Below are 144,179 nucleotides of genomic sequence, written 5' to 3'. Positions count from 1 at the left end.
CGGATTCCGTTGTTCCACTGCTTCTCCCTGATTTCAAGATAATACATCAGTGTCTAGATGTGCTGAGCCAATAGAGACATACGCCACAACGTTTGCATCTGTAATTACAGGAAATGGGGGCATCTCAAAATATTGAGTCTCGAGGTGAATAGTTTTATACATTAAAGTTTTCTGTTTTATTTTGATATTTTTATTTTTCTCACAGTAAAAATAGTTTTCTTACTTTAAAGTAGAAGATATGTTGTATCAAATTTAGAAAATTCAATTTATTTAAAAGTTCCAGTTTTTCATACAAGACAAGAAGGACACCATTTTGTATTTCAAGGCCTTCTATAGATCTCTGACATACTCTCTATATCTTACTTTTTATTGCTTGTGCATTTTACTGTCTGATTTTCCAACTGTTACCAGACATCTGCTTTATTAGCCAATTAACAGCAATAAAATGTCTGTACATGAGGACTTATGAACAATGAACTTAACCTTGAACTCATAAATATATATCAGCAAAATGCACTAGGTAATATTATATTGCTCTTATTACTATAGCCCCATATTACTAGAAGAGATGAGGTTAAATAGGATATGTGACCTCAAAAAACATAAGCCCTCATCATCAATGTGAAGCAAAAAGCTCCATAAATTGAGAGCAATGTTGACCACCCCATTGACAGTCTATGGCTATGCTTTCAGTGTAGGAAATTTCAAGGGGTAGTCAATGGGGTATGAACTCAAAGGGCTCTCCATTCAGAACTGACCAGGAAGAGGAGAGTAAAAAAAGGGGGTACTGGACGAGCGCTACTGCTGAAATAAAATGGATGCGGAACGCCAATAAAGCACAGGACAGTTTATTATGGTTTAGAACAAATGGACAACGCGTTTCGGCACCAGCATGTGCCTTCCTCAGGTCCATAAAATGAATAATTACGGCGTCCTGGAGCCTCTGGTGTGCTGTGGTGGCACGCGTTCCGCATCCATTTTATTTCAGCAGTAGCGCTCGTCCAGTACCCCCTTTTTTTACTCTCCTCTTCCTGGTCATAATATATCCGTACACCCTCGCGGTCACGGACAGGGGATCTCGAGCAGCACAACTGCCACCATCAGTCTCCACTTTACACCCGCCTGGTGAGGTGTTGTCCCCTTTAATAACCTCGGCGGGACATCACACCACCCAGGGTGTAGTGGTTTTCGACCAACTCATCACGCCGCTATCATCCACGAGAGAGCGCTCCAACCTTTTTGCCTCTTCTTCACATTCAGAACTGAGCAGTTGTGACTGCCCAATTGACAGTCTAGGCCCTCTTTAGCTTATTAACAATTCAGGAAAAGGAGACCGATGGTTGGAGCGTAATTATATGCACAAACAATAAACCACCAAAGGTGGTCCAAAAACCCATTATTTCCCAGTACATATCCCTTCACTACTTAAGGATATTGCACACAGCTCATTAAAATCAGAACATTTCCCCCCTCAACGTTTAAGTGGCTTTGTCAAGAGGCATGTGGGCAATGATGTCCGAGAACACTGACCTGAGGTTTTATAACCTCCTATAGTGATGTAACAACAATTCCGATCACAAGCTCATAAGCCATTCTGAGAAATACACCAATCGCTATTCTGAGGTGAATAAGTGGCAACTTCAAGATCCAGTTAAAATCTTCCATCAGACTTACCTATCCCAGGAAGCCATGTGTATTTACCTGATAGGTACTGGTGCTGGATGTTCATGATGATGTCAGATCTAAACACTGCACAGAAGGAGCTGCGCAATGTATTAGTTACCAATCGGCAGCCAGCTGACCTATCTACATGTGTGGAGTTGAGATACGCAAACGCCGCTGCGCGAACACTTAGCGTGTTTACATCACAGGGGCGGCTGTTCATGCGCTTGCGTGTGACATCTGCACATCAAAAAGGTGCGCACGGACTTAGATTTATTCTTCTACTCAGAAATAGTAGATGGTAGAAGGGACTTTATATGCACTCAATGATGTTAAATACTGATAAAAAAACACAGTAGATAATTATGATATAGAGATATTGTGATGTGTTTAATTAAACACAATTGTGCATTTCTGTATACCACTTTTATATGCCATAAAAAAAACATAAAAAAGTCCCATCAAAACAAAAATGGTACCAATAAAAACTACAGATCACAGCACAAAAAATGAGCCCTCACACATCCCCATATACGGAAAATAAAAAAGTTATAGGGGTCAGAAGAGGACCATTTTAAGCATACTAATTTTGGTGCATGTAGTTATAATTTTTTTAAAGTAGTAAAATAAAATACAACCTACATAAATTGTGTACACACTGCTATACATGGGGAGTATGTGCAGAGCAATTGCACCCTAGTGTCTGTACATTCCTATGTTAGCAGGAGCGGGCGGGATTGGACAAACATTTCAACAGGAGAGGGCAGGATTGGACAAACATTTTAGCGGGAGCGGACAGGATTGGTCAAAAAAATTATCGGGAGCGGGATTGAAAACCCAGTGCATCATTACACTAAAAGTCTTGCTTTTTTTGTTTTCTAGCTTTTATGCCTCCATGGTTACAGACCACAAACAAACCCTGAGGGTTATGTTATTACTCACTCTATCTGCCACCTATCCTACTATAGAAAGTTTAGCAAGAAGTAAAAGAATCTGACTACAGACAGGGTTTGTTTGTTGTCTAGAATTATAGAGACATGTACAGTATCTGTATTGACGTTTAAGACTTAGATTTTTTTAACTAATACTATTTGCAAAGTTGATTTGTTTTTCCATTTTGATGCATTTAATATATGTAAATAATGACAAACTTGTATATACCATTTAAAAAGTATTCACCTCTCAAGATGTTATCCCTTACAGTATGCATAGTATAGGGGATAACATGCTGATCATGAGAACAGGGTGGAAATTGTTTCCAGCAAAAATCGAGCACACCGTGCATCTGAGGCCATTGCGCCATTCATTCAAGGGGCTGAACTGAAATGTACAGAAGCCCCATAAAGAATGTATGGAGCATACACAGTGCACTCTGTTAATTAAGGGGACATTTCACCTCCATTTATGTAATTGGTAGAAGTCCCAGCAGTAGGACCACCATTGATCAGATTGTAATTTTCTTTCCTATTGTATAGGATTACTCCAGAAAGTACATGTTTCCCATATCCACAGGATGGGGGATAAGTATCCGATCACAGTTTCTCTTTAAAATAGGAAAGTGGGTACATCTGTATTTACATACCAGAAGTTCACTTAAAGAGTATTCCGTCTAAATACATCTTATCCCCTATACAAAGGATAGGGGATAAGATGTCTGATCGCAGGGGGCCCGCCGCTGGGACCTCCCGCAATCTCCGTGCAGCACCCACATTCCATGCGGGGCTGGTTCTCCAGTGTTGGAAACTTCTGTGTTTCCAGGACTGGAGACATGATATCACGCTCTCTCATGACATCACGCCATGCCCCCCTTCGTTCATGTCTATGGGAGGGGGCGTGGCAGCCGTTATGCCCCCTCCCATAGACATGAATGGAGGGGGCGTCACGTCACGTCTCCAGTCCCGGAAACGCAAAAGTTTCCGAGACTAAAGAAGCAGCCCCGCATAGAATGCAGGTGCTGCACAGAGATCGCGGGGGTCCCAGCGGTTGGTCCCCACGATCAGACATCTTATCCCCTATCCTTTGGGGGATGTATTTGGCCAGAATACCCCTTTAAGAATTTTATAAACTCATGGCAATGTCCCAATAAATGAATTTTCTTGCCACAGTTTATTCACTTGTTTCCTTAGCAACGGTTTCTCTAAAATTATTATGTTGTCTCTACTTATCTTGCATTGCCATCTAAACATCTAGTTATGGTGCCTTCTGCATTCTTCCAGACATGTTTACACAGAGGAGTGTTATGCAAGGACAGTAGCATTTTCCCTTATGAAAAGTAGTTTTATAAAAGGCATGGGAGTGAACTGGACATTACCATTTTGACAGAAAGCAGTTAACCCCTTCATAACCCAGGGTTTTTCCATTTTTGCACTTTCGTTTTTTCTCCTTACCTTTAAAAAACCATAACTCTTTCAATTATGCACCTAAAAATCCATATGATGGCTTATTTTTTGCGCCACCAATTTTACTTTGTAATGACATCAGTCATTTTACCCAAAAATCTACAGAGAAACAGAAAAAAAATTCATTGTGCGACAAAATTGAAGAAAAAACACAATTTTGTAACTTTTGGGGGCTTCCGTTTCTACGCAGTACATTTTTCGGTAAAAATGACACTTTTTCTTTATTCTGTAGGTCCATACAGTTAAAATGATACCCTACTTACATAGGTTTGTTTTTATTGTACTTCAGGAAAAAATCATAACTACATGCAGGAAAATGTATACGTTTAAAATTGTCATCTTCTGACCCCTGTAACTTTTTTATTTTTCTGCGTATGGGACGGTATGAGTCCTAATTTTTTGCATCGTGATCTGAAGTTTTTAGCGGTACCATTTTTGTAATGATCTGACTTTTTGATCGCTTTTTATTCATTTTTTCATGATATAAAAAGTGACCAAAAATAAGCTTTTTTGGACTTTGGAATTTTTTTGCGCGTACGCCATTGACCGTATGGTTTAATTAATGATATATTTTTATAATTCAGACATTTCCACACGCGAAGATACCACATATGTTTATTTTTATTTACACAGTTTTTTTTTTTTAAATAGGGAAGGGGTTAAATGATCTTTATTCACTTTTTTTTCCACTTTTTTTTTGCAGTGTTATAGCTCCCATAGGGACCTATAACACTGCACACACTGATCTTTTACATTGATCACTGTTTTCTCATAGGAAACCAGTGATCAATGATTCTGGCGCTTGACTGCTCATGCCTGGATCTCAGGCACTGAGCAGTCATTCGGCGATCGGACAGCATGGAGGCAGGTAGGGATCCTCCGGCTGTCATGTAAGCTGTTCGGGATGCCGCGATTTTGCCGCGGCGATCTTGAGCAGCTGCCTGAGCTGACCGGCATTAGTTTACTTTCACTTTAGACACGGCATTCAACTTTGAACGCCGCGTCTAAAGAGTTAATAGTGCGCGGCACCGCGATCACTGCGGCGCGCTATTAGCCACGGGTCCCGGCCGTTGCTAGGTGCCGGGCCCGACCCGCTATGACGAGGGGCCACGCCGTGGCCCCACGTTATAGAATGGGAACCGACCCATGACATACATGTATGTCATGGGTTGGGAAGGGGTTAAATGTATTGATATTTGTGGTTTATTACATTCTAGTTTTTATCCATGTTAATAAAATGTTCATTTGAACATGCATATTAGACATGAAGAAAAAAAATTCCTAAAAATGTTTATTGGTCCCAATAATGTAGATATTTGACAAGTTAATCTGCATATTTGTACTCTACTAGATGTGGCATGGTGGGCTACTAATGGGGTTTTGTTACAATATTGAGTATTGCAAATGTGACCATGCTGCATATCACTTGCAAATGCAGCAGTGTGTGTGTAGGGGTGTGGGGGGGGGGGGGGGGAGTATAGCCATATATGACTTCAGATCAGTTACTGCCAGGTAGATCACTTGATTATAGTGAAGTGGTTTTAGACATGTATTAGATCCATGAAAGTCTCAGATCATTTCAGGTTGCTTAACAGAAGGAAATCTGAGGTCACATTATGCGTCCTGCCTTTGACAGCCACCACCGCCACCTTCATTTGCAGTGGTTGATGTGAATAAGAAAACTGGAACCATTTTGTCTTTAGAGACTAATACAGGTACTGTTATGGGTTTCGATAATGGTCGGGCTTGAGTATCGAGGCCTTGTGGTAAGTAAATCAGTCCTACTTCTTCTGTGGAGCAGCACAATCTGGGAATTCATCGCATAATACAGTGAGTCACCCCAATAGTGATACGAGGGACACTAAAAGCTCAGTCATATGTGCAGGACATCTACCTGCCTCATGTGTTGCCTCTCATGGCAGAGCATTTGCAGATATTCCAATTTTATTCATTTTTCCCATAACACAGCAGCTATTCAACAAAAATGCAACTCAATGTTTATTGTCCTAATTCAGCAGTTTGTACAAATTTCACCTAGTGTGCTACTCGAGTCAACCATAGATTTCAGACATGAAGGAGCACCTAGTGGATTTTGAGGCCTCCTTTCAAATTGAGTACATTTCTCCAGTACCATTTCATGTTCTCACACACTATGATCATTTCATGTTCTCACACACTATGACGTGTTGTAACATAAGAAACACATCATAAAAGTTTTAAAAACTAAAACCCCTGAAGGAATGTGATAGGAGAGTAAGTATTTGGTAAATACAGTTGTCAGGATTCGGCAGGCTGGTGGTGGATCCTCTGTGTCAGTGAGGGATTGGCGTGGACCGTACCAGAGGACCGGTTCTAAGTTGCTACTGGTTTTCACCAGAGCCCGCCGCAAAGCGGGATGGTCTTGCTGCGGCGGTAGCAACCAGGTCATGTCCACCGGTAGCGGCTCAACCTCACTGACTGCTGAGACAGGCGCGGTACAGAAGGACAAGGCAAGAACAAGGTCGGACATAGCAGAAGGTCAGGGCAGGCAGCAAGGGTCTTAGTCAGGGGCAACAGCAGAAGGTCTGGAACACAGGCTTGGAACATACACAAAACGCTTTCACTGGCACTAGGCAACAAGATCCGGCGATACCAGGAAGGGGAAGTGGGTTTTTATAAGGAGGACACAGGTGCAGGTACTGATTGGGCCAAGCCCCAATCAATGGCGCACTTTAAATCTCAAAGAGCCGGCGCATGCGCACCCTAGGGAGCGGGGCCGCGCGCGCCGGGACTGAGCAGACAGAGGATGGGGCAGGTGAGGAGATTGGGATGCGAGCCACGGGCGGGCGTGTCCCGCTACGCGGGTCGCATCTCCGCCGGTGACACTAGTGCAGTGCTCACGGTCAGCGGGTCTGACCGGGGCGCTGCACGGAGACGAATGCCGCGAGCGCTTCGGGGAGGAGCAGAGACCCGGAGCGCTGGGCGCAACAGTACCCCCCCCCCCTCTTAGGTCTCCCCCTCTTTTTATCTGCCTGTCTCTTCATACGAGACGAGGCCAGTGGTAGCGACTCCTGAGTCTCCCTCCAGATAACGGAGAAGTCCCGGCTTACTTCATCCACGGCAGAAACTCCAGAAGAAGTGGGAATGGGGAGGGGGGGCAGAGGGTGAATCCTGCCACGGGGTAGGATGGTACCTGGAAGGAGGCTATGAGGAGGTAAGATCTGCTTGCTTGCTTTTTGCAGAAAACATCAGAAAAGTCCTGGTAAGCCATGGGAGGGCCCGGTAAAGGTGGAACCTCAGGGGTTAGGCAAGTGGGAGCAGATGTGAGGCATCGTTTGTGACAAGAAGGACCCCAATTTTTGATCTCCCCGGTGGTCCAGTCGAGGGTGGGAGCATGACGTTGGAGCCACGGCAGGCTGAGAAGAACTTCAGAGGTGCAGTTTCGCAGAACGAAAAATTCAATTTTTTCATGGTGAAGTCCAATGCTCATGGGCAGGGGTTCAGCGCACAGTGCAGTCCAATTTTTCTCCGTTAACAGAAGAGATAGAGAGCGGTTTGACGAGACGGGTTACTGGGATACTGAACCTATTAACAAAAGAGGCCAAAATAAAATTTCCTGCAGAACCAGAGTCCAAGAAGGCCACAGCTGAGAAGGAGGAGTTGGCGGAAGGAGAAATCCGCACAGGCACAGTGTGACGTGGAGAAGCAGAATTCACACCAAGAGACGCCACTCCCACGTGAACAGGGTGCGTGCGTTTCCCAGACGGGGGGGGGGGGGGGGGGGGCGAATAGGGCAGTCCACTAGGAAATGTTCGGTACTAGCGCAGTACAGGCATACATTTTCATTTCTGCGACGAGACCTCTCTTCATGGGTCAGGCGAAACCGATCCACTTGCATAGCCTCCTCGGCGGGAGGCACAGGGGTAGATTGCAGAGGATTCTGGGACAGAGGTACCCAGAGATCAAGATCCTTTTCCTGGCGGAGCTCCTGGTGTCTTTCAGAAAAACGCATGTCGTTGCGGGCTGCCAAATGGATAAGTTCAGACAGGTTAGCAGGAATTTCTCGTGCGGCCAGTACATCTTTGATGTTGCTGGATAAGCCTTTCTTGAAGGTCGCGCAGAGGGCCTCATTGTTCCAGGATAGCTCTGAGGCGAGGGTACGAAACTGGATGGCGTATTAGCCTACAGAAGAACTCCCTTGAACAAGGTTCAGCAAAGCAGTCTGGGCTGAGGAGGCCCGGGCTGGCTCCTCAAAGACACTACGAACTTCAGCGAAGAAGGACTGGATAGTAGCAGTATCGTTGCGGTCCCAGAGCGGTGTGGCCCATGACAAGGCCTTTCCAGACAGGAGACTGACCACGAAAGCCACCTTAGACCATTCAGTGGGGAATAGGTCCGACATCATCTCCAAGTGCAAGGAACACTGGGACAAAAAGCCACGGCACAATTTAGAGTTCCCATCGAACTTGTCAGGTAGGGACAAGCGGAGTCTGGAAGTGGCAACTTGCTGCGGAGGAGAAGCAGGAGCTGGCGGAGGAAATGGTTGCTGCTGTAGAGGCAGAAGCTGCTGTAGCATGGCGGTCAACTGCGACAGCTGCTGTCCTTGTTGGGCGATCTGTTGGGATTGCTGGGCGACCACCGTGGTAGGTCAGCGAAACTTGGCAGCGGTACCTCAGCGGGATCCATGGCCGGATCTACTGTCAGGATTCGGCAGGCTGGTGGTGGATCCTCTGTGTCAGTGAGGGATTGGCGTGGACCGTACCGGAGGACCGGTTCTAGGTAGCAACTGGTTTTCACCAGAGCCCGCCGCAAAGCGGGATGGTCTTGCTGCGGCGGTAGCAACCAGGCCGTGTCCACCGTAGCGGCTCAACCTCACTGACTGCTGAGACAGGCGCGGTAGAGAAGGACAAAGCAAGAGCAAGGTCGGACGTAGCAGAAGGTCAGGGCAGGCAGCAAGGGTCATAGTCAGGGGCAACAGCAGAAGGTCTGGAACACAGGCTTGGAACATACACAAAAGCTTTCACTGGCACTAGGCAACAAGATCCGGCGATACCAGGAAGGGGAAGTGGGTTTTTATAAGGAGGACACAGGTGCAGGTACTGATTGGGCCAGGCGCCAATCAATGGCGCACTGGCCCTTTAAATCTCAGAGAGACGGCGCACGCGCGCCCTTGGGAGCGGGGCCACGCACGCCGGGACTGAGCAGACGGAGGACGGTGCAGGTGAGGAGATTGGGATGCGAGCCGCGGGCGGGCGTGTCCCGCTACGCGGGTCGCATCCCCGTCGGTGACACTAGTGCAGCGCTCCCGATCAGCGGGTCTGACCAGGCCGCTGCATGGAGACGAATGCCACGAGCGCTCCGGGGAGGAGCAGGGACCCGGAGCGCTCGGCGTAACAACAGTTTTTACACAGACATGCTGGTGTAGCCCAAAAATTTTCCTTTTATACAAGAGGTAGAAGGAGAAAATCCCCCCCCCCCCCAATTTGTAAAGCAATTTCTCCCAAGTACAGGAATACCCTATATATAGACATAAAGTGCTGTACAGGTGCACCACAGGGCTCAGAAGGAAAGGAGTGCCATGAAGAGTGAGTTTGGCTGGAATGGAAATTCTGGGCCACATCGCATTTGCAAAAAATGGTGCCCTGCCTAACCTCCTCTGCCCCTCTTACCTATTCACAAACTGATTGCTGGTCAATGTCCTTCACAGCACTGACACAGTAATGTCCAACTCACTGATTCGCAAAGGGGGTGATGATCCAGTGGGAAAGATCATGCTGACAAAAAAATGTGAATTTCCCACCCGGCCTACGCACCTGTGACTCATGGTGCCACAGGGGGGAAGGGAATTCTTTGTGTGCATTGTGTGTCCCCCTGTAGTGCCAGTCACAAGCGTGCAGACTGAGAAGGGGATGCACACTTGCCCCCTCAATGCATCTCTATGCAAGTCTATGGGAGAGGTGGAAAAACACGGCACTCTCATAGAGATGCATGGAGGAGTTGTATCAGCCCTCCCGTGTGGTGGTTGACACAGCTCCATGCAAGGAGATACAGGGACATGCATGAGTTTACCAATCAAAACTGAAAACTCAACAAAAATACACAGTAAAAAATTTGTTATGCAAGCTAGGTGGCCCACAGTGTTACTCAGTCTAGGCCTGAAAGGTAATATGCACTCTTGATGTCCCAGTAAATGGTTAATGCAGCAATGTCACAGCACACGAATAATGCAAATAGTAATGCCATATACAGTAGAAGCAATAATGCACACAGCAGGGGGATTCATAGTAAAACTTAGAATGGGACAACATTAATATGTCCACACCTTATTCCATTGTCCATAGTAGTAACTATCTGTATTGTGTGTCTTAATAGAAATGATCCTTTTAGTTGTTGGGCCCAATAGCAGCTGCAATGCCTTCTACCCTGTTAGTTCATAAAGCCTGATGTACAGTTTAGTCCTGGTCCAAAATATAAGCAGTTGAGATTCAAACCATAATACTAGTTAATATTAAATGTAATCATAACAGATTGTTTACTTTATTACAGAGCTACTGCTGATGTACTGAGGACATTGAAGGGTTAAGTTATGACTGTTTGTCCAGATTGTATGTTATAAACACATTGCGGGTCATCAGAGCTCACCGTGACCTTACAATCGCTCCATACAAATAAGATCAATGCCAAATTTACAGATATTAGACACTGAGATAACCCTGGCAGACCATCACGTTAATCTAATGGCCATCACAGCCTGGCCCTGAGCCCTTAAATGGGCAGTGTCCTTTGCAAAACCTTTTAATAAAATGTAGGTAAAAACTTTATATGTATATTTGTAACATACGTTGGTTAAAAATGTGTATATGATCTAGCACAGTATCTATTTGCACATGTTGAGAGGAAGTCATGCCAAGTCTCATGAAACTGCTGCAGCAAACATGGATTCTCTAATAACAAAACTATTCCCGTAAGGCATTTTCATGCGATTGCCAACAGTGTAGTTTGGGAATACTGAGCTTTGTATTGATCGCCTGACTAATAACCTGACTCTCGATACCAGATACCACACAAACCTAAGCTATTACATAACTCAGGCTGACACATTAAGATATTTGTATACATGGTCAATTTTCTGATAAGGTTCCAAACCTAATACACAGGATTGGAAAATTGTACTAACAACACACTGGGAGTGCAGTGTGCCATTAGTGTTACTGTGGACTAAAAAGATCATCCCCAAAGCACATGGCCCAAATACACACACACACACACACACAAATATGTACTGTACATATTGATCAAACAATACCACCATACAGTGATTTACTATTACTCTACATACCATACTGTTACAAACTGTAACAAAATAAACAATACAAAGACCAGTATACCTAATGGCACCATTATACAGGGCCTAAATAATACAGCTACAACACGATCACCGTCAATACCACTACATAGTGACTGAATGACATGGTTAATCATGAATCAAATACACAGTACAAAGGCCAATATCCCCCATAAAATGATCCCATTGTGGTAGATACCAGCTTTACACAGACTCTTTAGGCTCTGTAGACTGTATAAGGGATTACAGTGGAGTTACATCCAGTGACTCACAGTACCTTGGGTCTGCAAAGTTTTTTCTCCAAACATTTTTGGTTCCTCATTTTTCCAGCCCCTTCCCTTCTGTTTTCCAAACACATAAAGTGCTCATTCTGCTGGTACCCCCAATTCTCTGCTTGTTGCTGTCTCATATGCCCATATTGCTGTATCTGTTGTGTTGCACAGTGTCCCAAATACTGAACTTAATAATAGTGTCATAACTGTAAACAAACAAACTAAAATATCCCTGGAAAGAAAAGTGCCTCCTAGATAGTGTCCCCAGAGTATCTGCCATGGACAGAAGCGCTGTTTTGTTGACAGATGAAACTTCTCTGGTGGATTTTGCCAGAAAACTTAATGGGGTACTCCGCCCATAGACATCTTATCACCTATCCAAAGGATAGGGAATAAGATGTCTGATCATGGGGGTCCCGCCGCTGGGATCCCCCGCGATCTCAGCTGCGACACCCCAGACATCCGGTGCACGGTGTGAACTTCGCTCTGTGCCAGATGACTGGCTATGCTGGGCGGAGGCTTGTGACGTCACGTCCATGCCCCTCTAAGTCTATGGGAGGGGATGTGATGGCCGTCACACCCCCTACTATAGACTTGCATTGAGGGGCGTGGCCGTGACATCATGAGCCTCCAGAACTATACCTTACGCTCTAAACGAATGCCGGGTGCTGCAGAGAGATCGCAGGGTTCCCCAGCGGTGGATCCCCACGATCAAACATCTTATCCCCTATCCTTTGTATAGGGGATAAGGTGTCTAGGGGCGGAGTACCCCTTTAACATGTTTAATCTGATTGTTTTTGTAAAAAGTTGTCAGAGGATATTATATACATTGCCGCCCATTATTGTGGTTAGACTAATATTATCACACTGTGAACAGAACTTCTGACATGTAAACAGGGCAGTGGAACTCCCACTAAAATCAATGGGAGGCTGCTGCAAGTTATCTTGTGAAAATTCCTCGCAGAATCTCTGTAGTGTGAACAGGGCCAAAGGAGAAGATTTATAAAACCTTGTGCAAAGGTGGAACAGTTGCCTATAGCAACCCATTTTTACAATGACTTTTGATAGAAGAAAGCTGGAATCGTATAGGTTGCTATGGGCCACTGCTCCACCTTTGCACACGGTTTGATAAATCTCACCCAAAGTTTTTGTGGCAGTTTTGAGAGCCACAACAGGGGGAGCATTCCAAACTGGCAATAATTAGTTTTACCTTTTTCTTTTTTAATTCTTTATCTATAGTTCTATTCCTGGATTTAGCTCACAAAGCTGCCCCAAGAACAGAATGTGTGATTCCAGTCTTATACATGTAACAAAGGAAACAACTTCAGGAAATGTCAAGCGCAAGTTAAAGTCAATGGTATGTCCAATTTATGCTTGGAACTCTAAATACCCATATGCCCACAGTGTGATAATATTAGTCTAGCCACAATAACCAAATAAAACAATACCATATAGACTCAGAATTTTACTTCTTTGTTTGTATAATGGGCTGCAATGTATATAATATCCTCCGACAGCTTTTTACAAAAACAATCAGATGAAATTGCACGTAAGTTTTCCAAGCCCTTTACTAGTACTGTACAAATACACAACTCATAAGAAGGTCACTTTAAAAGGAGTCTATCAGCAGCTTTTACCCCTTAAAAATGCTGACTGTGCTAGATAGGTGAAGGGTAAGGCTATGTTCATACGGTGGAGTTTCTGCTTTACCGCTTAACCCCTTAAGGACGCAGGGTTTTTCAGTTTTTGCACTTTCGTTTTTTCCTCCTTACCTTTTAAAAATCATAACCCTTTCAATTTTCCACCTAAAAATCCATATTATGGTTTATTTTTTGCATCACCAATTCTACTTTGCAGTGACATTAGTCATTTTACCCAAAAATTCACAGCAAAACGGAAAAAAAATCAAAATCGAAGAAAAAATCTAAATCGAAGAAAAAACGCCATTTTGTAACTTTTGGGGACTTCCGTTTCTACGAAGTACATATTTCGGTAAAAATTACACCTTATCATTATTCTGTAGGTCCATACGGTTAAAATGATACCCTACTTATATAGGTTTAATTTTGTCGTACTTCTGGAAAAAATCATAACTACATGCAGGAAAATTTATACGTTTAAAAATGTCATCTTCTGACCCCTATTACTTTTTTATTTTTCCACATACAGGGCGGTATGAGGACTCATTTTTTGCACCATGATCTGAAGTTTTTATCGGTATGATTTTTGTTTAGATCGGACTTTTTGATCACTTTTTATACATTTTTTAGTGGTATAAAAAGTGACCAAAAATACGCTTTTTTGGACTTTGGAATTTTTTTGCGCATACGCCATTGACCGTGCGGTTTAATTAATGATATATTTTTATGGTTCAGACATTTACACACACGGCAAAACCACATATGTTTATTTTTATTTTTATTTACACTGTTTTATTTTTTTTATGGGAAAAGGGGGTTGATTCAAACTTTTATTACGGAAGGGGTTAAATGACCTTTATTAACACTTTTTTTTTACTTTTTTTCGCAGTATTATAGGTCCCATAGGGACCTATAACACTGCACACACTGATCTTTTACACAGATCACAGGTGTAAAAGCTGGAGGGGACATAGCCGCCGGGACCGACCCGATATGACGCGGGGACACCGCGATACCCCGCGGCATATCGCGGGAGATGGCGGAGGACGTAAATATACGTCCTTCGTCGTTAAGGGGTTAAATGGGCACTGTCATCAACTTTTTTTTGATATGTTGTAGTACATATGTACTACAACATATCTCTAATATATTTTCATTATTTTTTTATTTTTTATTAAAATGTTTAAATTAATGTTTGAAAACCGGCTGCAGGCAGGGAGCGAGCGCATTGGCTCCCTGGCCTCAGAAGCCAGCCACTCCTCCCGCACCACACCGCTGATACTGCCCCTACACACCGCTGATGCTGCTGGACTCTGCAGTTTGTATGTATGGGGATCGGGGTTTCAACACGGGGGTGCGGGGAGAGCAGGGGTTGGGGTTTCAGCATGGGGGTTGCGCAGATCGGGGTTTCGACACGGGGGTTGCGGGGATCGGGGTGTCAACACGGGGTGGGGGTTTAGCGCTGGAGGGGACAGGGTAGTGCCACATCCATGGCCCTAACTTATTGTTTTCAACACAGGGTGCCTCCAGCTGTTTCACCACTACAACTCCCAGCATGCCCTGACAGCCAATAGATGTCAGGGCAAGCTGGGAGTTGTAGTGGTGAAACAGCTGGAGGCACCCTGTATAGATGAACTAAGGGCGGAAATGTCGGCCCCAGGAGGCATCAGTGACGTGGTGCCTGCTGGGGAAGTCTGACTGGTAGTGAGCACACTACCAGGCAGACAAAAAGACCTTTTTAATATAGTAAAAAAAAAAATAAGCAGGGAGGGGGTTAGGGGGAGATGGGAAATAGGCAGGGACAGAAAAAAAAATATATATATATATGCTCAGAAAAGCATACTGCAGATTTCTCACAGTTTTGCAAAATTCTAGCAGAATGTCTGGGATTTCAAAACACACATTCCACTTAAATTCAGAGTCCCATTAACCTTCATGGCGCTCTGAATGTAATATCTTAAAATGTAAAGACATGTCATTTAATTTTGCAGAATCCAGAATGTGAAATGTCTGCTGTGGAACTTCTGCTGTGTGAATGGGACAGTGAAATCCACATTGAAGCTAATGTGCAATAAAATTTGGAGAATGTCCAAATAAATTGTCATGCAACTTGAGTACCAGAAGAAAACAGGTTTTAATCCTCCTTAGGGTATCTTCACACTCCGGACTACCCGTGGAATTCCGCATGTGGAATTCCGCAAGTAAAATTCTGTGCAGTGAACGATAGCATCTGTGTGAATGGGTCTTCCGTGAGACCCTTTCACACTGCGGAATTTCAGCGGCGGATATTTCCGCCACTGAAATTGTTCCGCGCAAAGAAAGAACATGTTCATTCTTTGCGCGGATGTCCGCGAGCACTGCATAGCCATCATTGGTGACGGCGCAGTGCCGCGTGGTCCTACCACCGCCGACGGCTGCCAGGCTGGATCTCCGCTCACTGAATTCCGCAAGCGAAGATTCAGCTACACTTCCGCAGTGTGAACATACCCTTATTCTGCGATTGCAAGTGCCATCTGGGCCATCTTCCTGTGCAGTGTCCTTGGCTCTCAGGAACATGGAATTCTAACATTAGAAACAATCCTATGCGTTGTTCTGTTGAACCGATGTAAATCCTGTGAATAGAATCACCTACTCATACCCATTCTGCAAGCAGTTCCATGTTCCATGATTAATGCAAAGATGAGTAGTGATAATGGGCATCCTTGCCTTGTACCATGGATATATATAAAGGGGTATTCCAGGAAAAAAAATTTTTTTTTTTTTTATATCAACTGGCTCCAGAAAGTTAAACAGATTTGTAAATTACTTCTATCAAAAAATCTTAATCCTTCCAATAATTTTCAACTGCTGAAGTTGAGTTGTTCTTTTCTGTCTGGCAACAGTGCTCTCTGCTGACACCTCTGCTTGTCTCAGGGACTGCACAGAGTAGAAGAGGTGCTATGGGGATTTGCTTCTACTCTGGACATTTCCCTAGACAGGTGTCATCAGAGAACACTTAGACAGAAAAGAACAACTCAACACAGTGCTCTCTGCTGACCTCTGCTGTCCATTTTAGGAACTGTCCAGAGAAGCATATGTTTGCTATGGGTATTTTCTCCAGTTCCTAAAATGGACAGCAGAGGTCAGCAGAGAGCACTGTGGTCAGGACATCGCAGGAAATGCATTTCTTTTTTGGATTTCTCTTTAGTATACAGCCGCTAAAAAGTACTGGAAGGATTAAGATTTTTTTTAATAGAAGTGATTTACAAATCTGTTTAACTTTCTGGCACCAGTTGATTAAAAAAAAAAAAAGTTTTCCACGGTAGTACCCCTTTAACCCCTTGCCGCATATGGACGTTTATAAACGTCCATATGCAGCTCCCGAGGTATGACATGCGCTCAGGAGGTGAGCTATGAGCAACCAGGACCCATGGCTAATTCCAGACATCGCCGATCGGGCTGATGTCTGGCATTAACTCTTTAGACATGGCCTCTAAACTCAGCCTCATTAACTCTTGAGATCGCCGCCCCTAGAGTGAAAGAAAAAGCTTCCCGGCAGCTCGGTCGGGCTGATCGGGACCATCGCGGTAAAATCGCGATGTCCCGATCAGCTAGAATGCAACAGGAGGCTCCCTTACCTGCCTCCTGCGCGTCCGATCAGCGATTGATTGCTCCAAGCCTGGTTTGAGCAATCAACTGCCGATAACACTGATCCCTGCCATTGCAATGCAATGGCAGGGATCAGTGTATTGAATCAATGTACTGCATGTTATAGTCCCCTATGGGGGCTATAACATTGCAAAAAAAAGTAAAAAAAAAAAAAAGTTTATAAAGATCATTTAACCCCTTCCCTAATAAAAGTTTGAATCACCCCCCTTTTCCCAATAAAAAAAACTGAGTAAATAAAAATTAAAATAAACATATGTGGTATCGCCGCATGCGTAAATGTCTGAACTATAACAATATATTGTTAATTAATCCGCAGGGTCAATGGCTTATGCACAAAAAAATTACAAAGTCCAAAAGTCAGATCAAAACAAAAATTGTACCAATAAAAACTACAGATCACGGTGCAAAAAATTTGCCCTCATACCGCCCCATATATGGAAAAATAAAAAAGTTAGAGGGGTCAGAATAGGAAAATTTTAAACGTATACATTTTCCTGCATGTAGTTCTGATTTTCTGATTTCTTTTCAGAAGTAATACAAAATCAAACCTATACAGTATAAGTAGGGTATCATTTTAACCATATGGACCTACAGAATAAAGATAGTGGCCCTCGTTTACTAAAAGTGGAGTGTAGGTTTATTTGTGGGTTTTAATTCCCTACAATTTATTTTCCATGGTATTTACTAAGGTTTCCCTACATTTTGCACTTTCCCTACACTTTGCTTTTTTTACACATGCTCTGTCGGGTTTTCCTCATCTCAAATCCACCACATTTTCTGTGGAAACCTTAGTAAATGTGTAGTTTTTTTGTCTGAAAATGTCGGGAACACTCCCCTTTTCGGAGACCATGCCCCTTTCCCAAATGGTGACGCCCCTTTTCTGGTTTTCTTATCAAAATGGAGAGTTAGTCGGGTTTTTTTCAATTCTGGCGCAAAATCTGGTGCAAATTCTGGCACAGACTGAATTTCTGGCGCAATGCGACAGAATCTGGCACACAACCCGACAAAACATGTCGGTTTTGCAATAGTAAATGAGGGCCAAGGTGTCATTTTTACCGAAAAATGTACTGCGTAGAAACGGAAGCCCACAGAAGTTACAAAATGACGTTTTTTCTTCCATTTTGTCACACAATTATTATTTTTTCCGTTTCGCTGTAGATTTTGGGGTAAAATGACTGATTTCATTACAAAGTAGAATTGGTGGCGCAAAAAATAAGCCATCATGTGGATTTTTAGGTGCAAAATTGAAAGTGTTATTATTTTTAGAAGGTGATGAGGAAAAAACGAAAATGCCAAAACTGAAAAACCCTGTGTCCTTAAAGGGTTAAAGTATGAGATAGAAAACCAGAGTATGGGGGCGTGGCTTGGCGCTGACTAAGATGGCCGTGTGTTGAAAGCGTTCCTGCTCCACTGGCTGTTTATTAGCTCTACATTAGCCCTGGTGACTCTGCTCTCTGATGGGGAACTCCATGAACCCCTCCGCACCTGCCAGGCTGATTCTCCCTGCCTCCGGAGGCTTACAGCCTCCCACTCCTACTCCATCCTCGGAGTCCGCCATTACTGGGCCTGCTTTAGGACTGCGCTCCCGCTCTGGTGGCCATGTGTCCTTGTGTGTCCCGGTACCGTATTGCATACAGTACCTTGTATGGTGGTCCTCAAAGTCAGAGTTACTACGTTCAGGTAGTCGTTTCAGAGGTCACATGGTGTGGTCACATGTCAGACCATGATCCTTTGTACAGATAATTGACAGAAGTTTTGGGCCAATCAGCTTAAGGCCAGCCCCTGCCCATATAAGGGAGCTGCAGCCAATGATCGCTCTCTTGAGTTCCGGATCATCGGAGAGTCGAGATCTGCGTAACTTGCAAAGACAACCCTAGGCCAGAAGCCTGCCGGTCTCAGCCTGAATCAAACCGTGAGTCCTAAACTAAATCCCCGCTAAAGCTAGCGTGACTACTGGACCGAAACTAAATCCCCTAAATCCAGTGAAACAGCGCATATTAGTCTCCGGACTTTAAAACACTCAAGGTCCCAACCACTGTCAATATCTAAGAGACTTTGCTTGTAAAGAGACTGTTCCTGTTATAAAGCCTGCATAAAATCTTCAGTAAAAGTTTCAACAGTTTTCAGCAAACTCTCCGGTTGTGGACATTCACTTATTTAATATCTCCCTACTGCTCTTGGGAGGGGTGGCGGTAGGACAAACATTACAGAGGACCCCTCACCCTGGCATCATGAACAGAAAGGGTTAAGCAAGCACCCTTTAGTTACCGCATAGCTACACCCCATATACCCTACAACCTCAGGCTACCACATCCTCACAGACGGAGAACTCCACTGCCTGCCGCATGCTGCAGCTGGAGACCTCGGACTGCCCTCACTCCCGCTGACTCTTACGCGGCTGTGCTTGGATCCCATACCGGCTGCTGTTGCCTCTGCTGCAAGTTCTCCCCTGGCCTCAGCGCTGCTGGACCTGTTGGTGAGTGAGATGGAGGGCTCCCTTTCAGGGTCTGCTTATCTCCGCTGTGCTGGCATGCTGTCTCCTCTGGTGACACCATCTATCTCCTCTCCCTGTGCCCTCCTGCAGTCAAGTCCTGGGCCTCTCTAGTGGGGAACCGACCATCACCTCAGAGGGGCTCCCTGCTGTCTGCAGCATCCCCCTCCCCAGTGTATCCAGTTGGGGGTTCTAAGCTGTACTCTGTGGGACAATCCTCTCCAGCTGGGCCTGCAGCCGCTTCTCTGGTGGTCCCCTCCGCTGCTCCTCTGGACCCCCTTGCTACGTGTTATACACCTGCCTGCTCTCCTAAGCCACAGCGACGCCCACAATCCGCCATGTTGCCTTCTGAAGCTCTCCATCAGTCCCCTACTGGGATGCCAGGCTCCCTACCTGGGCCTTTGGCGAATACTGAATTGGTGCCCACCTCGACATCTTGGGATGCTATGCCTGATTCTGATCTGCCCTGCTCAGGCTTCTCCGTGCCTCCTTCAGCATTCCCTGATTTGAGACAGCTTCTTTCCGCTCCCTTATTGCTGAAGTTAAGGTTGGGCTATGCGCCAAGATCTCCAGCATGTTTTGGACCCAGTCGATGGCTTAGAGGATGCCCATGATCATACTAGGGCATATATTGCACATCTGCATTCTACTATTCCTTCTCAGAAGCACTTTCTTGGAGATCTACAGTACATGCTCATGTCGAAGATCTTGATAATAGAGGGAGGCACAATAATATCAGGGTGAGGGGTTTGCTGGAGGCCACCCGTGAGGAGGACATTTTTGTTACCCTGAAAGCCATCTTTAACCTTATCCTTGGTGAATCCCCCTCCCATACGATTAAACTGGACAGAGCTCATAGGGCGCTTTGCCCCAAATCTACTATGGGCACCCCACGTGATGTCATCTGTTGCATGCATGATTTCCAAGTTAAGGAGGCCATTATGGCTAAAGCTAGATCCCTGAGAAATTTCGACTTTGATGGGGCTCCAATCCAACTCTATCAGGATTTGTCCTGGCTGACTCTCAGGAAACATCGCCTGCTTCAACCCCTCTTGGAAGTCCTCCGTTCTCACCAAGTGCCGTATAGATGGACCTTTCCGTTTGGGTAGCATGCTTATAAAGATGGATGCTCCGCTGTTCTACACTCCTTTCGTGACCTTCAGGCTTTCTGCACTTCACTGGAACTGCCAGTCCCTAAGTTGGTGGACTGGGATCTGATGTCTCCCCCACCTCCCCTGCCTCCGGTTTGGCAGCCTGTCCGGACCCGTCGGTCTGGATCCCAGAGGAAATCCCCCCCTCCAGCCACGGGGGCTCCCCATCGGGCTCCCCCTTAAGATGCTGACTGAGCCTCCATATCTTCACCGTGCCGTTTATGGCTCAAGTCTCCCTAGGCCTCTGGTCCTTGCCTAATTGCTGGGAGACTTCTCCTCTGTGTGGCCGAATGTTGTTCCTGGACATTTTTGTTACTACTGTGTTATTGCATTTATTGGTCACCCATGGGTTTTTGTGTTGCATATTCCTTTGCTATGACCTTGGAGTAGGATGCCTGCCTTTTTGGCGGTTGTTTTTTGTTTGTATCCTTCCATATCCCCTCTTGAAGCCGTAGCAATGGTCTGCCCATGCTTTGGACCATGGCCCACTCCAGTGGTCTTGGCCTCCGCATTGGCTCCTCGGTAAATGGTTCTCTCATTTGTTTGGTGTTGTTTTTTGTTTGTCTTCTGTTGTCTTGTCCGCCTGTTGTCCGTGTGTCTGCCCTTCTTGTTCCCTCTTTCTTTCTGTTTTCTAATTCTAGGTTGCCTCTCCTCTCCGAGACCTGGGCTCCGTGGCTGCTGAATTACCGCTTTACTGGGACCTTTCGGGACTATTTTGTAAGTATGTTTCTTTATAGGCTGTTTTCTTTACCATCCACCATGGTTAAGTGTGTCTCATTGAATGTTAAAGGATTGAACTCCCCTCTAAGAGGCATTTGCTTCAAAGGGAGCTGGTTGTGCTACATGCAGATATAGTTTTCCTTCAGGAGACACACTTTGACCATTCTGGATCCTTTCAATTTCTTAACCATCTCTTCCCACAAGCGTACTCTGATGTTTCTGACAGGAAAACGTCCGGGGTGGCTATTTTAGTCTTCAGGTCCTGCCCCTTGCAAGTCTCTTGCTCCTTCCTAGATCCTCAGGGGCGTTATGTAGTGGTAGAAGGGGAACTCGGAGGTTCTCAAATCCCTGCCTGCTGGCCGTTCCACTGGCCCGGACGGCTTCACGTACTTATACTATAAGACTTTTTCCTCTGTTCTTGTGCCTAAGCTTGTCCCCATTTTCAACTCTTTCATGGGGGGGGGGGGGGGGCGATCCCGCAGTCCTTTTTACACTCTTTAATTATCTTGATACCTGAACCTGGCAAGGATCCACATGATTGCTCTGGTTACCGACCCATTCCCCTTCTTAACTCAGACTTAAAACTGTTCTCTAAGGTGTTGGCGGTTAGACTTTGTGCCTTTCTCCCCTCCCTTATCCATAAGGATCAGTTTGGGTTTATCCCCTACCGTCAGAACGGAGACAACACCAGGAGCGTAGTAGATCTTGTGGACTTGGTCAATCGGAGATCCGAGCAGGCGCTACTCCTTAGCCTAGATGCCGAAAAGGCGTTTGATAGACTGGGGTGGCCATTTCTTTTTGCCATTCTCCAGAAATTTGGTATTACGGGCACTGCGGGGACTCTACTCCTCTCCCACTGCTTCCCTCAAGCTTCCGCACGCTCCTTCTCCCGCTCCTCTTCCCCTTGTCTAATGGAACCCGTCAGGGCTGTCCGCTGTCCCCTCTGGTCTTTGCCCTCTGCATAGAACCTTTGGCTGCCATGATTAGGGGGAACCCGGACATTGCTGGCATTTTTTTGCATGACAGGGAGTTTAAGATTTGCTTGTTCACTGACGATGTTCTTCTCACGCTCTCCTGACCCTTGCTTTCTCTCCCTAACCTGTACAGAGCCTTGCATGAATATGGTATGGTTTCCAGTTATAAGGTAAACCTCTCTAAGTCAGAGGCCCTACCCCTAAAACTTCCCATTTCTATCTCCACTCTCTCGCGCTCTGACTACTCTTTTAAATGGTCCCCCTCTGCTATCAAATACTTGGGGGTTCATATTACTTCCTGCTACTCTTCTCTATACTCAGCTAACTACCTTCCGCTTTTTCGGGACCTTCGTGCCTTTCCAGAGAAGTGGCGTACATAGTACATCTCCTTTTTTGGGCGTATTGCGGCGGTTAAAATGACAATTCTTCCGAAACTTGTCTATTTTTTGCAAAACAATGACGATTCGTGTGCCATTATCTGCCCTCCGTTCCTTTCAATCGTCCATTTTTCGTTTCATCTGGGACGGGAAGAGGCATCGCCTACCTATGACTGTTATGATGGCTAGTAAGGCATGGGGAGGTCTAGCGTCCCAGATGTTACTAAATATTATTGGGCCGCCCATTTGCGCCATCTTGCAGCGTGGTGTTCTTACCATGCATACAGCCACTGGATGGAACTGGAAAAACTTTGGTTAGCCCCTGTACACCCTAACACTCTCCTCTGGACTCTTCTGGCATCTACTTACTGTCTCTCCCCTCTGCTGGGTCCCATGACTTTTTCTAAATATGTTTGGGGTTACTGTTCTGTGAAATTTAAGCTGTCTTCCCCCTCTTCCCCCCTGCGTTCTTTCCTGTATGACACTGATTTTCCTACTGGTCTGTCTTCTGCTATGGTGAGGGAATGGAGATCTAGGGGCCTTTTCTGTTGGGCATATGTAGTAGACACTCTCTCCCGCTCTCTTCTGCCCTTTGATCAGATGGTGACTCGTTGGGACCTCCCCTCCTCTGAGCGCTTCCACTACCTGCAGTTGCGGCATTATATGTCATCCTCGACTGGGTCCACGGTAGTTTCTCTACCTACTGGATTTGAAAGACTATGCCGGGGTGGGCCTCAGGCAAGGGGACTTCTTTCTGATATCTATTCCTTACTTCTCCACCCTCCTGAGGGGACCTCTCCCTCTCACCGTTACATGGATAGGTTGGAAGGCTGCCCTCAACACTACCATCACCCTGCCTCAGTGGCGGGCTATCTGGGAGAGGGCCTCTAAGGTTTCCATCTGTACGGCTTATAAGGAGACCCAGTATAAATTGATTATGGGCTGGTATCACACTCCTGAACTGTTGAATAGGCTGAACCCAGATATCCCCCCTCAGTGCTGGCGTTGTGGGGTGGGACTGGGCACACTATTACATGTATTCTGGTCATGCCCCCTTTTATCGGAGTATTGGGCTAAGGTCCAGAGGTTTCTGTGTGAGGTTTTGGGTGTCCTGGTCCCCTTAGACCCTCTTACTTATCTCCTCCATCTCTCTCACCCTTCCTTATCTAAGAAACCCTTTAAACTCTTTCAGCACATTGTCTTGGCTGCCAAGACCCTTGTAGCCAAATACTGGAAGAAAACTCTCTCCCCCCTGATTCTGTCCTCTTGGCCCATACTAGAGAGATCCGTTCTCTGGAATTCATTACAGCCTCCCTCATTAATTCTATTCCCTTATTCCTCTTGGTCTGGGAGCCCTGGGATCTGCCTTAAAGGGGTATTCCAGGAAAAAACTTTTATATATATATATATATATATATATATATATATATATATATATCCACTGGCTCCAGAAAGTTAAACAGATTTGTAAATTATTTCTATTAAAAAATCCTAATCCTTTCAATAATTATCAGCTGCTGAAGTTGAGTTGCTGTTTTCTGTCTGGCAACAGTGGTGATCTCTGCTGACATCTCTGCTTGTCTCGGGAACTGCACAGAGTAGAAGAGGTTTGCTATGGGGATTTGCTTCTAAACTGGGAGGTTCCCGAGACACATGTAATCAGAGAGCACTTAGACAGAAAATAACAACTCAACTTCAGCAGCTCATAAGTACTGAAAGGATTAAGATTTTTTAATAGAAGTAATTTACAAATCTGTTTAACTTTCTGGAGCCAGTTAAAAAAAAATGTTTTTTCCTGGATAACCCTTTTAATTTTCTCTTTCTCCTTTCTCCCTCTTTCCCCCTTCTCTTCCTTTTTCTTTTCTACCTTTCTTTGTGTGTCTACTGTTTGTTACCCCTTCCCCTTTCCCCTCCCTCATCTGTGGTTCTTACAACCTTTGTGTTTGAGAATGATGTTGCGTTGCGTGGTACCATGCTTGATTAGGCTATTTAAAGACTACTGCGGTAGTCCTAGGTATGCAACATTTTGGTAACGGAGGCCTTCCACGATTCTCAGTGCCTTTATTGTCCTGCCCTTTATGATAAATGTTCTTAGGCTTTGGTCCCTGGGATCCCATTGTATTTCACAGATTGTATAGGGCTACGGACCCTATATTGTCATATTCTTGTTTAAACCTTTAATAAACATTACAGTAAAAAAAAAAAAAAAAAAGAAAGAAAGAAAGAAAACCACAGTATACTGGTGTCGAGGAGGACAACTAGAGAGCCATATAAACACCTATACCACTCTCCAGTCTCCCCATCTCCTTTTCTGATCATTTTATGACCTCTGATTCTGCTCCTCAAGAAATGCTCTGTGCACTTACTGTAACATTATCAATGTCTGGCCTATTTCCTTTTTAAATAACGATTTAAAAAAATTCACCAAAATATTAGCAGTTCACCTCAACAACATGTTACCCTATTTGATTCCTAATAATGAAATGGGTTTGTCAAAAATAGGCAGACCATGGACAATACTAGACGATTGGTCAGTCTAATTGATGCTTTTGAGCGCTGTTGGTACCTACTCTGTTTATCTCATTTCATTCAGAGAATACATTGGAGATAATTAAAGTGCTTCTGTCACCTTCATACAAGGCGCAGAGCTGCACACCTGAGTAGTTAGGGCATAACAGTACCTTTGTTTAGTGTGGCTGCAGTTTGTTAACTTATATCTCCCTTATTTTTTAATTCAGCCATTTTCTAGTCCAGCCTAACAGTCACAGCGGTACCAAAACCCCCCACCCCCACCCACCCTGACCTGCACAATTCAGGACTTCATGGCGATAAGGAGGCATACCGCTGCAATTCAGCCAGGCTTTCTGACTGTTTGACTGGATAAGAAAAAGTAGGCTATATAAGTTTACCATACTCGGCTATTGTCTTTCTTATCTCCTTATGGTGGGGTGTGCCAGTCTGTACCCAGTACGGAGGTGGCAGATGCACTTTGAGATCTGTCCTAGCTAAATTGGCCTCTCTGGGCATATCCTCTGAGCTGTAATGGCTCTGTATTCATTTTCAAATACTTTAAGTTAATATGGTAGAGCACAAAGGGGGCAATTCACTTTTTATGGGGGAAGCACAAAAGTGAAATTATTGCTGCATGGAACACAAAGCGGGTAATGTTATTGTGCAGAGACTAAAATGGGAACTTTTACTGTGCGTAGCATTCAAGGGACCTTTATTAGGGAAATACAAAATTCCCCACAATGCACTTAGTGTGCTGCTATTTTTTCTCTAGGTATATAGAAGGTATTTTATGTGAGCTGGTAAGGTTGATAGTGTTGATAGTGATAGATGTTACTTTTTTCATGTTCAAAATGTCTTATTAAGGAATAATGAATAATTCAGGGTGCATAAAAAATCAAGCTGAGGGACAACAAAAACAGTAAAAACAATCAAATACAAAATAAAGAAAAAAATATGCCCATCAAGAACAAAGCAAATAAGGTTACTAAATACTTCTAGAGAGCATACAATGAAAATTCCATGGCAAAAATAAGAGGTATGGGATAAGATGTCTGATCGTTGAGGTCCCGCTGCTGGCCCCCGCATCTCCTGCAGCACCCAGCGTTCTAAACAAACGCCAGGTTCCTGCAGCAGTGGTCTTGATGTCATGGCCACGCTCCTCGTGATGTCACACCATGCACCCTCCATTCATGTTTATGGGAGGGGGTGTGTCAGTTGACATGCCCCCTCCCATAGACATGAATGGAGGGACGTGCTCTTGACATCATGAGGGGCGTGGCCGTGACGGCACCATCATGGCCTCTGGCTCCGAGCATTTTGGACAAAATGTTGTGAAAGCTGAGGCACCGGAGTACCTCTCTAATGGTATAATGCCACAAAATGGGAGGGATGATGTATAATGTAGGCAGCCGGTGCGTGATAGCAGGTGACACATTTTGCAGTGGGTGGCAACAAGAACAATCTGGGTATTAAGAAAAACCAAGAACAATAACAATAGAAAAAACAAGTAAGAGAGGAGAAAAGGAAGAGATGGTAGAAGAAAAGGAAAGAGTTAGTGCACGGACAGAAGGGGAGACAGGCAATATGGTTGACAGTCAAGTCAAGAGGGACTTGTTTGCGCAGATAAAAGGCCAAAGCGCAGGAATTGGGGATAGATGTTACTTTTTATTTAGACAGAATAAAATATTCATTTTAAAATAATAAAATAAAATAATAAAAAATGAAGATGTAGAGAAATATACAGAAAGTTGTAAGACGGCATGGGAAGCTTCATGTATAGACGTCAGAGATTTTGTTTATCACTGCAAAACAAGGAAATTCTCAGTGGAAAACTTTGTTTATGATCAAAGAATAGGAAGTGTGATATATCTCCAACTGTTGCCAGCGAGTGATACGTGTTTCCCTATATAGGCTATATTTCAGACATAGATAAAGAACCATTGGGTTGTCTGTATACCCCATGTGGAGACTGTCTGGACACCATCCACTTAAGGTATTGTGAGGTCAAAAAGAACTTTGCTATGACTGATCAAGCGTTTTCTTGTCAACCTTATATCTACATTTGTCTTGAAATGTATGTGAAGAGTTTATATGTTTTTAGGCTAAAATAATTATGGAGTACAGGAATCACCTCTGAATATAATGTTGTAATTGTACTAAAACAGTTACACCCAGAGATTCACTGGAAAAGTAAAAGTCTTCTTAAATTCACTTTCCCATGAAAAAAGAATTTCTAGCATACTGATGCCATAAATGTGTTATTGGTGAGGGTCTAATCACATGGGCCCCCATACCTATCCAAAGACCTAAGATGGAACCAATATACTGACATATATTGACACCTGAATGCCATTTTAATTGGGGATACTTCTAGTAGAATACTAGAATATCTAGTTTAACCCCTTAATGACAAAGGACGTATATTTACTTCATCTGCCGGCTCCCGTGATATGCCGCAGGGTCACTCAGTCGGTCCCGGCGGCCATCAACGGCCGGGACCCGCGGCTAATACAGGACATCACCGATCGCGGTGATGACCTGTATTAACCCTTCAGACGCGGCGATCAAAGCTGACCACTGCGTCTGAAGTGAAAGTGAAAGTATCCCGGCTGCTCAGTCGGGCTGTTCGGGACCATCGCAGTGAAATCGCGGCGTCCCGAACAGCTTACAGGACACCGGGAGGGCCCTTACCTGCCTCCTCGGTGTCCGACGAATGACTGCTCCGTGCCTGAGATCCAGACAGGAGCAGTCAAGCGCAGATAACACTGATCACAGGCGTGTGAATACACGCCAGTGATCTGTGTAAAAGATCAGTGCGTGCAGTGTTATAGGTCCCTATGGGACCTATAACACTGCCAAAAAAAAGTGTTAATAAAGGTCATTTAACCCCTTCCCTAATAAAAGTTTGAATCACCCCCCTTTTCCCATAAAGAAAATAAAACAGTGTAAATAAAAATAAACATATGTGGTATCGCCGCGTGCGTAAATGTCCGAACTATAAAAACATATCATTAATTAAACCGCACGATCAATGGCGTACACATAAAAAAATTCAAAAGTGCAAAAAAGCTTATTTTTGGTCACTTTTTATACCATTAAAAAATGAATAAAAAGTGATCAAAAAGTCTGATGAAAACAAAAATGGTACAGATAAAAACTTCAGATCACGGCGCAATAAATTAGCCCTATACCGCCCTGTACGTGGAAAAATAAAAAAGTTATAGGGGTCAGAAGATGACATTTTTAAACGTATACATTTTCCTACATGTAGTTATGATTTTTTCCAAAAGTACAACAAAATTAAACCTATAAAAGTAGGGTATCATTTTAACCGTATGGACCTATAGAATAATGATAAGGTGTCATTTTTACCGAAATATGCAATGCGTAGAAACGGAAGCCCCCAAAAGTGACAAAATGGCGTTTTTTCTTTTATTTTGTCGCACAATGATTTTTTTTTCCGTTTTGCCGTGGATGTTTGGGTAAAATGACTAATGTCACTGCAAAGTAGAATTGGTGACGCAAAAAATAAGCCATAATATGGATTTTTAGGTGGAAAATTGAAAGGGTTATGATTTTTAAAAGGTAAGGAGGAGAAAATGAAAAACTGAAAAACCCTGCGTCCTTAAGGGGTTAAAGAGTACCTCTACTTTCCTGGTTACAGTTAGCAGGCTATACAGTATTTCACAATAAACTATAATGTTCACATTTGCCGACTATAGACCAGTGAAGACCAAAGACCAAATTTGCCAGCAAATCTCAGAAAGGAGCTCAGAAGATCTCAGTGTTAAGAAAGCAGGCTGTCTGTATGCTGGCTTCTCATGTATTCTCATAGATTTGCTGTTATGGGGGCATTGGTTATCTGTAAAAGAGTCTGTCCCAGATTCTGTAATAGATTACCTTACCTGGCTCCTAAAAAATGTAATAGATACTATACTGCAGAAGTTTGGTCGGCCCTGCTTTAGACTGGTCTGTAAAATGTTAAAGAGAATTCCATAAGTAAGTCAGACATGTAAGTTTAAGTCAGATTTGCTGTGGATAATTCTGCAATTCATGAAGATTCACAAAACTATTCATTACCATATTATTCAGATTTTGGTGCAAATTAAGCTACATACTTCTCTATTTCAGAGCACATGTTGACATATCATTGTTTTTGCCCCATTAACGGACACTGTAGAGTAGCTTGAGAAGCATTGGCACTCAAGTGGCAGATGACTGGTAAGGTGAGTATATAGTTTTTGTTTTATTTTAGACTAAGTTCATACTACAAGTTCATGGTCCATTCAGATCTTTTTCTCTGCTCTGAATGGACCCAGAATGGATCGGAACACAACTGACACCTCCACAGGCCTCGGCGGATCCCACTGACTTGAATGGTAATCCAGTATTTTACAGGAGTTTAGCAGAGAAACAGGCCAAAATATGGTGCTTTGTCATTTAGGCAGTCCTAGGCAGCCACTTCTCACCCTCTGGGCTTGAATAACAGGTCTTTTCCTCTTTGTGTATAGGAAGAGCAGTACGGGGAAGAGTCGACTGGGACCACTTTAGATGACTAATTACTGTATTTATGTCTGTTTTATAAAGGATATCTGTCAGCAGCATTTACCTGTTTATACTCTGTAATAGTATGGATGATACTGAATCTAATGCAGGTTTCCTTTTTTTAATTCAGTTGTGTCTTCCTTAAGAAAAATTGATTATTCCAAGTTTGCAAATGTTGGTGCGTGGAGGGCATTTTCAGTCCCTTGGTGCACTGTACTACTAACCCAACTTGTCCTCTGGCCCCATCATAACTATTCATCTTCTGCTCTCCAGCACAAGGAAGGTAGTGGTTCATGCCCGCTCTTGGCCCAGGGCTGTATATGATGACGTGCACACAGCCCATAATGGTGCTGTGCTGGAGAACAGAAAGGTTTTTTGTTTTTTTCTATTTAGCATGTTGCGAGCCTGCAAGAGACATTAAACGAAAACAGCACTTATGCAGCCAGTCTAGAAGGAAGGAGGGTACAGTGAGTGTTACTGGATACAGCTAAATCTACTCCCCCTTGATTGGATACCAATAGTTAGCATATAGCACAAGCGTCATTCAAAGTAATTTTTTGGCTGTTTAAAGGGGTACCCTGGTGGAAAACTTTTTTTTATTAAATCAACTGGTGGCAGAAAGTTAAACAGATTTGTAAATTACTTCTATTAAAAAAAAAATCTTAATCCTTCCAGTACTTATTAGCTGCTGAATACGACAGAGGAAGTTCTTTTCTTTTTGGAACACAGAGCTCTCTGCTGAATCACGAGCACAGTGCTCTCTGCTGACATCTCTGTCCATTTTAGAAACTGTCCAGAGTAGGAGAAAATCCCCATAGCAAACATATGCTGCTCTGGACAGTTCCTAAAATGGACAGAGATGTCAGCAGAGAGCACTGTGCTCGTGATGTCAGCAGAGAGCACTGTGTTCCAAAAAGAAAAGAATTTCCACTGTAGTATTCAGCAGCTTATAAGTATTGTAAGGATTTAGATTTATTTAATAGAAGTATATTACAAATCTGTTTAACTTTCTGGCACCAGTTGATTTAAAAAAAATAGTTTTCCACCAGAGTACCCCTTTAAACCATTACATAGAATACAGGTGAACACCGTCGGAACACTATTCTTCCAATCTGTTAGGCACTGGGGCCTTGTATGAAGCAACTAAGAATGACAGGTTCTCTGTGATGTTGTATTTATCCATGGGTGCTCATTGCATACATTTCTAAACACATTTTGCTTCATCTCTTGACTGTGATGATAGCAGACTTTCATATACTGAATAACTTTGTGTTCTCCTTCAATGCTTTTGCTCATGCATGTATACATATTCCGTCCATTTACAAATAGAATAGACACCAGTCAGCATTGAAACTAGAAGTTTTGCTTTGAAATGTAAAGCAATGTTTAATTATTTGCAAAAACACCTGATGAAGAACCTGCTCCTGCACCACCTTAAGCCATCGATTCTGGGACCACACCTAGAAAGCAAACCACCATGATCTGAAGGAATCAGCTGACTTATTTCAGCCCCAGTTCAGAAAATTGTTTACATTTGTCTGTAAAATAACAGTTCCTGTAACTTGATGCGCAATGTACTTGACTCCTATAGCCATTCCTCCAAGCAGAACAACCTGAACTGATATGACTTTACCTATTGTTATTCACTTGTCAACACCCTTGTGTATTCAGTAGTTGAACCTGAATTTGTACATTGTTATGTTTGTTTATTATGTACTTATGTTGGGTTTATACTGGGACAAATGAACATTAAAACTTACATGCTGTCAAAGGAAATGACGCATTGGAAAATGAAATATAATCTAAATTATCATGTTAATATAAACATATATGTCCTTTTTAGGTGATTATCCACACTAAAAAGATTTGATGTACAGACTAGAATGGAGTCTGCAGAGGGTCGGTATTTAGTACCACTGCATTGATGGAGCTTATATAAATCAGTATATTAACCCCCCCCCTTGTAGACAGCAGGACCCCCCCCCTCTCTTGTAGTTTCTCACTTGCATTTCTACATTGTCGCCACTCCGCAGCCCCATACTCATCACAGCCGATGCCCCGTTCTGCCGTCCACATCATGGCGTCTTATGGAGGAGCATGTGACATACACGTCACTCTGCTTCATCCGTAGCGTTACGCTGGACACAGTGGAGTGACGTGTGGGTCACATGCTCCTCCATAAGATGCCATAATGCGGATGGCAGAACAGGGCAGCGGCAGTAATGCTGGCCAGAGAACGGGACAGCGGAGCGGAGCACTTCACCAGGTATCAGATTTGGTATCGGGGACATTAGAGGAGTCCCCGATACCATGCAAATACCTTGTATCGGCCCCAATACTGATACTAGTATCGGTAAAGGGACATCCCTAGTTTTTATGCATACATTTTCTATCTCTTCTTAGTAAAGCTGGATGCTAATCAACATGACTGTCACTATAAGTGTCATTCAGTTTCACAGACTCCTGAATGTCTGATCAGCTTCTTTGTCATTCAGGAGTCACGGAAAGTTTTGGCTGTTAAAGCATGCTGGGAGATGTAGTTTTGCTGCAGTGTTTGTAAAGCACTGTGTTAGGGTGGGTTCACACCACGTTTTGTACTTACGGTTCCCGTATACGGCTGGGAGGAGGGCGGGCGGGGCTTAATCGTGGCACCCGCACTCGTACCCGAACCGTATTTAATGCATGTCTATGAGCCGACCGGAGTGAACCGCAGCCTCCGGTCGGCTGCGTTTTTGCCTGCGGTCGGGAAACCGCATACGGCCGAAAACGCAGCCAACCGGAGGTTGCAGTTCACTCCGGTCGGCTCATAGACATGCATTAAATACGGGAACCATAAGTACAAAATGTGGTGTGAACCCACCCTTATAGTGTGAATTTTTCCAGCAGACGGGCTCCAAATTTAGCCAATTTGTCATCTCCCAGTGCACTCCCATTCTCACACAAGCCCAACACCTGTTCTTCTTGGTTAAATCTGAAAGGATTTTTTAAATACAGACAGATTAGATGTGTTGTGTGTGAACATGGGGTTAAAATCTCTACAATAGCCATGACCGATCTAAGATCTGTCACCATTCAACAATTTATTAATTATCAGTCTACATATGTTATATATAGGATCTAAGTTGTCCAACCACCAGAAAGGGGTGGTGAACGGGAAATTGCGCTAGCGATTTGCGGCGATACTGGGCTGATCGGGTCTCTGGGACCCGACCGCCCGGTAATTTTGCATGATCCCAGTTGGCACAGACTTTCAGGACCATGCTGGAGGCTAGGAGCGAGGTGGCAAGCCTGCCACCTCCTCCTATCCCCTGCGATCCGTCGGTTAGCTAACTGAGCAATCGCGGGGGGGGGCGGTTACTTCCTCCCGCCCTGCCCGGCCCCTGGAAGTCCGGAGAGGATGGGAAGAAGACTGGAGGACGCGGCGGGGGACGGGGGAGTGCTGGGGACCGGCCCCGGTACTTACCTCGTCCCTGAAGACCCGGATCCCGGCAATGAAGACGGCGGCGGCGGCGAACAGGTGAGTTCCTCTTCAGCTGCGGTCGGGCCCTTTACAGCAATGGACTTCACCGTAAAGTGACATGCATTGCTGTATTGGGACCCTGTATACTACAACTCCCAGCATGCCCAGACAGCCCTTGGGGTCTGAGCATGCTGGGAGTTGCAGTTTTGCAACATCTGGAGGTCCACAGTTTTGGGACCACTGTGCCCTTCCAGATGTTGCAAAACTACAACTCCCAGCTTGCCAAGACTGTCCAGGCATGCTGGGAGTTGTAGTTATGTAACATCTGGCCCTTCAGATGTTGCAGAACTACAACTCCCAGCTTGTCTGGACAGTCTTGGCTTGCTGGGAGTTGTAGTTTTGCAACAGCTGGAGGCACACTGGTTGCAAAACACTGAGTTAAGTAACAAACTCTCAGTGTTTTGCAACCAGTGGGGCTCCAGCTTTTGCATCACTACAACCCCCAGCATGCACGGACAGCCAAAGGGCATGCTGGAAGTTGTAGTTTTGCAACAGCTGGAGGTCCCCCCCCCCCCCCCCTGAATGTACAGGGTACATTCACATGGACAGGGGTTACAGTTACAGTATCCTGCTGCAAGTTTGAGTTGCAGCACATTTTGCGTGGCAGCTCAAACTCCAGCGCTGTGATCCCCCGCCCGTGTGACTGTACCCTAAAAACACTACACTTCACACAAAATAAAATAAAAAGTAAAAAACACTACATATACACATACCCCTACACAGCCCCCCTCCCCAATAAAAATGAAAAACATCTGGTACGCCACTGTTTCCAAAACGGAGCCTCCAGCTGTTGCAAAACAACAACTCCCAGTATTGTCGGACAGCCATTGACTGTCTAGGCATGCTGGGAGTTTTGCAACAGCTGGAGGCACCCTGTTTGGGAATCACTGGTGTAGAATACCCCTATGTCCACCCCTATGCAAATCCCTAATTTAGGCCTCAAATGCACATGGCGCTCTCACTTTGGAGCCCTGTCGTATTTCAAGGCAACAGTTTAGGGCCACATATGGGGTATCGCCGTACTCAGAAGAGATGGGGTTACAAATTTTGGGGGGTCTTTTCTTCTATTAACCCTTGCAAAAATTTGAAATTTGGGGGGAAACACACATTTTAGTGGAAACATTTTTTTATTCTTTTACATATGCAAAAGTCGTGAAACACCTGTATTAAAGGAGTAGTCCAGTGGTGACTCAGTGGTGAGTAACTTATCCCCTATCCTAAGGATAGGGGATAAGTTGCAGATCGCGGGGGGTCCGACCGCTGGGGCCCCCTGCGATCTCCTGTACGGAGCCCCGACAGCCCGCGGGAAGGGGGCGTGTCGACCTCCGCACGAAGCGGCGGCCGACACGCCCCCTCAATACAACTCTATGGCAGAGCCGAAGCGCTGCCTTCGGCAATCTTCGGCTCTGCCATAGAGATGTAATGAGGGGGCGTGTCGGCCGCCGCTTCGTGCGGGGGTCGACACCTGCTATCTGGGCCGAGAGCCGGGGCCCCGTACAGAGAGATCGCAGGGGGCCCCAGCATTTGGACCCCCCGCGATCTCAAACTTATCCCCTATCCTTAGGATAGGGGATAAGTTTTTCACCACTGGACTACCCCTTTAAGGCTCACTTAATTCCTTGTTACGTTCCTCAAGGGGTCTAGTTTGCAAAATAGTATGCCATTTGTTTTTTTTGTTTTTTTTGCTGTTCTGGCACCATAGGGGCTTCCTAAATGCAAAATGCCCCCCAAAAACCATTTCAGAAAAACGTACTCTCCAAAATCCCTTTGTCGCTCCTTCCCTTCTGAGCCCTCTACTGCGCCCGCCGAACAATTTACATAGACATATGAGGTATGTGCTTACTCGAGAGAAATTGGGCTACAAAAATAAGTATAAATTTTCTCCTTTTACCCCTTGTAAAAATTCAAAAATTGGGTCTACAATAACATGCGAGTGTAAAAAATGAAGATTGTGAATTTTCTCCTTCACTTTGCTGCTATTCCTGTGAAACACCTAAAGGGTTAAAATGCTGACTGAATGTCATTTTGAATACTTTGGGGGGTGTAGTTTTTATAACGGGGTAATTTATGGGGTATATCTAATATGAAGACCCTTCAAATCCACTTCAAACCTGAACTGGTCCCTGAAAATAAGCGAGTTTCAAAATTTTGTGAAAAATTGGAAAATTGCTGCTGAACTTTGAAGCTCTCTGATGTCTTCCAAAAGTAAAAACTCGTCAATTTTATGATGCAATCATAAAGTAGACATATTGTATATGTTAATAAATAAAAAAAATTATTTGGTGTATCCATTTTCCTTACAAGCAGAGAGCTTCAAAGTTAGAAAAATTTTCAAATTTTTCATCAAATTTGGGGATTTTTCACCAAGAAAGGATGCAAGTTACCACAAAATTTTACCACTATGTTAAAGTAGAATATGTCACGAAAAAACTATCTCGGAATCAGAATGAAAGGTAAAAGCATTCCAGAGTTATTAATGTTAAAAGTGACAGTGGTCAGAATTGCAAAAAACGCTCCGGTCCTAAGGTGTAAAATGGCCTGGTCCTTAAGGGGTTAAGGTCTGATGTTATTTTGCATTATTAGATTTTTTTTCTTTTCATGTACAATACGTTATTATGTTTGCTTCTTTTATTTTGTAATCTGTGTTGTTTGGTTCCGTTAAGGAACCTTCTACCATGATTGTTATCATGATTTGCAGTGGAGAGATGTTTAGGAATTGGAATTCATAGGGTTAAACCCTGAGTTGCTGACAGCACACCTGTTCCATTTGGCACTATATATTGTTCTACCTTTCCACTGCCCATCATGCATCTGATGAAAGGTCACATGACCTGAAACGCGTCATGTTGAACGTTTCCTGAGTTTTATTCCATTGTTACTGTTCCTGAGACTTATCCATGTCGATGTTTTAACTTGGACGAAATAAAGGGGAAGTTACTTTTACTGCTGGCTTCTGCATTTGTTGCTAATTTACAAATCTGTTTAACTTTATGGCACCAGTGGATTTAAAAAGAAAATGTTTTCCACTGAAGTACACCATTAATTCACACCTTACTTTCTGATATCCAGCTCTTTTGCACTCAAGCCCTGCCTTCATGGGCCTTTATCTCTTCATGGTGTATTGACACATACAGTATTCTGCACAGATTTGATGCACAAGATTTCATGTGCAGGATTTCCTGCTGCAGATTTCAGTGTGTGATGAGGGTGTGATGAGGGCAGATGGAATTACCTTAGGGGCAGATGGCATTAACCCCTTGTGTTCATGACGCCAGAGCATGGTTTTACCTCTACACCACCCAAAGGTATATCGTTGGATCCTGGACTAGGCATGGGGCAAATAATGACTCTGATGCCAAGTTACGGAATAACTGCAGCTTTACTGAGTCAGAAAGGTGTAACAGTGGCTAGGCCCATGGAGGTGACCAGTGACTTCAAAAACCACAGGGCTTGCTGGGACTTATAGTGGACTTGGACAATAAGATGCAGGGCCACGCTGACTTGAAACAGATTGCCTTGACTTACTTGACTGAGACTGACTATGACAGACTTCACGCCTTTTGTTGCTTACCAGGTTTTGACTTTCACCTGTGGGGTAGTAGACTTGTGGATGCGTGGTAGACTTTGGCCTCCTTAGGACACCAGACACACTCTCAAGCTTGACTTCACTGCAGCTCAGCAAAGACTAGTAAAGTGAGAGGAAGCTCCACCCAGGGCTTATATGGGGGAGGTTCTAGAGGGGTCCCATAGGTCACCCTGTAGGTCACATGATCACTGGTACCTTCCCTGGTTACAATCACATGACAATAATACTTAAAGGTGTATGGCAAATTATGTACATTACAATAGATAACATGGTTGTTTAACCCTTTAACCACGCAGGACGTATATTTACGTCCTGCGCCGGCTCCCGCAATATGAATCGCTCATCAACGGCCGGGACCCGCGGCTAATACCACACATTGCTGATCGTGGCGATGTCCGGTATTAACCCTTTAGAAGCGAACCCTTCTAAAGCGAAAGTGAAAGTATCCCGGCTAGTCAGTCAAGCTGTTCGGGACCGCCGCGGTGAAATCGCGGCGTCCCGAACAGCTTGCAGGACACCGAGAGGGCCCTTACCTGCCTCCTCAGTGTCCGATCGACGAATGACTGCTCCGTGCCTGAGATCCAGGCAGGAGCAGTCAAGCGCCGATAACGCTGATCACAGGCGTGTTAATACACGCCTGTGATCAGGATGAGAGATCAGTGTGTGCAGTGTTATAGGTCCCTATGGGAGCTATAACACTGCAAAAAAAAAGTTAAAAAAAAGTGTTATTAAAGGTCATTTAACCCCTTCCCTAATAAAAGTTTGAATTACCCCCCTTTTCCCATAAAAAAAATAAAACAGTGTAAATAAAAATAAAAATAAACATATGTGGTATCGCCGCGTGCGTAAATGTCCGAACTATAAAAATATATAATTAATTAAGCCATACGGTCAATGGCGTACGTGCAAAAAAATTCCAAAGTCCAAAAAAGCGTATTTTGGTCACTTTTTATACCATTAAAAAAATGAATAAAAAGTGATCAAAAAGTCCGATCAAAACAAAAATCGTACCAATAAAAACTTCAGATCACCTCACACCTCCCTGTACGTGGAAAAATAAAAAAGTTATAGGGGTCAGAAGATGACATTTTTAAACATATAAATTTTCTTACATGTAGTTATGATTTTTTCCAGAAGTACGACAAAATCAAACCTATATAAGTAGGGTATCATTTTAACCGTATGGACCTACAGAATAATGATAAGGTGTCATTTTTACCGAAATATGCACTGCGTAGAAACGGAAGCCCCCAAAAGTTACAAAATGGCGTTTTTTCTTCTATTTTGTCGCACAATGATTTTTTTTCCGTTTCGTCATGAATTTTTGGGTAAAATGACTCATGTCACTGCAAAGTAGAATTGGTTACGCAAAAAATAAACCATAATATGGATTTTTAGGTGGAAAATTGAAAAGGTTATGATTTTTAAAAGGTAAAGAGGAAAAAACGAAAGTGCAAAAACGGAAAAACCCTGAGTCCTTAAGGGGTTAAAGAGAAGCTATCACTTACATAAATTTTCTTGATCCCCCTCCCCATCTGTCCCTGACACTAACTACATCTATCCATGTATTTATTTTTGTCAGAATCCCCATAAAAATACCTTTTGTAGATCAGCTTCGGTAGCTCTGAGTTGAGCTCTCTGCGGAGAGCAGGGAGTGGGCGGCCCCAGCAGGCGTGACGTCATTTGAAACCTGGCCGGGACTCGCTTCCGCCCATCTCCTCTCGCTCCTGCACCTCGCGCTCTGCAATGAATGAGGAGAGGGAGATGCAGGGGGGCGGGGATGTTTAAATTTCGCACACCGCCTGCGTGCAACCGCTGTGCTCGCTCTCTGTCTGTATAGGAAACAGGCAGAGAGCGAGCACAGCGCTCGTGCGTGCTCGGCGTGGGAAATTTAAATATCCCCACACCCCTGCATCTCCCTCTCCTCATTCATGTGAACGCACATTCGTGACCACGCTGCCCGGCCAGCATTTGTCCGAACGTGATCAACGTAAGGGGGGAAAAGTAATCCTGAGCCATATAGGGTGACACCTAGTGGCCAGGTTTACAAATGTCAAAAAAACATGTAAAACATGATTTTTTTTAAATAAAATATATTACAAACATTTTTCTTTTAATATATAAGTATTTAATTAAAAAAAATGTTTTTATGAGAGTACCCATTTAATACTAAACATGGAGTATAAGTACAGGGGGGTCACAGAATGGAGTCTGCCTGACATGGCAGCTAGGGTACAGGGGTGCAACTCCTGTACTGGGCCACCACAAGTGTAAACTAATTTACTGAACACAGCTTCAAAACCTGCCCATCAAATCTGTGCAGAATACTGTGCATGTGTATAAACCCCGACACTTCAACCCTGCCCTCAGTGGGGGAGATTTAACAAAACCTGTGTAGGGGAAGAGTGGTGCAGTTGCCCATAGCAACCAATCAGATTACTTCTTTCATAGAAGGGCAAAAGGAAAGAAGCGAGCAGATTGGTTACCAATAGGCAACTGCCAAATTCTTCCTCTACACAGGTTTTGATAAATTTCCCCAATGGCTTATTCACACTACTCCTACCTTGAAGATGAAACTAATCAGTTTCAAAGACTACATGACCGAACCCACTAGGCTGTAACTCAGGCCCCAAGGTAACCAGGCTTCTCCATAGCTCCCCTCAAATCCCCCAGCACTGGTTTACATCCTTGAACAGACTACCCCACTAACTGGTTGCCTTCAGACTGACATTATCTCAATAACTACAGTGGACCTCCTGAGAGCTATCCCACTAGACTAACAGTACACTTGTCTTTTACCATTTCAATAGCTGCCTGTATGAAACACTAAAACCACCCTCCATCACTGCCAGCCTCCTTAGCCCAAATGTTAATTAGAAAGATCCCCATCTGCTCCTATGTCCTCTTGCTCAGCAACGCTGAGACTCCCTCCACACATCAAGCGCCATTGTTAAAGGAGATCTGCAGCCCCAGAAACGTATCCCCTATCCACAGGAACGCGGGGGGTCCAAGCACTGGGACCCACCACGATGTCCTGTATGGGGGCCGGGCTCTCCTGTGCAGGAGGCGTGCAAGCCGCAGCATGACACTGCAGCTAACACGCCCCTCTCCATGTATCTCTATGGGAGAGGCGGAGATAAAGCGTTCATGCATCCCCGCCTCTCCCATAGAGCTGTATGGGGGGGGGGGTGAGGTCGACGACACACACATTAGCCGCGGGTCTCTGTATGGGATGATCGGGGCCGGGGGAGGGGGGGTAACGGATGTATACAGTATTTCTGTGCACTGTTTTATCTCTATAATAAAGAACTATTTAAAAAAAAAAAATAGCATGAGAGTTTTGTGGACCTAAACCATGCCTTTTATCAATCAACTATACAAATAAAAAAAAAATAACCTTTAAGTGTAAGAATATTATAATAATAAAGAATATTGATGCAAAATAATGCCTGGTAAGGCTTAGAATTCATGTATGACAAACATTACAAGTGTCTATATAGTGAAGTCTAGATTGCTGCGATCAGATCATGTAAAATAACACTAACAAAAGTATATTAATAACTTTAACTGAATTTGCAGAAAAATATATGTCCCTTATCTAAATAGCTGGGCCCACCTTGTATGAATCATGCCATTATACATCAAAATTCTGTGACACCCAGTGATGTCAGTACTCCAAAATTGTTATTGAAAAACAGATCTTTGCCAGTGCAGCATGTTGGTAGGTGTGGTGTTTAAGGTGTTGGCTGTGTATGTTTAAGCAAGCCATGTTAATTTCTGTTTCGTGGTTGCACTTTCAGGGTATTTGTCTAAAAGATGACGGATATTTTATATATATATATCCAACAATACATTTTTATATTAGAACTGCTGGGCTTCCCATGTTGTTAGGAGGCGATTTTGTACTAATAGCTGTCATGATCTGTCATTTCTCACACTTAACATTTAGATTTATTCTGTTTGAATCCATTTTTAAGGATTTCCTATGACCAGGAGAAACAAAACATTAAAGTTATGTTCACATATAGTTTTTCGGGCTGTAAAAAAAATCCCCAAAATTGCATTTTTTTATTGAAAACATAGAAAAAGAGACTCTTAGTTCCCCAACATTTAAATTTTATACCCTAAATTGTTAAAACTGTGAGGGATATTTACAAAAACTGTGCAGAAGGAAAGTTTACCAGTTGCCCATAGCAACCAATCAAAAGGCCTCTGAAAAGTAAAAAAAAAAAAAAGATATCTGATTGGTTGCTATGGGCAACTGCTCCACTTTTCCTCTGCACAGATTTAAATAAATCTCCCCCATGTAAAGTTAAGTGGCAGAGCCTTTTTTTGGGCCATTTATGTGTCAAAATATGGCCTTATCTTGGCACCTAATTCGTGACATATTTTCAGGCATAAAAAGTGGTCATTTTATGAAGCTAAAAAAGAACCTTTGAGACTTTTTTCAGTTTTTTCAATTTTTTGGAATGCTTTTTCACCTTTTTTGCCTTTTTTTTTCATTTAGGATATTTGTTGGGGACTTTTGAAACTTTTTTTTACAATTTTGTAGGCCTACCTCAAAGGAAATGAGGCTATATGCAGAGTAAAAAAAGGACATTTTCTGACATGTTAAAGCATAACTCTGATTACACCCTGTATGAGACCTGACAGAGACTACACCGATCCGTGTGAATACACCCTTAAGGGTGCGTTCCCACTGGGCGTATACGCAGCGTATTTGACGCTGCGCAAATTTTACGGCAGCAGCGGGAAATACGCTGCGTATCCCTTGCTCACTATACACACAGGGCTTTCCGGCGGCAGCCCTATGCGTGTAGTGAGTTTTTGAGGCGGGGCCATGTGCCGGCGTGTCTGTGACGCGCGGCCCCGCCTCCAAAACTCACTGCACACATAGGGCTGCCGGCGGAAAGCCCTGTGTGTATAGAGAGCGAGGAATACGCAGCGTATTTCCCGCTGCTGCCGTAAAATTTGCGCTGCGTATACGCCCTGTGGGAACGCACCCTAAAAAGAGTGTGTGTGTGTGTTTTTCACTTTTTGTCTTTATTTTTTACATTTTTAGGTAGTACTACTACTCCCAGCATGGAAAACACTGTTCCATGATGGGAGTAGTAGTACCTGTACTAATTGACCGATCGCCCAGGTCCATTGCGATCATTCTGTGCAATTTATAGGTGCGGCCGGATGCTCTTCTATGGTCCCCTGCACTGCCATATATATACACCTATTCATATTTCCAGCAGAGAGCTGTGATTGGCCAGATGGTTCCAGCCAATCACAACTCTCTGTGGGAAATATGAATAGGTGTATATATACTTTAGTGCAGGGGACCATAGTAGAGCGGCCGGCGGCATCTATACATTATACAGGAGGATCACCGCTGTGATCTTCCCTTAATACTCTGCTCAATGCTGGGAGCTGTAGTACCTGCATAAACTGTCTATTAATGCAGGTACTACAGCTCCCAGCATGGAGCAGAGTGTGCTCCGTGTTTGTAGTAGTAATACCTGCAGTTAAGGACAGATCACAGCGGGTGTCACTCCTGACACCCGATGCGATCATTCTATCTATTGCAGAGATGCGGAGGGGCTCTCTACAGCGCTCGCATCTCTGCACTATACTCCGGCCAGCCAGTGATATGAATAGAACATCACTTATTCATATTTCCTTCTGAGAGTGGAGATTGGCTGCAACCATCTAGCCAATCCCCACTCTGGGCGGAAAATATGAATGAGTGATGTGAATTTCTATTCACATCAGTGGCCAGCCCAGAGTAGAGAGCAGAGATGCGAGCGCTGTATAGAGCAGCTCCACATCTCTGCAATAGATAGGACAATCGCATCGGGTGTCAGGAGTGACAACCGGTGCGATATGTCTATTGGACAGTTACTACTGCTCCCATCAGTTCCATGCTGGGAGTAGTAGTACTACCTAAAAAAAATTGAGAGAAAAAAAGTGACACACACACATACACATTTTATTAAAAAATAATACAAGTTTTGTTATAAAACATAAAAAAGTTCATTAAATAAATGTTTTCCCATCCCTAATGCATCCTTTTTTTTTAAAAAAAATTTTTTTTTTTTTGGTACCCAACAAATTTGGAAAAAAAATGCCAAAGGGGCCAAAAATGCAATTTACACTGAAATACAAAAATGCCAGACAAAAACGTCAGATGCAGGAAATGACACTAGTGGTTTTTTTTTTCACACACAAAACGCAGGAAACAAAACCAAGTGGAAACTTGTACTTGCACTAGCCTCAAGACTAATACAATCAGGAGACAGATTTATATCTAAATTAAGATAAATATCAGACATTACAATATTATACATTAACTATTCAAACAGGAGGAGTAAAGGCCCTGTTCACAAGAGCTTACAGTCTATGGGGAACGGAAGGCAATAGGTGTTTTAATGATTCAATTGTCCAACCATCTTACATAAATAGGGGAGGTTACAAAGAGATGGTTGAACCAGTCACCAAGCATATTGCGGCTATAAATGACATTTTGCAATTGTAAATTTTAATTCTATTTCTTGAACACAAACCATTCATAAAGCTGGCTAAATGGAAAGAAGACAACCACTCCTAAGATACAGCTGACAGAATTTCCAAATCAGTGATTTTTCTTTGACCTCCCATTGTAATTCTGAATAGAAAGCTTAGATGTCTAGACGCCTGAGCACCACTCCTCTGTGCTGCACGTTTCTGTGATCCTGATGTTATTATTGTTAGAGAAATGCATTCATAATATGAAGCTCAGATTGCGACTATTCAATTGTCCAGGGGTGGTTGAAAAAAAAATCCAGTTTCCTATTTGGAATCCTTTAAACGCACCCTTTAGAAGCATTTCTAAACACCTGTTAGAGATAAAATAAAATAAAAATTCATATTGATTTCATTTTGTTATATTTATAACCTCTTTGAGGAAAGTGCTAGTAAAATATATACTGTACCTATCACATGTTGAATCCTATAACAATGTTGGCCCAGTTTTATCAATTCACCTGAAAACAAAACTGTCTGGTTTTGCCCATAACAACCAATCACAGCTCAGCTTTCATTTTAACAGAAATTTTTAGGATATGAAAGCTCAGCTGTGATTGGCTTTTATGGGTAAAAACAGACAGTTTTGGTTTTAGGCACATTAATAATTCTGGGCCTTATTATGCATTGTATTTTTATTATGACATTTTACAACTGCATTTTGGCAAAAATATATATAAAATGCACACAAAAATTTGGAAAAAACATTATTCAGAAAAACCTATTTGAAAACATACCTTTTATTATATAAGTAACAGCAATTTTTCAGACAGATAAAATGCTAGCCAACACAGCAGAAAAAAAAAGTGATGTCACTTTTTCTTGGCGCAGTTCCACTTTAAAGCTTTTATTGAAATAAATGGGAGCTTGTTTAAAAAAAAAAAAACATACAACTGAAGGCCAGTTTTTTTTTTTAATTATTTTTTTTTTTACGGTGGTTTTTGCCTGTGTTAACATACACTTATATTATACATTTGGGTTCCCTTTTTCTGCTTTTTTTTAGGCTAGATTTCCACACAGGTTTTTTTTTCTGACTTTTTTCAAAAACTGCCACTGCAGTTTTTGAGCAAAAGCCAGAAGTGGATCTAACACGGAGAAAAGTATACCGTTTATACTCGAGTATTAGCCGACCCGAATATAAGCCGAGGCCCCTAATTTTACCCCAAAAACCCAGGAAAAGTTATTGACTCGACCAAAAGCCTAGGGTGGGAAATACATCATCCCCCCCATGTAATCCTCCAGACCCCTGTCATCATCCCCCCCTTCATCATCACCGCCTGTCTATCCCTTCATCAGTGGTCTTCAAACTGCGGACCTCCAGATGTTGCAAAACTACAACTCCCAGCATGCCCGGACAGCCATCGGTTGTCCAGGCATGCTGGGAGTTGTAGTTTTGAAACCTCTGGAGGACCGCAGGTTGAAGACCACTGATGAAGGGATTGACAGGCGTAGAGTTCACTCGAGTATAAGCCGAGGGGGGCGTTTTCAGCATGAAAAATAGTGCTAAAAAAACTCGGCTTATACTAGAGTATATACGGTAAGTCCTTCCTTTATATGTCCTATTCCTTTTGAATATACTTCTGGCTTTGGCTCAAAAACTGCAGTGGCTGTTTAAAAAAAACACGCCAGAAAAAAACCTGTGTGGAGACCTAGCCTTAGGCTAGGTTTCCACTTGGTTTCTTTTCTGGCAGTTTTTGGAGATCTGCCACTGCAGTTTTTGAGCCAAAGCCAGACGTGTATTCAAAAGGAATAGGACATATAAAGGAAGGACTTACACTTCTCCTCCCTTACGGATCCACTTCTGACTTTGGCTCAAAAACTGCAGTGGCAGTATTCCGAAAACTGCCAGAAAAAAACTAGTGGAAACCTAGCCTAAGAGGGCTTTCCAAATAGCATTTTTTGTAAAAAGCCCCTGCAGCTTTTGATGCTGTTTTTTTTTCCGCCAAACCAGCAGTGGATCCAGCAGGATAAAGACATAGGCCCGCATTTATCATTGTAGTGTAAGTGAAGCATTTTTTTACTTTTTTTTTTTTTGTGTGTGCTAGTAATGTGTACAAGCACCAAATTTATTAAATGGTCAAAGAGCATTTGCTAAATTTTGTGCAGGTCACATTTTCTGAAATTTCTCATTTCACATACACCAAAAAGCTACACCATGTCTGGGCTCGTGAAGTTTTAGAGACTTTTCAGTGGCTTTGCGCCTTTTTTGCTCCTTTTCACAAAATCATATCATGTGTATTGCCAAAATCAGTGGATTGCAACTCAAAATCAGCAGAAATGTGTAAACCAAAAGGCGCAAAAAACCCTGCTTGCTCCTTTTTTTGGCCCCTTTTTAGACACAAAAAAACTGTCTAAACACAATGATAAATGTGGGCCATAGGCCATGTTCACACATCCGAAAATTTATGGAATGTCTGCTGGAAAATAAGGGCGAACATTCTGCACATTTACTTGATTCAGCGGCCCTAGGACCATCTGAAATGCGCTGTCTCTGTAAATACATTTCCAAGCAAAATCCGCAGAAACAAGTTCAATGTTTATGCAGACCCTGGAATCTCAATTTCCGCGGCAGATAAAATTCTGCCTTGTGCTCAGTGCAGCAGAATCCTATTTAAATCAATGGGAATTTCCAAGCAGAATATACTGCAGCTTTCTTCCATAAAATGCTGTGTGTGACAACAGCCATAGAGAAGCCCAGCTGACATGAGCATTCCACACTGTAAAAATAGCATTGACCCCAGGCACTAAATGAAGAAAACATAAGATACAGCCTTGTACATTATTTTAGATTTCACTGTTGGCTTTCCACAAATTTCTGTCTACAATATTTTGGGAAGAAAAAAAAACAAAATGTAAAGATAGAGCAGTTCAAAAGAATAACCAGCTCACCCCCATAGCCGCCACTTGCCTTGTCCCGGATCCAGCCCGGACAGTGCTGGTAAATACTTGTAAGAAAGTGAAGAAATATCCACCGCAGCAATAGCTCAAATAAAAAAGAATTTTTATTCCAATACAGCAACAAACAGGAATGAACAGCAGTGACGCGTTTCAATCTTCTAAGCGATCTTACTGGCACATTGATCACAGTGTTGGAAAGCCTATATAGGGGAGGTGCTAAGGATCACAAGTGGAACATAATTACACCTGATAAGTGATCCCCTCCCACACATAGGGAAGTCCATTACAAAAAAGATATTAAGAAATAACACTTAAGAATTAAGAGCCTGGACATTCACAGAGACAAACAAAGTGAACTCCATATATATGTGTACAAATTAAACCTCAGTGCTATTAAAAACTTGTAAAGAAAAAGACTATATTGTTGTATGGTATGAAGGCAACTAAAAAAAACTGATTGAAAACGATGTTTTGGAAATCTGTTGAACATTTTGTTAATATTAAAAAATATATAATATTGTGCCTTGTCATATAGAACAGGGGGTACAGCAATAATGGTTACACTCTAAGAGAGAAATATTAGAAAAAATTAAACAAAATGATGTTAACATTAATATCCATGATGGCAGCTACATGTCACATAAAAAATGTATATATGTCTATATAAGCGGAGAACATAAGAATTCAAGCTGATGTCTGTATGAACCTATGATTCTGGAATATTGGAGTATAATAGAACTGGGACTTTCAGAGTTAACCCTGGTCTCGGCGGATCCACTCCCGTCTGCAAAAGCACCAACTCCTGCGGCTGCGTCTCCACCGGTGCCTGCGTCTTCCAAATCAGGACGCACCAAGCCTACGTCATCAAAAAACGCCAAGCCGGGTGCAAGCATCGCCCAACAACGCCACAGGACGAGACACAGCCGCAGGAGGTAAGGACAGTTCCCGTATTTAATTTATCAGCTAAGATTCTATCTTCACCACAGATAAGTGCTCTCTCTAAAGGACTTTCCTTTTCCCCTACTTGTCGGTTTGATTTTTTTCGTACTTTCTTATATATTAAAAAATTTGTTCGCAATATTATTGTACATAAACATTTCTCAAATATGATTAGAGAACTTGAGCCTGATAATATTTCCGAATTTATTTTTGTTCCATATCCGGTTATTCCTATTTTTCATTCACTCCCAAAAGTCCACAAGGATGTTTTTCCTCCACCTATGCGTCTGATCGTGGCTGGCATCTCCTCTCTCAACGAACATCTCTGTGCATGGGTTGACTCCATGCTACAGCCGTTGATAGGAGAGATGCCGGGTTACATTAAGGATACAGGACATCTCCTTTCCATTTTTGACTCCATTAAGTGGCAGCCAGGGTGGTCGTGGATCACCGCTGATGTTACGTCATTCTATTCTGTGATACCCCATGATCAGGCTGTGATCGCATTGTCATGGTTTTTGCATACATATTCAGGATACTCCGGTGGTCTGCGGGAATTCATTGTCGATGTGGTGGAATTTTTATTGACTCACAATTTTTTTATGTTTGACGGCGATTTTTTCCTGCAGACCACCGAAGCGCCTATGGGAGCTAAGTTCTCCCCCTCTCTCGCCAACATTTATATGTGTTGGTGGGAGAAGGGGACACTCTTTTCACCCCAGAACCCCTTTGCACCCCAGATCTAATGGTATCGCCGCTACATCGATGACCTCCTCACTATACCTTAATGATAATGGGGCCAATTTACGTTTTACTGTTACTTCAGCGGTGGGAGAGGTCACTTTCCTGGATCTGATTTTGAGGGGGTGCACTTTAACAAACAAAATTACTACTTGTTCTTACCGTAAACCTAGTGCTGCTAATACTATCTTACATGCCGCGTTGTGCCATCCTCCCCATGTGGCAAAAAATTTGCCCGTGGGGGAGATGGTACGTGCACGACGAAACTGTTCACAGAATAGTGAGGAGGAGGCCAAGAAAGTGGGAGCTCGCCTACGACATAGAGGGTATCAAAAATGGCAGGTTGATCACGCCATCAATGTAGCAAGATCTAAGAATAGGTCGGACTTATTATCTGGGAAGAAGTCCCAACTAAAACAACCTAAGGTCCCCAAGCAACCGGTCCCATTTGTTACCCAGTATAGTCTGGACTATAGGTCGATCACAAAAATTATAGAAAAATACATGCCAATTGTCACGAGTGATCCGAACTATAGGACCATACTGGATGTGGGTTGCAGATGCGTACCAAGCAGGGCACCCACAATAGGACAGATGGTCTCTTCAAGTCTGTTTAAAACCAATATTGCTGGACCACCTACCTGGTTAACCAATACTGGTTCTTACAAATGTTGCCAATGGAGGTGTATTTGTTGCAGTGTTATGTACACATCAAAGGATTTTCGTTCCACTACAAGAAACGAACTATATGTTATTAAACAGTACATAAACTGTAACACACCCTTCGTGGTCTACCTGGTGACATGTCGAGAATGCAATGTTCAGTACGTCGGGTGCACAACATGTCCATTGAAAACTAGAATTAGAAAGCACCTCTCCGACGTGAAACATTTCAATTCTCGGCATGTCTCCATGGTTAGCCAACATTGCGCTGAGAAACACAGTGGAAGCTATAATAGCCTGATCCTTCAGGGCATAGAGAGGGTAGCAGCTCCAACAAGAGGGGCAACCATAGACAAAAGCTTCTTGACAGAGAAGTTTTTTGGATTATGCTCCTAGATAGCAGGGACCCGAAGGGGTTAAATAAATGGCAGGATGTAATTTTACATTATTAGTTACTTTTACCTCCCCTTCTTTAGTCATTACTGTACCCGATTAAAATAAATTAATTCTGCATTCTGTCATCCGATATTATACTCCAATAATCCAGAAACATAGGATCATACAGACATCAGCTTGAATTCTTATGTTCTCCGCATATATAGACATATATACATTTTTTATGTGACATGTAGCTGCCATCATGGATATTAATGTTAACATTATTTTGTTACATTTTTTTCTAACATTTCTCTCTTAGCGTGTAACCATTATTGCTGTTCTATATTACAAGGCACGATATTATATATTTTTTAATATTAACAAAATGTTCAACAGATTTCCAAAACATCGTTTTCAATCATTTTTTTTTTAGCTGCCTTCATACCATACAGGAGTTACAACAATATAGTCTTTTTCTTTACAAGTTTTTAATAGCACTGAGGTTTAATTTGTACACATATATATGGAGTTCACTTTGTTTGTCTCTGTGAATGTCCAGGCTCTTAATTCTTAAGTGTTATTTCTTAATAACTTTTTTGTAATGGACTTCCCTATGTGTGGGAGGGGATCAGTTTTCAGGTGTAATTATGTTCCACTTGTGATCCTGAGCACCTCCCCTATATAGGCTTTCCAACACTGTGATCAATGTGCTGGTAAGATCGCTTAGAAGACTGAAACGCGTCACTGCTGTTCATTCCTGTTTGTTGCTGTATTGGAATAAAAATTTGTTTGTATTCGAGCTATTGCTGTGCTGGATATCTCTTCCCTTTATTAAAAAAATGTAAAGATGGCAGAATAAAAATAGGCAGAAAACAATACATAAACAGCAGTACATGAACACCCTCTAAGCCTATGACATTTCATGTGAAAATATTTTTGTGCGTATATTACAGCACAACTGCAGTTTGAGTCTACCAAATTATTAGTATTATATGCATAACTCGGTTATAATGAAGGTGTGGACATACAAAGACGTGAGAAGAAAGAGTCTACCAGACAGAAGCAATGTCAGTCAGAGGCGGTGTGAATAAGGGTGTGTCTACAATTCTAGATTGTCTGGTTTTACATATATATTGTTTACAGAAACAATAATAAAATGCAATTAACCAACAGCATGTCCTCACTTGTATGAATACATACAGGGCACAGATAGCATTACGTGTGCATATATTATATTTACTCGAGCCACCCATGTGCGTAAATGAGTGAATTATTTTAGATCCGTATATTTTTACTACATAGAGTAGTTGCATAAGTTTTTTTTTGGGGGGGGGGGGGGACAGAACTACTCTTGTCCATGTGCTATGTCTAAAATTGCAGCTCAGCCCTATTTATGTGAATAGGAAATGCTGCAAAATATCTTCATTTACTCTGAACCCTCTATTCTTCAACCTGCTGCATGAGTGAGTTATGGGAGTTGTAGTTTACTGGAGAGGCACAGATTGGGATATAGTTTCACCCATCATTACCTAGTCAGACAGAATGCACAATGATAGAATGACTCACGGGTGACTTCTCTGTAGTCTTTCCTTTTCTCCCTCATTTCCTTCCAGATGCCGTGACTTCTTCCAGCTACATTGTCCCTTTACAGAGTGTCATGCCAAGACATCATTGGTTTCTCACTTTGTCAGCAGATCCTCATTCTGTATATGAAATCAATAATCATAATACCCTGTCAGATACCGTTCCCCATGAATATAACCCTGTCAAACACTATGCCCCTGAATATACCGCCACACACTGTTTCTTCTCAGTTTGGCTGATTCCTACCCCTGTACTGTCCTCCTCCAGACCCCTCTGACCCCTCCTCCCTTGGAACCCTAAGTCCTCCTCTAGATCTCTCTGTCCCCCAGACCCCAAAGTCCACATACAGACCATTCTATCCCCAAACCTCTTAGTTCTCCTTCAGTCCTCATCATCCCACTGTCCCCCTCGCCCTCCAGACCTCTTTGTCCTCCTTCTTTAGACTCCTTTTTTCCCCCCACCGAACACTCACTTTTTGGAGGCACAAAGCTGGATGATTTCCTCAAATGTATTAAAAATAAAAAATCTGTCTCGAGTTGTGCCTAGCCCCCCCCCCCGGGGCAAATCATCAACATACCCGATGGCCATAAGGTTGTGACCTTCCATTATGCCAAAAAGCTGCTTCTACATACCTAAATATGCCTTGTAACACTTTTGCTTCTTCTTTTGACCAAAAGCAACAATTATCTCCTCATCCATTATCCATGGAGATTCTGTTGTGTGAAATCAATGGGACTTTGCTGCAGCAGAACTTCTGAGCTGAATATTGCAGCAGAATTCTGCTCAGAAATTTCTCTGTGTGAACATAGCCTTTGGTCGCTTTCACACAGGCAATTGATGGACATGTGTGGTGTCCCGGAGCAGAACACCCTTGTCTACCTGCCCTGTTGGATGGATTTTATGTTAAGGTGCCTGCTTCAGCCACTCAAATCTGTGCCTTAATGTGTTTTGTGATTAAAAAAAAAATGTTTTGTGTTTTCTAACTTTTTAGTGCTGCCATACCTTTAATTACATGTGAAGGGTTTACTGCAATTCTCAAGGGTGTAAGAGGAAACCACACTAAAAATTGCAGCCAATCAGGGCGAGCCAGCCCTTCTTTCACCCTGGTCTGATCAGACAGGGAGGAGCTCAAGTCAGCGAGTGAAATTTTAGTCAGGCTTTTGAGAAGAGGAGTGCTGCTCTCGCGTACCTCATTGGAGCAGGCATCAAGCAAGTTCATTACCATCAATTCTAGAGTGACTGAGGAGTGCTGCTCTCGCATACCTCATTGGAGCAGGCATCAAGCAAGTTCATTACCATCAATTCTAGAGTGACTGCACACCTTGCATGGATCCCACTGCAGTTAAGTCATCTCACTAGTCTCAGTCCATGCTTTGGGGACAATAGCTGTTTGTCTGACTGGTCCCATAGCAAAGAAAATGATTAAGGTATGATGATCCTCCGGCCACATGTATCCATTATATTCCCTCCTGACTGAATGCTCTAAATTGATGTTCCTGGTGTGAAGTAGCTCAAGTCAGTGTCAGTCAGCTCCTCTAAAGTCAAGCCCAAGTCCTAGTCGTCATAATCTAGCCAGTGTCTACTACTACAAGTCTCAGCAAGGCCATTACAGCAGCTGTGGTTTTTTACCTCTGCATCTTTTAAGTACTCATTAAAGTGATTCTGTCAAATTAAATATGCATATAAAACTAAAGGCACTGTAACAGTCTTCAGAGGATACAAATGATACCTGTGAATCCTTGTGTTTATTCCACAAAAATGCATTTTTATGGCCCTTTGATCAGTCAGGGAGGTGTGGCCTCAGCTTTACTGCACAGAAGACCAAAAGTCCACACCTCTGACTGTTCAAAGGGCCATAAAAATGCATTTTTCTGTAGAATAAACACTTACCCACATGATTCCCAGGCATTATTTGTATCCTCATACATCTTATGTCAGAGTCAGAAAGCCCAGTGTTAGAAAGCTGGGTTTGGTTCCGAGATCTTGGGTCCTCCAGCAGGACAATGACCCCAGATATACGTCAAAAAGCACCCAGAAATGGATGGCAACAAAGCGCTGTAGAGTTCTGAAGTGGCCAGCAATGCGTCCAGATCTAAATCCCATTGATCACCTGTGGAGAGATCTTAAAATTGCTGTTGGGAAAAGATGCCCTTCCAATAAGAGAGACCTGGAGCAGTTTGCAAAGGAAGAGTGGTCCAACATTCCGTCTGAGAGGTGTAAGAAGCTTATTGATGGTTATAGGAAGCCACTGATTTCAATTGTTTTTTTCCAAAGGGTGTGCAACCAAATATTACGTTAAGGGTGGCAATAATTTTGTCCAGCCCATTTTTGGAGTTTGGTGTGACATGATGTCCAATTTGCTTTTTCGTACAGCTAACCATGTGTTACTGCAATCCTTTTCTGTGAGAAATACATTTGCTTGAAAAATTTCAGGGGTGGCAACATTTATGGCCATGACTGTATGCATCTGATGAATAGTAAAGTCATCATGAGAACAGCCCCTAAATAAGAAAAAAAAATACACCCATATATACATATAGACACACACAATATTATAATATATGTGTGTGTATATATATATATATATATATATATATATATATATAGTGCATACAACAAAGTGGTTTTGAGCACTTTGGTGTTAAAGTAAATAAAGTACACAACGACCCACGCAGCTCCTTGTAGTTCTTTATTAACAATAAATAGTTACATTATTTATCTGGAATCCAACAAACTTTGAAACCGTATTTACAACAAAAGTAGTGCTAATAATGTGGCTTAAAAAGTGCTTCATAGTAAACAAGGAAATCAAGAGCCTGCAGGAAAGGGGACCCACACATACCAACCTTGCCATACACATGACTTCTCACAATATGAAATCTATTGAAAAGACTAAAAGAGGACTGGAGTCACACACTGTCACAGCAGTTTTTGAGCCAAAGCCAGAAGGGGATCCAGCAGGAAGAAGTCCTTCCTTTATATTTCCCATTCCATTTAAATCCACCCTTGGCTTTGGCTCAAAAGCTGCCGTGTGTGACCCAAGCCTTACTGGCACCTCCATTACTTCAAACATTCTGGGTATGTAAAGTGGTTATATACCATAGAGATGTAGACAAAAGTTTCCACCTGCTGCAGTTAAGAGTTCCAAACCCAAATATGAGTACTTTACATCTGCATTGCTTCCACCAATGTGATCTTTAAGTCACTACTCTTGATGCCTCTTTTTTGGCAAAAACTTAATGAAATAACAATTGTGGAACATTTTATCGAAAAACTCTGTGTCAAGCCATTACTTTGTAATTTCTACTAGAAATGTATGAATACATTGACAACTGGGAGTTTCTAGTTAAGGGTCTGTCCTTGAACATCTGATTCGGAACCAGTCAGTATTGCAACTAGAGATGAGCGAACTTACAGTAAATTCGATTCGTCACGAACTTCTCGGCTCGGCAGTTGATGACTTATCCTGCATAAATTAGTGCAGGAAAAGTCAGCAACCGCCGAGCCGAGAAGTTTGTGACGAATCAAATTTACTGTAAGTTCGCTCATCTCTAATTGCAGCGTGTGGGAACATCGCCCCTAGACAATGGGAATAATAATACCAAGTTGTAAATGTATTGATACATTTCCAAAATGAATAACAAGAAACCTCACAATGCAGAGTTAGGAAAATTACTCCGAAATTGCTCCTAAATTGTTACTACATTATGAAAACACATGTCAAGAGTAGAGACAGGTCTTTGTTTTTATTAGAAAGTGTATATCATTCACAATTCTAGCTACGTGGCCTACAATACATGTACAATTCAGCATTAGAACTGTAGATGATTTTTCTATGGGGGTGCATTTAAGAAATAGACCAGCAGGAAAAAAGTCATGTAGAAACCGTAGGTATATACGGGCAACAAAACCAGTACACCATTATATTGCTCTGTAGTGTATTATCATTTACGTCTACTAGAATAAAGTGCTAATGCGGAACATAGGATCTTGCCTTTGGGAAAATGTAGGAAGAAATAGGTATGAATGATTATTGTCATAAGAAGCAGGGGAGACGAATGGCTGCCAGATACCTATACTAAGAGGAAACAGGAGAACCAGCCAGGTAAAATCAAATAGAATATATGGCAGAAATTGAGGGTATGCCACTGCTTTCTGATGCACATTTTGCAAACTTCTCCACTTGGGCACGCATGGCACCCTAGTTTACCATTATTTGTCAATTAATTTCTGATGTCTATGGGCTGATCAATATGTGCTCCACTTCCGATTATTAAAGGGCTATAGAAAGTAAACTGTGACTATATAGGTATGTGCTCCACTTCCAATTATTAAAGGGCTTTAGAAAGTAGACTGTGACTATATAGGTATGTGCTCCACTTCCAATTATTAAAAGGGCTTTAGAAAGTAGACTGTGACTATATAGGTATGTGCTCCACTTCCAATTATTAAAAGGGCTTTAGAAAGTAGACTGTGACTATATAGGTATATATACAAAGAAAAGTCTATTTCACTCTATATACTAAAAGAAGACCAAATCCACAAAAAATGTAGAGGATTCTGGAATATAAAATAACCTTATACAAAGACATTTGATCTTCAGTTATAATGCTGAATTCTGATAAAAGCCTTGTTATTGTCAACATGTGCAACTGAGCAGAGCTATCAAACATAATAAAGGCTTATTGTGTGCAATATCCTTATCCCTAAGGCTAAGTTTCCACTTGGTGTTTTTCTTGCATTTTTTGGATATCTGCCACTGCAGTTTTTGAGCCAAAGTCAGAAGTGGATCCATAAGGGAGGAGAAGTATAAGTCCTTCCTTTATATGTCCTATTCCTTTTGAATCCACTTCTGGCTTTGGCTCAAAAATTGCAGTGGCAGTATTCCAAAAACTGCCAGAAAAAAAAAACAAGTGGAAACTTAGCCTAACAGGGATCCTTCCCATCTTTGGCAATAAAAACATATTGTGGAAGGTAACAGACATAAAATAGGCAAGCAATGTAGAGCTCAGTGCCTCAAATTTGAGCTTTATGAACATTTTACATTTTTTTCAATAGTGCTGCCACAATAACATAAAGAAATTTTCTTAAATTAATATATGCTTTGACAAAATATACCCCCCTTACCTTATATTAGCATAAACTCCAAAATATTATTCTACATAACAATCTCCAGTTTATAAATTAAACCATTCTCTTGACAAGAAAGAATATACAGGTCAGACAGTAGTTTTACATCAATTTACAAAAAAACACAACATCAAGACTTGGTGAGAAGCGGTCATCTTCCGAGGAGGCCGCAGCAAGCCATACATTACACCTGCAGCCACCCTGCAGGTGTAATGTAGTACTGCATGCCAGTCACCAAAATCCATAACTGAGCAGGTAGTACAGGGACAGGACGGATTCAGCAGAGCAAAAACTATTACCTTAGTCCTGAGCACCCCCTTCTATGACGTCCATAATATGGGCAGGGGTTGTCAATAGGAAAAAACATCTGTACATGTTTTTATTCTGAAAAATTTTGGGGGGGACGACAAAAAAACCAAAACACCCTACTGACAGTGCTACAGTAGTTTGTCTTCAGATAAAACTAAATTCTACAACCAATTGCTAACTGAACTTTGTATGTATAAACTTCTAAGTAGACTTAATAGGGTACATTTTTGACATGTTATGTGCAGTTTAATAATTTTTCTTTTTTTCAGGTCCCAAAAATTTACAAGTGTCTTTACAACATCCTGATCTAGGAGATAAGCTCCAGATGATTTGAGTCTTTACCTTTTTTCAATTTGTGCACCCCTTTTTACGCAGCCTATAATATTTTCTTATATATTACTTAGGTGCCACCATATTATACAATCTAACAATTAACATTATTATGGCTATCAAACACACTAAATAAAGCAGCACTAAATCCCTAGTCAAAGAGTGCAAAGCCATCAGAAGGTTAAAGCCCACCCTGCAAAATACAAAAAGAAGTATGAAAAAGAATCCAGTTAAGAACTGTAAAGTAATAAAGTTCTTTTGGATTTTCGGATGTGCTGCTTGTTTCTTTGGAGTGGTTTTTATGGGTGCCATTGTCTTATGGTTCATACTGTGCAGTGTGATGAGATCGGGGCTTCAGTGGCTCTGAGGGTCTGCGGGTGTATGGAAGTTACCTCTGCTATGGAATAAAGAGGACTGTCCCTCTAGTGCCACCTATACCCCTAGTTATGTTATAAGGCTAAGGGTGCGTTCACACGGCTGTCTGTCCCCGCTTTTTTTTTAGCCCTGTTTCGGTTCTGTTCTTGCAAGCTGTAAACGGATTAAAAACGTTTAAAAAAAAAATCCCATTCATGTCAATGGGATTTTTTTACAATCTGTTTACATCCGTTTGTACCAGTCTGTACTCATTTCCTTTTTTTGACGGCAGAAAAAAACGGCACATGCAGTATTTTTTCTTCCGTCAAAAAGAATGGAAAAAAAAACAGATACAGTAAATTTAACATTGAAGTCTATGGAAAACGGATGAGCCTTTAATGTCATCCGTTTGCAACCGTTTTTTCAATCAGTTTTTTGATCCATTTTTACTTCTGAGCATGCTCAGCACAAAATTTTTTTTTGGGGGGTTGATTAACTGAACAATAACGGATCCAAACAGATAACATCCATTTGCATCCGTTATTGTCCGTTTATTTTTTAAAGTCTTAAAGTCCGTTTTTATTTTTGACGGGAGAAGAACGGGAAGGGTCTAAACGGCCGTGTGAACGCAGCCTAATAATTTAGATATTGACTTTCAATGTAGCTACCTATAGGTGGCACTAGAGACAGTTTTCTTCCTTTTGAAGGAGATCTATTTTGCATACTTTTTCCTATGTAGCATTGCTTACAAGACTCTTTACTATAGCTATCTCTTTGTAAGAAGTATCCACCCCCTTCAAGAGCCACTGAAGGATGCGTAAACAGATCCATCACACCAGTATGAACGTTCCTTTAGTGTGGTACTGACGTTGTTAATTTGCACACACGTCCTTCACTGTCCAAATTGCAAACAGGAAAGAGAGAACTGAATTCTCAAATTCTATGTCATACAGAGACACAATGTTCCTATCTCGTATTTTGATGACTTTTAGCTCCACTGACTTCAATACACCATAACCACAATGTGATTTCCAATAGTGGCTCCGCCCTAAATAACTACAATGCTAATCTTCAGGATGTAGAATTTCAAATCGCCCCTTTCCAGAAAGTACAACTTCGAGACTAAGTAGGGAAAAAAATAGAAACATGATGACATAGTATATGGCACCTTATCACAAGTCTATCATGTAGAGTAGATGGCCTGGCACTGTCCCGATCCACTAAACCTCTGAGGATTAACCTGTTAGCATACAGGAAACATGCAGCCTCTTCACTGTGTGTGTCCGCGTGTGGTGCTTCTCAATTGCAGCAGAGCATAGATAATGATCACACAGCATAGAAGAAAAACGGCTCGGAGCACTCACCTCGGACACCAGGTATATAGTGCAGAAATAGCTTTATTCACATTACGGCTGGAAAAACGTAGCAGGGAGGTAGGGAGATGGAACACATGCGGGTAGGTTCAGCCGGTGGGAGACAGTCCGTATCACGCACTTGCACTTCGTCAAGCCCCTGTGGGGCCTGACGAAGCGCAAGTGCGCGATACGGACCGTCTCCCACCGGCTGAAAATACCCTCATGTGTTCCATCTCCCTACCTCCCTGCTGTTCCATCTCCCTACCTCCCTGAGGGGCCTGACGAAGCGCAAGTGCGCGATATGGACCGTCGCCCACCGGCCGAACCTACCCACATGTGTTCCATCTCCCTACCTCCCTGCTATGTATTTCCAGCTGTAATGTGAATAAAGCTATTCCTGCACTATATACCTGGTGTCCGAGGTGAGTGCTCCAAGCCGTTTTCTCTTCTATGCTGTGTGATCATATGGCACCTTCATTGAACAGTTTTCTGAGCCAACACAAAATAATGGCAGTTTTTCCAGTCCCCCTAAAAACAAAAAGCTTCTGACACTGCCCATGCCCCTCAGTGTTTTCATACATATATACAGTATATATATATATATATATATATATATATATATATATATATATATTATTTCCTCATGGAGAATTTCTTCATACATACAAAAATAAGAGACTCCTTCTCGAAATGTTGTTGCTAAGGCAATTAATGTAGTTAATTGCTCTCTGGGGCTCTTATGAAGTGCTTCTTCAACATTTCCACCTTTCTTACATTCAAGAATATGTCTATGGATCTTCAAAGTAAAGATTTACTTCCTGAAACTGAGATTCTTGTATGGAAAGTTTTGACTTGTCTTGAGGAAGGACTCTTGGAAAACAACATATGTGTAATCTGGAACAAAGCCAATCACGGGCTACACCGACTTGGTGAAGGAAGCGGAGAACAGCGGCGTTTCACTTGATAGTAATCTGTTGAAAGAGCAGAGAAGGAAGAAAGTTTGGGTTTCAGTTGGTCTGACATACTGTACTTTTCTCATTTACTTGAATATAAAATGCATCACCATTCATTAGTTCACAAGAAATTGTATAACTAAAGTTTCTTATAAAGTTTAAGAATACAAAACTCAATTCATTAAAATATTAATACATTTTTACATTTAAATCAGTCTTTTCTTTATCTAGTACGGCTACAGCCTGACATCTTTCCCTTTATTCTCTTTCTGTATAAAGTGGCCATCTCACCAGAGATAACAGGGATTAGACATCAAACACCCATTACATAACCTGAGAATATGCTGTCGAGATTATGGGGTTTTCCATTATCTTTTAAAAAAATTGCCCACAGACAGAACTTGGGACAAAAACCAACATAGGAGTGTTCTACTCTAAGGCAACCTCAGCACCGGTGTCCCACTTTTGGAAGTGTTTGTGTGCATATGATGCTGCAGTCAATGACTGGGCCCAGTGGTCACAAATCGGAAGAGACCCCTAAGGGCAGTGATTTGCTGTAGCGTTACATGTTCAAGGTATAGAACATCACTGCAGCACTTTTGACAGGGGACACCAGAGCAGCATCAAATCGAGGGGTGAGGACTGTTTTTTTCACCCTGGATTTTTTTAATTAATATACTGGAAACCCCCTTTAAATGTGTTTCATCTTCAGCATGCATAAAGGGTATTGACAGATGTTCAATGCAATGTCATAATTAGACACACTATACTAAACATCAAAATCAGATAGCTATGCAAAAGACCCCACCATGAAACACCCTTCCTGGACCATTGTGAGTGCTTTATGGAAGAAGTAGGATATAAAGATTTGCAACAACAGACTGTAAGGGAATGCTTACAACTTTTGGTCTAAGCTTCCACTTGGATTTTTTCTGGCAGTTTTTGGAATACTGCAACTTCAGTTTTTGAGCCAAAGTCAGAAATGTATTCAAAAGAAATGGGAAATATAAAGGAAGGACTTACACTTCTCCTCCCTTATGGATCCACTTCTGACTTTGGCTCAAAAACTGCAGTGGCAGATATCCAAAAACTGCCAGAAAAAAAAACAAGTGGAAATTTTGCCGTATGGTGTGCAATGCCTAGTGCTTGCAGATTATTGCATTGACAATAAATCCAACCAACATGTTTCAATTACCGGTAATAAGCGATTGCTTTCGCTTGCAACAATTTGATTCGGTACTTCCAAGTTCCTGGACCGACAAAAGGCTAGGCCTGGTGTCCCCATCCTCTACTGCAGTCTCCTGGTGTGAGTCTTCCACTTTCTCCCACAAATAATCCCCCTCCAATGGACTCTCTCTCACAAAGTCAAAGTTCCATGTGCGTTCGGCTTCTTTCAAAGCATTGCTCATCTCTGTCTCATAATACTTTTTAAGCTGTTCATGATCCACTTCTCCAAACAGGTTCCGACAAACCTTTTCACTACCACCATTGGCTTGTAGGATAGCTCTGGCAGAAAACATATTTCTCTGCAAAATAGAACAAAATTATAAGGTAAGAATCCCAACTATCACACATAAACAATAACCATGAAGATATAAAGATATCAGTGACAAAGCAGCAAACAAAACTGATGTTCCCGGGCCTAGGTGCCATTATGTCTTTAACTGTAACATTTAAAAGTTATTAGTATGGTATATTATTTTAAGGGTACTCTGCCCCTAGACATCTTATCCCCTATCCAAAGGATAGGGGATAAGATGTCTGATCGTGGGGGTCCCGCCGCTGGGGACCCCAGCAATGTCAGCTGCGGCACCCCAGACATCCGGTGAACGGAGCGAATGCAGGGCAGAGGCTCGTGACGTCACGGCCAAACCCCCTCAATGCAAGTCAATGGGAGGGGGCATGACTTTCATTGAGAGGGCATGGCCGTGATGTCAGGAGCATGGCCGTGACATCACGAGCCTCCGGCGCTGCACCTGATGCTCTAAACGAACGCCGAGTGCAGCAGGGAGATCATGGAGGTCCCCAGCGGTGGGACCCCTGCAATCAGACATCTTATCCCCTATCCTTTGGGTAGTGGATAAGATGTCTACTGCGGAGTACCCAGGGCTCAAGTCTTGATGGAACGCATGGGAACTGAGTTCCTGCACTTTTTTTCACAGCAGGAACACTGTTCCCTTTAGCAGGAATGCTGCAGGACCCGCCTTTGAGTGGAAATCTTGGATGAGTTCCCTCACTTTTTCTTTTCCAGGACTTGACCCCTGGGAGTACCCCTTTAAGTATTGCACTGCCTATTACAATACAACTGTTCTCTTATATGGCAGATGGATTTTTTTATTCCAAAAAGATCGGGGTACCCATGTTACTGTCTACTACATCCATACCGTAGCTTAGGGATGCATTATCTAAAGCCCAGAGGCCATAGAGAACCGATAAAGCCATTCTGTAGAGCTCCCAACATACTTGCACTGCTATGGAGGGAACCTCCGGCTTGTATTAGTTCTCTTTTATGGTCTATTCACACGTACAGTATTTTGTGCAGATTTGATGCGCAGGAATTTCTGCTGAAGATTTCAATGTAAACTGAACACAGCTTGAAATCCTGCGCATCAAATCTGCGCAGAATAATGTACATGTGAATAGACCCTTAAGCAACTTATTCAGGTGAAATTGTTTTTGTTATGATTGATAGTTTCTGGTGCCTTCTGAACCTTGTCATGCTCGACACCCTTAGGCCCTGCATAGCACATATCAAAACACGGCATCATATAGCTATATAGAAAAAATTAAAAAAAGTTTTAAAAATTTATGGCTCTCTGAATTTAGTATGGCAAAAAAAAAAACACACAAAAAAAAATTATTCTGCAATCCTTTACTCCTTGGCTAGGATTCCACTTGGTTCTACCTATTCATATTTCCCACAGAGAGTTGTGATTGGCTGGACCCATCTGGCCAATCACAGCTCTCTGCGGGAAATATAATTAGTTGTATATATACGGCAGCGCAGGGGACCATAGAAGAGCATCCGGCCGCATCTATAAATTGTACAGAAGGATCGCGACGGAACTGGGGCAATCTGTCAATTAGTACAGGTACTACTACTCCCATCATGGAACAGTGTGTTCCATGCTGGGAGTAGAAGTAATACCTAAAAAATGTAAAGAATAAAAAAGTGAAACACACACACACACACACACACTACATTTTTATTATTGTCGGCTACATTTTTAGTTCCCTGCCCTCACACATAAATTAATCCCTGTTTAAAAATGTATAAAAATTTTGTTATAAAAAAGATACATTTCGTTAAATACAATTTTTTCCATCACGACTGATCTTTTTTATTATTATTTTTTTTAATAGCACCCTATGAAATGTTATTAAAAAATGTTATCTCCATCACTTTTTTGGATCGCTAAAATCCAAAAAAGAATAAAACCGCCTGCAAAAACGCTTAAGTTAAAACCCACATGACATTTTTAGGGGCGTTTTTTTTACTCCCATAGACTTCTATGGGAGAAGAACACCACGATTTCAGGGGGAAATAAACACCATATGCTCAACATGCTGCGATTTTGCAAAACCGCCAAGGAGCTGAAAAGAAGTATAAAAATGCCAAAAGGATGGAAAAAAAAAACGCCAAACTGAAAAACGCAAAGTGGAAAAATAATTTTGAATTTTTTCATTTATTTATAGCTAACATCTGGCCACAGTGTTTTTTGGCCAAAAAAAAAAAAAACATGCGGCAGAATTGGTGCTTTTCTTCGAGTCCCCCCCCTCCCCCCCATCCCCCCCCAAAAAAACAAGTGGAATTCGAGCCTTACACCAGTACAGCCTCGGTATTCAAAGCATATTTGTCATTGAAAATACATAAAAATGTTACTTTAAATCCTCAACACAGAGCTACACTTTAGGCTGTGTGTCAATACAACTAAATCTTAAGTTTTCTAGTAAATATTTACGGATACCTGAATCTTGGCTATCCCACTTGTATAGAAAAACTAAACCTGTACGCCATTATCCTCATCGTCTGGGAAAAGGAAAACAGACGTGATAAAAATAGTCTTGTTTGCCAGTCTCATATTACTACTGTTCCCACCCAGTCTTGTGCTGACATCATTGCACAGTGAGTCAGGCATGTTCCAGCTTGCTCAAACATGCACCTTGCCCTCACACTTGGAGGAACTTGTCCGTACAAGCTTCTATGACATTCATAGGCAGATTAATATGGAAGATGCAAGGTCAGTATAGGAACTATAGCTCCCGGCAAACTCTGCCAGGTACTAAGATGGGAAATGTGTAACAAGCCACTTGCAAAATAATATTGTCCAATTGTGCATGATTGCTACCGATACAGAAGTGTGAATGGTCACCAATGATCTTGTACTAAGTGGGCAGGTTGAGCCACACTTCTCACTGGCCCTGCACTTCAACACTGGAATTTCACTGATGATCACACTGCCATTCAGAGCCTTTTGGTAGCGTATTGTTAAAGGGTTACTCCGCCCCTAGACAAAGGAGAGGGGATAAGATGTCTGAGCGGGACCCCCGCGATCTTGGCTGCGGCACCTGGAGCGAACATCCGGTGCATAGAGCGAACTTCGCTCCGAGCCGGATGACTGGTGATGCAGTGCCAGGGGCTCGTAACATCACGACCACGCCTCACTGGTGATGTCACGGCCACACCCCTCAATGCAAGTCTATGGGAGGGGGCGTGACCCATAGACTCACATTGAGGGATGTGGCTGTGACATCACGAGCGAGGCGTGGTCGTGATGCCACGAGCCTCCGCCCTGCATCACCAGTCATCTGGCACAGAGCGAAGTTCGCTCCATGCATCGGATGTCTGGGGTGCCGCAGCCAAGATCGCGGAGGTCCCACTCAGACATCTTATCCCCTCTAATTTGTCTAGGGGCGGAGTAACCCTTTAACAATACACTACCAAAAGGCTCTGAATGTCAGTGTGATCCTCAGTGAAATTCCCTTTTTTTGCCAGTGTTGAAGTGCAGGGCCAGTGAGAAGTGTTGTTCAACCTGCCCACTTATTACAAGATCATTGGTGACCATTCACACTTCTGTATCGGTAGCAATCATGCACAATTAGACAATATTATTTTGCAAGTGGCTTGATATACATTTCCCATCTTAGTACCTGCCAGAGTTTGCCGGGTGCTATAGTTCATGCCCCCTCCCATAGACTTGCATTGAGGGGTGTGGCCGTGACGTCACGAGTAAGGCGTGGTCGTGAGGTCACGAGCCTCCGGCACTGCACCCGACGCTCTAAACGAACGCCAGGTATAGCAGGGAGATCGCAGGGTCTGGCAGAAAACAGGAGATGATCCAGCAGTTCAAAAGATTGCGGGGTCCCCAGCGGCGAGACTCCCACGATCAGATATCTTATCCCCTATCCTTTGGATAGGGGATAAGATGTCTAGGAGCGGAATACCTCTTTAAGTTTGCACTTTTAGGCTAGTTTCACACTGACAATGTGCTCTGCTAAAGTGAGTTACAATGCTAAACGTGTTTAAAGGATAGGAAATAAGCAGGAATAAAAAGGATATTGCATGTCTGATCTTTTTTCTCTGCTTAACTCCTGTAAAACCAGATACCCCATGGACCTGCACTTACATGTATACAAATGAGAACCTTCTAAAGAGGAGCAGCTCTCTTTAGGCTCTCAGTGCAGACAGAAATGCGCCGTCTCCTAGACGGCCATGCATTCCGTGCGGTGTCCACAGAAAGAATGAACAGGTTCATTCTTTCTGCAAACACGGAAAATGGAATTTCCATGCTCGAAACATCTGGCACGGAAATTTCGCCATGTGCACAGCACAGCAGAATCCCGTTGAATTCAACAGGACTCTGCTGCAGCTGAATTTTTCAGTGGAATTCCACACGGAAATTCTGACGTGTGAACATGGCCTTAGAGCCAACCTAAAGAGTAAAAGAGGAAGGCAGTGAGCTAGTCTTGTGGAGAATGCCAAGGAATGCTTCTCTCCCAGCCAAAATGTTAGTCTTATACCCAGGATCACTTGGGGCTATCCTAGCTCATACAAAAAGCCCTGTCCTGTCCATCTACTGTATACAAGCACTGATATAAAAGAACTATCAGCATTATATAAGTAAGTTTATTCCTTCAATTATCAGGGCAAAACCTCTATTATACTATAAAACATAGCAATATAAGTTATATAGTGCAGATAAGAGAGAGTCTATGAATAGTCAATCTAAGACTTTAGACTATATAAAAAAAATTTGTCTCTATCAGGATCTGTTTGTGGCCAGACTTATTTACTCGTATAGTAACCATAACAGCTGGACGCTATGGAAAACTCACACTAATGCCTATGATAATTGAAACTTTCTGTAGCATAAGTGATGTCATCGCGACAACATTAGGGACACTTGTCTTCAAATGTCTGGAGCTGAGAAATACAGAACATGACTCAACAACAAATAGGGGGCTATTAACTGAGGAAATTGTCCCTCCAGTTTATTCAGGATCTACTGGAATATTTCCATTTTTCATTTTTCCATCCTTCCAAGAAGGTTCATTAATGACAATACAGAGACACATCAGATATGGTGTAATACTTGCTGAAAGATAACTTATTATGTCTTTCGTACATAAAAAAAAAAAAAAGTGTATTTGACAGTCTACCAGCAGTTTCTGGATGAAAGGCACTGGCGACATGCCACTGGCCAGCAGTCAAATTCGCTAGCAGCTGGATTTTCAGGAATTTCAGACTGTCAGATATCAAAGTTACTCAGCCTTTAATAGTAAATAGAGACGTAATCATTGTTATGTCTTAAATTCTGTAAAAATGGCATAATGAAATAACCATTATTATAAACATTAAATTAAAAAATATTGATTGGAAAGAATTAGGGATCGACCGATATTGATTTTTTAGAGCCGATACCGATAACCTGTGAACTGTCAGGCTAATAGCCGATAACTTATACAGATATTCCGGCTATTTCTCTCCCCCAAATATCCTTGGTAAAATGTGTGTGTGTGGGTATACCCTGATAAACTGTTTCTGGCCCCGCAGAAGCCGCTGCAGATCAATGATTTAAAGTGGGCGCTTTAAATCAATGAACTGCAGCGGCTTTTGTGGGGCCAGAGACCACCACCGCCACCACCCGCTTGCTTCTCTCTCCCTGCCTGTCCTGGGGTCCTGAGTCAAACCACCGACGCTGCCCGATTGCCTCCCCCTGCCTATCCTCTGGCCAGAGACCGCCGCCACCGCTGCCCCATTGCCTCCTCCATCCCTGGTTTTATAATTACCTGTTCCCAGGGTCCGCGCTACTTCTGGCTCCTGCGGCGTCCTGTGCTGTTGCTGTGCGCTGCGCAATGACGGGTGACGTTCTCAACGCGACGTCACCATCAGTGGCCCAGCGCACAGTGACCGCTCAGGATGCCGCCGGAGCCAGAAGTAGCGCAGACCCCGGGAACAGGTAATTATAAAACCGGGGATGGGGGAGGCAATGGGGCAGCGGCGGTCTCTGGCAAGAGGATAGGCAGGGGGAGGCAATCAGGCAGCGTTGGTGGTTTTACTCAGGACCCCAGGACAGGCAGGGGGAGAGAAGCGGGTGGCGGCGGCGGTCTCTGTCCCCGCAAAAGCCGCTGCAGTTCATTGATTTAAAGCGCTCGCATTATCGGCATTATCGGATTAGAAAATCGTGAATATCGGCCGATAATATCGGCCAATCTGATAATCAGTCGATCCCTAGAAAGAATACAAGAAACAATATTCAGGGCTTTAAGGGGTTATCCACCATAAGGTGATTTTAGTATGGACCTGCCAGACAGTAATGGACATACTTAGGTAGGATCTATGCTTGTCTTGGGGCTAAATGGCTATGTTGTGAGATTATCATAACACACTTTTTGAGAACTGGTTATTTCCTGTTATGTTTTGTTCTCAAAACTACAAGTCCCATAGTTCCATAGTTTATAAGTATGAAGTCACTTTCCACCCTCCCACACATCAGCCACTCCACCCATTGAAACACAAATGAGCTGCAGTCCATTCAAAAGGCCTGTGTTTTCTAACCAGGGTGCTTCCAGGTGTTGCAAAATTAATCTCTCTCCCACCCAGTGATCGCTCCACCCATTAAAGCAGACAGGCTCCCTCTGATCACCTGACTAGTGATGTCACGTCTCGACGTACTACAACCTGGGAAATCTCGAGACTGACTCATTTTGTATGCTGTTAAAAATAAATATCGGGGCGAAAATTTGAGACCACCGTCACCAATTGTGAGACCACTGTCACACAAAGGTATGGAAACTATATTATCAACTACACTAACTTTACAGCCCCTGTAGCATTGTCCAATAAAAAAAAAATCCTGATATACCCTTTTAAGTACACCACTGGACCACCATGGCTCAGACAAGATATATAGCCCTTCAAGTGCTGTATACACTATTGGTGTACTAAGGTGCTGAAATGTTCAAAACTACTAACTCACCAAAATTTACAAGAACTATTGCAGGTTTAACCCCTTCAGGACACAGCCCACTTTCAATTTTGTATGCCTTGTGTGGGCTTGTTTGTTTGCACGGTCAATTATACTTTGCAATGACGCCTTTCATTTTACCCTAAATTGTACAGCAGCACAGAAACAATGTTTTATTAGATATACCCCATCAATCCCCCTCCTGCACTTTTGCCACTTTAATGGGGGTGATTTCAAATTTTGTACAGTGTACTTTATGGTAAACTGACATGTCTTTGTTCTGTGGGTTAATTTGATTAAAACAATACCCACACTTACATGCTTTTCTATCATTGTACTACTTTTAAAAAAAAGTTAAACTTTTTAAACAGAATAAGTATGCTTAAAATTGCCCTATTCTGACCCCTATAACTTTGATATTTTTCCATATAGGGAGCTGATTAACAGCTCTCCCATAGGGATATATGATATATCACCTGGCTTGAGACTCGTAGGGGAGGAGCCTGTAAAACACCATAAACATTTATCATTTGGTTGCTACATTCTCTACATTTGCAAAATTGGTCTCAAGGATCTTTAAAGGAGACATGCATTGACTTTACATTTACTGTGAAACATTATACACCTTCGAAATGCTTCCATCTGGGACTGAACTGTCTGATATGTATTATTATATGAGCCACACCGGACACATTATTCTGTCTGCATTGACTACTGGCATCTGCCTGTTTGTTACCATTGGGGCTATAGTGCTTACAGATGGGTAGGCCTATACAGTAGCTGAGAGATAGATTGTATACACAGTGAATAGTTTGTAATGTTATTAATGTGTTTACCTTAAATGGGCACTGTCAGATACAAAAACTTTTGATATGTTGTAAATTATGCAAAACCAATATGTTTTGCAATTGCTTTCATTAGAACATTTTCAGTATTTCATACTCAAAAAGCCAGTCAAACATCTGCCCCCCTGCCTGCTTGGACACATACTAGTCCTGCTGTGTCCATGCATCATCACCTACGTCATGGACACACTTCTTTGATTGACAGCTGAGCGCAGGGCTCACAGCTGGAGGAAAAATCCTCCCACTGTCAGCTTGTGTCCCGCTACTGTCAGTGAGGACAAGCTGGGAGATGTAGTTTTTCTAATGCTAGGGGAGATGTGAGCAAACAGCATACTGAGGGAGAGGGCGGAGACCTGCACAGTGAGGCCACGCCCCCTCCCCTTGAGAGGAATTCAGACTAGTGAGCAAAATTAAAAGTGTAATAAAAAAATTAATAAAAAGGTGCTAGACACATAAAAATTTGATGTACCTTGTCATGATTAGGTACTGAGTGATATAATTTTAAAAAAAAAAGTTTTTTGTTGGATCTGACGGGTAACTTTAACAGATTTTATTCTATATGCTAGTCAGATGTCATTATATGCAAATAAAAGTATTGTTTATATTCAGCGTTTTTATTTTATATCCAATTATAGTAAATTTATTGTTGTTATGTATGTTACAAAATTCACTAGATTCTATTAACATTTTGGAGAAGATTATCAAAAGTATAGATTCTCCACTGGCCTCTTCCATCTTCTGGCAACCACTAGCCTACTGTCCAGCCTACTGTCTCTGTACACCTGTGTATGGGGGCCTCCCAACAAATGACTTTGTTCTTAAGAGAGAAAAGCTTCCACCAGAAATGGCTTACCTCACATGAGAACACATGAACGTTTGGCCGTGTTGAATGTTCATGAGTATGGGGAGACTGGTAGAGATACCCATTGGTCGTACTAACATCTATCTGACACCCTTTAAAGATGTATGACCGCCTGAACACCGATCAAGGTGGAAATATGACAAATATACACAATTATTTTTGTTTCTAGTTCTCTTCTCACTATCATTTAATTTCATATTGTGGAAATATATTTATACTGAAGAATAAAAGACACAGCATTTACATACATGCCTTGTCCAAGACTAAACTCTTGATTCTACTAAGTGTTGAGATGTGTATGTTGTTGCTGAGGTCAGTATCCTTCTTTGCCCACAAGATGGCAATACATTGTAGAAGAAATCAAAAGGTTAAAGTTATTTTAAAATTGCAAATTCTCCTCCCTTTATTGATATGTTGCCCAAACACATACGCCATTAATCCTACAGGACAATGTAAATAATACCCTATCAATTTCCACCAAAGTTTTTAAATCCTTCAGTACACAAGTGACTTGTACATAGAGATAGTGGTATTATGCTGACTTATGGCTATGAATCGTGATATTATGTCATATTATATTTTTATTATGTATATATTTGATAGAATCATGAATTCATGCTTGTATGATGATGTCACCAGGTCTTATCATTGTCCTCTGAGCTGTTTACACAATTGCACTGTTTTACTTCTAACAATTTTATGGTGTGTGTAATAGCTTCTGGGTAAGCCGAAACTTAAAAATGGAGGGAAAAAAAAGGAATTTCCCTTTTGATGCGCTCTCATAAACTTTCCTATGTCAGTCACTCATGACAAGGAAGAAACGAGTTCATGTAGGAGTACAGTTGTTTACAACAAATCATATGTTCTTATCTCCACTTTGACCTTGGACTCCAAACACTTTCTGCTGTAACACATGGGACACTAGGGTGAACTACACCAATAACAGGGATACTACCAACCTTACCTGGGATGACACCATCAGAATACTGGATATTTATAGAAGAGGAGTGATAGCAGATGTCTATCTTCTATAAAAACAACTCTCAGTATAGCTAGCCCCTAAAGAACATTAAAATGTACCTAAATGTTGTGACAACTTGTTACATGTAATAGTAAGCGTCCGGCTGCTGAGAACCCCACGACCCCCCCCCCCCTCGCTAAAACGAAGGGACAGAAGCACTCCCCTGAGCACTGTATGCCTTTACTGTTGCTCGGCTTTAATTGCAAAGTTTCAGACTTCTACTGCATCCGTACATCACACACTCAGCTTTCTGAGGAAAGACAACCAGAAACAAAAAGACAGAGCTCAGGCAAGCACTTCTGTCCCTTTGTCCTAGTGATCGGTGGGGGTCTCAGCTGCCTGACCCCCACTGATGACAACTTCTGACATGTTCCTTTAAGTGAACAGTTGTTAGGGCACATTATACAGGAGGATCACAGCAGGTGTCTGGAGTGATCTTTCTGCTGTGATCTTTCCTTAACTGCAGGTACTACTGCTCCCAACATGGAGCACACTCTGCTCCATGCTGGGAGCTGTAGTACCTGCATTAATAGACAGATCGCAAATAGGTGTCAGAAGTTACACTCGTTGCAATCTGTCTATTAATGCAGGTACTACAGCTCCCAGCATGGAGCAGAGTGTGCTCCATGTTGGGAGTAGTAGTACCTGCAGGTAAGGACTGATCACAGTGGGTGTCACTCCTGACACCCAATGAGATCATCCTATCTATTGCAGAGATGCGGAGGGGCTCTCTACAGTGCTCCGTATCTCTGCACTATACTCCGGCCAGTGATATGAAAAGAACATCACTCATTCATATTTCCTGCTGAGAGCGGGGATCGGCTGCAACCATCCGGCCAATCCCCACTCTGGGCAGAAAATATGAATGAGTGATGTGAATTTCTATTCACATCACTGGCCGGCCAGAGTACAGAGCAGAGATGCGAGTGCTGTATGCAAAAAACGTCAGACGCAGGAAATTACACTGGCATTTTTTCTGTGAAAAAAACGCAGGAAAAAAAACAAGTGGAATCCTAGCCTAAAAAGGGATTAACCCAAGAGGGTAGGTGATATTATATGATGAGTGGGACCCCACTGGGGTACATGGTAGGCTTATTCTGGGGAAATCTCGAAGCTCTTGGTATGACTACACTAATCATGGGCTTTATAGATGTGGAGCCCGCACATAGTGTTTTTGGCGTTTGACTGGTGCATCTTTTGGACTCTTTATTCGATTTATTGGACACTTTTGGCCTTTTAAATTTTAAAATTAAGCTAAGGGAACTGTGTAGGGGAGTAGGGGAGTTAAGGGGGGTTGTATTGATTTTATAAAAATTGTATTTGATATTTCCCACAAACCATACGGTTAATACCGTTCATATGGAGTATATAAATGTTCTGTCAAAGTTTATTATGCTTTCTGTTTCTTTAATAACTACAATCTAATTTAAGATAAAAAAAAAAAAATAAGTATTATTGGGATCTAGAGTCTCTGCTCTGGAGAAATGTCAATGGAGCAGTGATCAAGCATGCACACTTCCATTCTATTTAAAGTCTATAGGACCACTGGAGATGGCTGAGCACTGAACTTGGCTATATCCATTGTTCCTATTGGGTTTGGGGTCCAAGTGTTCAAACATTTACCACCCATCCTGTGGATAGATAAATGTTTTTCATAGGGTATGCCCTTTAAAAAAGAGGTCCATCTGATCTTCATGAAGTTTAACTTAAATGAGGGCTGTATACTGTAATAGTCTAAAATAAATGTGCTGCAACCATTCAGTTCATGCAGCAGAGTTTGCAGCATTAAAGGACTTTACCTATATGGGACATTTAAGACATATCCACAAATGTTCCATAGAAGCAGGTCCCATCTCTGGTACCTGCACCCATCTCAAGATCGAGGGCGCCCCAGCCCCAAGCCCCCCTGGCCTGTTTGACCACTAGTGGTTAGGAAGCTGAAAACAGCATAGCCTCAGGGAGCTACGTTGTTTATGTAACTCCGGGAGTTAGTGACACTGACCTATGCACTTCCTTAGGCTACTAGGGAAGTTTAATTAGTAGGAAGTATCTTATTTCTATCCTCCCGTAGTCTAAACTTGGGGTGCATCTTAAAGAAATTAGATTTCCAGGGGGTCAGGGGCAGGTACTAAGTATTTTTTTTTTTTAGAAAAGGGGGTGGTAGGCCAAAAAAGTTTTGAAACTTCTGCTATAAATCAATAACATATATAATTTGCCATTTGTGCTAATTATATGTATATAATAGAAATAAAAAAAATAGGACTGGGTGCCTTGGTTGCAAAAAAATGGTTACACCCATTCCATATGAAGCTAGTGAGGATCTTAGTAGTAAAATTGTGGAATAGGGATAAGAGTCTCTTTGTGTTCTTTTTCTTTATTTAAAACTGGCAGGCAGCTGGCTTGGGCCATTCCTCTTCATCACCATAGCCTACTTTATTATTGTTAAAGGAAGAAATTGTGGGTTCTCAGTCTTTCTGAATCTTAATAACTATGTAACTATGAGGTAATCCGCAATGCAATGGCATCCTGCCCGTTGTTAAGCTTTTATCTCATGAAATTAAACAGTAGGGTGTATTCTATTTTATGTTAACTCCTTTAGAATAGATAACCCTATCAAGGAATCGTGATACTGAAATTCCCTGATGTCAAACTTATTTTTATCAGATTTATTTAAGAGTACCAGAAACAAAGAAAAGCAGTATACAGCTGGTGTAAAAAATTTTTGGAATTCTATTCCAATTGTAGAACTAACATGAAATGGGTCATGTATTGCAAGCTACTGGAGGCCGGGATGGACCTGATATGATGCAATGATGCATTAATCTCCTTCTCAATTTTTATAGATAAAAAAGTGGTCATCATTTTGTTATGCTGGGAAGTTATCAATAACACATCTATGTCTATGTCATAGGTGTCAGGGCATGGCTGGTTATTTTGGACACTGTTAAAGGGGTACTCCGGCGCTAAGACATCTTATCCCCTATCCAAAGGATAGGGGATAAGATGCCTGATCAAGGGGGTCCCGCCGCTGGGGACCCCCGTGATCTTCCAAGCCACACCCCGTTAGAATCAGCCCCTGGAGCGTGCTCGCTCCGGGTCTAATTACTGGCGATCACGGGGACGGATCATATTGATGTCACGGCTCCGCCCCATGTGATGTCACTCCCCGCCCCCTCAATGGAAGCCTATGGAGGGGGCGGAGCCGTGACATCACTATGCTCAGTCCCCGTGATCGCCAGTAATCAGATCCAGAGTGAGCACGCTCCGGGGGCTGATTCTAACGGGGTGTGACGTGGAAGATCACGCCACACCCCGGAGTGGCGTGGATTATCCCCTTTGAATAGGGGATAAGATGTCTTAGCACCGAAGTACCCCTTTAAAGTGACAGCCAGGCAATATTGTAACCACATAATCTGCAGTTTTGACTGGATTCCATGACATAGCATCTCAGTTATATACAGTAGTCAAAGGGCATAAAACAATGGGTTGCTACACTAGGTGACAAATAGGAAATTCAATTATATTAGGTCTTAACACAAAATAAAAATGTCTATGGCTAATCTCTACTTCTAGATATATCACAATACTTTTGTGAACCATTAACTAAAGCTGACCTCGTGTCTACCACCACAGATGGTACTGTCAGATGACAATTTGATACCTACATTTGGGGTGCCATGTTCTACTTTATGACCCCCTGAGGTGCTAGGGGCAACTCTTTCCCGGTCACTCAATAGCATCTCATGTGGTTTAGATTTCAACCAAATAAAACTGTGTATGGCCACCTTAAAGTAGTTGTCCATTTGTGAAAGGGTTTGGGAGCCAGGTGCTCCCACCAACAATATCCTACCCCATCTCGGCTTGAGGGAGGAATCACAGATGGTGCCTACAGAGCAGGGTAAGCAAACATCAGCTGTCATACAATGACAGTGCTTCTCCTGCATTATTGTCTTTAAGCGATGGAAGCTAATTACACTGATTGGGCCAGGCACCAATTAGTGGTGCACTGGCCCTTTAAATCTTAGAGAGCCGGCGCGCGCGCGCCCTAGAGAGCGGAGCCGCGCATGCCAGGACGTGACAGCCGGGGAACGGGACAGGTGAATAGATTGGGATGCGTCCCGCGAGCGGGCGCATCCCGCTAGGCGGATCGCATCCCCACCGGCAGTGACACTGCAGCGCTCCCGGTCAGCGGGTCTGACCGGGGCGCTGCAGAGAGGAGAATGCCGCGAGCGCTCCGGGGAGGAGCAGGGACCCGGAGCGCTCGGCGTAACAACCATGATTTCCTGAAGCGCAATATGGCAGCAGGGGCATTGCTGTAATGGTCATAGCAGCTCTAATGTCTCACCAGTTGCAGTTTCAACCAAACCTTACAGAGAGAGACACTGAAAATGCAATATATCTCTACACTGTATATTGGTAGGAACTTCTACAAACATTTTCAATTCCAGCTCAGCCCTATTACTCTTACTCTTTTTATATACATACATATATAATAACTTTAGTGCAATAAATTATACTGTAAAATATAAATTGCGTTGTCTAGTCAGTAGAAAGAGACAACTAGATAATTTAAAAGCTCATGAAAAATAAGAGACATCTAACCTGAATTACGGGAAAAATGGTAATAAAAACTAGCGCTTGTAAACACACACTGATACGACTACTTCACTTTCCTGTTCCCATAACAGGGAGATTTCCCATGTTGATGTAAAAGGCTGACTAGCTGCAGGCCACACCACAGCATCGTTCACTGTCATCTGGGTCCCAGTTTAGTCACACTTCTTTGAGGGAGGGGGTAAAGAGACATGGTCTAGGGCATGCCCAAACATATTCTCCTGCACATACATATTATAGCTGTTATAAGACAATGTTATGAGCCAGTGGTACTATAAACAAGGGCAGCTGTAAAATGAGCGAAAAGTTTACTGAAGCTAAGAACCCCCCCTTCCTCGCCATCACCACCACCATACAGCTACCAGAATAAAAGTTTGCAGGGTGTATACTGTGCCTTGTATACCAGCTGAAATGGTTATTTGGGAGAGCCTATGTGACAGAGAGACAGATCTGTTGGGCGCTATTACTATGTTTTTCTCAAATACCCTTTCAAGCTGGATTCCACACATAGTATGCCCCAACCTCAAATTCAGTTTTGGGTACTGTAATGTTCTTGTTCAACTCTTCATGGAGATCTTATAGAGGCGCTTTATCCTCAATCCCTATCGTGTATCACAATAGACATGCATTGAAGGGGCAAATGGACCTCTGCTTTGCTGTGCAAGGAGAGCCGGAGCACCGTGCAGGAGATTACAGGGGTTCGCAGCAGTCAGACCTCCGGCAATCAGACACTTATACATTGGATAGGGTAAAAGAAGCAAAATACTTGGCTACCCCTTTAAACAGGTTATCCAGGTTTAGAAAAACAAACAGCTGCTTTCTTTCAGAAACAGCACCACTCTGTCTAGTTTGTGTGCGGTATTGCAGCTCAATTCCATGGAAGTGAATGGAGTAGAGCTGTAATTAGAGATGAGCGAACTTACAGTAAATTCGATTCGTCACGAACTTCTCGGCTCGGCAGTTGATGACTTTTCCTGCATAAATTAGTTCAGCTTTTCGGTGCTCCCGCGGGCTGGAAAAGGTGGATACAGTCCTAGGAGACTCTTTCCTAAGAATGTATCCACCTTTTCCAGCCCACCGGAGCACCGGAAAGCTGAACTAATTTACGCAGGAAAAGTCATCAACTGCCGAGCCGAGAAGTTTGTGACGAATCTAATTTACTGTAAGTTCGCTCATCTCTAGTTGTAATACTCAACACAACCTGAGAATAGGTGTGGCACTATTTTTGGAAGTGAGCTGCTTTGTTTTTATAGTACTGGATAACCCCTTTAAAGTGTCTTTTTCGCAATACGGTCCATCACCTGCTGTTTTAACACCCGCGCCATCTTGTCTGCCTCCCACTATGTCTGTGTGATAATGAAATAAAGAATTTTTGAAGCAAGAAATTACAGGTTGAGTGCTCTGTTCCTGTTTTCTATGTGTGGGATTGCATTTTCTAAATTGGAGAAGGTACGTTGAGCACTCGATTACTTGTATTTGCTTCTTTATCATACATACCACTTGTGAGCTAAAATTTGATAACATTACAGTGACCCCCTCGACGTACGATGGCCCCGACATACGATAATCTCAACAGGCGATGGCCTCTCAGAGGCCATCGCATGTTGAAGGCAGCATCAATATATAATGCTTTTGTATGTCGGGGCCATCGCATAAACGGCTATCCGGCAGCGCAAACTGCTTCAGCTGCCACCGGATAGCCGTTTACGGTGCCCTGTGTGGTCCGGTGACGATCACTTACCTGTCCTCGGGGCTCCGGCGCGTCCTCTTCCGGATCCCCTGCATCGTCGGCGCTCTCCATCGTCATCATCACGTCGCTTCGCACGCCGTCCTGTCATCCAATAGGAGCAGCGTGATGACGGCGACGGAGAGCGAGGATGCCGGGCCTTGGCGGAGGCCTTGCCAGAGCGTCGGGGACACCCCGGGGACGCGGCAACAGCGATGGAAAGCGACATCCAGGGCAGAGGTGACGAGCGGGGACGGTCCAGAGCGGCAGGGACAGGTGAGTACAACTTCCTATACCAGTGGTCTTCAACCTGCGGACCTCCAGATGTTGCAAAACTACAACTCCCAGCATGCCCGGACAGCCAACGGCTGTTCGGGCATGCTGGGAGTTGTAGTTTTGCAACATCTGGAGGTCCGCAGGTTGTAGACAACTGTCCTATACTTTACATTGCACGGATCCCTCAACATACAATTGGTTTCAACAAACGATGGTCCGTTACCATCGTATGTTGAGGGACCACTGTATTACCATCTCCAAGACCGACAGATTTACAGCGACGGTGCCGAGTTACTTTCTTTGTGTCAAACTGCCATAAAGTGAGTTGCTATTCGGTTTTTTTAATCTCTACATGCCGGGATTTCCATGCAAATTTTTTTTTAAAAAGGAGGAACTACTTTTTCTTGCGTAGGGCTTGGAAAAGTCTTGAAAATGTGCTCGTTCAGGTTTATAAAACTCTATCAAAAGAAAAAAAAAGTCTAGGTGTTGCCCTAGCCTAATACTAAGGAAACCAATCCAAGACAAGCACATAATAAAAACCCAGTGTAGAATGAAACAAGCTGCCATTTCAAAGCTGAAGAAAAAACCACCTGCTATTAGATGTCTCCTGAATCTATAATGAATACATTGTGCCATTATGTGGAAATCAGCATCTCTAGGGAGGAGACGGTCTTGTTAATCTCGTCTTACAATTCTCACAGATACAATCAGCAAAGCTTTAAATGACATGTTTACCATAGCGTGCGCCATCATTTGGTGTGTCACCTCTAATTAGGGCTTATGAAGAAGTTACCATTAGGTTTCTACAAGCCACAGGAGACTCTGTGCTTGCCACAGCCACTCCTTAAGTTCCACTTAATACTTTGTATAGCCAGGCAGAGTTTCCCCACCTAAAGAAATTATGGGTTATTATTACTGAAATGTCTAAGGTTAAAATGCTAAATTAGAGATCTATGTAGTTGCGGATAAGAGACCTGTAAAGGTTAAATGCTTTGTATAAGGGAAGAGAGGACACCAAGACTTGGAAAGATCTTCCAACATGATGGAAAAACATTGAGGTTTGCATGTGAAGGGAAGACCAAGATTTCTTCAGAAACCACGGAGACTAGAAGAAGTCTTATAGACATTACACAATGAAATAATCATAACCTGCAAAAGAATCAAAATCAACCTTTCATCCTGTAACCGCTTAGTTTCCAAAGGATGAGCGTGTTTTGTTTGTTTTTACAGTATTATTATACCAATGTTAGCATATGCTAAAAAGGACTTGCTATCTTTTTAGCCTTCAAACGTTAATAAAAAATCATGACAATAAATTTACATGTAAATTATATACCGTATATATATTAGGACAGATAAGTACAGTATTTACCCATAGATTTCATTGCCTGTCGTTTTGTGAATCCGTACAGTATAAGTCTATAGTCTAGCCATGTGCATGATCCCTGTTGGCGTACAGCTGCTATTATTGTTGAGTTATTCTAAAAGGGGAAGTTTGGCAAACTGAGGGTTCAATGTAAAGGATTAGGGAAGTAATGATAAAAGGTATTAAAGTAAAAGGAGAAGAGATAGAAAAGATGGAGTTGGCAGAAGTAATACAGCAGAAATATTCTGGCCTTCTCTTGGTAGAGGTGGCTGGTGCCACTAACTGGACTTGGTTCCAGGGGTTTATAGTAAAGGTATAAGTCTCCTGAAGATGGCTGCAATTGTTCTGCTTACCACCTGTTCAGATCTTCCTCTACATTTAAAAATGCCCAAAACAACTTCTATGTCAGTGGTTCCCAAAACAACAAGGCTCCCTAAAGACACAACATATGCCTATCCAACAGTGGCAATGCTCACATAGAAGCAAGAGTGTATATCCACACTGGAACTGTTGGATAGGCACATGTCCCCTCTGAACCCCCTTTTAGTAGTTAGGCCTCACAATGTGCCCCATATATTATTTGGGCAGCAGCATCAGGCCCCTCCTGTAGTAGTGTTAGCCCCCGACCCATCCCTTTGCAGTGTTAAGTTTCGGACCTCTTATGACTCTTTATGTAGCTAAACTGACCAACAGGACATGAATGCGAACATGAACATGAATGTTAAGGAAAAATAAATTGGTTGCATATGAGATTGGAGGAGGTCAAAGCCTAACATAAAAAGTCACAGTATTTTTATGGTACCTAATCCTTAAAGGGAACCACTCATCAGATTTTACCCTATATAACGCTTGGCAAAGTAAAATCTTTATCCTCACCATCCCCGGGGGACGCTCCTGCACCCAGGGATGGTGAAGATATGAAGTTATAAACTAGTCCCCGCCGGCCCCACAAGTAGTCCCCTGGTCGGAGAGCTCCTCTTACCTAGTCCAGTGTCTTCGGCCGGCAGAGACGCCCCCCTCGGCTTGATTGATGGGTCACATCATTGCTCTGTTCCGTCTGTTCAGTGAGCAGAGCGATGACGCAGCCCGTCAATCAAGCCGAGGGGGCGTCGCTGCCGTACAAAGTAAAGGACTAGGTGAGAGGAGCTCCCTGCCCAGGGGAATACTTGCGGAGCCTGCGAGGACTAGTTTATAACTTTATATCTTCACCATCCCTGGGGGGCAGGAGCGTCCCCCGGGGATGGTGAGGATAAAGATTTTACCTTATATAACACTTTGCCAAGCATTATATAGGGTAAAATCTTATGATTGGTTCCCTTTAAGGATATATTCATGGATACAGGAGTTGCTGCAGATTTGAGTCTGTGCTCCATCATTTAGTTACCTTGATATCTGCAGCAGATCCTGTATGTGTCAAGGTACCCTAAATCAGCAACAAAATTCTCCATCCAGCCGGAGGATAGGTTTACTTTTTTTTCTGCAAAAATTCCCACCAAAACTCCACACTGACGGCAACCAGATGTTAGCTGAAAGTCAATAGGGAAATATGAAGTGCCAAACTCACTTTGTGTTTTTCTTTCTTTGGCGTTTTTTCACTCATCTTGGATGTTTTTGTGTTTTAGTTTTTTTTTGCTCAGTGGCAGTTTTTGAAAATTGCTGCATGTTGAGACTATGCCATTTTTTTGAAAGAAATCTTGTTTTCCTCCCATAGAAGTCGATGGGAGGCATAAAATGCCATCAAAAATGCCATGTGGGTTTAGTATTGGTAAAAAAAAAAACAAAAAAAAAAAAACACCAAAAAATAAATAAATAAATAAATAAATAAATAAATAAATAAACACCTTTGGACATTTACAAGACCCGACCACATGACCACTAGGCTTATCCATGTCGCATATAAGCGTACAACATTATATACAATCCAATGTATCATAGTGCCTTGTCATCCCTAGGAGTCCCCACAATGGCTAGGAATCCTGGCTTTGTTTGTATGCAGTGCCCATTAAAGTCTAAATCACCTAAAGCCTCATCTCTGCTGCACCTTATTATTAAGTTATTAAGTCATCATAGTTACATGCCAAGACATGCCTCAAGGGTGGACATACAATCTACAAGTAACAAAATGACAAGCACATCTCATTTTTTCTTTTTTAACAATATTCACTGCTATCTTTTGCAACACTACAACTTATATTGTGGCCAAATGAGTCTTATTTGCCGACATTCTATGTTTCTATGGTACAATTCACGGCATGACCTGGCACAGCCGGCTGGGAGTTTTCCCAAGTATACTAAGTTTTATTTAGTCCTTAAATAGAAAGGCGCCCGGCACTGCTGTGTAGCCGTCCACTACACCGCTACTGCTGCACTCTATCGGACCTTCCCGGTGCTCACATCAAGTAAGTGTCATAGCAAATCGACGATAAGCAGAAAAGAAATGGAGCACTCACCAGGTCTTGAAGGGTAAATTAAGCTTCTTTATTCCATCTTGCTTGACAACATGTGAACATGGAAGGGAGAGCAGACAATACAAACAGGTAGGGGAGAGACTAAGGGCGACGGTCCGTGTTCGCGCACGTAGCGCTTCGTCAGGCCCATGGGCCTGACGAAGCGCTACGTGCGCGAACACGGACCGTTGCCCTTAGTCTCTCCCCTACCTGTTTGTATTGTCTGCTCTCCCTTCCATCATGGGCCTGACAAAGCGCTACGTGCGCAAACACGGACCGTTGCCCTTAGCCTCTCCCCCATCTGTTTGTATTGTCTGCTCTCCCTTCCATGTTCACATGTTGTCAAGCAAGATGGAATAAAGAAGCTTGATTTACCCTTCAAGACCTGGTGAGTGCTCCATTTCTTTTCTGCTTATTGTCGATTTGCTAAGTTTTATTTACTTTTTATTTTTAGAAACTTTGAATTTAAAGTTGAGGATAAGGTTTGTCACAATTATTTTCTGATCTATACTCACTGTTACTATTAGGTAATAGAAAAAGTCCAAAGTGGATACAGCACCAAATAGCTGAGGACTCAGGCTGGTAGATGGAATGAGACTTTATTTGCTATCCACGTGCAACGTTTTGGCAACAAACTGCCTTTTTCAAGCATGCTTGAAAAAGGCAGTTTGTTGCCGAAACGCTGCACATGGATAGCAAATAAAGTCTCATTCCATCTACCAGCCTGAGTCCTCAGCTATTTGGTGCTGTATCGGATGATTACTTGCACATGCTGATTGGATCGGTGCTGTCTCTCCTCTTTACTTATTAGGTAATAGAATTGCAGGTTATGTATCTGTGTATGACTCTTTGATATAACACATTGTATCAATAAAATATTAATTTATGATATAAACATATAAAATCTATACATTTGACTACCAGCGCCGGTAGAGACAGACTGTAAACGTTAACCTTTGGTTCTGTCACATAGCAAACGTGTAAAAAAAAAGGAGAATGGAGTCATAATAGCTTTGTACTAGACATCTTGTTATCTTATAGAGCGAATGTTTGAAATGCCTCGTCACGCGAGCTATGAGGTGTGGGATTACCTGACCTCAACTCTCAAAGCATTTAATGTACACTTCTACTGCAGTAACATTTTCCACCTGTCTGTTTACAACAGGTCTGGAAGCTACGAAGACAGAATTAGCTCATGTTTTATCTTTATGATGTACAGTATGTAGCCTGAAACAAGTCAAGGCAAATCCTTGATCTATTGTTGCTATAGAACTACAAGCACCAGAGCGCCCCATACACAACAGCGTGAGCTGAGCGTTCAACCCTACTCTATTGGGTTCCTCCTATGTATCTATATAACATGATACTGACTAAATAAATATTGTTCAATGAACATCAGTAAATATTATTGTCATTATATCAGGTGAAACTGTCAAATATTGAAATTTCTAATGAAGATAAACACACTGTCTGGTGTATTGTAATGAACTGTATACTCTGCATATACACTGTTGGTATTCTATCAGTCACCTGTGGATGTACAGTATGTAGACCATAAATAGTATACTGAGAAGACATACATGACTTGCACAACTGATGGGTGAAGCAGAAGATACTCGGAGCTGCATTGACAGTGGCATTAGTAATCTGAGTTTAAGGAACAAGAGGGCTGTCTAGGGGGAGGGGGCAACAAGAGCTGTCCAGGGTGAAGGGGCAGTGAAAGGTGTCAGTGCTGAAAAAGAAGATCTACCCAGCATAAAGGGGCATCAAGAACTGTCATGATTGGAGGGGGCAGCAAGGACTGTCCTGGGTGGAGGGGGCAGCAAGGACTGTCCTGGGTGTGGGTGGAGGGGGAAGCAAGGACTGTCATGGGTGGAGGGGGCAACAAGGACTGTCCAGCATGGAGGGGGCAGCAAGGACTGTCCTGAGTGGAGGGGGCAGCAAGGACTGTCCTGGGTGGAGGGGGCAGCAAGAACTGTCCTGGGTGGAGGGGGCAGCAAGGACTGTCCTGGGTGGAGGGGGCAGCAAGGACTGTCCTGGGTGGAGGGGGCAGCAAGGACTGTCCTGGGTGGAGGGGGCAGCAAGGACTGTCCTGGGTGGAGGGGGCAGCAAGGACTGTCCTGGGTGGAGGGGGCAGCAAGGACTGTCCTGGATGGAGGGGGCAGCAAGGACTGTCCTGGGTTGAGAGGGCAGCAAGGACTCTCATGGGTGGAGGGGGCAGCAAGGACTGTCCAGGATGGAGGGGGCAGCAAGGACTGTCCAGGGTTGAGGGGGCAGCAAGGACTGTCCTGGGTGGAGGGGGCAGCAAGGACTGTCCAAGATGGGGGGGGGGGGGGGCAGCAAGGACTGTCCAGGGTGGAGGGGGAAGCAAGGACTGTCCAGGGTAGAGGGGACAGCAAGGACTGTCCAGGGTAGAGGGGACAGCAAGGACTGTCCGGGGTGAGCAGAAAGAACTGTCCAGGATGAGCAAGGAAAAAAGATAAAGTTGGATGTCAGAGGTAAGTGAGCAGTCCTGGATCAGAGAAAACAGATATTGGTGATGAGGTTAGTGGTGTTTGGGGCAGAAAAGGCAGCAATAGTTGACATGAGCAGTAAGGTGGGCAGGGTGACAGGGGCAGTAAGGTGGGCAGGGTGACAGGGGCAGTAAGGTGGGCAGGGTGACAGGGGCAGTAGTGTGAGCATGATGACAGGGGCAGTAGTGTGAGCAGGGTGACAGGGGCAGTAGTGTGAGCAGGGTGACAGTGGCAGTAGTGTGAGCAGGGTGACAGGGGCAGTAGTGTGAGCAGGGTGACAGGGGCAGTAGTGTGAGCATGATGACAGGGGCAGTAGTGTGAGCATGATGACAGGGGCAGTAGTGTGAGCATGATGACAGGGGCAGTAGTGTGAGCAGGATGACAGGGGCAGTAGTGTGAGCATGATGACAGGGGCAGTAGTGTGAGCATGATGTCAGGGGCAGTAGTGTGAGCATGATGACAGGGGCAGTAGTGTGAGCATGATGACAGGGGCAGTAGTGTGAGCATGATGACAGGGGCAGTAGTGTGAGCATGATGACAGGGGCAGTAGTGTGAGCATGATGACAGGGGCAGTAGTGTGAGCATGATGACAGGGGCAGTAGTGTGAGCAGGATGACAGGGGCAGTAGTGTGATCATGATGACAGGGGCAGTAGTGTGAGCATGATGACAGGGGCAGTAGTGTGAGCATGATGACAGGGGCAGTAGTGTGAGCATGATGACAGGGGCAGTAGTGTGAGCAGGATGACAGGGGCAGTAGTGTGAGCAGGATGACAGGGGCAGTAGTGTGAGCAGGATGACAGGGGCAGTAGTGTGAGCATGATGACAGGGGCAGTAGTGTGAGCATGATGACAGGGGCAGTAGTGTGAGCATGATGACAGGGGCAGTAGTGTGAGCATGATGACAGGGGCAGTAGTGTGAGCATGATGACAGGGGCAGTAGTGTGAGCAGGGTGACAGGGGCAGTAGTGTGAGCATGATGACAGGGGCAGTAGTGTGAGCATGATGACAGGGGCAGTAGTGTGATCATGATGACAGGGGCAGTAGTGTGAGCAGGATGACAGGGGCAGTAGTGTGAGCAGGATGACAGGGGCAGTAGTGTGAGCAGGATGACAGGGGCAGTAGTGTGAGCATGATGACAGGGGCAGTAGTGTGAGCATGATGACAGGGGCAGTAGTGTGAGCAGGGTGACAGGGGCAGTAGTGTGAGCAGGGTGACAGGGGCAGTAGTGTGAGCATGATGACAGGGGCAGTAGTGTGAGCATGATGACAGGGGCAGTAGTGTGAGCAGGGTGACAGGGGCAGTAGTGTGAGCATGATGACAGGGGCAGTAGTGTGAGCATGATGACAGGGGCAGTAGTGTGAGCAGGGTGACAGGGGCAGTAGTGTGAGCAGGATGACAGGGGCAGTAGTGTGAGCATGATGACAGGGGCAGTAGTGTGAGCATGATGACAGGGGCAGTAGTGTGAGCATGATGACAGGGGCAGTAGTGTGAGCAGGGTGACAGGGGCAGTAGTGTGAGCATGATGACAGGGGCAGTAGTGTGAGCATGATGACAGGGGCAGTAGTGTGAGCAGGATGACAGGGGCAGTAGTGTGAGCATGATGACAGGGGCAGTAGTGTGAGCAGGGTGACAGGGGCAGAAGGTAAATATTCTGATGCCAGGCAGATCACTACATTATTGAGAAGCACCTCTGCAAAATCCTGGGCACATCATGGTCAGGAGCAGCTCGTTCCTGTATCAGTATCAGTGGCAGCAGCACGATCGGGTCAGGTGTATAACTTAACCACTGAAACAATACAACACTGGACCACATCCATCCAGGCTCCTACCAGACACACAACATCGGAGCACCACAGCAATACCTGCAATCTCCCCACTGTGCAATCCTACATCAGCCCCCTACCTGATGATCTGCAGTCTACAGTGATTCCCAGGGATCTGCTTTTAGGTCCGCACTGGATTCCTTGTACGATCTGTGTGGACGATCTCAGAGCCGGCTATTTAAACGAGCAAAGATTACGTCAGATAACTGGAGATCCCGGGGAGGGCGAATGTGATGGATTGTGTGTTCGCTCCTCCCTTCAGTTCTCCGGACATTGCCGAACAGCCGAGAGCAGAGCAGAGTGTGATCAGAAGCTGGGAGGAGGGAAGGATCACTCAGTGCTCAGCTCCGCCCTCAGCAGCAGCACAAACAGCAAAGTAGCAGATACACACAGGAGAAGGGAGTGATCTTCAGACGTTAATGTAGCAGAGGAACGTGTGTTCTACTATGTTAATGTAGCAGAGGAAAGTGTGTTCTACTATGTTAATGTAGCAGAGGAAAGTGTGTTCTACTATGTTAATGTAGCAGAGGAAAGTGTGTTCTACTATGTTAATGTAGCAGAGGAAAGTGTGTTCTACTATGTTAATGTAGCAGAAGAAAGTGTGTTCTACTATGTTAATGTAGCAGAGGAAAGTGTGTTCTACTATGTTAATGTAGCAGAGGAAAGTGTGTTCTACTATGTTAATGTAGCAGAGGAAAGTGTGTTCTACTATGTTAATGTAGCAGAGGAAAGTGTGTTCTACTATGTTAATGTAGCAGAGGAAAGTGTGTTCTACTATGTTAATGTAGCAGAGGAAAGTTTCTTCTACTATGTTAATGTAGCAGAGGAAAGTGTGCTCTACTATGTTAATGTAGCAGAGGAAAGTGTGTTCTACTATGTTAATGTAGCAGAGCAAAGTGTGTTCTACTATGTTAATGTAGCAGAGGAAAGTGTGTTCTACTATGTTTATGTAGCAGAGGAAAGTGTGTTCTACTATGTTAATGTAGCAGAGGAAAGTGTGTTCTACTATGTTAATGTAGCAGAGGAAAGTGTGTTCTACTATGTTAATGTAGCAGAGGAAAGTGTGTTCTACTATGTTAATGGAGCAGAAGAAAGTGTGTTCTACTATGTTAATGTAGCAGAGGAAAGTGTGTTCTACTATGTTAATGTAGCAGAGGAAAGTGTGTTCTACTATGTTAATGTAGCAGAGGAAAGTGTGTTCTACTATGTTAATGTAGCAGAGGAAAGTGTGTTCTACTATGTTAATGTAGCAGAGGAAAGTGTGTTCTACTATGTTAATGTAGCAGAGGAAAGTTTCTTCTACTATGTTAATGTAGCAGAGGAAAGTGTGCTCTACTATGTTAATGTAGTAGAGGAAAGTGTGTTCTACTATGTTAATGTAGCAGAGCAAAGTGTGTTCTACTATGTTAGTGTAGCAGAGGAAAGTGTGTTCTACTATGTTAATGTAGCAGAGGAAAGTGTGTTCTACTATGTTAATGTAGCAGAGGAAAGTGTGTTCTACTATGTTAATGTAGCAGAGGAAAGTGTGTTCTACTATGTTAATGTAGCAGAGGAAAGTGTGCTCTACTATGTTAATGTAGCAGAGGAAAGTGTGTTCTACTATGTTAATGTAGCAGAGGAAAGTGTGTTCTACTATGTTAATGTAGCAGAGGAAAGTGTGTTCTACTATGTTAATGTAGCAGAGGAAAGTGTGTTCTACTATGTTAGTGTAGCAGAGGAAAGTGTGTTCTACTATGTTAGTGTAGCAGAGGTGAATGCACTCTGATACTACTCTGCACCCTGCTATGCTAATGTAACAGAGGCAAATATGCCCTGAGCAGCACTAGGTAAGTCATTAGGCTAAATTTCCACTTTCTTGTGTGCAAAAAAAAAAAAAATGCCAGAAAAGAACGCCAGTGCAATTTCTTGCATCTGACGTTTTTTCTGGTGTTTAAGAAAATTAATATTTTTTATAACAAAATTTTAATACATTTTTAAACAGGGATTCATTTATGTGGGCGGGCAGGGCACTAAAAATGCAATGCGGTCGTCCATAATATAGCAGAGATGCGGAGCTGTTCTATACAGTGCTCGCATCTCTGCTCTATACTCTGGGCCGGCCAGTTATATGAATAGAAATTCACATTCATATTTTCCGTCCAGAGTGGGGATTAGCCGGATGGTGGCAGCCAACCCCCGCTCTCAGTGGGAAATATGAATGGCAGAGATGCAAGCGCAGGAGAAAACCGCTCTGCTTCTCAGGGATGAAGGATGATCGCAACGGGTGTCAGGGGTGACACCCACTGTGATCTGTCCTTAACTGCAGGTACTACTGCTCCCAACATGGAGCAGACTCTGCTCCATGCTGGGAGCTGAAGTACCTGCATTAATAGACAGATCGCAACGAGTGTCACTCCTGAGGATCGCAACATGTGTCAGAAGTGACACTGGTGGCGATCTGTCAATTAGTACAGGTACTACTACTCCCATTATGGAACAGTGTGTTCCATGCTGGGAGTAGTACTAACTAAAAAATGTTTAAAAAAATAAAAGGGAAGAACACACACACACACTACATTTTTATTATTGTTGGCTACATTTTTAGTGCCCTGCTTGCACACATAAATTGATCCCTGTTTAAAGATTAATTAAAATTTCGTTTTAGTAAAGATACATTTCGTTAAATACTATTTTTTCCATCACTACTGTATATTTTAAAATATTTTTTTAATGGCAAAATTTTATTAAAAAGGTATCTCCATCACTTTTTGGATCGCTAAAGTCCAAAAAAGAATAAAAACTACCTGCAAAAAGGCCAAAGTTAAAATCCACATGTCATTCTTCTTGTCATTTTTTTACTCTAATAGACTTCTATGGGACAAAAACGCTACGATTTCAGGGAAAAAAAGCCATAGGCTCAACATGCTGCGACTTTGCAAAACCGCCAAGGAGCTGAAAAAAGTCAAAAAAAGTCAAAAACCGCCAAAAGGATTTATAAAAAACGCCAAACTGAAAAACACAAAGTAGAAAAAGAATTTAGTGATTTCTCATTGATTTACAGCTAACATCTGGCCACAGCGTTTTTTGGCCCAAAAAATGCCATGTGGCAAAATTGGCATTTTTCTTGGTATTTCCCCCCCCCCCCCAAAAAAAAGTGGAAACTTAGCCTTAGGCTAGGACTCCACTGAGATTTTTGCCCTGCGATTTTCGTGGCATAAAAACACCAGGAAAAAATGCCACAGTTTTTCCCTGCGTTTTGGCGTTTTTTCTGGCGTTTTTACCTTTGTGTGGAATTTGCCTTTTTTGGCCCCTTTGGCGTTTTTTTTACAAAATAGTTGGGTACCAAAATGGGTACCAAAAAAAAAAAAAAGGATGCAGTAGGGATGTAAAAATGTATTTAACTACCGTATTTTTCGCCGTATAAGACGAACTTTTTCTTCCCCAAAACTGGGGGGAAAAAGTCGGTGCGTCTTATACGGCGAATGCACCCCTATCGCGGCGGTCCCTGCGGCCATCAACGGCCGGGACCCGCGGCTAATACAGGACATCACCGATCGCGGTGATGCCCTGTATTAACCCTTCAGACGCGGCGATCAAAGCTGACAGCCACGTCTGAAGGGAAAGTGACACTAACCCGGCTGTTCAGTCGGGCTGTTCGGGACCGCCGCGATTTCACCGCGGCGGTCCCGAACAGCCCGACTGAATAGCCGGGTTAGTGCTTACAGGACACCGGGAGGGACCTTACCTGCCTCCTTGGTGTCTGCTCCGTGCCGGGATCCCCTGTATGCCGGCGCTCTCCTTCCTCGTCATCACGTCGTCGCGTACGTACGTCGGCGTGCGTAACGACGTGATGGCGGCGACGGAGAGCGAGGATACCCGGCCGGCAGCAGAGACGTTCCGGAACGACGGGGACACGGCGACAGCGATGGAGCGACATCCAGGGCAGCGGTGACGGGTCCGGAGCGGCGGGGACACGTGAGTATTACCTCCTCCTGCAGTGGTCTTCAATCTGCGGACCTGCAGATGTTGTAAAACTACAACTCCCAGCATGCCCGGACAGCCAACGGCTGTCCGGGCATGCTGGGAGTTGAAGTTTTGCAACATCTGGAGGACCGCAGGTTGAAGACCACTATTGGGTTCAAAATCTTTATTTTTTAAGATTTTGCCCCTAAAAATTGGGTGCGTCTTATACGCCGGTGCGTCCTATAGGACGAAAAATACGGTAAATGTTTCTTTTTTATAACAAAATTTTCATATTTTTTTTTATAAAGTGTGTGTGTGTTTAACTTTTTTTTCTCTTTTCCCCCTACATTTTTTATGTAGTACTACTACTCCCAGAATGGAACAGACTGTTCCATGGTGGGAGTAGTAGTACCTGTACTATAGACATATCGTCCCGGGTGTCAGACTGATGCGATTGTCCATAATAAAGCAGAGATGCGGCTCTATACAGCGCTCACATCTCTGCTCTGAACTCTGAGTGATGTTCTATTCACATCACTGGCCATTCATATTTTCCGCCCAGAGCTGTGATTGGCCGGATGGTTTCAGCCAATCACAGCTCTGAGGAAAAGATGAATGAATGAGTGGCCGGCCCTGAGTATAGTACAGAGCAGGGATGCGAGCGATGTATACAGCCGCTCCATCTCTGCTATAGACAGGACGATCACAGCGGGTGTCAGTAGTGACACTCTGCCCCATGCTGGGAGCTGTACTACCTGCATTAATAGACAGATTGCAGCGAGTATAACTTCTGACACCCGCTGCAATCTGTCTATTAATGCAGGTACTACAGCTCCCAGCATGGAGCAGAGTGTACTCCATGTTGGGAGTAGTAGTACTTGTAGTTAAGGAAAGATCACAGAGGGTATCACTCCTGACACCCGCTGTGATCATCCTGTATAATGTATGGATGCAGCGGCCGCTCTTCTATGCTCCCCTGCACTGCCGTATATACACACATATTCCTAGAGCTGTGATAGGCTGGAACCATCTGGCCAATCACAGCTCTCTGCGGGAAAAATGAATATGTGTATATATACGGCAGTGCAGGGGACCATAGAAGAGCGGCCGGACGCATCTATACATTATACAGGATCGCAACGGGCGATCTGTTAATTAGTACAGGTACTACTACTCCCATCATGGAACAGTGTGTTCCATGCTGGGAGTAGTAGTACTACCTAAAAAAAATAAAAAAAACACACACACTACATTTTTATTATTGTCGGCTACATTTTTAGTGCTTTACCCGCCCACATAAATTGATACCTGTTTAAAAATGAATAAACATTTCGTAATAAAAAAGATAAATCTCGTTAGATACAATTTTTTCCATCACTTCTGTATGTTTTTTATTATTTTTTTTATGGTACCCTACGAAATTTTAATAAAAAAAGGTATCTCCATAATTTTTTGGGATCGCTAAAGTCCAAAAAAGAATAAAAAACCGCCTGCAAAAACGCAAAATTTTAAACCAACACGGCGTTATTCTTGGTGTTTTTGCTCTCCCATAGACTTCCATGGGATGAAAACGACACAATTTCAAGGCAAAAAAACGCCAAACTAGGTTTTGTCGGGCGATTTGAAAATCCATCTGAAAAACGCCAAAAGGATAAAAATACAAACAAACTGAAAAACGCCAAGTGAATCTGGCATTTTGCAGTTTACTATTGACTTGCAGCTAACATCTGGACGCGGCGTTTTTTCACTGAAAGAACGCTGTGCGGTAAAATTGGCGTTTTTTACAGCATTTTTGCAAAAAAAACCTCAGTGGAATTCTAGCCTTAGGGTTTGCATACCAAAAGAAAAATACAGAGCTACCTAGTGCTGGGCAGTATGCCAGTTCATAATAACCTAATACCGGTGTGTTTTTTTTTATGATGTGAATTTTTCATCGCAATACCGGTGAGTGTATACAAAATGTTGGGACAGCAGAGCGGCGAAACATTGCACTGCAGGACATTGTTTGAGAGGGACCTGGTTTTGCAGTTGCACCAAACAAACACCATGTAAGTGAGGGCGTGGCAGCCTGAGTGGTGAACAAAATGGACAACCCCGGTGAAAGTAGTGAAACTATAGTTTCAGAACAGGCAGAAAATGAAATAGAGGTGGTACCAAAACGAGGAGCCGTGTCTGTTGTATGGAGGTTTTTTGGCTTTAAAAAATCTGAAGTGGATCAAACTGTAATATTGTGCAAATGTTGTCGGGCTAAAGTTGTAGCCACAGGAAGCAACACAAGCAATTTGTTCCACCACCTTAGCCGTCGTCATGTTCTTGAGTATCAAGAATGCATGAAAATCTTTGTCCTCCGTGTCTGCAGGTAATGCTGGGACTGCTAGACAAACGACCAATCAGATGTCAATCAGAGAGGCGTTTGCTAGGGGGACAAGAAAAGCAAACGGTGGAACAAGATTGCAAACGCTATCACTATCCACTTAACCAAAGTCGTGGTACAACTTAGTACTGTTGAGAAAGATGGGTCAGGTAGATGATTAAAACGCTGGATTCCAGATATGTTTTGCCAAGTCGCAAATACTTCAGCCAAACAGCATTTCCCGCCTTGTGCCTAAAGCACAGAGCTAAGCTAGAAGTAGACATGGCTATCGTTCCCCACTTCTCAGCAACAACTGATTTATGGTCTAGTCGCAGCATGGAGCCATACCTAAGCCTGACTGTTTGTTTTATAAGTGACTACTGGGTGTTGCATAGTCTTTGTCTGCAAACAAGCTTTTTCCAAGATGACCACACTGGCAAGTCACTGGCAGCAGGCTTGCAGGAGGCACTTGATTCCTGGGGACTTTCGGAACAGAAACTAGAGGCCATCACAACTGGCAGTGGAGCCAACACCATTAAGGCTATCCAGCTGAATAATTGGACAAGACTCCAGTGTATGGTCACAGGCTTCACCTAGCCATTGGTAAGCAGTTATTACTAACTAGTTATTACAGTTGCAATCAGAAATATTCGACCCCTTCAGCTCACAAGACAGGATAGTAATGTAGATGAAAGATAAGGACAATACATGACAAAGAACTCACAAAAAAGTTTATTGATTCATATCTTAATGAGTTAATTTGACAAACAAAATGTGGAGATTATATGAAAAATGTAACTGTTTTCACACATGTGCATGTGCAGTATTATTCAACCCCAGCTTCAGCTCTTTGTGGAGCATACTTTAGCTTTTATAACTTCTAACAAATGTTTTGGGTAAGTGCTGACAAGCTTCTTACACCTCTCCATTGGGATCTTTGCTCATTCTTCAGGTGCAGAAGAGGCTTCTGATGTTTGATGTTAACAAAATATATTGTTACACACAAATTCTACATCATACATTTTCTGTGTTGATTTTATGTTTCACTCAACCCATAATATGTAATCCAAGACAGAATCTTGCATTTTGACACTACTTTCATTGATAAATGAATAAATATTTCTGATCACAATTGTATATTAATATGGCCTGTCATGATGTGAGATTTATTTTCAATTTACCCTGTGCAGGTTTATTGGAATCATTTGTGTTTGTGTGTGCTGATTTAACATTAGCAAACCAACATTGTTTCTTGTCCTTTTTACAAAGAGAGGTACATGGATATCCTGGAGGCTGTCAACAAGGTGTGTCAGGGTTTCCGCAGGGTCTTAAAAAGTCTTAAAAGCTATTTTCTAAATTTAAGGCCTTAAAAAGTCTTAAATTTGACAAAAATGTGTGCACTTGGTCTTCCCCCCTTAACGACCAAGGACGTAAATGTACGTCCGGGTGCAGCTGTGCTTAGCGCACCAGGACGTACATTTACGTCCTGTACATGACCGTGAGCATCGCAGCGATTCTTGGGTCATGCACGGCTAGTCCCGGCTGCTGATTGTATCCAGGGATGGTAATGGTTAACATCCATGATCGCACTGATGTCTGCCATAAACCCCTCAGATGCCGTGATCAATACAGATCACGGCATCTGCATGAATGTGGTCAGAAATATGGATAATCGGATCGCCCTCAGTGCTTCCACGGGGATCTAATCATCCAGAAAGGTGCACGGGGGTCCCCTCACCTGCCTCTGCCACCTTCCACGGGTCTTTTGCTCTGGTCTGAGATCGAGCAGACCATAGCAGAAGATGACCAATAACACTGATCAGTGCTATGCCCTATGCATAGCACTGAACAGTATTAGCAATCAAAGGATTGCTATAAATAGTCCCCTATGGGGACTATTAACCCCTTATGTACTGAGCCCTTTTCACCTTAAGGACTGAGCCCTTTATTGCAATTCTGATCACTGTCAATTTATGCATTAATAACTCTGGGATGCTTTCACCGATTATTCTGATTCCGAGATAGTTTTTCCATGACACATTCTACTTTAACACAGTGGTAAATTTTCATCATTACTTGCATCCTTTCTTCGTGAAAAATCCCCAAATTTCATGAAAATTTTTAAAATCTTGCATTTTTCTAACTTTGAAACTCTCTGCTTGTAAGGAAAATGGATATTCCAAATAAATGATATATTGATTCAAATATACAATATGTCTACTTTATATTTGCAAGTCCATAAAGCAAAAAATTAGACCACAGGTGTGGACATATGGGTGGCATCATAAAGTTGACATGTTTTTACTTTTGGAAGACATTAGAGGGCTTCAAAGTTCAGCAGCAATTTTCTAATTTTTCAAAAATTTTCTAAATCTGAATTTTTCATGGACCAGTCCAGTTTTTAAGTGGATTTGAAGGGCCTTCATATTAGAAATACCCCATAAATGACCCCATTATAAAAACTGCACCCCCAAAGTATTCAAAATGACATTCAGAAAGTGTGTTAACCCTTTAGGTGTTTCACTGGAATAGCAGCAAGGTAAAGGAGAAAATTCAAAATGTTCATTTTTTACACTCGCATGTTCTTGTGGACCCAGTTTTTGAAATTTTACAAGGGGTACAAAGAGAAAAAGCCCCCTGAAATTTGTAAGCCAATTTCTCTCGAGTAAGGAAATACCTCATATGTGTATGTCAAGTGCTCTGTGGGTGCACTAGAGGCCTCAGAAGGGAAGGAGCGACAATGGGATTTTGGAGAGTGAGTTTTTCTGAAATGGCTTTTTGGGGGGCATGTCCCATTTAGGAAGCCCCTAAAGCCCCATTTTGGAAACTACACCCCTCAAGGAACGTAACACAAGGTCCTCTGAGCCTTAACACCCCACAGGTGTTTGACGACTTTTTTGTTAAAGTTGAATGTGTAAATGAATTTTTTTATTCTCACTAAAATGCTGGTTTTCCCCCAAATTTTAGATTTTTTTCAAGGGGTTATAGGAGAAAATGCCCCCCAAAATGTGTAACCCCATCTCTTCTGAGTATGGAAATACCCCATGTGTGGATGTCAAGTGCACTGCGGGCGCACTACAATGCTCAGAAGAGAAGAAGTCACATTTGGCTTTTGGAAAGCAAATTTTGCTGAAATGGTTTTTGGGGGGCATGTCACATTTAGGAAGCCCCTATGGTGCCAGAACAGCAAAAAAAAACACATGGCATACTATTTTGGAAACTACACTCCTCAAGGAAGGTAACAAGGGGTACAAGTAGCCTTAACACCCCACAGGTGCTTGACACATTTCCGCAAAATTTGGACGTGAAAATGAAAAATTAAATTTTTTGGCCTAAAATGCTGGTTTTACCCCAAATTTTTCATTTTCACAAGGGGTAATTGGAGAAAAGCGTCTCAAAATTTGTAACCCCATTTCTTATGAGTATGGAAATACCCCATATGTGGCTGTAAAGTGCTCTGCAGGCGAACTACAATGCTCAGAAGAGAAGGAGCGCCATTGAGCTTTTGGTGAGAGAATTTGGTTGGAATAGAAGTGGGAGGCCATGTGCGTTTACAAAGCCCCCCGTGGTACCAGAACAGTGGACTCCCCCACATGTGACCCTATTTTGGAAACTACACCCCTCACAGAATTTAACCTCTCAAGGACCAAGGACGTACCGGTACATCCTGAGTTCTTTCCCTTTTCTATAACGTGGGGCCATGGCGTCATAGTGGGTCGGGCCTGGCCTCTAACAATGGCCGGGACCCGTGGCTAATAGCGCGCAGCACTGATCGTGGTGCCGCGTGCTATTAACCCTTTAGATGCGGCGTTCAAAGTTGAACGCTACATCTAAAGTGAAAGTAAAACCATGATGGTTAGCTCAGGGAGCTGTTTGCGATCGCCGCGGCAAAATTGCGGCATCCCAAATAGCTTACAAGACAGCCGGAGGATCCCTACCTACCTCCATGCTGTCCGATCGTCGAATGACTGCTCAATGCCTGAGATCCAAGCATGAGCAGTCAAGCAGCAAAATCATTGATCACTGGTTTCCTATGAGAAACCAGTGATCAATGTAAAAGATCAGTGTGTGCAGTGTTATAGTCCCTATGGGAGCTATAACATTGCAAAAAAAAAAGTGAATAAAGATAATTTAACCCCTAAATAATAAATACAAAAGTTTGAATCACCCCCCTTTTCCCATTTAAAAAAAAAAAACTGTGTAAATAAAAATACATATAAATACAGAGGAGGCAGGTAAGGTCCCTCCCGGTGTCATGTAAGCTGTTCGGGATGCCGCGATTTCACAGCGGCGTTCCCGAACAGCCCGACTAAGCAGCCGGGATACTTTCACTTTCGCTTCAGACGCGGCGGTCAGCTTTGATTGCCGTTTCTGAAGGGTTAATACAGGGCATCACCGCGATCGGTGATGTCCTGTATTAGTCGCGGGTCCCGGCCGTTGATGGCCGCCGGGACTGACCCGATATGACGTGGGGTCACCGCGTGACCCTGCGGCATATAGCGGGAGCCGGTGGAGGACGTAAATATACGTCCTTCGTCGTTAAGGAGTTAAACGTACTAATTTGGTTAAAAAGTTTGCAATTTTTTTTAAGTGCAACAATAATAGAAAAGTATGTAATCATATTTGCCCAGATTTATCAAACTGTGTGAGAGAAAAAGTGGAGTGATTTTCCCACAGCTACCAATTACAGCTCAGCTTTCACTTTACCTCAGCTAGTTACCTGAGCTGTGATTGGTTGATGTGGGAAAATCCCTAAATTTTTTCTCTCACACAGCTTGATAAATCTGGGCCATTGACCCTCAGAATAAAGAACACATGTCATTTTTACCATAAATTGTACGGCATGAAAACTAAACCTTCCAAAATTTACAAAATTGCGGGTTTTCTTTTTAATTTTCCCACACAAATGGTATTTGTGCCCATGTCAGGAACTGTCCAGAGCAGCATAGGTTTGCAATGGGGATTTTCTCCTGCTTTGGACAGCTCCTGATACGGGCATCAGGTGTCAGCAGAGAGCACTGTGGACAAGACAAAAAAGAAATTCAAAAAGAAAAAAAATTCCTCTGTAGCATACAGCTGCTAAAGAGGGTAAGATTTTTTTTAAATAGAAGTAATTTACAAATCTGTTTAACTTTCTGGCACCAGTTGATTTATTTGATAAAAAAAAAAAAAAATGTTTTCCACCCTTTAAGGTCAAAATGGACTTGGTCCTGCGCCGCGATCCCGCATCATATCGCGTCGGTCCCGGCGCTCATCAACGGCCGGGACCCGCGGCTAATATCACACATCGCAGATCGCAGCGATGTGTGGTATTAACCCTTTAGAAGCGGCGGTTAAAGCTTTGACCGCCGCTTCTAAAGTGAAAGTGAAAGTGACCCGGCTGCTCAGTCGGGCTGTTCGGGACCGCCGCGGTTAAATCGCGGCGTCCCGAGCAGCTTGCAGGACACCAGGAGGGCCCTTACCTGCCTCCTCGGTGTCCGATCGGTGAATGACTGCTCCGTGCCTGAGATCCAGGCAGGAGCAATCAAGCGCCGATAACACTGATCACAGGCGTATACACGCCTGTGATCTGTGTAAAAGATCAGTGTGTGCAGTGTTATAGGTCCCTTTGGGATCTATAACACTGCAAAAAAAAAAGTTTCAAAAAGTGTTAATAAAGGTCATTTAACCCCTTCCCTAATAAAAGTTTGAATCACCCCCCTTTTCCCATAAAAAAAATAAAACAGTGTAAAAAAAATAAATAAATAAACATATGTGGTATCGCCGCGTGCGTAAATGTCCGAACTATAAAAATATATCATTAATTAAACCGCACGGTCAATGGCGTACGCGCAAAAAAATTCCAAAGTCAAAAAAAGCGCATTTTTGGTCACTTTTTATACCTTTAAAAAATGAATAAAAAGTGATCAAAAAGTCCGATCAAAACAAAAATCATACTGATAAAAACTTCAGATCACAGCACAAAAAATGAGTCCTCATACTGCCCTGTACGTGGAAAAATAAAAAAGTTATAGGGGTCAGAAGATGACATTTTTAAACGTATAAATTTTCCTGCATGTAGTTATGATTTTTTACAGAAGTACGACAATATCCAACCTATATAAGTAGGGTATCATTTTAATCGTATGGACCTACAGAATAATGATAAGGTGTAATATTTACCGAAATATGCACTGCGTAGAAACGGAAGCCCCCAAAAGTTACAAAATGGGGTTTTTTCTTTGATTTTGTCGCACAATTATTTTTTTTTTCGTTTTGCCGTGCATTTTTGGGTAAAATGACTAATGTCACTGCAAATTAGAATTGGCGACGCAAAAAATAAGCCATAATATGGATTTTTAGGTGGAAAATTTAAAGGGTTATGATTTTTAAAAGGTAAAGAGAAAAAAACGAAAGTGCAAAAACTGAAAAACCCTGAGTCCTTAAGGGGTTAAGGGGTTAAATATTTTTTTGACAGTTCTTAAATTCTGTTACAATGTGGCGGGCCTGTTCATTTAATCGATCTGAAATAAATAATCACTGCTAAGAGTCTTTATAGTCTCTGGCACAACACTACACAGACTTTCCTCCAGTCTCCGCTCACAGCAGCTCCCCCACCCCTCGGGGAAACCTGCCCTGTGCATGCGTACTCATGTCCTGCCGGGACTGGGACAGTTCTGTTCTGGAGGTATGAAAGCGCAAGACTTTACAAAAAGCACGTGCCCTAAACCCTGTCTCCAGCCCTAACAGCTACTTACCGTATTATGAAAGTTACTGAGGCTGACAGTGTTAGCTCTGTTATCTGTGGTGTGGGGTTGGAGTTGCTTACATGACTAGTATAGCGACTAGTATAGCGACTGGAGTGTGGAGAATATAAGCTTTCAAATGAGGTACAGCATGCCTATATTGTCAAACTTCTAGCCTTGTTATTGGCAAAAAAAATCCCTCAGTTTGATAAATAGGTTAGCGGACTTTAGTGGAGAAACAGCGCTAATAAGGCACTACTGCTCTGGTGGCAAATTAGGACAAAATTGTTCCTGGATTAAATGTATGGAGTACAAAAACACTCACCCATAGCAGGATAATACATTTAGAATTATTTGTAAGGCTGGCTTAAGTGCAGTTTCACTTTCATTTGAATAATTTGATATTTTATATTACTATAATACTAAATAATAAATTCTGCCTATATCTGATACATTGTGACATGTTAAATTTATTGGTTGACTATTGTTTGTATTGTATAGTCTAGTCCTGCAGTAGGCTAAGATTGAGCACAAAATGTATTTACTATACGTACTTATATGTACTACCATTTAGGTAAGTGATGCCAATAGCTGAGTGGTTTGACAGACACCTTTCTAAATAAAATGGTTATTACCGTCTATAGCCTATTGCAAAATATAGTTTCCATAGTGTCCATGACGTATGTAATTCAGCAATGTCCACTAAAAATGATTAGGAGCATTTCTGGTAAATGCTCAGAGCATTTGAATTCTCTATTCAGTCATTCACTATTGTTATATGTGTTAGTTTACCTTGTCTGCAAAAAAAAAAGACCCAGTGGGTGTACATCGTGTATGTAAAGAGGTCTTAAAAAGGTTGTAAAAGCTCTTAAATTCAACTCGATGGCCCCTGCAGAAACCCTGGTGTGTGGATGTGTGGTAACCTGGGGGATGTAGGGTATGGGGAGTGTATCTGTGCGGGTATTAAAGGGTGTTTGTTAACCCTTGCTATTCAAGACGCCAGGGTGAGGGCCCCTCAATAAAGCTTTTCCTACCGCCGCCCTTCCCAGGAACTATAGGGAGGTAGATGATAATAGGTTTGAGGTAGTGAGTAATAATAGATTGTCCACAACTTTAAAGCTTCTGTAAACACCGGTAACTTTACTGAAGATTTTCTGTATGCTTCATTAACGTAACAGTTTCTCATCAATACAACAGCTTCCTTTGGAGATTGACAATGGTTGGGACTTTAGCTTTAAAAGTCTTTTGGTCTATTGCACTGTTCCACTGGATTTAGGGGAATAAGTTGCGGTCCAGTAGTCAGGCTAGTATTAGCAGGAATTAGAGTAAAACTCACGATTTTTGGTTCTGCTGAGGCCGTAGGTTTTGAGGCCTAGCGTGTCTTTGAAAGTTGCGTAGCACACCGTCCTATTAGTTCGGCATCCACGAGAGCAGCAACCCAAGAGATTGATAATTGGACGCAGCTCCCTTATATGGGCAGGGGCTGGAGTCACACTAATTGGTCCAAACTGATGTCAACTTAACAGAGATTTGTGGGTAACACGTGACATAAGGACCTCCTAAGGTCCTGCAACATACCATAGAGGTCACTAGCATGGTCACATGACCGAAGGTCCTGCGACGCCGAACAAGGTAAGTACTATACATTCCTATACATCTGTATACATTTATAGATATAATTACTAATATATACATTTATGAACAAGAAAGTTAGAATCCAGGAGAGGCGACTAGGGGTTGTCCCATCTGAGGAACCCTACCTGAACGTAGTTACTCTGACTTTGGGGACCTCTACACTAGGTACCGAATGCAATACGGTACCGGGATACCACAGATGTTTATTTTTTATGTGACCTTTTTTTTTTTTACAGCTATTTTAAACATAGCTCTTTTTTCTATTCCTTTTCTAATCTGCAGTGGATGCACTTCTTTATTTTTTTTTTTTTTTTCTCTCTGTCAGGTATTTAGGCCAATTCAGGACTTTACAGATGCCTTGTCTGAAGAGCGGTATGTCAGTGTGTCCTACGTCAAGCCAGTACTTTATCTGTTCAACACCACCATTCTTGCTGAGGAAGACAACAATACTGAACTAACCAAGGATGTGAAAAGAAACATTCTAGCCTACTTGAACGAGAAATCCAGCACAGATGACCAGCTCAATATCACATCTTTCCTTGATCCACGATACAGAACAACCTATACAAAAGAAAGAAAAAGTCAAACACGTAATTTCCAGAGCACTCGAAGAGATCAAGTCACTAAAGGATCAACAGCAGGCCCCTCCATCAGGGCCTGTTGCTCCGCAAGAGGAAAAAAGGATAAATACCTTGTCCAGCTATTTAAAAAAGCACAGCACCAGCAGCATGGGCAACACCGGTGAAACTCTCTCAGAGGGGGAAACCATCAAGATGGAGCTGAGCGCCTACTTGCTGACTACAGAGGTTGAAATTGATACAGACCCTTTGGATTGGTGGAGATCCAATCAGGCAAATTTCCCCGTGCTGCAAAACTAGCTCGATGGCATTTATGCATACCATACCAGAGATTGTTCAGCACTGATGGCAACATTGGCACGTACCACAGAGCTGCACTGAAACCAGATGCTGTGGACTGTCTGGTTTTTCTTGCTCAAAATTTGTAATGGCTGAGATGCTCAATTTATAAAGCTTGTCCATAAAGTTCAAATGTGTAAATATTATTTCTACGCTACAATTTAATCCTGCAAGCCAAGTTGCACTTGTTTTATAGTTCGATACTTGAATACTGTGTACTGTGCTGGGCTGGAGCAAGAGCATTATTCATGCAAGTTGCATACTTTTAGTTTACTTTTTATTTGTTTAAATGTGTGCACCAGTACACCTTCTTGAAGCAAAGTCCATATGGATGTGTGAACGTTTAGTTGTTTAACCCCTTGGGGATGGAGCCCATTATAACCATATAAGGACGGGAGCATTTTTTGCAAATCTGACCTATCACTTTATGTATTAATAACTCTGGGATGCTATTACTTATAAATTTGATTCCGAGATAGTTTTTCCGTGACATATTCTACTTTATGTTAGTGGTAAATTTACATCGAGACTTGCATCATTTCTTGATGAAAAATTCCACAATTTCAGGAAAAATGTGAACATTTAGCATTTTTCTAGCTTTGAAGCTCTCTGCTTGTGAGGAAAAGGGACATGTCAAATAAATTAGATATTGATTCACATATACAATATGTCTACTTTATGTTTGCATCATAAAGTTGACATGTTTTAACTTTTTGAAGAGGGCTTCAAAGTATAGCAGCACTTTTCCAATTTTTCCCGAAAATTTCAATCTGAATTTTTCTAGGACCAGTTAAGTTTAGAAGTGAATTTGAGGGTCTTTATGTTGGAAATCCCATTGGACCCATTGGACCCCATTAAGAAAACTGCACCCCTCAAAGTATTCAAAATGACATTCAAAAAGTTTGTTAACCCTTTAGGTGTTTCACAGGAATAGCAGCAGAATGGAGGAGAAAAATAAAAATCTAAATTTTTTACACTAAAATATTATTGTGGCCCCATTTTTTTTAATTTTTACAAGGGATAAAATGTAAAAAGGACTCCCAAAACTTGTAATTAATTTTCTCTTAAGTAAGGAAATACCTCATATGTGTATGTAAAGTGCTCTGTGGGTGCCCTAGAGCGCTCAGAAGGGAAGGAGCGACAATGGCATTTTGGAGAGCGAATTTTGCTGAAATGGTTTTGGGGGGCATGTCTCATTTAGGAAGCCCCTATGATGCCAGAACAGTAAAAAAAAAAACACATGGCATACAATTTTGGAAACTACACCCCTCAAGGAACGTAACAAGGGGTAAAGTGAGCCTTAACACCCAACACGTGATTGACGAACTTTCGTTAAAGTGGGACGTGAAAATGAAAAATTTTAATTTTAACACTAAAATGCTTGTGTTATACCAAATTTTTCATTTTCACAAGGATTAATAGGAGAAAATGCCCCTCAAAATTTGTAACCCAATTTCTCTCGAGTAAGGTAATACCTCATATGTGGATATAAAGTGCTCTGTGGGCGCAGTAGAGGGCTCAGAAGGGAAGGGGCGACATTGGGCTTTTGGAGAGCGAATCTTACTGAAATGGTTTTTGGGGGCATGTCGCATTTCGGAAGCCCCCATGATGTCAGAACAGTAAAAAAAACCTTACATGGCATACTATTTTGGAAACTACACCCCTTAAGGATCGTAACAAGGGGTATAGTGAGCCTTAACACCCCACAGGTGATTGACGAACTTTTGTAAAATTGGGACGTTAATAAAAAAAATTTACTTTACATCCACACATGGGGTATTCCCTTACTCAGAAAAAATGGGGTTACAAATTTTGGGAGGCTTTTTTCCTATTACCCCTTTTGAAAATGAAAAATTTGGGGTAACACCAGCATTTCAGAGAAAAAAACTAATTTTAAATTTTCTTGTCAAACTTGAATGAAAATTTGTCAAAGACATGTGGGGTTTTAAGGCTCACTATACCCCTTGTTACTTTCAGTGAGGGGTGTAGTTTCCATAATGTGGGTGTTTTTTTTTTTTTTTTGCGTTCATGTCAGAACCGCTGTAACGATCAGCCACCTCTGTGCAAATCACCAATATAGGCCTCAAATGTACATGGCTCTCTCTCACTCCTGAGCCATGTAGTTCATCCTCAGAGCATTTTACGTACACATATGGGGTATTTCCATACTCAGAAGAAATTGTGTTCGAAATTTTGGGGATCTTTTTCTCCTTTTATCTTTTGTGAAAATGAAAAGTATGGGGCAACACAGCAGGTTAGTGTAAAACACTAACATGCTGGTGTAGCCCCTAACTTTACCTTTTCATAAGGGGTAAAAGGAGAAAAATCCCCCCAAAATTTGTAACGCAATTTCTCCCGAGTACGGAAATACTGCATGTGTGGCCCTAAACTGTTGCCTTGAAATACAACAGGGCTCCGAAGTGAGAGAGCGCCATGCGCATTAGAGGCCTAAATGAAGAATTTGCAATAGGGGCGGACTTGGATACAAGGATGGGGCTTGTCTCCACCAAAACCCTACAGCAGTGTTTCCCAAACAGGGTGCCTCCAGCTGTTGCAAGACTCCCAGCCTGCCAGGACAGTCAATGGCTGTACGGCAATACTGGGAGTTGTTGTTTTGCATGTATGAGACATTTTTCATTTTTATTGGGGGGGAAGACGTGTAAGGGGGTGTATATGTAGTGTTTTACTTTTTATTTTGTGTAAGTGTATATGTAGTGTTTTACCCTTTATTATGTGGTAGTGTAGTGTAGTGTTTTTAGGGTACATTCACACAGGCGCAGGTTCACAGTGAGTTTTCTGCTGGGAGTTTGAGCTGCGGCGGAAAATTTGCCACAGCTCAAACTTGTAGAAGGAAACCCACTGTAAACCCGCCCGTGTAATTGTACCCTGTACATTCACATGGGAGGGGGGCTTCCCAAACCTTCAGCTGTGGCAAAACTACAACTCCCAGAATGCACTGACAGACCGTACATGCTGGGAGTTGTAGTTTTGCAACAGCTGTCGGCACACTGGTGGGGAACCACTGAGTTAAGAAACAGACTCTAGCTCAGTGATTCCAACCTGTGTACCTCCAGCGGTTGCAAAACTACAACTCCCAGCATGTACGGTCTCTCAGTGCATTGTGGGAGTTGTAGTTTTGCAACAGCTGGAGGCACATGGGTTGGAATCACTGAGTTAGGAAACAGACTTTAGCACAGTGTTTCCGAACCAGTGTGCCTGCAGCTGTTGCAAAACTACAATTCCCAGCATGCCCAGACAGTCAGGGATGCTGGGCTTGTAGTTCTGCAATATCTTATCTGGCTCTTCAGATGTTGTAGAACTACAACTCCCAGCATGCCTGGACAGTCTGGAGAAGAACAGTTTGGAGACCATAAGTAGTGGTCTCCAAACTGTAGCTCTCCAGATGTTGCAAAACTACAACTTCAAGCATGCACAGACTGTCCAGGCATGCTGGGAGTTGTAGTTCTGCAACATATGAAGGGACAGATATTGCAGAACTACACTCCCAGCATCCCTGACTGTCTGGGCATGCTGGGAATTGTAGTTTTGCAACATATGGAGGGCTACAGTTTGGAGACCACCGTATAGTGGTCTCCAAACTGTGCCACTTCAGATGTTGCAAAACTACAACTCCCAGCATGCCTAGACAGTCAGTGCATGCTGAAAGTTGTAGTTTTGCAACTTCTGGAGGACCACAGTTTAGAGACCACTACACAGTGGTCTCCAAACTGTGGCCCTCCAGATGTTGGGCGTTGTAGTTTTGCAACTTTTAGAAGGCCACAGTGAAGATCACTTACTGGCGATCTTCACTGCAGCCTCCTCCATGCCGCACTTTCTGGCCGCATCCCTCCTGCTGCCGCCGATGCCGCCGCTGCTCCATGATGCCGCCACAGCCACCGGTCCGAGTAAGCCGGCCATGCTCTCCCCCTCGCCGCTCGCGTCCCCCCCCCCCCCGCTCTGCCCGGACTTTGATCGGTGGGCAGAGTGGGGGAAATTAACTCTAACCCCCCCGCCCCCAACTGCCATTGGTGGTCGTACTGACCGACCAATGGCAGGGGTTAGGAAGAGGTGGCAGCCCTGCCATCCCACTCATATCCTTTAGCATGGTCGGAGCTGTCTCTGGCAGTTCCGATCATTCTTATTTTCCATTCTTATTTTCCGATTGGCCCTGGATCGCCGCAAATCGCCGATCTCAATAGACCAGCGATTTTCGGCGATCGCCGACATGGGGGTTCTCAGGACCACCCTAGGCATTGCCAGGGGATGCCTGCTGATAGATATCAGCAATCATCCCGGTCAGATCACCGCCCGGCAAGCAGCGGTGATCGGAAATACGGAGGACTTACAGGTATGCCCTCCGTCCTTAAGTACTGGGACACGAGGGGCGTATCCATACGCCCTCCGTCCCCAACAGGTTAAAAAGTCTTCAACCTAAGCTTCTTTTATATCTTAAAATACTTGAATACCATTTAAGCTTGAAGATATATATTAATGCAAGTTGCACACCTTTCCTATTTTATTTTATATTTTTTTATGGATGTTGCCATAATGAATATTCAGTGGATAAAGAAGTCTTCACTTTGCAGTTACAGGGGATGTATTGTTTACATTGTGTAGCCAGTTGGTTTACAAAAGATGTTTTTTCAAGTTGCAAAACATGCCCAATAAAGGTTCTGTATTTTAACTGCAACAGTCAAGAATTCTGATTCCTTCACTTCATTACAATTAGGAGTGACACCTCTTTGGGAACAGCAGACACACTTGTAATACTAATACTAATACTAGTGTAAACATTAAAGGGGTACTCCGGTGAAAACCTTTTTTCTTTTAAATCAACTGGTGGCAGAAAGTTAAACATATTTGTAAATTACTTCTATTAAAAAATCTTAATCCTTCCAGTACTTATTAGCTGCTGAATGCTATAGAGGAAATCCTTTCTTTTTGGAACACTGATGACATCACGAACACAGTGCTCTCTGCTGACATCTCTGTCCATTTTAGCAGCCATGCAAAGCAGATGTATGCTAAGGGCAGCATGGTGGCTCAGTGGTTAGCACTGCTGCCTTGCAGTGCTGACGACTTGGGTTCAAATCCCAATAAGGACAACAATAAATAAAGCATTATTATTAATATTATAATAACGTCAGCAGAGAGAACTGTGGTCGTGATGTCATTAGAGAGCATTCCAAAAAGAAAATAATTTCCTCTGTAGTACTCAGCAGCTAATAAGTACAGGAAGGATTAAGATTTTTTAATAGAAGTAATTTACAAATATGTTTGACTTTCTGCCACCAGTTGATTTAAAAGGAAAAAGTTTTTCACCGGAGTACCCCTTTAATGTTTTTCTACAATATTCAGTACTCATGACAGTAAAATAGGTCATTGTAAGGCAATTTACTGCAGTAATTACTGTCTAAATTATTAGAAAATAAGGTTAACCCCTATTCGTGCATGAAAAAAAAGAATACCGTTAAATATTGTGAAATTACCATAATTCAGAAAAATAACGTGATATACATTTTTGGTCATACCACCCAGCACTAGAGCTAACCATCTCCAATTAAAATACCAATTTTTATTAATAATAATTTCATAGCCGACACGCCCTCTCTTATAGACATGAATGGAGGAGGCACGGCGTGATGTTGCGAAAGGGCGTGGTTGTGACATCACGACCACTGCCGCAGGAACCTGGCATTTGTTAAAAACGCCGGGTGCTACAGGAGATCACGGGAGCCCCAGCAGCGGGACCTCCTGCAATCAGACATCTTATCCCCTATCCTTTGGATAGGGGATAAGATATCTAACAGCAGAGTACCCCTTTAAGTTGAACGTCAGATGGTGGAACATGCTGTATAGGTGCTGGACAGGGGAACGCATCTTGCTGCATTTCTCTGTTTGGCATGCACAATTAATGGATGCCAGATCTAAACAACTGATGACATCACTTGTGGCATCCATTGTGGCAAGTTTTAGGCTGGGTTTGCTGAGCTGGACATACAGTCATGGCTGAAAATGTTGGCACCCCTGAAATTTTTCTAGAAAATGAAATATTTCTCAAAGAAAAAGATTGCAGTAACACATGTTTTGCTATACACGTGTTTATTTTCTTTGTGTGTATTGGAACAAAACCAAAAAAGGGAGATAAAAAAGCAAATTGGACATAATGTCACACCAACCTCCAAAAATGGGCTGGATTGTGGAAAAATTGATTGTTTCAAGCATGTGATGCTCCTTTAAACTCACCTGGAGCAAGTAACAGGTGTAGGCCATATAAAAATCCCACCTAAAAGCAGATAAAAAGGAGAGAAGTTCTCTTAGTATTTGCATTGTGTGTGTGTGTCTGTGTGTGCCACACTAAACATGGACAACAGAAAGAGGAGAAGAGAACTGTCTGAGGACTTGAGAACCAAAATTGTGGAAAAATATCAACAATCTCAAGGTTACAAGTCCATCTCCTGAGATCTAGATTTGCCTTTGTCCACAGTGCGCAACATTATCAAGAAGTTTGCAACCCATGGCACTGTAGCTAATCTCCCTGGGCATGGATGGAAGAGAAAAATTGATGAAAGGTGTAAACGCGGGATAATCCGGATGGTGGATAAGCAGCCCCAAACAAGTTCCAAAGATATTCAAGCTGTCCTGCAGGCTCAGGGAGCATCAGTGTCAATGTAAACTATCCGTCGACATTTAAATGAAATGAAAAGCTATGGCAGGAGACCCAGGAGGACCCCACTGCTGACACAGACAGACAAAAAAGCAAGACTACATTTTGCCAAAATGAACTTGAGTAAGCCAAAATCCTTCAGGGAAAACGTCTTGTGGACAAATGAGACCAAGATAGAGCTTTTTGGTAAAGCACATGATTCTACTGTTTACCGAAAACAGAATGAGGCCTACAAAGAAAAGAACACAGTAAAGTGAAATATGGTGGAGGTTCAATGATGTTTTGGGGTTGTTTTGCTGCCTCTGGCACTGGGTGCCTTGAATGTGTGCAAGGCATCATGAAATCTGAGGATTACCAATGGATTTTGGGTCACACTGTATATCCCAGTGTAAGAAAGCTGGGTTTGTGTCCGAGATCTTGGGTCTTCCAGCAGGACAATGACCCCAAACATGTGTCAAAAAGCACCCAGAAATGGATGGCAACAAAGCACTGAAATGGCCAGAAATGAGTCCAGATCTAAATCCCATTGAACACCTGTGGAGAGATCTTAAAATTGCTGTTGGGAAAAGGTGCCCTTCCAGTAAGAGAGACCTGGAGCAGTTTGCAAAGGAAGAGTGGTCCAACATTCTGGCTGAGAGGTGTAAGAAGCTTATTGATGGTTATAGGAAGCAACTGATTTCAGTTACATTTTTCCAAAGGGTGCCAATAATTTTGTCCAGCCCATGTTTGGAGTTTGGTGTGACAATATATCAAATTAGCTTTTTTTCTCCCTTTTTTGGTCTAGTTCCAATACACACAAAGGGAATAAACATATATAGGAAAACATGTGTTACTGCAATCCTTTTCTGTGAGAAATACTTCATTTTCTAGAAAAATTTCAGGGGTGCCAACATTTACGGCCACGACTGTATGTGAACCCAGCCTAAGACCTCTGAAGGTGTCATGTGGTATCTGGTACCTTAGCAGCTAGAAAGGGGTTGTCTTGAGATGTAAAAGCGATTTACTTTTTATTGTCCGCTGCATGTAGGTATGGAGTGCTGAGGTGTGAGGATGGTGATACATTTTTGCATCCCAGGACAGCCCCCTTGAAGAAAACCTGTCACTCCGTACCAGGTACATAATGTTACTGAAGAAAATAAAGGGGAAGAAAATAAATTATAACCTTAGTTTTGCAGATTGCTGTTTATAAAGTTATAAAAGTGCCTTTTTTTGTTAGGGTGCATTCACACCACGATTCTTCAATATGGTGACTGGATCCAGCCCCCATCCCATTCATTTGAATGAGCCGACCAGAGTCAGATAGTGACTCCGGTTGGCTCATTTTTGCCCCGTATCCGGTTTTCTGACCGGACTGAAAACCGTGGTATATCGGATCAGGTCACTGTATTGAACAATCGTGGTGTGAATGCACCCTAAGTTGCTAGAGAGCCAAATTGGTGTTGCTGAGCTGCAGCAGCACGCCTCCTCCCACACTACATGATTGATGTACAGAGCTCGGCTTCTAGCCTGTGTCTCATTCTATCAAAGCAAGGAGTGAGGAGTTATACCGCAAAGTGCACTGCGTAAAAAAACAAAACTCCCCCAAAATTGCTTCACTTTAAATTCTATAGTAAAAGGAAAGGTGTCATTGCAAAGTACAAAAAATAAGCCCTTGTATGGCTCTGTGGATAGAAAAATAAACGATATAGGCTGGGTTTCCACCTAGTAGTTTTTGATCCAAAGCCAAAAGCGGATCTATAAGGAAGGAGAACTATAAGTCCTTCTTTTATGTTTTCAATCCCTTTTAAATATACTTTATTCTTTGGCTTAAAAATTACAGTAGCAGAATTCGAAAGAACTGCCAAGTGGAAACCCAGCCTTATGGTTCATAAAAGGCGAGGAGAAAAAAACAAAACAAAAAAGGGGTTTTAAACCCTTAAGGACGCAGCCCTTTTTCACCTTAAGGACTGAGCCCTTTTTCGCAATTCTGACCACCGTCACTTTACGCATTAATAACTCGAAAACGCTTTTACCGAATATTCTGATTCTGAGAATGTTTTTTCGTGACATATTCTACTTTATTTTGGTGGTAAATTTTCGGCGTTACTTGCATCCTTTCTTGGTGAAAAATCCCAAAATTTCATCAAAATTTCGAAAATTTCACATTTTTCTAACTTTGAAGCTCTCTACTTGTAAGGAAAATGGATATTCCCAATCAATTTTATTTTTCTTCACAAATACAATATGTCCACTTTATGTTGGCATCATAAAATGGACATATTTTTGCTTTTTGAAAAAATTAGAGGGCTTCAAATTAGAGCAGCAATTTTCAAAAATTTCATGAAAATTGCAAAATGTTACAGAACTACAACTCCCAGCATGCCTGGGCAGTCTAGGCATGCTGAGAGTTGTAGTTTGGCAACATCTGGAGGGCTACCGTTTGGGCACCACTGTAACAGCGGTCTCCAAACTGTGACCCTCCAGATGTTGCAAAACTACAACTCCCAATATGCCCAGACAGCCTTTGGCTGTCTGAGCATGCTGGGAGTTGCAGTTCGGCCTTCCTAGTGGTTGCCACAGTAAAGATAACTTTACTTTCACCTTCATTTCCCCCACCCGGCGTTTCCCTACCTGAGCCAGGATCTCTGCAGTCTCCACGATGATTTTCGGTCCCCACGCCATCTTCAGGTAAGGTACCGGTCTCCATCTTCTTCTCCCATTCTGCCCGACAGAATGCGGGGTTTCCATGGCAACCCCCTGTCCTGCGCTGCCATTGGTCAGAACTCAGTTCTGACTAATGGCAGGGGATAGGAGGAGATTGCAGCACTGTGACCTCGCTCCTATCCCTCAGGATGATCGGGGCTGTCACTGACAGCTCTGATCATCCCTATTTTCTGGGTGATCAGGTCACCAGAGACCCGATCAGCCAGGAATAGCAGAAAATCGCATGTCTGAATTGACATGCGATTTTCTGCGATCGCCGACATGGGGGGGTCTCAGGACCCCCCTCAGCGATGTGCCGGAATGCCTGCTGAATGATTCCAGCAGGCATCCCGGTCCGGTCCCCAACGGGCTAGCGGCGGGGACTGGAATTCCCACGGGCGTATGCATACGCCCCACGTCCTGAACAGGTTAACACAAAGATATCTAGGTCCAATTTCATGTATTATGTGAAATTAAACACATTTTAAATGTATAAGAATTTCTGAAAATGAATTTACTGTTTAACCCCTTAAGGACAACGGACAAATATTTACATCCATTGTCTGCTCCCGTTATGTGAAGTGCGCTCAGGATGCGTAAATGTCCAAGCTATTAAAATATAATGTTAATGAAACTGCACGGTTAATGGTGTATGCGTAAAAAAAATTCCAAAGTCCAAAATTGCGTATTTTTGGTCACTTTGTATACCCTAAAAAAATATAAAAAGCGATAAAAAAAAGTCCCATAAAAAAAAATTGTACCAATGAAAACTTCAGATTTTGGCACAAAAAATGAGCCCCCATACATCCCCGTATACGGAAAAATTATGCAAATTTTTGTGCAAAGTTATAAAATTTTTTAAAAAGAAGTAAAACAAAAACAAAAAACGATATAAGTTGGGTATCATTTTAATCGTATGGACCTACAGAATAAAGATAAGGTGTTTGTTTTTGTTTTTTTTACCCAAAAAGTGCACTGTGTAGAATCGGAAGCCCCAAAAGTTACAAAATTGCATTTTTATTTAAAATTTTTGCCCCACAAAGATTTTTTTCATTTTGTTTCACCGTAGATTTTGTGGTGAAATTATTTATGTCATTACAAAGAACAATTGGTGGTGCAAGGTGTAGGTGCAAAATTGCAAAATTGAAAGCGTTCTGATTTTTAGGAGGTGAGGTGGAAAATACAAGTGCAAAAATAGAAAAAAAAACTGTGGATTTTAAAGGGGTTATCCAGCAATAGAAAAATACGGCTACTTTCTTTCAAAAACAGCTCCTCGTCTGTCTCCAGGTTGGGTGTGGTTCTGCAGCTCAGTTCCATTAAAGTCAATGGAGCCAATTTGTAAAACTACACCCAACCTGGTGACGAACGTGGAGCTGTTTTTTTAAAAAAAAAGTAGCTGTGTTTTTTCTATTCCTGGATAACCCCTTTAAGAGGTTAAGAGATATATACTTACTAATCCCCTATGTTTTCTTTGTTTTGCCCTGTTTACCATGGTTACGATAGTCTAAGATGGTTAAGCATGGTCAATTCAACTGCATATTGCTTGTTAGTCTGTACTATGTATGCAAGCAAAGGGGATTGTGGGAAAGTGTGTGCTCTCTGTCACAGTTGTACCCACATCACACAAAGTATTTACACTCTTACAAGAGGGAGATTTATCAAAACCTGTGCAGAGGAAAAGTTGTCCAGATGCCCATAGCAACCAATCAGATTGCTTATTTCATTTTTAACAAGGCCTCTGCCAAATGAAACAAGCTGATTGGTTGCTATAGCAACTGGGCAAATTTTCCCCTGCACAGGTTTTGATAAATCTCCCCCATTGGTGTTTTTTCTGTTTTGTTGCAATACAACCTTAACCCCTTAAGGATGCAGGGTTTTTCGGTTTTTGCACTTTCATTTCTTCCTCCTCACCTTTTAAAAATCATAACCCTTTCAATTTTGCACCTAAAAATCCATATTATGGCTTATTTTTTGCACCACCAATTCTACTTTGCAGTGACATCAGTCATTTTACCCAAAAATGTACAGCGAAACGGAAAAAAAAATCAATGTGCGACGAAATTTTTCAGTAAAAATGACACCTTATCATTATTCTGTAGGTCCATACGGTTAAAATGATATCCTACTTATATAGGTTTGATTTTGTCGTACTTCTGGAAAAAATCATAACTACATGCAGAAAAATGTATACGTTTAAAAATGTCATCTTCTGACCCCTATAACTTTTTAATTTTTCTGCATATGGGGCGGTATGAGGGCTAATTTTGTGTGCCGTGATCTGATGTTTTTAGCGGTACCATTTTTGTATTGATAGGACTTTTTGATTGCTTTTTATTCATTGGAATTTTTTGGCGCGTACACCATTGACCGTGCAGTTTAATTAATTATATATTTTTATAGTTCGGACATTTACACACGCGACGATACCACATATGTTTATATTTTTTTTATTTACATGTTTTTTTTTTATGGGAATAGGGGGGTGATTTGAACTTTTATTAGGGAAAGGGTTAAATCACATTTATTAACTTTTTTTTACATTTTTTTTTTTTGCAGTGTTATAGCTCCTATAGGGGGCTATAACATTGCACACACTGATTGCCAGCACTGTTCACTGCAAAGCCATAGCTTTGCAGTGAGCAGTGTTATCGGCGGTCGATTGGTCAAGCCTGCATCTCAGGCTTGGAGCAATCAATCGCCGAAGGGACACGCCAGAGGAAGGTAAAAGGACCTCCGCTCGTGTCCCAGCTGATCGGAACAACGCATTTTCCCTGCGGTGGTCCCGATCAGCCCCACTGAGCAGCTGGGCAGCTTTCACTTTAGTTTTAGACGCATCTAAAGAGTTAATAGCGCGCAGCACCGCGCCGGGAATGACCCAATATGACGCGTTATATCACGGGAGCCGGCCAAGGACGTAAAGGGGTTAAATGAAAATAGATAGGGTTTTTTTTTTTTTTTACCATATTATTTACAAGGGGATTCTTCCAAACCTTTCTTCCATAGAAGAAAGGTTTACTATTGACTATGCACAATCACCCCTGAGGAAGTCACCTGAGAGTGACGGAACGTGTGGGGTTCCGGTCTCCCTGCCCTGTTGCCATCTTCATCACTGCTCCTCCGTCTGTGGTTTGCTTGTCTATTTCATTATTTGTATTCACAATGTATTATCTGAATAGCATGTTTCTCCACTGACTATGATTATCTCTGCATGTGGTTTATTCTTCTACAATTTGGAGCAGTAGCTGTATTGCTGTACTGTACTCAGGGCAGGGTTGGGGTTAGGGGGTTCATGGCCCCTCCCCTAGTGGTTGTGTTAGGCTCAATATTGAGCCTTTTTAATAGTTTTTAGATGTATGTGTTTCCCTTGTCTATATGTGGTTTCCATAATGAAGTTTATTTATAATCCATACATGTTTTGGTGTGTACTATGTGCAGCGAACCTTTTTTCTGGTATGTACTAATTGTTTCTATTTTGCTGTAGCATCCCTATATATTGATTTATTATACAGGTAGAGCCCTTCTCCCTTTTGGTTGCACTGCTGATTGTCAAACTAGTCTGTACGTTAAGAATTCTTTGTTTTGGGGGCAAGAAATTCTCTATCATTTTGGTAACTCTTCGTAAAGGCCCTTTTAGACAGGGTGATTATCGGCTGACCAGGACAAATATTGCCCCGTGTAAAAAATGCAGAAATCCGTCAACACACAACTAAGCGCTATAAATCATCATTGGTTGGCTACACAGCTCCCTGTGTAAACAGGGCATATGTGGCTAACAATCATGCAAGTGCAGGGCTGCACGAATAAGCACTAAATCATTGTTAGTTGCAAGGGCGTTACTAGGGACCTAAAACATACAGCGCATGGGCCCATTGTGTTCCATCATGGTCAATAAGAAGTACAACACAAGTCAAGGTACTGTAACATGACTGTGTGTATTATTCCTGTACTGTAACATGACTGTGTGTATTATCCCTGTACTGTGACATGACTGTGTATATTATCCCTGTACTGTAACATGACTGTGTGTATTATCCCTGTACTGTAACATGACTGTGTGTTTTATCCCTGTACTGTGACATCACTGTGTGTATTATCCCTGTACTGTAACATGACTGTGTGTATTATCACTGTACTGTGACATCACTGTGTGTATTATCCCTGTACTGTAACATCACTGTGTGTATTATCCATGTACTGTAACATGACTGTGTGTATTATCCCTGTACTGTAACATGACTGTGTATTATCCCTGTACTGTGACATCACTGTGTGTATTATCCCTGTACTGTGACATCACTGTGTATTATCCCTGTACTGTGACATCACTGTGTATTATCCCTGTACTGTGACATCACTGTGTATTATCCCTGTACTGTAACATGACTGTGTATATTATCCCTGTACTGTGACATGACTGTGTGTATTATTCCTGTACTGTAACATGACTGTGTGTATTATCCCTGTACTGTGACATCACTCTGTGTATTATCCCTGTACTGTGACATCACTGTGTGTATTATCTCTTTACTGTGACATCACTGTGTATTATCCCTGTACTGGGACATCACTGTGTATTATCTCTGTACTGTGACATCACTGTGTGTATTATCCCTATACTGTGACATCACTGTGTATTATCTCTGTACTGTGACATTACTGTGTATATTATCCCTGTACTGTGACATGACTGTGTATATTATTCCTGTACTGTGACATCACTGTATATTATCCCTGTACTGTGACATCACTGTGTATTATCCCTGTACTGTGACATCACTGTATATTATCCCTGTACTGTGACATCACTGTATATTATCCCTGTACTGTGTCATCACTGTGTATATTATCCCTGTACTGTGACATCACTGTGTGTATTATCCCTGTACTGTGACATCACTGTGGATATTATTCCTGTACTGCGACATCACTGTGTGTATTATCCCTGTACTGTGACATCACTGTGTGTATCAGTGGCGTAGCTATAGAGGTCGCGACGGGGCCCAATAGCCTGGGGGGCCCGGGCCCTGTTGCTGCAGCAGGGTCAACAGACAGGCAGAGGGCTGGTGGGAGAGCAGCGCAGGCATGCACGTGACCTGTCACAGCCTCTGACCCCGCGAGATCTATCTTTTACTATACAAAATGCCTTCCTCTAATACTGAGGCAAACTAGTACACCAGATATCCAGATGTTGCAAAACTACAACTCCCAGCAAGCCCAAACAGCCAATGGCTGCTTGGGCATGCTGAGAGTTATAGTTTTGCAACAGCTGAAGGGCTGTCCGGGCATGCTGGAGGAACACTGGAGCAGTCGCCCATAGCAACTAATCAGATTCAAGCTTTCATTAAAAAAAAGGCCTCTGAAAAATGCAAGCTGAAATTTGATTGGTTGCTATGGGCGACTGCTCTATTGTTCCTCTGCACAAGGTTGGATAAATCTCCCCCATTATTCTCGCCATGAAAAAGCAACAGGAATGGAGACAATCATTGGTGTGATGTTATTTACATGGGACTGTATATTGGTGTAGGGGAGTGATGATATTTACATGGGACTGTATATTGGTGGTATAGGAGTGATGTCATTTACATGGGACTGTATGTTGGTGGTATAGGAGTGATGTTATTTATAGTGTTGCTCGCGAATATTCGCAATTCGAATTTCGCTATATATTCGTAATTACGAATATTCGTTTTTTTTTTTTTTTTCACAGTACATATCACAGTGATCATCCCTCTCTGCTTCCAGCTTATGTGGTGTAAGAAGGCTCTAATACTACTGTGTGAGACTGGTGTGTGAATTTTCGCATATGCGAAAATGTGCATATGCGAATTTTCGCTTATGCTAATTTTTGTATACGCAAATCTTCGCATACGTTAATTTTCTCACACGCGAATATTCGCATATGCGAAAATAAAATGAGAATTTTACGACTATGCGAATATTCGCGAATATGACGAATATATTCGCGAATATTCGCGAATTCGAATATGGCCTATGCCGCTCAACACTAGTTATTTACATGGAACTGTATATTGGTGGTATAGGAGTGATGTTATTTACATGGGACTGTATATTGGTGGTATGGGACTGGGAGTGATGTTATTTACATGGAACTGTATATTGGTGGTATAGGTGTGATGTTATTTACATGGGACTGTATATTGGTGGTATAGGGGAGTGATGTTATTTACATGGAACTGTATATTGCTGGTATAGGAGTGATGTAATTTACATGAGACTGTATGTTGGGGGTATAATAGTGATGTTATTTACATGGGACTGTATGTTGGTGGTAGGGGAGTCATGTTATTTACATGGGACTGTATGTTGGGGGTATAATAGTGATGTTATTTACATAGGACTATATGTTGGGGGTATAGTAGTGATGTTATTTACATGGGACTGTATGGTGGTGGTAGGGAAGGGATGTTATTTACATGGGACTGTATTTTGGAGGTAGGGGAGTGATGTTATTTACATGGGAAAGGACTTAGGAATGTAGGAGGGAGTTCAGGGGAGCATGAAGAGGACTTACAAGTCTAGGGGGAAAGAGGGGGAAACAAAGGAATTGGGAGGAAGATTTATAATATATTCAATGTACAGCATATAGCAGGGTTATATTTAGAGGCTATGTGTGGCAGTATTTTACTCAGGTGGGAAAATGTGTACCTGTATTATATTCAGGGGGTACAGTGTGTGGCAATAATATATTTAGAGGGTACAATGTGTGGCAGTATTATATTCAGGGATACAGTATATGGCAGTATTATATTTAGAGGTACAGTGGTTGGCAGGACTATATTCAGGGGGTACAGTGTGTGGCAGTATTATATTCAGGGGTACATTGTGTGGCAGTATTATATTCAGGGGTACAGTATGTGGCAGTATTATATTCAGGGGTACAGTGTGTGGCAGTATTATATTCAGGGATACAGTATATGACAGTATTATATTCAGGGGGTACAGTGGGTGGTAGTATTATATTCAGGAGGTATGGTGTGTGGCAATAATATATTTAGAGAGTACAACGTGTGGCAGGGTTATATTTAGGGGGTACAGTGGCTGGCAGTATTATATTCAGGGGGTACAGTGGTTGGCAGTATTATATTCAGGGGGTACAGTGTGTGACAGTATTATATTCAGGGGGTACGGTGTGTGACAATAATATATTTAGAGGGTGCAGTGCGTGGCAGGGTTATATTCAGGAGGTAGTGGTTTGTAGTATTATATTCAGGGGGTGCAGTATTATATTCAGGGGGTACAGTATTTGGCAGTATTATATTCAGGGGGTACAGTATTAGGCAGAAATCTAATGATTATTGTTTTCATACAGAGGATAAGGATCTGCTGACAAATTAAGGAACCAGACTCTGCAAAGAAAATGGAGCTGGAAGAAGTCCTGGCATCTGGACCAGATGAGGAAGAAAAGGAAAGACAGCAGAGAAGACGTCACTCAGGTCACTGATATCATTGTGTTTTCTCCTGACTGGTCCCCAAATATTGTAACAGATGTTTATTTGTTTGCAACACGTTTTGATCCTGGACAGGGATCTTCGTCAGGCAGAGATGATGAAGATCCCTGTCCGGGATTGAAACGCGTTGCAAACATCTGTTACAATATGTGGGGGGGTATGGGTGGGGGGGTATGGGTGGGGGGGCCCAGGACAATTTTTAGCATCGGGGCCCTGTGGTTTCTAGCTACGCCCCTGGTGTGTATTATCCCTGTACTGTGACATCACTGTGTATTATCCCTGTACTGTGACATCACTGTGTATTATATCTGTTCTGTGACATCATTGTGTATTATCCCTGTACTGTGACATCACTGTGTATTCTATCTGTACTGTGACATCACTGTGTGTATTATCCCTGTACTGTGACATCACTGTGTATTATCCCTGTACTGTGACATCACTGTGTGTATTATCCCTTTACTGTGACATCACTGTGTATTATATCTGTACTGTGACATCACTGTGTGTATTATCCCTGTACTGTGACATCACTGTGTATTATCCCTGTACTGTGACATCACTGTGTATTATCCCTGTACTGTGACATCACTGTGTGTATTATCCCTGTACTGTGACATCACTGTGTATTATCCCTGTACTGTGACATGACTGTGTATTATCCCTGTACTGTGACATCACTGTGTATATTATTCCTGTACTGTGACATCACTGTGTGTATTATCCCTGTACTGTGACATCACTGTGTGTATTATCCCTGTACTGTGACATCACTGTGTATTATCCCTGTATTGTGACATCACTGTGTGTATTATCCCTGTACTGTGACATCACTGTGTGTATTATCCCTGTACTGTGACATCACTGTGTGTATTATCACTGTACTGTGACATCACTGTGTGTATTATCCCTGTACTGTGACATCACTGTGTGTATTATCCCTGTACTGTGACATCCCTGTGTATTATCCCTGTACTGTGACATCACTGTGTGTATTATCCCTGTACTGTGACATCACTGTGTGTATTATCCCTGTACTGTGACATCACTGTGTGTATTATCACTGTACTGTGACATCACTGTGTGTATTATCCCTGTACTGTGACATCACTGTGTGTATTATCCCTGTACTGTGACATCCCTGTGTATTATCCCTGTACTGTGACATCACTGTGTGTATTATCACTGTACTGTGACATCACTGTGTGTATTATCCCCGTACTGTGACATCACTGTGTGTATTATCCCTGTACTGTGACATCCCTGTGTATTATCCCTTTACTGTGACATCACTGTGTGTATTATCCCTGTACTGTGACTCCTAATAGATCTCTATAGTTTGTGGACAGCTGAATGAGATAAACCATTTAGAATGTGCAAACGCAGATAAATCATGAAATCTTGAAATTATATGAATAAACCAGTTGCTGTGTATTAACCTTCATTTTCCCTATTAAGTTGTTATGATGCAACAATTTCCTCAGGATAAGTGTGCTATGATGCCTACATTGTCTATGCAAAAATATGCATCATCTATGGTTGCTGGTAGGGCAGTTAGAGTATTTCCTAAACAAACCTTTGGGTAGTCATTACAGTGCAGCTCAATTATCATAAGGTTCCTGTGTAATGCGGTTAACAAATGTATTATTCCTAAACTGACCCCTAAGTGCCCTACTGCTCTGCCGTCTCAAGTAGCCTACTGCCATTGTCTCAGAAGATTGTACAAGATTTATGTATACTTAGTAATATCATCCTGAAGATGTAGCACTGGAGTACCATGAGCTCACCTGTGTCCCTACTCTGTTGTTAAGCCCTCATCCTGTGCCCACTTTGGTACATGTTATATCAACTGGCTCCCGAAAGATAAACAGATTTTTAAATTACTTCTATTAAAAAAATCATAATCCTTTCAATAATTATCAGCTGCTGAAGTTGAGTTGTTGTTTTCTGTCTGGCAACAGTGCTCTCTGTTGACCTCTCTGCTTGTCTCGGGAACTGCACAGAGTAGAAGAGGTTTGCTATGGGGATTTGCTTCTAAACTGGGTGGTTCCCGAGACACGTGTCATCAGAGAGCACTTAGATAGAAAAGAACAACTCAACTTCAGCAGCTCATAAGTACTGAAAGGATTAAGATTTTTTAATAAAAGTAATTTACAAATCTGTTTAAATTTCTGGAGCCAGTGGATCTATAAAAAAAAAAAAAAGTTTTTTCCTGGATAACCCCTTTAATTAAATGTCTGCACAACTGCTAGGCATTGTGGTACACGTGGTAACATCAAATCCAGAAGTAAAGAGAATGAAGTCCCAGTGTTTACCAAAAAAGAAGCAAATTTCCATGTTTATTAGCACAACATGGTATATACAGGATGTGATTTAGCAGTCAAGCCTTCCTCAGCTGACAGTGTCCTGTATATACCATGTTATGTTAGTAAACATCTCAATTTGCATCTTTACTGGTGATTACTTCTGTTTGGCTCCATACTGGGACCCTACTCTGTAGTTAGGCTCTCACACTGTGCCCCAATTCGGTAGTTAGACCACATACATTGGCCACACTCTGTAGTTGGACACAATACTGTGGCTTCCCTCTTTGTAGTTATACCCCCATAATGTTCATGCCTTTTTTAGTTAGGTCCCCGTACTATGCCACCCCATTCCTGTTATAGTTAGTCCTCTATATTCTGCCACCTTTATAGTTAACCCCCAATACTGTGCCCCATTTGTAGTTAGACCCTCAAACTGTGACCCCCTTTCTAGTTAGACTCCCTGTACTGTGCTCCCCCTTTGTATTTAGACTGCCCATCCTGTGCTTCCCCCTTTGACATTACACCCTCCATACTGTGCCCACTTTGGCATTAGAAAAACCACAATCCACCTCCAGAAATGGAACTTCAGACGCTGAGGGACATCTCAATACCTATTCTGCCTGTGACATAAGGAGATTATTTGCTTCTATTGTCTACACGGCACGGGGAGGCCTGCTGACAGCCGCACACAGGGATCCTCGGGCTGCCTTAGGCTGCTGTGTATGTTGTGACACAGAGGTGCAGGCAGCACGAGGATCCCTGTGTGCGGCGGTCAGCAGGCCTCCCTGTGCCGTGTAGACAATAGAAGCAAATAATCTGGACTCGAGGAACTCCCTCCGTTTCTGGAGGTGGATTGTGGTTTTTCTGGTTACTTGTAGAATGGCAGAGGTGGGCTATTGATATATACCCTTCTCCATGTTGTGCTGGCCGTTGCACAACACTTTATGGTAACCGCTCATTCACTTTTGGCATTTGTCATCATTGGCGATATTACACTTTGGAGCGCTCCTTCTCTCTCTCTTTCCACTTTGGCATTAGACCCCCCATACTTCAGATCGCACTCATGACACCAGACATAACAGAGTTCTTTAACCATGCCCTTAACAGTTCTTGACTTGATGTTATCTCGACTTCTGTGGAGTTTTAATGTTTCTGTGTATTTACTGCTCCATGATGTTCTGTATTCTTGACTCACATGCCTTTATTATGACTCCTTTATTGCTAATCGCCCCCAGGGTATTAAACAGGACTTCCATTCTACAAATGTATTTCCTACTTATTATCACGTATCATCATCAACAGCTTATAAATATATTGTTTCTTCTCCTACTTTCTAACCGAACACTTTAAATCTATTTTACTTAATAGAAATCTCTGTGGAATGCTAAAGGGTTTTCCGAGCCCTTTCTTCTGGATATAAGTGGTGGTCTAAAACTGAAGTCGCATATCCTATCTGTGTGAATTTGGGCTTGTGCAAAGTACACAAATAGCAATCGTAGCTTCGCCACATTGTCATGGTTAGCATAGGCTTCAAGGGAACCTTTCATCCAAAAAACTTTTGATAGATTATAGATTAATGTATGCAGAATAACTTTCCAATAGCATGTTATTTAAAAAATATGCTTCTTTCTATTTCATTTTCCACTTTGAAAAAATTACCACTAGGGTTTTCCCTACCAATCCTGGCCGCAAGCCTTTTTTTAAAATAAGTTTCAGACTCACGCTGGAGTCCTAAATCTCAGACTGCAGCCGGGACACAGACAAGCTCAGCACTTCATGCGCAGTGGGTCCCAGTTGCTATCAGCAGGACCAGCCAGTAATGGTGGAAATTAGCAATCCTGATGATGCCCACCACTAACCTTTCAGATGCCGTGATCAATAATAATCTGCAGCATTATCGAAGCTCAGGGGGACTCATCAGACCAGCCACGGCATAATTGTGGGGGCTCGATAAGTCATAATGGCTACTGAAGGTACCCTTATCTGCCTTCTGGCAGCTTTAACAGTCTTCTCCTTTGGTCTGCCTTATAGCAGACCAGAGAAGTAGATTGCACATGCGTTTGCATGGCACTGATCAGTAATAGCAATCTAATGATTGTCATAGATATACATACAGTATATAAGCACCACACCAACAATACATAAAGTCATATATTGTGAATACATATAATAACTATGAATAGTTTAATTAAAGGGGTATTCCAGGCAAAAACATCTTATCCCCTATCAAAAGGATAGGGGATAAGATGTCTGATCGTGGGGGGGGGGGCACCGCTGGGAGCCCCCGCGATCTCTCTGCAGCAGCCCGGCGGTGGGCCCCCCGTGATCAGACATCTTATCCCCTATCCTTTCGATAGGGGATAAGATGTTTTTGCCCAGAATACCCCTTTAACATGAAGTTCTCATGTCTAAATATGCAATATGATTATAAGGTTTTGTAATTTTTGTATATATCATTATATACCTAGACATATACCAAAAAATATTTTTCTATACTTTTTAAACCATTTAAGCAACTGTGTGTGTGTATATGTATGTGTGTGTATATGTATATACATGTATATGCGTGTATTTATATATTTTTTTCTGAAGATAATCAGCTCTATGAATCTATCATGTATCATTTTTTTTCTATCCTATTATACTGTATTGTATTTTTATTTATTTTTATTTAAATTCCCATTCTCATATATATATATATATATATATATATATATATATATATATATATTATATATATGTATATTATATTATATAATATATATATATATAAATATATATATATATATATATATTTATATGCAATATATCACTATTTTTGAAAACACACTTTTGATTCAATATATATACATATAAATGTACACATTTATTTTATCTATGTTCCCTTGCCTCAATGTTGATGTACTACAAAGACTCACCTCTAGGCACCTGGACATAATGAAGCCAGTCAGGAGTTTCACACACACATAAATCAGAAATCCAATCAAACACAAATGTGTGCCAAATATAGAACCTCAGCATCCCAGTCAAACAATGCTATTGAAAAAGAGAGTAAAATCTCGAAACGCGTCTAGCCTTTAATATACAGCGATATATAGACATAACATTGATTGCTATACGGCCATATATCTAAGTTCACTTACAACTTCAGCAACTACAAGTCTCAGCATGCTCACCACATGTGGGGGACCCGCTGTTTCCCTTGCAGCACATCGCTGCCTCTCCGCAAGATCCATCTCATGGCCACCATCAGACTTCTCCATCCCAAGGCATACAGACACTGAAGACCCGCAGAAGCAGCAGCAGCCAGGCATCTTCACGGAAAGCTGCAGCTGTGGGACCCCGTCCGGAGCAGTTGATACAGTGTATACTCGCTATCTACCTAAAAACAAGACTTTCATGATACATAGTATCGAAACCATTTAACTATTCACCTCCACAGGAGTCTAAGACATTAGGTCATAGCACTTACTGGAATTGTATAACACAACTATACTATGGAACATACTTTTGGGGCATTTTAAAACTATTGCTGACTATCCCCCTGCCACTAACTATGTTAAATCTATTAAAACAAAAGATATATTGGCCAGTTTAAAATTGCATATTATAAGCTGTATGTGTTCTTTTATATTCACCTTTTTATTTTCATTTTTAATATATTTTATAAGTTTTATAAATACTCTTTAATGCTGTATGTACTATAAATTTACATCTTCTCAGCAGATCTGCAAGGGCCCTGCAGACTGTACCTACTACATACATGTATATTGATTTTAGATAAATGTAATATATTTTTCACTATTATTCTGACTGAGATTATATACACGTATTCATATATAGAAATACCTAAGACCAGACTTGAGGACAGTGTACCCCTTGTACACATATACACCCTTACACAGTTATTCCCCCCCACCCCCCATCCCCAATAAAAAAAAAAAAACATCTCATAAACAGAGTCTCCAGCTGTTGAAAATCAACAACTTCCAGCAAGGCTTGCTGGGAGTTTTGCAACAGCTGGAGGCACCCTGTTTGTAAAACACTGCTGTCGGGTATTTGGGTGGCGGAGGCAAGTGTAATGCTTGCATCCTGGTCCATCCCTATGCAAATCCCTAATTTAGGCCTCAAATGTGCATGACACTCTCTCACTTTGGAGCTCTGTTGTATTTCAAGGCAACAATTTAGGGCCACATATGGGATATTTCCGTACTCGGGAGAAATTGCGTTACAAATTTTGGGAGTCTTTTTCTTCTTTTACCCATTATGAAAAGGTAAAGTTGGGGGTCTACACCAGCATGTTAGTGTTGCTCCATACTCATTTTCGCAAGAGCTAAAAGTAAAAAAAAAGACCACCAAAATTTGCAACACAATTTCCCCTGAGTACGGAAATACCCCATATGTGGACATAAAGTGTTCTGCGGGCGCACAACAAGGCTCAGGAGTGTTCTGACATACAATTGTACAGTGGTTCTGACATAAATGTAAAAAAAAACACCCATATGTGACCCCATTTTGGAAACTACACCCCTCATGGAACATAACAAGGGGTACAGTGAGCCTTAACACTCCACAGGTGTTTGACAAATTTTCATTAAAGTTGGACGTGAAAATGAAAAAAAATTATTTTTTCCAATAAAATGGTGTTACCCCAAATTTTTCATTTTCACAAGGGGTAATAGAAGAAAAAGCCCCCCAAAATTTGTAACACCATTTCTTGTGAGAAGGAAACAACCTCATATGTGTATGTTAAGTGCACTGCTGGCGCACTACAGGGCTCAAAAGAAAAGGAGCAGAATTTGGCTGGAATTGAAGGCCATGTACGTTTACAAAGCCCCCATGGTGCCAGAACGGTGGGCCCTTCACACATGTAACCCTATTTTGGAAACTACACCCCTCATGGACTGTAACAAGGGGTGCAGTGAGCATTTACACCCTACAGCCCACTGTTCCAAAGATCTGTCAAACCTCTCAGCGTTTGGAACAAACTGTTCTGAACGCTGGAGCAGGCGCCGGGAGCTTGGGACATCATAGCCCCGCCCCCTCACAACATCATGCACCTCCCCCTCAGTGCAAGTCTATACACTTGCTTTGAGGGGGCTGGGCGTGACGACATGATGGGGCGGGGCTATGACGTCACAAGCTCCCGTCTCCAGCCTTCAGAATGGCTTGTTCCAAACACTGAGCAGTGGAGTACCCCATTAAAGGTTCACTCAAAAAGCATAGGACCTTTAAAGTTTACCTACCATGTACCCGAGTAGATACCACACCTTCACCCCTAGGGTGCAAAACTGGCGTGACTAGTGTAAACTTTTAATCATTTTCATGAAAAACACTTTGAATATATTTTGGCGTGAAAAGCTAAATTTTTAACATGAAGAGTTTTTAATATGTCCCCCATTATGTTTGTGCACTTGTACTATAAACATAATGTAGGATGCAAACTGCCAGTATCCTACATATTAAAGGTTGGTGATGGGGAGAACTAAAGTGTATAGAAACAATCCTGACGTCATGAAATGAAAATGAAAGGAAATATTTCTCATCTGATCTGCTGGTTACAGTATGTAGAAACTGTGCTGCTCACTTCCCTATCTTTCGTGTATGAGTTCAGATGATAACTTTCTATAGCGACAATGACCCAGTGTTGCAGAACATGCCCAGACCTATTCCTTTCAGTGTGTATAGTCAGCTGAAACAGCTCTATGGCAACGGTTGTGTTACTGTCCCATGCAGAAGTTTGTTATTCACCAGCGTGTATTTTCTGATTCATATCCTGACGTGCATGTACCCATGTTGTAAAACTGAGTTTATCATTTCAGTGTCTCTGTGGATAATTCTCTCTCTATTCTCTACACTTCTCTACACAACTAACACGTCTTGATATCACAGTAGTGAACTGTAGTTCTGGTGCGATAATGAATTCTGCTACATCTGTATAATTAATCCTTAGAAATAGTAGATATAACTAACAACTTTTTATCCTTGCTCAACCCCTTAACCCCTTAAGGACCGAGCCCTTTTTCACCTTAAGGACCGGAGCATTTTTCGCAATTCTGACCACTGTCACTTTAAACATTTATAACTCTGGACTGCTTTTAGTTATCATTCTGATTCCGAGATAGTTTTTTCGTGACATATTCTACTTTAACTTAGTGGTAAAATTTTATGGTAACTTGCATCCTTTCTTGGTGAAAAATCCCAAAATTTGATGAAAAAAATGAAAATTTTGCATTTTTCTAACTTTGAAGCTCTCTGCTTGTAAGGAAAATGGATATTCAAAATATATTTTTTTTGGGTTCACATATACATATGTCTACTTTATGTTTGCATCATAAAATTTATGAGTTTTTACTTTTGGAAGACACCAGAGGGCTTCAAAGTTCAGCAGCAATTTTTAAATTTTTAACAAAATTTTCAAACTCACTATTTTTCAGGGACCAGTTCAGTTTTGAAGTGGATTTGAAGGGTCTTCATATAAGAAATACCCCATAAAAGACCCCATTATAAAAACTACACCCCCTAAAGTATTCAAAATGACATTCAGTAAGGGTATTAACCCTTTAGGTGTTTCACAGGAATGGCAGCAAAGTGAAGGAGAAAATTAAAAATCTTCATTTTTTACACTCGCATGTTCTTGTAGACCCAATTTTTGAATTTTTGCAAGGGGTAAAAAGGAGAAAATTTTTACTTGTATTTGAAACCCAATTTCTCTCGAGTAAGCACATACCTCATATGTCTATGTTAATTGTTCAGCGGGCGCAGTAGAGGGCTCAGAAGGGAAGGAGCGACAAATGGTTTTTGGGGGGCATGTCACCTTTAGGAAGCCCCTATGGTGCCAGGACAGCAAAAAAACACACATGGCATACCATTTTGGAAACTAGACCCCTCAGGGAACGTAACAAGGGGTAAAGTGAACCTTAATACCCCACAGGTGTTTCACGACTTTTGCATATGTAAAAAAAAAAATTTTTCTTACCTAAAATGCTTGGTTTCCCAAAAATTTTACATTTTTAAAAAGTGTAATAGCAGAAAATACCCCCCAAAATTTGAAACCCAATTTCTCCCGATTCAGAAAACACCCCATATGGGGGTGAAAATTGCTCTGCTGGCGCACTACAGGTCTCATAAGAGAAGGAGTCACATTTGGCTTTTTGAAAGCAAATTTTGCTCTGGGGGCATGCCGCATTTAGGAAGCCCCTATGGTGCCAGAACAGCAAAAAAAAAACACATGGCATACCATTTTGGAAACTAGACCCCTCAGGGAACGTAACAAGGGGTAATGTGAACCTTAATACCCTACAGGTGTTTCACGACTTTTGCATATGTGAATTTTTTTTTTTTTTTACCTAAAATGCTTGGTTTCCCAAAATTTTGACATTTTTAAAAAGGGTAATAGCAGAAAACACCCCCAAAATTTGAAGCCCAATTTCTCCCGATTCAGAAAACACCCCATATGGGGGTGGAAAGTGGTCTGCTGGCGCACTACAGGTCTCAGAAGAGAAGGAGTCACATTTGGCTTTTTGAAAGCAAATTTTGCTCTGGGGGCATGCCGCATTTAGGAAGCCCCTATGGTGCCAGGACAGCAAAAAAAAAACACATGGCATACCATTTTGGAAACTAGACCCCTCGGGGAACGTAACAAGGGGTTAAGTGAACCTTTATACCCCACAGGTGTTTCATGACTTTTGTATATGTAAAACAAAATTTTTTTTTTTACCTAAAATGCTTGTTTTCCCGTAAATTTTACATTTAAAAAAAGGGTAATAGCAGAAAATACCCCCCAAAATTTGAAGCCCAATTTCTCCCGAGTAAGGCGATACCCCATATGTGGCCCTAAACTGTTGCCTTGGAATACGACAGGGCTCCAAAGTGAGAGCACCATGCGCATTTGAGGCCTAAATTAGGGATTGCATAGGGGTGGACATAGGGGAATTCTACGCCAGTGATTCCCAAACAGGGGGCCTCCAGCTGTTGTAAAACTCCCAGCATGCCTAGACAGTCAGTGGCTATCTGGCAATACTGGGAGTAGTTGTTTTGCAACAGCCGGAGGCTCCGTTCTGGAAACAGTGGCGTACCAGACGTTTTTCATTTTTATTGGGGAGGGGAGGGGGGCTGTGTAGGGGTATGTGTATATGTAGTGTTTTTTACTTTTTATTTTATTTTGTGTTAGTGTAGTGTAGTGTTTTTAGGGTACAGTCACATGGGCGGGGGTTCACAGTAGTTTCTCGCTGGCAGCTTGAGCTGCAGCAGAAAATTTGCCGCAGCTCAAACTTGCAGCCGGTTACTTACTGTAATCCTCCGCCCATGTGAGTGTACCCTGTATGTTCACATTGGGGGGGGGGGGGGGGGACACACATCCAGCTGTTGCAAAACTACAACTCCCAGCATGTACGGTCTATCAGTGCATGCTGGGAGTTGTAGTTTTGCAACCGCTGGAGGCTCCATTTTGGAAACAGTGACGTACCAGACGTTTTTCATTTTTATTGGGGAGGGGAGGGGGGCTGTGTAGGGGTATGTGTATATGTAGTGTTTTTTACTTTTTATTTTATTTTGTGTTAGTGTAGTGTAGTGTTCTTAGGGTACAGTCACACGGGCGGGGGGTTCACAGTAGTTTCTCGCTGGCAGTTTGAGCAGCGGCAGAAAATTTGCCGCAGCTCAAACTTGCAGCCGGATACTTACTGTAATCCTCCGCCCATGTGAGTGTACCCTGTACGTTCACATTGGGGGGGGGGGGAAACATCCAGCTGTTGCAAAACTACAACTCCCAGCATGTACGGTCTATCAGTGCATGCTGGGAGTTGTAGTTTTGCAACAGCTGGAGACACACAGGTTGTGAAACACCGAGTTTGGTAACAAACTCAGTGTTTTGCAACCAGTGTGCCTTCAGCTGTTGCAAAAGCTACAACCCCCAGCATGTACGGACAGCGGAAGGGCATGCTGGGTCTTGTAGTTATGCAACAGCCGGAGGCATACTACATTGGCTGGGGATGCTGGGGATTGTAGTTATGCAACAGCTGGAGACACACTGGTTTACTACTTAACTCAGTGTGCCTTCAGCTGTTGCAAAACTACAACTCTCAGTAGTCACCGACAGCCAACGGGCATGCTGGGAGCTGTAGTTATGCAACCACCAGATGCACCACTACAACTCCCAGCATGCACTTGCTGATTGTGCAAGCTGGGAGTTGTAGTTACACAACAGCTGAAGGTACACTTTTCCATAGAAAGAATGTGCCTCCAGCTGTTGCAAAACTACAAGTCCCAGCATGCCCATAAGGGCATGCTGGGAGTTGTGGTGGTCTGCCTCCTGCTATTGCATAACTACCGCTCCCAGCATGCCCTTGTTGCATGCTGGGAGCTGTTGCTAAGCAACAGCAGGAGGCTGTCACTCACCTCCAACGATCCACACTGCAGGTCAGTCCCTCGCCACCGCCGTCGCTCCTGGGGCCCCGATCCCAACATTAACGCCGGGGATCGAGGTCCCCAGCACCCGGGGTCTTCTGCCCGCACCCGCTCACGTCCTCCGGAAGAGGGGCGGAGCGGGTTGCGGGAGTGACATCCGCAGCAGGCGCCCTGATTGGTCGGCCGGTAATCCGGCCGACGAATCAGGGCGATCATGAGGTGGCACCAGTGCCACCTCACTCCTGCAGGCTCTGGCTGTTCGGGGCCGTCTCTGACGGCCCCGATCAGCCAGTAATTCCGGGTCATCGGGTCACTGGAGACCCGATTGACCCGGAATCCGCCGCAGATCGCTGGACTGAATTGTCCAGTGATCTGCGGCAATCGCCGACATGGGGGGACATAATGACCCCCCTGGGCGATATGCCGGGATGCCTGCTGAACGATTTCAGCAGGCATCCGGCCCCGGCTCCCCTCCGGCTAGTGGCGGGGGCCGGAAATGCTCAGGGCATATCCATACGCCCTCGGTCCTTAAGGACTTGGAAACGGGGGCGTATGGATACGCCCTATGTCCTTAAGGGGTTAAAGGAGTACTCCGGTGGAATACTCTTTTTTTTTTTTTTTTTAAATGAACTGGTGCCAGAAAGTTAAACAGATTTGTAAATGACTTCTATTAAAAAATCATAATCCTTTCAGTACTTTTTAGCAGCTGTATGCTACAGAGGAAAATCTGTCCACAGCAAGATAAAATCCCCATAGCAAACCTATGCTGCTTTGGACAGTTCCTGACACGGACAGAGGTGTCAGCAGATAGCACTGTTGACAAGACAAAAAAGAAATTCAAAAAGTAAAGAATTTTCTCTGTAGCATACAGCTGCTAAAAAGTACTAAAAGGATGAAGATTTTTTAATAGAAGTCATTTACAAATCTGTTTAACTTTCTGGCACCAGTTCATAAAAAAAAAAAGTTTTCCACCAGAGTACCCCTTTAAGGACCACAGGCATATGGGTACGCCCTTACTTGCTTAAGGACCAAGGGCGTACCTGTACGCCCATGGGAATGTCGGTCCCCGCCACACGCCAGGTGTGGACCGGACCGGGGTGACTGCTGATATCTATCAGCAGGCACCCCCGTGCAAATGCCCAGGGGGGTCCTGAGGCCCCCCATGTCAGCAATTGCCGCAAATCGCTGGTGAATTCACACCGGCGATTTGCAGCGATTCCGGGTCATACGGGTCTTCGGTGACCCGAAAAATAAGGGGGATCGGGGTTGTCCAAGACACCCACGATCCCCCTGAAGGGATAGGATTGAGGTGGCAGGGGTGCCACCCCTCCTATTGGTCGTTCAGAAGTGACGACCAATAGCAGATCGGGGGTGGGGGGTTAACATTTGGTTCCTCCACTCTGGCCACCCACTGTAGTCCGGACAGAGCGGGGGAACCGACGGTGACCGGAACCAAAGGTCCACTTACCACGGCAGCGGGCGGCGGCAGCAGAGGATGGCAATGCGGCTCCCTGGATCCTACGGAAGCTGGTGAGTTGCCTACCAACATCTGGAGGGCTACAGTTTGGAGACCACAAACAGTGGTCTCTAAACTGTAGCCCTGCAGATGTTGCAAAACTGCAAATCCCAGCATGCTCAAACAACAAACAGCTGTCTCGGCATGCTGGGAGTTGTAGTTGCGTACCTCCAACTGTTGCATAACTACATCTCCCAGCATGCCCTTTGGCGATCAATACATGCTGGGAGTTGTAGTTTTGCAACAGCTGGAGGCACACTGGTTGTAAAATACTGAGTTAGGTAAAAGAACCTAAATGATGCTAGTATCGACAACATTTTACCACTAATATAAAGTAGAATATGTCACGAAAAAACTATCTTGGAAGCAGAATGAAAGGTAAAAGCATCCCAGAGTTATTAATGCTTAAAGTGACAGTGGTCAGAAGGGCAAAAAATGGCCGGGTCCTACACTGAAAATTGTCTGCGTCCTTAAGGGGTTAAAGGGGTACTCTGGTGGAAAACTTATTTTTTTTATCAACTGGTGCCAGAAAGTTAAACAGATTTGTAAATTATTACTTCTATTAAAAAATCTTAATCCTTCCAGTACTTATGAGCTGCTGAATACTACAGAGATAATTATTTTCTTTTTGGAACACAGAGCTGTCTGCTGACATCACAAGCACAGTGCTCTCTGCTGACATCTCTGTCCATTTTAAGAACTGTCCAGAGTAGGAGAAAATCCCCATAGAAAACATATGCTGCTCTGGACAGTTCCTAAAATGGACAGAGATGTCAGCAGAGAGCACTTTGCTTGTGATGTCAGCAGAGAGATTAAGATGTTTTAATAGAAGTAATTTACAAATCTGCTTAACTTTCTGGCACCAGTTGATAAAAAAATAAATAAATAAATAAAAGGTTTTCCACCAGAATACCCTTTAATGTTTATTTCCATATGTTTACTAATTAAAGGCTATTTTTGATAAATCTTCCCCATATTGCTTGGATATTCTACCAATTTCAATTGGCAGTGATCCAGCCCAACCTTACTGATGGCTACAGTGAAGTTGCAGCAGAACTAGGAAAGTTCAATGCCGCTTCATTTTCTGTCAACTTTCCTTTGCTTTCTTCAGACAGCTACCGGGCTGACATCTCCATATAGTCTGCAGTCGTGCCTGGAATGAGGACTGCAGGAATAGGTGGAGGTGAGTATATTTAAAAGAGGTGAAGATAGGGATTTACTCACTCTTCCAAAAGTTTAGAAGATCTTTCTTTTTCATGGACTCTCCTGGGTATAAAAAGTATGGACACGATATTCAAAAACGACTGTAATTTCTATTCCAGAGATATTAATTACACTTTTTATTTCTCCTCATGTTTTCAAAGGGCTTTGCAAATATGTAAGAGTTCATTTTCATGGCACTTTTGTTTTTTTTCGAGCCAAAAATTGCCAAATTCTGCGCCCAACACTTTTGGCACCAAAATTTTTGACATTGGCGCTAAATTTTACATCCCCGAAAATTCTGGTGGAAGAATCTCATGTAATATTCCATGATTACTAGTGCCCAGACAAGTGATAACTGTATAAATAAAAAATTTCTAGGTCTTTAAGGGGTACTCCGTCACGCCCCCTCCCATAGACTTGCATTGAGGGGGCGGGACGTGATGTCACATGGGGCGAAGTTGTGATGTCACGATTTTCCGTGCCGTGGTTGGGAGGAATTAGCCCGAGAGCCTCCAGCATTTCCGGAAGCAGTTACAGGGGGGTGCAGCTTGCTATATTGCGGGGGTCCCCAGCAGCGGGACCCCGGTGATCTGACACATTATCCCCTATCCTTTTAATAGGGGATAAGATGTCTAGGGGCGGAGTACCCCTTTAAGTGTGTCTTCAGGTGCAGTGACCATGAAAAAAAAAAATATTTATATATATATATATATATAACATTTTCTAATAATAATTATCTATTTTTCATTAATTGATTAAATAACACCATTTTCTAAAAAACTAAAGAAAAACAAATTAAAAAAAACTACAACCATTTCTGTGATTTCTACACTATCAAAAAGCCGGTGTGAAATTTTTGATGTAAAATGGACTCTCACCCCTTTGAAAATATCATGTAAAACATGAAATTTGCATAACCACGCCCATTTTTGCAAAACTGGTCTGACTAGTGTAAACCTTGGATAATTTTCATGTAAAATACTTTGAACATATGATGTGAACTTTTTTGCGCGAAACTCAAAATTTTTGATGTGAAGAGTTTTGAAGATGACCCCCTATGTGTTTTATGTGAAGACATTTTAAACATACTTATATGTTAGCTGCAGTCGTAGCTTTGAACATCAGGGTTTTTGCTGTTACCAAACACATTACTGAAGAGCACATATAAAACACATATCTTTTGACAAGTGACCCTAAATCTCTACTTATCTCAATAGCAAATGTTCAAACATTTTAAACATTTAATTCTTATTTGAAGCTCTACCCTGAGCCACCCTTTTGCTTCCATCAGGTGAGATAAGTCACTAGGCAAACTATGAGCTCATCAGGTATGTATGCAAGTGAGGAAGCAGGCAGGTTATATCAATGGAGATGTTACTGTACTTGTGTGTCATGTTATTTAGCAGGGCTCAGCTTTACTTTTGGATAACTCTTCAGGGTGTTGGATTAAAGGAGAAAACTGGTTTCTGGAAAAGGTCAAGTGTTTGTTACATAGATATAAACTTAGCAAAATAGCTACTATTACTAACAGTAGTGATAGGTGTACTGGGCTATTAGATCAGTTAAAGCAGGGGTGTCAAACACCCGGCCCGCGGGCTGAATCCGGCCCGCCAGACCTCGTCATGTGGCCTGCCGCTGGCCGCCAGCCTTCACCTTTAATCTTGCTTTTTTTTTTTTTAAGAAAGCCGCCTCTTCAGCGCATGCGCGGCGATCCTCCTTTGGTCCTCCTGGTCCTCCACCTCTATGGTTGTACGTCAGTGACGTCCCGTGCGTACAACCATAGAGACGTGGGAGGAACAGGAGGACGGCAGGATCATCGCAGGAGGATGCGCGCAGGCCCTGGTAAGTGACCGGCGGCGCGTTATCTTCTTCAGCGTTCCCGTCACCGCTCGACCGGTCCTGGCACCTACTGCTATTGTCCATAGGCCATAGCAGTAAATGTGACCCTGGGCCGGAGGAGCGGTGACCGGATCACAGTGGGGGCAGCACACAGACATACAGCCTCCAGCCATACACTGTATATGACTGGAGGCTGTATGTCTGTGGGGAGGGAGGGGGGGGTGCTGCCAACCTAATGTGGGGGGAACTATACTGCCAACAAATGTGGGGGAACATGCTGGCAACTAATGTGGGGGAACATGCTGCCTACCTAATGTGGGGGGAACTATACTGCCAACTAATGTGGGGGAACATGCTGGCAACTAATGTGGGGGAACAAGCTGCCTACCTAATGTGGGGGGAACTATACTGCCAACCTAATGTGGGGGAACATGCTGCCAACTAATGTGGGGGAACATGCTCCCTACCTAATGTGGGGGGAACTATACTGCTTACCTAATGTGGGGGGAACTATACTGCCTACCTAATGTGGGGGGAACTATACTGCACCTAATGTGGGGGGAACTATACTGCCTACCTAATGTGGGGGGAACTATACTGCCAACCTAATGTGGGGGGAACTATACTGCCAACTAATGTGGGGGAACATGCTGGCAACTAATGTGGGGGAACATGCTGCCTACCTAATGTGGGGGGAACTATACTGCCAACCTAATGTGGGGGAACATGCTGCCAACCTAATGTGGGGGGGAACTATAGTGCCAACCTAATGTTGGGGGAACTATACTGCCTACCTAATGTGGGGGAACATGCTGCCTACATAATGTGGGGGGAACTATACTGCCAACCTAATGTGGGGGAACATGCTGCCAACCTAATGTGGGGGGAACTATACTGCCAACTAATGTGGGGGAACATGCTGTCAACTAATGTGGGGAACATGCTGCCTACCTAATGTGGGGGAACATGCTGCCTACCTAATGTGGGGGCAACTTTACTGCCTACCTAATGTGGGGGGAACTATACTGCCAACCTAATGTGGGGGAACATGCTGCCTACTAATGTGGGGGAACATGCTGCCTACCTAATGTGGGGGGAACTACAAGGTACTATACATTGCGGTAGGAGGGGTAGTCTTATATGACGAGTATATCCCAAACTCTACATTTTAACTATAAAAGTTGGGGGTCGTCTTATGCACCCAGTCGTCTTATACGCCAGCATATACGGTATGTGGGGGGGGGGGGGAAGGTCCTACAGATACAACCGGCCCTTTGAGGGTGACCAAACTGCTGATGCGGCCCCCGATGAATTTGAGTTTGACAACCCTGAGTTAAAGGACATCTGCTGCAATAACAACTTATCCCGTATCCACAGGATAGGGGATAAGTGTTTGATTGTGGGGGGTCCCGGCTGTCAGACCTTCCGTAATCAAACACTTATCCCCTATCCTGTGGATACAGAATAAGTCCCGAACAGGGCCCCGGCATTACCCCGCAATGCATCGGCTACTGCGCGTAGCGTCGACCTCTCTGAGGTCGATGGTACGCCCCCTCCAATCCCCCTCCCCATACAGCTCTATGGGAAAGGTGGGAGGCACAAACACTGCATCCCCACCTCTCCCATAGAACTACATGGAGGAGGCGTGTCGGCCACATTGTCATGCTGCAGTCGACACTCCTGCATGGGAGAGCCATAGCAGAGCCGGGGCCCCGTGCAAGAGATCGTGGGGGGGTCCCAGCATTCGGACCCCCACAGTCAGACACTTATGGCGCCTGCGCTAAAAACATCTATTCTCACTAAGTTTCACCACTTGTGCTTGCACACAGTGTCGGCTCCACATCACACCAGATCATCTGATCGGGTAGTGATCATGTGACATAATCTGGATCACATGAGTGGCATCACGTGATCACCTGACCGCCGCTATCAGCGAAATGCGCCCGGTCACATGGAAGCGGTCTTCTATACCTCCGTCCGCGTATGTTCTTGCTGGGATTGACTTCTAGCTTATCCAGCTGACAAACGGTGAGTGTTTGGGCCTATTCAATAGTGACCAATCAGGACGGATGGGTGGTACTGGACTACCACATTTAATGGAGGCATGACATCAGCCCAACATGGTCCAGAATGCCCTATCTCATGCAGGTATACACCCTGGCCATCACCCTATTGTTGGATACCATGCTGCATCTTAGCCCCTATCGTCCCCTGACAAATTGGGGCTAGAAATGCGTCGGATCTGTTAGAACACAGCCGCCCAGAACAGATAAGATCCTATACTGCTTTATGTTGCTGGATTTTTTTTCTTATGTTTTTTGTAATTAGTAGGGATGAGCGAATCGAATCTGACAAATCCGAATTTGTTACGTATTTCAGGAAAAATTTGCTTTGCAACGAATGCGAATATTGACGCGATTCGAGTGCGATCCAGGCTCCAGGGCATCTAAGATGGCGGCTCCACATATCAGGACATGGGGCAAGAAAAGCTGGGAAGGCGGCATGGCGGGTAGGCGGGATGACCCTGAATATCATGCAGCATTCAGCCTATCAGCAGCCAGTCACCCCTGTGATGTCACAGCCATATATAATTGGTAGCCATCTTGTGGCCAGTCACTTCAGCATTCTATTGCAGAGAGAGAGGGGCAGAAAGCAGTGTGTTGCACAGAAAAGCATTTTTACAGCAGCGATTGACCTCAAGCCCAAATCCAGCATAGAAGCCTTGATAGGGAAGGGAGAGAGTTTGAGAGAGAAAGTGCAATTGTGGTGTATTACAGCAGCGATTCACCTCAAGCCCAAATCCAGCCTAGAAACATTGATACGGAAGAGAGAGAGATTGAAAGAGAAAGTTACATTTTAGGTGTAGTACACAGCGACTGTGTGCTGTAGCACTGGTGTGTACAACAACTGAAAAGCTAATAGTAGCCAGCAAGTTAGAGTGAACAGATCACTAAAATCCATAACCCCCTGCTATTAGTGCCTAATACTGGTTGAGTAACAGAGCGTATTGTCCTCTTAAGTGTAACCTGTGCGTATATAAGTGCTGTACCATTTTGTTCCAGTTAAAGTCTTAAGGGCCTAGTTACTGTGAAAGGCCAGCCAAAAGTACACACCTGCTACTGTTCTAGACTGTTTTAAGCGTAGTTGAGCACATTGTACTCCCCTCATAAGGGCATAGCACGTGCGTACATCTAAGTGGTGTACCATTTTGTACCTGTTATAGTCCTATGGGCCTAGTTACTGTGAAAGGCCAGCCAAAAGTACACACCTGCTGGTGTTGTAGACAAATACTGTTTCAAGTGTAGTGGAGCGCATTGTACTCCCCTCATAAGTGCATACCACATACATACATCTAAGTGGTGTACCATTTTGTTCCTGTTATAGTCCTAAGGACCTAGTTTCTGTGAAAGGCTAGCCAAAAGTACACACCTGCTGGTGTTGTAGACAAATACTGTTTTAAGCATAGTGTAGTGCATTGTTCTCCCCTCACAAGGGCATACCACGTACGTACATCTAAGTGGTGTACCATTTTGTTCCTTTTATAGTCCTAAGGGCCTAGTTACTGTGAAAGGCCAGCCAAAAGCATTTTAAGCGTAGTGGAGCGTATTGCACTCCCTTCATATACGCGCTAAGTATGTCATGCAGAGAAGTGCCAGGACTTGCACAGAGGAGTGGCAGAGGCCTAAATTCATCAGGTGCAGGCAGAGGTTGCAGCAGACTAGGTGCGAGTGGCAGCAGGAGTCACAGTGAGAGGCTTGATCTCCTGGTATCAGCTAGCGGTCGTGTCTTGACCAGCAACCCATCTGTCACAAGTGTCACAAGTGACATCAGCAGTTACTGCCCAGCCAAGAAGTGGAGGAGAAATCCCCCATTTCCTTCGCTAGGCGGGCTAGTAGTGATGAGGAGAGTGGCATGGAAGGTGGTGTTGGGAGCATTCAGGCTCCTGAAGCACACAGTGTTGAGGAACCTGAGGAGGACATCACTTGGGAGCCGGGTGCAGAAGGGGCTTCATCATCATCATCATCATCAGGAGAAGAGGGAGGCAGGTTGCCCGTGAGGCAGCAGTTGAGCCAGCAAGGTGGTTGCATGGTTAGGAGTTAGCATGGTGGCAGCAGTGGGAAGTCTGGAGCCAAACATACTGGGGTTGATCACCTGCTTCGCGGCAGCCTACCTGCTCGGGAGGTAGTGGAACAGGGGTTCCTGGAGTCAGCGGCAGTAGCAGTCAGCCAGTGCAGACTGTTGAGGGGGAAATCAGCTACTCTGCTGTGTGGCAGCTTTTCATCAAGTATCCGGAGGATGTTAACATGGCCACATGCAATTTTTAAAAATATATTTAATCTTTTCAATTGTGAGATCCTATGGTCTCCTCTTGCTGTTGCCACCTCCAGGCTGTGTCATTGTGCCACCATGTGGTCTCCTCGTGCTGCTGGCACATTGCATGAAAATTTTAAATATTAAATAATTTGAATTCATTTTAATAACTTAATTTACATTTTAATTAATATTAATAAAAAATGCCCCTCCAGCATACAATGTGTGCAGGGCACTGCGGTGTCACGCTGTTCTTCACATGGTTTGCCTTGACGAACGGAGTCACACAGGGGAGGAACTGCATCATTCATCAAGAAATCAAATCATGGCTTACTCCACAAAAACTGGAAATGGGAACCATGGTGACTGACAACGGGAAGAACATCTTGTCTGCGCTGTTTCAAGGAAGCCTGTGCCATGCACCCTGCATGGCACATGTGTTCAATCTGGTTGTCAAGCAGTTCCTGAAGTGTTCCCCATCTGCAAGACATCGTAACAATGGGAAGAAATCTTTGCATGCACTTCAGCCACACGTACACTGCAAAGCACACCCTCCTTGAGCTGCAGCGTCAGAATGGCATCCCACAACATAGTCTGATTTGCGAAGTTTCCACACGTTGGAATTCCACCCTCCATATGTAGGACCAACTATACGAACAGAGAAAAGCCATCACCGATTTCTTGATGACCCAAGCGGATAGGGGGACTCACCTGTGTAACTTCAATGTCAACCAATGGAAGCTCATACGTGACACCAGGCGTTTGCTCAGGCCATTTGAGGAAGCCACATTATTAGTCAGTCGCCAGGATTATGGGATGAATGACATCATTCCACTACTTCATATCTTACCTTATGTTGGAAATGGTGGCTGGTCAGGTCACTGGTCAGGGCGTACATCTCGAGGCCACATGAGCCCTGTGGGGGCGGAACTGGAGGAGGGGGAGGGGGACAGTCTCCTTATGCTATTGGCACCTTAAATTAAACTTTTAAAATTTTAATCTATCTAAAATCTTCAATTAAAATTTTACTAAGTATCTTTAATATTTTCGATTGTGAGGCCCTATGGTCTCATCGGGCTGCTGCCACCTCTAGGCTCTATCATTGTGCCGCCATGTGACTCCTTGTTATATTGGATTTTGTGGTCATGCAGAATTAGTTCAAAGTAAACGCTTCGAGCACCCAGGACATTAAACTAGTGAATCTAATCAAAATCTTAAATTTAAAAACATTGATGTAATCTTCAAGACTGAGGCCCTATGGTCATCGACATCATATATTACCTGTGGAATTACCACAAGAATCGAATGAAACAGGTTGGAGCGTTAGCAATGAACCATAACTGTTTAAATTAAACATTTGCACTTTCACAGTGGGGGGGGGGGGGGCGCTGAGAGGCAGGGGCTGAAACAGGTAGAAGCTCACCTGAGAGAGGACCACCAGCTAAATTTTAACCCCTTAAGGACTCAGCCCATTTCCCCCTTAAAGGGGTACTCCGCCCCTAGACATCTTATCCCCTATCCAAAGGATAGGGGATAAGATGTCAGATCGCTGCGGTCCCGCTGCTGGGGACCCCTAGGATTGCCGCTGTGGCAGCCCGCTGTCATTACTGCACAGAGCGAGTTTGCTCTGCACGTAATGACGGGCGATACAGGGGACAGAGCAGTGTGACGTCATGGCTCCGCCCCTCGTGACATCACGACCCGCCCCCTTAATACAAGTCTATGGCAGGGGCGGGGCGACCTCCACGCCCCCTCCCATAGACTCGTATTGAGGGGGGCGGGCTGTGATGTCACGGGGCGGAGCCTTGACGTAACGATGCTCCGGCCCCTGTACTGCCCGTCATTACGTGCAGAGCGAACTCGCTCTGTGCAGTAATGACAGCAGGCTGCCGCAGCGGCAATCCTGGGGGTCCCCAGCAGCGGGACCATGGCGATCTGACATCTTATCCCCTATCCTTTGTATAGGGGATAAGATGTCTAGGGGCGGAGTACACCTTTAAGGACGCAGCCAATTTTATTTTTGCGTTTTTTCCTCCGTGCCTTCTAAAATTCATAACTCTTTTATATTTCCATTCCCAAACCCATATGAGGGCTTGTTTTTTGCACAACCAGTTGTACTTTGTAATGAAATCACTCATTTTACCTTTAAAGGTATAGTAAACCCCAAAAATTATTTTTTGTGTAAGGAAACAAACGAAAATCATAATTTAGCAAATTTGGGGGCTTCGTTTTAGCGCTGTACACTTGACGGTAAAAAATACATGTTTTCTTTATTCTCTGGGTCAACACGATTAAAATGATAATCATGGTTACATACTTTTCTATTATTGTACTGCTTTTAAAAAATCTCAAACTTTTTTTTCAAAATCAGTATGTTTAACATTGCCCTATTTTGACCACCTCTAACTTTCTTATTTTACCGTTTTCAGAGATTTGTGAGGGCTAATTTTTTGAGCCATAATCTGTAGTTTGTTTTGGTAGCAGATTTGCATAAATGTGACTTTTTTGATCACTTTTTATAAAAAAAAAAATTGCAGTTTGATGTAGCAAAAAAAGCTGAAATCTTAAAAAAAATGTTTACGTTTATGCCGTTCGTCGTAGAGATTCATTAACATTATATTTTGATAGTATGGACATTTACGCACGCAACAATACCAAATATGTTTATTATTTTTTTTTTTTTATGCTTTTATGTATTAATATGAGGGAAAAGGGTGATTAAAAACTTTATTGGAGGAGGGGATTTTTCCCATCTTTTTTACTTTTCTTTTTAAACTTTTTTTTACATTTATTTTACACTTTTTTAGTCCCCATAGGGGACTATTTATAGCAATCATTAGATTGCTAATACTGTTCAGTGCTATGCATAGGGCATAGCAAAGATCAGTATTATCGTCAATCTTCTGCTCTGGTCTGCTGGAAGGTAGATCAGTGCAGAAGACCCCGGGATACGGACGGAGGCAGGTGAGGGGACCACCGTCTGCTATCTTGGCTGATCTGATCCCCGCGGCAGTGCCTGCTGTGGTCTGAGGTCTTGAGTGGTCTGCTCAATACACCTAGATACAGGTGTGTGTGGGTGTTTAACAATGGGTTGTATTTGCCTTCTATTTGGCTGTATCTCTGGCCATTTATTTGAGATGCCAGAGAAGTATCAATGGAATTGTAGTACATGGATGTTGATGTGTACACAGGTGAACAGGTGGCCACAATAATCCTTTGCATCTATAACACAATTATAGTAAATTCATGTTTAGCCGTGATTTCATTTAACTAGACATGTGACTAGCCCTGATCTCCATACACACACCCACCAGTCATCATTGGATAATACATTATTACTTGGGTGGACCCTTAAGAGAGGAAACTGGTTAAAACATGGGTGAGAGGAAAATAAAGGAGGACTGCAAAGGATAGCAAGAGGGACCCCATCCTCATCACAGAAGTTCCTAGAGGCTACCTGAAGGGACAGAGCCATGAAGAGCCAGGGAGAAAACTTAAACCATTAAGTAATTTCTTTTCTGATAACCAGTTATGACTACAGGCGTTTCCATGGACCCCGAGCAGCCATCTTTCTTTCATCCAGAAGTACTCTTGGTAAGATACACAGGTTTCTTATTTGATTAAGTTACCTCATTTTATGTGGACATAATTATGTTATGTATAGTAGCAGACCTGACTTATATATAACCTCAATTATGAGATGTAATAGTAGTTTATAAGCCACACCCCCTTCTACTGCAGATAAACGGGGCGCATCTTATGGGGATCAAAGTAATGATCATATTGCATATTAGCCTAGTCTGATGGGATCCGATTCTTTGCTCCTCCACATGACATAATAATTGCCACGAGGAAACTTAATTTAAGTCTTCCTAATTAGTAGCGTACTATAAATTATATATTTAGTACCGTATCTTACCAGAGATAGTTGTGGTTAGAAATTCGTGGGGTTTGCCCCCATTTTATACATGTAAAATGCCCATTAGATATCATGTAATGTAATGATCTCTACCTAAAGTAATCTATTGATATCTGAACTAACCCACTTCTGTGATTAAGTTTAATGTTGTTAAATAACTTGCTAATACCTCATTCGTTAATATCTGACATTATGTCATTGAAATTCTTTATATAATTTTATTTATTATCATGGTCTGTTTTAATTACTCTTTAATGTTAATCAATTGTAACCAATAAATGTACATATTTTTATAATAACTGCGTTATTATTTTATTATATTGCAAAAAGTTACTTCTACCACTACTTCAAAGAACTCATATCTGGGAAAATAGTCGGGCCCAGATATGATGAATTGCATTGTTTTATATTTTTGGCAATTCATAACGGTCATAATATTTTTCATTTTTTTGTTGACCATAATTAATTATTCAGAAATTAGTTATTAACCCAGACATTATACCTACATATATTAAGGATATTTGATCAAATGTGAGCACAATTTTTCAGAGTATATATATATATATATATATATATATATATATCAGGATTAGCATAAATTAAGTAATGTATAATGTAAATTAATGTTCACACTGTAGACATACCCCAGGTAAAAATTTGTATTAATGTGCATAAAGAAGCCAAGGAAAGATGGAAAAATCTCCAAAAGGCATCAAATTACAGATTAGACATTCTTATAATATGTCAACAAAAGTTAGATTTTATTTCATTTACACTTTCAAAATAACAGAAAACAAAAAAAAATGGCATCTGCAAAAGTTTGGGCACCCTGCAGAATTTATAGCATGCACTACTCCCTTTGCAAAGCTTAGACCTGCCAGTGTCATGGATTGTTCTCAATCATCATCTGGGAAGACCAGGTGATGTCAATCTCAAAGGTTTTAAATGTCCAGACTCATCTGACCTAGCCCCAACAATAAGCACCATGGGTTCTTCTAAGCAGTTGTCTACAAATCTGAAACTGAAAATAGTTGACGCTCACAAAGCTGGAGAAGGCTATAAGAAGATAGCAAAACGTTTTCAGATGTCAATATCCTCTGTTCAATCAAAACCGAATGACGATGGATTCAGGAGTTTGTCTGGCGCAGAGAGGAACCATCAGGCAGCCAAGTAAAATCAATGGATTTATTAAATGCAACGTGTTTCGCTGCGCATGCGCAGCTTCATCAGGCATGACAAGAGAAGGCTGGTAACAGATATATATACTGTCACGATGCCGGCTGGCAGGTAGTGGATCCTCTGTGCCAGAGAGGGATTGGCGAGGACCGCGCTAGTGGACCGGTTCTAAGTCACTACTGGTTTTCACCAGAGCCCGCCGCAAAGCGGGATGGTCTTGCTGCGGCGGTAGTGACCAGGTCGTATCCACTAGCAACGGCTCACCTCTCTGACTGCTGATGGTAGGCGAGGTACAAGGGAGTAGACAGAAGCAAGGTCGGACGTAGCAGAAGGTCGGGGGCAGGCGGCAAGGTTCGTAGTCAGGGTGGATAGCAGAAGTTCTGGTACACAGGCTTTAGACACACAAAACGCTTTCACTAGGCACAAGGGCAACAAGATCCGGCAAGGGAGTGCATGGGAGGAGGTTAGATATAGTCAGGGACCAGGTGGAAGCCAATTAAGCTAATTGGGCCAGGCACCAATCATTGGTGCACTGGCCCTTTAAGTCTCAGGGAGCTGGCGCGCGCGCGCCCTAGAGAGCGGAGCCGCGCGCGCCAGCACATGACAGCAGGGGACAGGAACGGGTAAGTGACCTGGGATGCGATTCGCGAGCGGGCGCGTCCCGCTGTGCGAATCGCATCCCCAACGGCCATGACAGTGCAGCGCTCCCGGTCAGCGGGACTGACCAGGGAGCTGCAGGGAGAAAGACGCCGTGAGCGCTCCGGGGAGGAGCGGGGACCCGGAGCGCTAGGCGTAACAGTACCCCCCCCCCCCTTAGGTCTCCCCTTTTTTTTGTCCGGTGACTGCCTCCCCTGGGATGAGGACACCGGGAAGGAATGGATGGTTTCCTCAATGGCAGGCAGTACAGCAGGAGTAGGAATGGGGAGGGAGGGCAGAGGGTGAAGCTTGGCACGGGGCAGGGCGACACAAGGACGGGAGCCATGAGGGGACACAGAGGCTTGCCTGAAGGGACTGGGAGGGGGGGAAAGGCATTTTCTGTGGCAGGCAGAGTCCCTAACGACCTTAGGGGGACCGGATACAGGAGGAACCACAGGGTCACGGCAGGGAGTACTGGGAACTGGTTTAAGGCAGTCCTTGGAACAAGAGGGAC

The 144,179-nt window shown here is 42.9% G+C and overlaps 2 protein-coding genes across 2 annotated transcripts; one reads left to right on the top strand and one right to left on the bottom strand.

Annotated features, from left to right (window-relative positions):
* Positions 1-53,248: 53,248 nt before the first annotated feature.
* Positions 53,249-122,993, bottom strand: LOC130356543 (cyclin-dependent kinase inhibitor 1-like). Its single transcript, XM_056558229.1, has 3 exons — positions 122,837-122,993; positions 60,199-60,529; positions 53,249-59,021 (listed from the first exon to the last, which is right to left on the bottom strand). The coding sequence occupies exons 1-3, from the start codon at positions 122,972-122,974 to the stop codon at positions 58,960-58,962; spliced, it is 531 nt and encodes a 176-aa protein (XP_056414204.1). The 5' UTR covers positions 122,975-122,993; the 3' UTR covers positions 53,249-58,959.
* LOC130356544 (E3 SUMO-protein ligase ZBED1-like) lies at positions 83,056-100,770 on the top strand. The gene is made up of 2 exons (XM_056558230.1): positions 83,056-83,126; positions 99,945-100,770. Exons 1-2 carry the CDS (start codon positions 83,118-83,120, stop codon positions 100,362-100,364), a joined length of 429 nt encoding a protein of 142 aa, XP_056414205.1. The 5' UTR covers positions 83,056-83,117; the 3' UTR covers positions 100,365-100,770.
* Positions 122,994-144,179: the final 21,186 nt, after the last annotated feature.

This window comes from Hyla sarda, chromosome 2 (genome assembly GCF_029499605.1).
Source record: "Hyla sarda isolate aHylSar1 chromosome 2, aHylSar1.hap1, whole genome shotgun sequence".
In the NCBI taxonomy this organism is placed as follows: Eukaryota; Metazoa; Chordata; class Amphibia; order Anura; family Hylidae; genus Hyla; species Hyla sarda.
The sequence above is the reverse complement of the archived record's forward strand: the minus strand, read 5'-3'. Positions and strand labels throughout refer to the sequence as shown.

Bases quoted from the DNA above. Each gene is read 5' to 3' on its own strand.
- LOC130356543 (XM_056558229.1), bottom strand. From the start codon at position 122,974: ATGCCTGGCTGCTGCTGCTTCTGCGGGTCTTCAGTGTCTGTATGCCTT. The intron at 60,530-122,836 runs GTGAGCATGCTG...TCTATTTTGCAG, and splicing joins CAGCGGGTCCCCCACATGTG to AGAAATATGTTTTCTGCCAG. The intron at 59,022-60,198 runs GTAATTGAAACA...CTCTTTCAACAG, and splicing joins AAAGCAATCGCTTATTACCG to ATTACTATCAAGTGAAACGC.